Source organism: Adelges cooleyi, unplaced genomic scaffold (genome assembly GCF_023614345.1).
Source record: "Adelges cooleyi isolate 19-005CV unplaced genomic scaffold, UGA_ACOO_1.1 ACOO_flye_CR_arks_rails_tigmint_CR_PRNA_9, whole genome shotgun sequence".
Taxonomy (NCBI): Eukaryota; Metazoa; Arthropoda; class Insecta; order Hemiptera; family Adelgidae; genus Adelges; species Adelges cooleyi.
This window is the reverse complement of record NW_026096579.1, coordinates 15,019,379-15,141,271: the sequence shown is the minus strand read 5'-3', so window position 1 is coordinate 15,141,271 and position 121,893 is coordinate 15,019,379. Positions and strand designations below refer to the sequence as shown.

The window sequence follows — 121,893 nt, the reverse complement described above, 5'->3', positions numbered from 1 at the left end:
TATTTTAATTTCTTATTAAACCCTATGAGATATTAAGTGGTTTAAGATAAAATAATCACCCTGTAGTATCGAGAATATTGTCAACTTATGATTTATTATAATTTTCGATGTTCACAAAGCTACCACGTAATTCTCACCACATATATTCAGGTGTTTTTCAGTTAAGGAGAACGGAAAGCGCCAAATTGTATTCAAATAAAAACTTAAACAAGAAGTCACTTTTACATAAATGAACAAATCTACACGTTAAGAATATTATGTTCAAAAGTCTAGTGACTTGATAATATTTGTACGTTCAGTTCAGGGTTGTCAACTATTCATAGTTAAAATCCGAATAAAAAGTAATGAGTATATCGTTCGAAAATTAAGTCCAATACGGATTTTCTCAAAATTATTCTATTGTACTTGGTAATTTTAGTAAAAATTGGATTTTATTAAAATAATATTCTAGTATTGAACCTCATATAAACCTTTGGACTAACCAATAATCTAACCGAAAATATCGTCCAATGGAATCTTCGAATTAAGACCAGTTATTAAAAAACTGCAATACTTAAATTAATAATAAATTAATTTAATTCTCATGTCTGACAATACATGTTTGCGTGTTTCGATATTCTGTGATGTTTACAAAGACATTTAGCAATCGTTATGGGCAAACAGTTTTGTGAACTCTGCGTTACAATTATTATACATTCAGGCATTGTAGTTTTTTGTATAGATTGCACGAGTAGTACATTTTTAATCAAATTACAAACCTTAAAGCCAAACTGTTTAGAATGTACCACAATTTAATAACTTCATTTTGGATTGTGTTTGCCGTTACAATCGTACAAAATGGAACGAGGGTACGCACCATGCAACCATCTTCGGCGGAGTCGTTGACACTGTCGTTGACACCAGATCAGCTTGAACTGATGCACGGCGTTTATAAACCACATAACTGGCCCGTTTTATGGTTTCACTCAATCAAATTTCTAGAAGAATGGATGGCTGTGAGACGTTTACTTGATTCAAATGCTAGACCTGGGTTATGGAAGAAGTTGAACCTGATACCTACGATGATGGCATGCAATTACGGTTTACAATTTTATTGGTTTCTCTCGTTGGCGATCAATATAATTAACGAGTGTAAACGGATGTCGCGATACCGTGATATCAACAGTAGCCAATGTTGGAACAAACTTGGTGTGATTCTCCCAGAGGGTTCGTATACAATGTTACGGGTGTTGCGCTCATTGGAGCACGCCCATTCCATTATCGGTGACGATATTAAATTAGATTTATTTTACGAATTTACGTCGGTGATCCGGAAATTCCTTACTACTGTCAAAATACCGGAAGACAATGATTACGTGGACCAGATAATAAACCATAAGGAGAAGTTGATCACCTTTTTAAATTTATTTTGTCGGCCAAAGCGCCCACCATTGGATTTAGACGAGTCAAAGAATGAGTTTCAAACACAATTTCCCGAAGCTCGCAACTACGATTTTTATGCACACATAATGAAGTATTACATGAAAGACGTAAACATTCATTTGTCGAATATTGGTTTCCGTTATGATTTTAGTACGGACGAAACATCCTATATTTGTCCATTGGATCCGTTATTCGATCCAAGTTTGGATGGTACATCAAACAGTAATACATCTTAAAGCAATGTTTGTAGCAACAGTACATTACCATAGACGAATTGTGTAATTTATAAGGATTTTATTTTCTACATTAAAATTGTTTCCAGTTAATAGATTTAATAAAAATTCTTGCGATTTTGCCACGCTAAATATGTTAAAGCTTATACGATTATTTATAAGACTTCTTATTATGGAACTAAATAATTTAGTAAAATATGTAATAAAAGTAAAAAAATGTGTTATATTATATTATATAAACTGTGTTTTAATTTTGATGAAATAAAGCCAAATGTCATCTGGCTCCTTTGGAATATGTATCAATATTTATCAGATGTATCCTCAATGATAATTTTTTTCTTGGGTTTTGATTTATGAACAGAGTGATCAATTTGTTTTCTATACACTGTACCCATTTATAAAGAAATGTATTCTAATGTTGAACAATTATTCAATTTGTTGCACTATCTACAAAGTAGTCAGTAAGAATAAAATAGTATTGAGTTGCTTAAGTTTTTCTAAAAAAAGTATCCATAATAAAAAAGCACTTTTTTTAAATTAAAGTTATCAACAAATAAAATATAATTGAGTAGTGGTAGTAAGGGTGGTCCAGTGTTCACAGATCTAAATACAAATAACGACAAAAACATTGTACCCAATGTCAATAATTATGTGCATACAAATTAATTTTTAGTATTAGAGTCGATACGATTAGGGTTGATCATCTTTTATAAAACTGAATTGACATAGTTACCCATATAGTAAACAATATAATGCAATTATTTTCATTACCCGTCGACTGTCTATTCACTCTAACATTAACCTGGAAATTGACTACGGCTAACGATTACGTATTTAAAAGGGCGAAAATTAAAAAAAAAAAAATCACCCTTTCCTCGTCAAAAACACAAAAAGCGCCAAAAAAATTATGTAAAATGTTTTATGTGTTATTATTAAACATAATAACAACACTATTTCAAACATAGTTTTAGGACTTAAGTCTGCCCACCTCTGTTGTTGCTAACAACATGTTAACTGTCAATAATAAAGGTCGTGTTTTTTTTAAATTAACATTTCAAAAAACGTTAAAACCCTCGAATAAAAATATATTCGAATATTCGTTTATTTGAATAACGAATATTCGTGCGAATAAAGTATTCGAATAGTCCCACCACTACTAAATAGATAAGAAAAAGATTTTACAAAATGGCCGTCACTTTTTTCTTTACATGAAACATGAAGTGACCCTTCTGCTTTCATCTATCCTGTGATTATACGTTGAGTTATTAAAATTCTACTGATGGTTTTTTATGTAACTGATGGATGTTGTTCAAGTGTTTAGCACAAAGGTACAAGCGTTATAACTTATAAGGTATTTTAAATACCTAGTTTAATTCCAGTCAGTCCCCGCTGTCTACACTACACAAGCCAAGCTTGCTACGGTGACCTTAAAATTTTAAATACTAAAAAAATGATGTTCATATAAATCCATAATTCATAAGTACAAGTGCATAATTGTGTTCATAGAAATGGGTAATATTTAGATATTAAAAAAATAATAACGTATATATAAACCACTTTATTTTTAAAAAACAAGCGGACTGCTCACCCCGTGAATTGCCTTGCGACACAGTTTAATTTATAAGTACTTAAAATAATTACAAAAATTGTCTTACTTAAATACAGTAAACTAGTAAATACATATTTTACATACAAAAATTGTTCAATCAGAAGATATTTTTGATTTTATGTTATAATTTCTAAATTTTATTTATATCTGAACTGTAATTTAATTTTCAGCAATGAATTTAAAAAGCCAAATCTGGTTGAATCTTTCAAAAAGTTATAAATATTACAGTTAACTTAATTTATTAGTCGCTTTAAAAACACAACCTTGTTCTGCCAAACTATTCATGATGGTAATTATATTTTCACAGTCATCTAAAGAACAAAATTAACAGTAATAATTCAATTATTAAAAATGGTAAGATAAGTACAATAACATAGTAGTTTTACTTTTAATTATTTAAAAGTAATAATATTTTCATTAAACAGTTTTAAAAAATTGTCTCATTTTTAAGAAATGTATTTTTGTAAGATACGCTCTTTTATTATATTTCATTTAATTTTAGCTACCTACATAATAACTTGCAAATGCACGTGAAAAAGGTGTTAAGTCAATGTTTCAGAACTTTTCAGAAGAGCAAAAATAAACTTTTAACTGAAAATGCAAGAATTTTAGGCTTATAAGATTCTGTATTTGTTTTTCTGTATAGTCTAACATAATTTTTATATTTTACGTGACACTGTATGTGACCTAACGAAAAAAGAAAAAATCATGACTTATCCACATTGAAATAACACATTCTATATTGAAAAAAAATACCCTTAATATATATATATATATATATAGATTTTTTTCTGCTTTTTTTGGTGTCGATAACTAATTTTTTTACAATTTAGTGACTTAGACCTTTTATACACGCACCTGCGAAGTGTTAAACATAATATTATATCCACTTATTATTAATAATTACTATAAAATATAATTACCAATTCCACTATGTAGTGAGCCAATATGTTTTAAATTTAATGTAGTCATCATATTTCGTACACCATATGGATATTTACCAATAGTCTGTGCAAATAACTGAAATAAATTTAATTAAATGAATGTCATATCACTGGAAACATAGTTTTTAAAAATCTAACAATTTTTATGCAATAAATGTATTTAATACAAGTACATAAAGTTGGCCCTATTTTAGAGGGCCTAATTCATAGAGTCCCCCGAGTAACGGATCAACTATAAATTAGTGTTAATATTTTATAAATTAAAAATCAATATTTGTAAATACTTTTTCAGAAATTGTAGATCATTTATTCTATATTTTACCAAAATACTTTTTTTTGGAAAGAGGGAGGCGAGACAAAATTTGCACAAGCCTCCAAGTTAAACAAGTCGACTCCAAACTTAATGGTTATAACAATTTATTTGGCATAGGCCAGGTTATGGTCAATCACAGTTTTTTACGATTTTTAAAAATAAATTAAAGATATTAAAATGTAAAAGTATGTTAAAAAATTTTTTTTTACAGCTCAGTAATTCTTGAAGGTCGTTATTGCTATCACTAATATCACATCATAATTCATCTTTTTAAGATTTTTAAATATTAATTAAAGATGTTGAAATGACTTACTAATTTTATTTACCTTTAAATTAGGTATTAACCACAATAATAAAATATTGGTTACTTTAATAATATGTATACTAAAAACAGTCTAAAATACTTTAGGCATCGATATCTTCAGTAAGTTATATAATCTATAAAATATATATTTTTAAAAAGCCGAAATGATAAATACAATATTATTTTTAATTAGCAATTATCTATTATCCATCCTCAAATATTTATAGTTTTTCATTAAATGTTTTATTTCATCCTTGAAAATTGGATATACATAATCTAAACCAAAAATGTAGGTATAAATTGCCAGAAAATGAATAAATCATTTTAGCATCCTTAACTAATACTTAAAAATCATAAAAAAAATACGTATGATGGCGAATAAGTTGTTCAAAAATTATTCAAGCTTAAGGTCAATCTATTTAAAATGTTTCCCCCTTCCCCCACACAAAAGAAATTAATTGGTAAAATATACAGAATAAATTATTTACATTTAAAAATTGTAAAACCAATTTACAATAATTTACTATTAATTTATAATTTATAAACACTAATTTGGAATCGACTAGATAAGGTAAGGTATAAATTTAATTTATATATTGTATTAAATATAATATGCTTTAGTTTTTATTTTTAATTTCTTTACTTTTTTTATATTTATCCATGTACGCATAAAACTTGGAATTTGAATGGCAGATAATTCACATTGTTCAATTAAGATACGACCTAAATCCCAATTACCAGAAGTCACTATAATACAATTTTCTTGGCCATAATTTGATTGATGTTCATACCATTGGCAAAATTGATTTAACACTTTGTCGAAATGTTCACTATCATTGATTATACTCTAAAATAAATCAGGAATAATAGTTAAGTTAATAATCACTAAATAATTTAAATTAATATACAATATAATACGCATTAGTGTTATAGAAACACAGTAAATGTATTTTTATTTATTTATTATTATGTAATACAGGACAATCCCAAAAAACTTAATAATATAGCGATAACAATTATATAAAACAATAAATTTAACAATAGCTCATCATAAAACTAGGGGTCTAAGAAGGGTCTAAGTTAGCAATAATTACAAGATGGTGGACAGGTGAATTGCGCAGATAATTTGTATTGAAGATAGATATTAAGAATGGGACATAAGAACTTGTGAAACATATAAGAAATTAAAAATGTATATAATATGATATCAAGTCAAAGTAGTCAAGTTTGCCGAAAGAAGATAAGAGAAGAAGGTAAGATTTGCGTTGTGCTAGGCATACTATCTAATTGTAAGCTTCTAAGGGTGGATGCTAGTTAAACATAGAAATATTCATCTGATGGCCAAGGGCATTTTTGTATGTGTTTATTTTGTTATAAGAACCGATAAATAGTTAACTGACAATTACTAGATAGCTCTATACTGAATAGCTAGAAAAATTTAAATAGCAATAGACTACCTCCCACAGGTCCAATGGCATATATTGAAATGCAAAATAAATATTATGTTTTATAAAAAATAATAAATATATATTTTATTAACATTTAACTTGAATAAACTACATTACTTGGTTAATTCCTGTAAGCTGTGTACAGAATTCAGTTAGTTCTTTGTGAACAACTGGCTTAACATACTTGTGAAAATATGAAAGTCTTTCAAAATGTTCACCTGAATATTTTATAGCAATACATGGAAACTCTATAATTTCCTAATTATAAAAAACATAATATAAATTATTAGTTAACATCGCTTACAATCTCTACTTAATCTCTTTACTAACCTGAGGTTTTAAAAAATTTGGTCCATTGTCACAAGTGGCTTCAAAGTCTAATACTAAATACTTTGTATGATGTAAAATAGGATCAATTTTATTTTTATTAAAATGATTCGGATTATTTATAGACCGTACAAATAATGTTCTGCTACACGTTAAGTAATAACCAAAATAGTATGGTAATCGAACTAAACAATTATTGCCAAGTAATGGACACATGTCATTAAATACATAAGCTAAGCTAAGAGCCTATAACACAGATAAATGAAAATAGGTATAGCCTGTGTATTTATTATCAGTTATCTGTTATCTCAAATTTGATAACATACTAGGTAAAAATGTACGTTTAGTTGCCTATGCTTTAATTTTGATTTTATTAATTGTATATTATATTATTTTAAGGGGTGAAAACAACTAATTCTAATTCTAATTGTATATTTTGTTTTGGGTGTATATTTTATATTGGGTGTATAATTTATATCGGGTGTACATTTTATATCGGGTGTATATTTTATATTGGGTGTATATTTTATATCGGGTATATATTTTATATCGGGTGTATATTTTATATTGGGTGTATATTTGAAATCGGGTATATATTTTAAATCGGGTGTATATTTTATTTTGGGTGTATATTTGAAATCAGGTATATATTTTAAATCAAGTGTATATTTTATTTTTGGTGTATATTTTAAATTTGTGTAAATTTTAAATTAAGTGTATATTTTATATTTCGGATATTTCTCCAGAACCGATCCCCTGTCGAGCCACACCGATTAATAATTAACCATTAGGACCCACAACCCGCCCAAGAGGCCGACCTTCGTTGTTGATTCGGGCTAGACAAGCCGTGGGCCGTGGGATGGATAACATAAGAAGAAGATATTGTTGCTTTTGAGCAGGAATCTTATTAAAAGGTAATATATAAATTATTATGAATAATATTATAAAATTGGTGTTAAACGAGCGTCCTGGACCAGAATGTCACAAATTACTTTTTTGTGTAATTATTACTGTATACGTATATTTTGCTTCCTCTCAACTAGCTGGTTTCTCTTTTTCCTCGTCCTTATACGGATTGATATTTATACACTGCGTTTTTTTTTAAATATTTAACCCCGATGCATAGCTCAGAAGGTATTGTTTTTACAATGATGTGTTTTTATTTTTATGTTTTAGTTTGGAAATCGTGCCTGGAAGGAACTTTATTAGGACTAAAAATTAACAATTTCACTCCCTCCCTTATAAATTCGAGAAAAAAACAAAAAATGTACATATTTTCTTACTTACCATTCGAGTAATAGTAGTGTTATATTGAACCATTTTTTTAATCATTTTTTTTTGTGATTTTCAATTGCAGTATCTTAATGAAACCACCATTGAAATAATTTGAAAAACTTAATTAATGTGTGATTTAAAGGGTTAAATTAAAAATGAGTCGATTTAGTTCTAAATTTGACAACGTTCTAAAAAGCAATGCAATCGGCCGGCAAAGAGTCAGTCGACATGTCTTCTACTGTTGTTATAATTAGCGGCTGGTTTTTTATCAATCCATCGGACAAAATGTTTTAATCTAATCTAAGTATGTGGTTTTTTCCAGATCCGAGCAAAACCCAAATTTGATTTCAACGTGATGGACAATCAAGAAAGACAGTGACGCAGTAGCATCGCTACTCCAGCTGTTGGTGCATTTAAGCCACCGTTGGATGGCTACTATACGTTCTCCGGTCTACCTTTCCTATCCGTCCGTGACAATATCATACCAACTTTTCTTATGACTTTTATCTTATTTATCATTTTCCAAGTTCACAAGTTCACATGATGCACGAGTTCACATAATATAGCTGACTTAAGCAGCGACACACGTCTTTTGTATTTTGCTAAATTGTTTTGTATTATTTTTTATTTCATCATTATTTTTATTGCAATTTTTTCGGTATTAATGTTTTTGATATTTTTTTATTATTGTGTTACTACTTTTACTGTTGTACTATTTATTGTTGTAATATTTTGTTTATCTAATTACCTTACTTATATCCTTGTTAGTGTTAATAAGTTAGAATAGTTTTTTTTTAATTCATTCGCTCACTACATTTTGCAAGTGTATCAACTATTTTTTGTTTTTATATTATACTTTTTTGTGTTAATATTTTACACAATACGGATTTTATGTTTTTTCATGTGTGGTAATTAATTGTCAAAGTTTATTATTTATACGGTTTTAGTTGTACAGATTTTTTTTAATGTTTAAGGTGATTTTATTTTTATTAAAATATTGTCATGTATACTGCGCTTACGTTGCAAAAGATGACATTCATTACATGTATAGAAAAGTGACGCTAGTCAAAAAGTAGACAAATATAATAAAATATAATTCACCATGGTGGTAACTCAAAAAAAAGTTTTTGACTTGTGTCACATTAGAAACACGTGTGAGATATTGTAAAAAAAAAATTATTTAAGTCTGAATTTGTTGTTGTTTTATTCGGTTAACAAATCAAAAATAGTACAATAGATAATGTAGTAGTTGTTATTAGACACTACAAAAAGGTCAATAGATTATCAGCATCAAAATGATTCATAGCAATTATTATTCAATTCATTATACACATATATTACGCACACTTTTTTCCTATAGTTTTTGTGACGATTAGGTACAAATTGCTCACATCTTATAATTACAGCAGTGGCTGATGTACAGACAACGATGCATAAAGTCGCGCATTCGTAGTCATGAATTTATATTTTTCAATATGTATACTTTACCAATTACAATTTACAACGAGCACATTTTTTCCAGACGCTTTGTTATCTGTGGTAAAATATAAATATATTTAATTTAACAAATACAATTTTCATGTATATTTTTTTCCAGCCAAAAATTATAAAACGCCATAACTATAACTGCGAAACTCATATTGTTAAAACGGAAGACGGTTATTTACTAGAGATTCATAGAATACAAAAGAAACAAAATATCGTTAGAAATCATCCAGTGTTCTTGCAGCATGGGATATTAGCAAGCTCTGCTGACTGGGTCATTGGTGGACCAAAAAATGCTCTAGGTATGTTTTTACCGAGTACCTAATTATAACTGTATGCAAATAAAAACAGTACAAGTAAACTGTTTAATTGGTACTCTCAATTGTTGTTACAATTGTTAAAAATACAATATACATACCAAGAGTATATTACCATACAAATATACTGCAGTAGACACCTTTCTTTATTTTTCAGCCTATCAACTTTCAGATCAAGGTTTTGATGTATGGTTAGGCAATTTAAGAGGTAACACGTATTCTCGGTCTCACATTAGTTTAGATCCGGAAAGTCAAGAATTTTGGGATTTCAGGTAAACAATAAATATCACTTAGCATTTTAAAGTATCTGCCATCTGGACATCCCCCCATTCCGTTTATATATTTTTTTCTAAATGTTTTATCCTTCTGAAGAAAATTCCATTTAATGAGCATCCAGTATTCTTGCTACTACACGACATAGGTATTATTTTTTAATGAGATACTAGTTCTATTTTAAATACTTTACAATACACACTCGGCCGTGTCCCACCACCAACGGTGAGTTAGTCGTTTTGCTGCAGAGCATCAGTCGTGTCTTATGAAGTATCTAAGTTTTTCAGAGCACCTATGTATGTTTCAGAGTATCTTTAAAGTTATTTGTAAACTGTGTATATAACCATTTTGTTTTAAATTGTTTATTTGTGTTAATTCATAATACAGATTTAGTCGTGTGACAGCAGAGCATCCGTTTTGTCTTATTAACTACCTATGTGTTTTCAGAGTATCTAATAAGTTATTTGTAAATTGTGTACATTAACTATTCTTTTTGTTTAAAATTGTTTATTTGTGTTGTTTTATAATACAAATCAGAAAATCCGTCAAAAGTTTGCGTTAAAATTACTGACTTAAACCTAAATCTCTTCCTCAAACCGTGGCTCACGTTACAACATACTCTAGCCCGAACAAAGAAATATAAAAATAATATAGCTGTACTTACTTACTTTCAATTTGTGTATGTTCATTAAAACCTATGCAGTTTTCACGAGATTGGCTATTATGACGTGCCTGCTACGATTGATTACATACTAGAACAAACAAACAAGGAGCAATTGATCTACGTGGGACATTCGATGGGTACCTGCATATTTTTTGTGATGTGCTCCACGCGACCGGAATACAATGACAAAATAAGAACTCAAATCAGTTTGGCTCCAATTGCGTTTGTCAATAATATGAAGTCCGTATTACTCAATTCGTTAGTGCCTTATGCAGATAAAATTAACGTACGCACACTCTAATATTATTTTTGAACCCAGAAAATGACCATGATCAAATTTAGTTGTTGTTATTTATTATTTGATTTTTATATAGAAAATTGCAAATTTGTTTACCAATGGCGCGTTCTTACCACAAAACGCTGCCAGTAAGTTAGTTAGTAAGTATTTATGCGGCGAAAATATGGCTAATGCAACATTATGCAAAAAGTTTATCGTGTACGAAATATTCGGAGAAGATCCTGTAGAATTTAACGCGGTAAGTCAGTAAAATGAATTCTTAACGCTGCACATAAGAAGTTTTCAATTGTTACATGTTTACTGATTTCTAGGAACTGTTACCAATTATTCTGGCTCATAATCCAGCTGGAACATCAACAAAAACTCTAACCCATTTTGCACAAGAGTTCATATCAGGTATGTAAACAATACTAATACAAATATTTTTTATTTTTAATATAATTTGTACATTATTTGTATTTCACAAGGAAACTTCCAGCAGTATGATTATGGATCCGAAGGCAATATTAAAAAATATAACTGTGTAGAACCTCCATTGTATAGTTTAAGTAGTGTGATTGCACCGGTACTCTTTTACCATGCAACAAATGATTTACTATCAGACCCTAAGGTAATTGACGATATTTTTTGAAATATATAAAAAAATAAAACAAATGACTATAATTCACATTACTTATTAGTTATTACTTTACCGTCAAACTTGGAACTACCGTTAGATACACGTGTGTCATTATCAGTGCTTTTTCTCGAGTTTTAACTGGTAGTCTGTCCGATGTTTAAGATCTGCTTAACTAGCTAAAGCTTAAATATTTTTTAGGATAAGATTAATAAGCTTAGTTGGACACGAATATCATTTGATTAATTAAAAAATAAATACAATTTTTTTTTTAATCTTGATTATGTCTGAAAAATGTCTTATAAATTATTATAATACAATTAATTAATTTAATACCTAATAATATGTAACATATTAAAGTACCAATCTACATTATTACACTAATGACCTAACAATACGTTTAGGAATATTATAGTATAATTAACTAACGATCACAAATGTGTTGTTTAGGATGTTATGGAACTTTACACTCGTTTGCCGAATCGTTTGGGAAAACATCTTATCAACTATGAAAGGTTTAACCACGTTGATTTTTTATACAGTCGCAACGTTACCAGACTACTATATCGAAGCGTTTTAAGTTCAATAAAACATATTGATAGCTCGTTTTGGATCCCATACTTCGACAGAAAAACTTTTTTCAACAACACCATAGATTACAATAGATGCGAAAAAAAGTATAAAAACGAACAAAGTTTATGGTATAAACTCATGTCGTATGTAAGAAAAACACCAGAATTACATCCAATAATCAGCCCAGATGATAACGAACTAGGAAACAAACCTAACGAGACGATGTTGAATGCATGGGATCATATATTCAATGAATAATATGGATAACTCATAATAAACATGTGTGTTATAGACTATAGTGTACGTTATTAACGACTTTTTCGGAAACGTTTCCTCTAATTAATTTATTCTAAATGGGGAAAAAAATCCACTTCATCTCAATTTTAACCCGTGCCACTGTTGGTTTTGTGTATTCGGTTTAAGTATCTTTTTCTTTTGCCATTTTCCGGAGGCGTCTAAAAGTCTTAGAAATCTATGTTCAATATTAATTGATTAAGCATCATAAGCTTTAAATACAGTACAAACAATATGCGTTGCTCAAAATATTTAAAAAAAAACAAAAATAACTCACACTCCAAATTAGGTATATAAATGATAAAAATAAATAAAACAATCCATATTGAAATATAAATTTATTAATGTCGTTTATTACAAAAAAAAAAGTAATTTGCGATATATGTACAACTTAAAATTATTATTTTCACACTTCCTGTGAAGTGTGGAAAAAAGAAGGTCTTATGTATTCTTTAGCATGACATCAATACCTTGATCTTGATCTATAAATAATATAAATACATTATGAAATACAATTTTTAAGTGAAGAACTGTACAATAAAACCTAATGATTTTCCAATTGAGCTTTTTAATTTACATGCTTTTTTGTTAACGACAATGTCTAAAACTAGACCAAAACTGACAAAGTCGAGAAATTTGATAGTTCATACCGGTATGATAACGATTCACTTTTTAGATACTAATTAATTTATACTCATTTAATCATAGCGTCAGCATTGGTATAACTAACCATAATATCGGAAATATAGTCAAATTTCTTGATTGGTATGAAAAAAAGCACTTTTTTTTAATTATTAAGCTGTTGTCAAAGTCTACAGAACATTTTAACTTTTTAACTTTTGAATGGATTAATTCTAAATTTTTCTTTTTTGATCATAGTTTTTGAATTTAATGTCTGAAAATAGTTTTCAGGCATTAAATTCTGATGAATTATTAGACTGAAGATATATGAAGGGCTGCGGTGAAGAAAGATCAATGTCAATTTTTTTTGAAAATGAGATTTTGGTATCAAATTATTTGTATTGTATCTTTCATGCGCTCGAACCAGGGAAAAAAACAAATTAGTCGAGAATAACGACCACCAGTAGTTTAGGCATACAGGCAAAATGTGTTACGTTTTGAAATTAGAAACATGATTTTCTCAGAATGTTAAAAAATTGACATTCATCTTTATTTCCCCGCAGCCCTTCATATGTAATGTAAACTTAAGAGCACAAAATTATTTTTCATAGGAATATGAACAAAAAAATGGTTATTCTTAATTAAATTTTTTCTAAGTTTGTAAATTACTTATCTAAAAAACAAATTGTTGTTGCGTTGTTTTTTTTTTTGTATTTTAAGTTACAAATGTATACTGTTATAGGTACTCTTAGAATACATCTAATTTATGGCTGTTAGTGCATTTTTTTCACAATGAATACAATTTGTTTAGTTTTTGTGCTGTATCCTAAAAAATACTGTGTTTCAAAATGTGCAAAAACAAATATTGATTCTTTTTGTGCTTAAGAGAGGTCACAAATTGTCACTTATAATTATAACTGAAAGGAACAACATTTCTGATCAATAGAAGTGCTACAAAAAGAAATTGGTTCAATGGTTTAAAAGATATTGAGTCAGGCTTCCAAAAAAAAAAAATAATAATTGGAGACTACTAAACAAGACAAAAGTATTTATTTTGATTTATACCTACAACTCAATTTTTTCAATTTTACATAGTATTACTAATAATAAAATAATACATTTATTTAATTAATTTGTAATATACTATAGTAAGTTTACCTTTGATCATCTCGTTCTCTTTTTCTACTACTTCCATATTTTGGACTTCTAGAATGGCTAAAAAAAAAATTATATTCATGAGAAAATTACTTTAAAAAATTAAAGACATTAAATTTGCCCAGTATTTAAAAATAGAGACACCTTTGACACAAAAAACTACAGGTATCTCTTTGGTAGATACATGCTACAAAATACTATAAACGCTCTTCTTGGAAAGGAGAACACCTTACACAGAGGCAATTATAGGAAGATACCAATTCTGCAGTTTTAGAAAAAGAATATCTACAATTTATCATATCTTTACCTTAACACAAACAATGCAATGCATTATGTATACAGTAAGGATATGTACATGGTATTTGTTGACTATAATCAAGCTTATTATAGTGTAAATAGATGGAAATTATATAAGGCTCTGATAGAATATAGAATATCATAAAAATATGTAAATTTAGTAAAAATGTGTGACGAATGAAGAACAATTTTTAAAGTACGCTTCCTACAGAGTATGTCATCAGCTTTTGAAATCAACTTTTGTGTCAAATGTATCAAAAGATAACAAAAACATTACTTTTATCCAAAGAAATGAATTACCTTCTTCTATAGTCATCCCTCCGACTAGCATAAGGCGACCTAAAATTAAATTAAAAAACAAAAGTACAATAATATTTTGCAAGTATTCACAAATAAAAACCCATAAGTATTATATCTATTTAAAAAATACCTTTCTCTCGAACTTTTATAGCTAGACTTCCGTTCATAATCTCTGTCACGATAGTCTCTATGTGATCTATCTCTACGGTCATTTCGATCAACCTTATCCCGAGACCTTGCTTTATCAGAGTAATCTCTACTTCTATAATCATCCTTGTCTCGACTAAAATCCTTGTCTCGGCTGAAATCCTTGTCTCGGCTAAAACAAAATAAGAATTTTTAGAGTTGAATGGTTATTTAATTATAACAACCTATTTAAAAGGTGATTAAGTAGTGGTTCATCAACCATCACCTTCAGATCTTAAATTTTACAGAGTTGAACTTGAAGTATCTAAGCATAGATTGCTATTCCCCTAAAATAAAGTATTCTCAGTCAAAATTGGATTTAACTTCAAATATAAATTAGTATTTATTATATTATACCTGAGTTAGGGGAAATTAGGGTAGATGTAATCAGTATAATACTGTTGTGTTCAAATAGATGGAAAAAACGAATGTATAGTGTTTATAATATATTGTTTAAACATACAAATGATTGCAGATTTATAAGCAGAAGGAAAACCTATAAAAGCATAGATGGTTGAGTCTGATGGTAAAATAGAAACATATGAAAATACTATATATTTGTAGGTATAGAAACCTGGATGGAGAACATAGGATTGAATGGAAAAATTTAGTAGAATTAATATAGAAGATAATATATGTTAAAGCCCCAAGTCTATAAAAAAAAAACAAAATTACAAGGCCTACCTGTAACTTCTTTCAGGTACATTCCTTCTAGGTGCTTCTTCTGCAACATGAGGATATCTCTCATTCATTCTTTTTTCTATTTGTTGCTAAAATTAAATAGATACATAAATACAATATTTTAAAATAAACACAATCTTTTTTTCCTGACCTACCTACCTGAATAGGCACAGGTATTCGGGGAAACAATGTTGAAAACCATTCTAATTTAACTAAAAAACTTTTCAATACATTTCCAATTGTCATCATTTGTCCGCCTCCTGCTCTAACATCCACCTCCTAACATTTAAAAGTTAAAACACATTTAATTTTTTTTTTACATGTTAATATTATAAATGCTAATCAATGTACTTCAAAGACAAAGGCTGTCAAAAATCACTTCAATAGATGAATAGGTCCAATTAAAATTTTACTTTTCATATTTTACAAAAGAAAAAAATTACCTCTTCATCATCTAAAAAAGATTCATACCAATCCCAGAGATCGCCAGGAGGTTGAGTATATCTGGAAAAAAAAATTACAACAATTTATAGTATTATATAACTACTAATACTATTATTAACAGTTTATATTTAATTAAAAAATAATTCACGAAAAGACATTTTTCGTTATTGTAATAAATTTTGTCATCCTCCAAAGTACTTTGGGTTAGTTTCTCTGAAAACTTACCTGATGTACATAAAACCCAAACCGCGTATATAAGGTGAATCGCAATGGGTAATTAGCCCAGTTACCTGCTTGCGAGTTAATTTCAAAGTGTACAGTTTGTATAGAAGACAAAATGCTGTAGATACTATTCCACCTGCCCCAACGCCACGAACCTAAAAAAAAATTTTTATTAATCATTTTTTAACCTTTTTGTTCCTGGGATTTTTTTTTTTGAAAAAAAAATCAACAATTTTTTTAGGTATCGGACTGATATTAATTATCAATACAGCTGTATCGATTTTTTTATCATCAATCTATACTAGAACTTGTGTTTAAAGAACATTTTTGATAGTACGTTGTTAATATTTAATTCAATTTTTAAAGTTAATCGAGATGTTCGAGGATGTCAGTAACAAAAGGGTTAATGCAATTTAATAATTACATAGCTAACGGATTTCATACTTACACCACCACACATGCCAGTTTGTCCAGCAGTTTTGCGACTTCCCTTTTCCCATGGCTCCAGATGTTGTACTTTATAATAAATTTCGTCAATTACTTCATGGTAAGTTTTTAGTTCATATAAATTAACTGAAAAATTAAAATATGACTTAAATTCCAAATAAATTTAAAGAATTTTTATTGAAACATGAATCAAAATTAAATAGTAACACCCTTATGAATTTAACCTTAAAAAATAATAATAAATACCTTTAAAATAATGAGATGATTGAATGTTGGTTAGTATAAGGGTATTTAAATTCATAGTACGTTCATTGCCCCAAACAGGTAAAGTATTATTTTTCCTAGTTAAAATACTTCCTTTGGCCTTTGTTTGATAATCATTGTCATATCCTAAATAAAAAAAAAGTTAAACATAGTATTAATTGTTTTAAAGTAGAGTATGTTACTATTACGTTGTAACTAAAAAACACAGGTAGATAACGAAGACAAAGTTAAAAGTTGTCAATTAATAACAAATTTTAATTTTCGTATGTGCTCGAATTTACTAATCTTTTGTAAAACAGAATTAATTCAATTTATACATATTGAATTATAATTATCGATCACCAGAAACCTAACGTAGAAATTTAGAAACGGTAGTGTTTTCTAAACAAAGTAGTATACGAGATAAATTCTGTTTTTCCAAATAAATCTAATCAGAAAAAAGTAGTATAAACAGATCAAGTCAAGCAATATCTATGTTTTAGTAGAATGAAAATTGAATTAAAAAATATCTCAAATTGTACACTTCCCTCACTTGTTCAATATATTGCACTTTTGGCATACACCTATTAGCTTAGTTCCCCACCCCCTCTAGTACGGCTCTTATGAATTAAAAATTTAAAATACACTGAAAATATTTATACTCTATATGTTTAAACCTAAATTAAACCTAATTAATATATTTAACTAATTATATTTTGGTAGGATTTAATATAACTTGATAGCAACCTACCATAAGGATTTTGTTTATAACAAGAAAAACAGAATCTAATTTAAAAGAATATCTATAAAATATTAAGTGTCTTGTGTGAAAGTAATAATTTCATACTTATTCACAACTTTTTACCAGGTAAGATCCCCATTAAATCATAATATAATTGATACTTCATGTCCATATTTACTATTTAGAGCAGATGTTTTCAGAATTTAAATATTTTTTTGAAACACTAACTATTAAACGACTTATTTTGGTTATATTTGTGAAAGATTTAGAACAAACCATATTTCCAATACTCGAATATGGTGGGGGGAGGGTACGCGAGGGGACTAAGTACCCCCCATCTATTTTTTCCAGAAATTGTAGCATACCCTTACTAATTTTTAAAACGTGTGGTTTTCGTAAGGGGTGAAAAAAATTCCAGGTACGCTCTTTTTTTTTATAAGTAAAAAACATCCCCCTACTTTAATATTTCCAATTCGAGCACTACATATTTCTATCCCTAGACGAAATGTTAGTCTGTTTATTTTACAAATATTAATATGATTCCAGTTAAATATGTAATTATTACCTAATAGTGAACATAATAATACATTACCTTCATTCTCGTAATTGTCTCCCATTATCAGTGAACTCCGAAAATTATAATATTATTATTATAATATACAATTTTTATTTATTCAGAAAACCTAATCCATAGAACTAAATAATTATTTATGAAAAATTTAGGGAACAGAATAAAGATAAGGAGAGTCGAGAGTAGATAACGATTACTGATAGAACACTATGGAATAATTTATAAAAAGTTATTAAACTTTAGTTTTAAACGTTAGCATGGAATAAATACTATTTAGATATGAGACTCGCACAATACAGCAACTTGAAACATGATTATTAATCAAATATTATATTACAACAGTATCTGAACAACTGTTAAAGGCGCTAAACGCATTACATTTACGTCAAAAAACATAACATACATCGATACGCATGCGCCACAGACAGTGCTGTAACTTGACTAAATAAAAAAAAAATGTTATACCTACGGATTTTATAAAATATTAAATACATGTATATTATTAAACTTAGTACTTAACAACATAAAGCTTCTATTTAGAGGAATTCGGTAATAACTATTAATTAATAATTAAACTAGGCTTCTTTTAACTTATAACAGTTAACAATAATTTCTGTAAAAAAACAATTTTAAAAGTATCAAGACAATGCAGAATGCGTTTTACTAAGTCTACGGGTTTTTAGAGCAAAAACAATTAGGTAATTAAACACAATATATTACACGTACATGAAAACCACAAGAAATACTTAATTTAGAATGTGGGAGTTAAAATATCGTTCAGTGTTTGTGCATACTGGATTGAGGATAACGGGGAAAGGGTGTTAAAAATTATTAACATTTTTCACTTTCTTTTTTATTTTAAAACTTAATGGTAAACTTACAATTTAAGCCTTTAGGTTTTCTACTCACGTCATAAGTATAATTACTAGTCATTATTACCTATTTCATAGTTTTTACTTACAAATATGTTACCTAGTACAAATAACATACTCTTTTTTGTTAAACAATGTACTTGAATGTATCAGAACTAAAGAAATATATGTATTTACAAACGACCCGTTGATTAACTTTGCAAGTACGAAGAAATTATTTAGATGCTTTCATAATCATATCAAACAAGTACAGTGAGCTAACAAAATATTTAATATTGTACATTGTATTAATTATAGACAATTTATATTGAACCGTTTATCTGTCTCTTTATAGTGACACAGTTTACCATGTCAGTCAAAAGTAACTATACATTTTTGGAACCAAGTTTCAGACGTATATAAAAATACATTTTTCAAAAAAGTTATTCTTTACCCAAATATTGGATCTGAAAGGGTATTTTGGTTCAACAGACGAAAACAGTAGGTAGACTGGATTTGTAATCACCCTAGAACCTAGCATTTGCTAATGAAGTAAAAAAAAAAATAACAATAACATCATAAGATTCTGTACTTTGTAGATTTCAGTATTCTATTTTATTTTTAGTTATACTAAGAGCACAAATCTAATAGCCAAGTGGGTTGTGTAGCAGTGTGTTAGTGCTCACGGTCACCAAGTTTGACACTTGGTTGTTTGCTTAACGGAAAAAAACAGTCTTGCAAAAACTACAAAATAAGCTGCAATTTTTCATATCTTGTATCTCAGTTAATATGTTTTGTTGGCAATCTATTTTTCCTTTTGTCTATTAGAGAGTTTCAAGCTAAATATTGCTACTTGGAACATAATGTGCACCATATTTTACCTAATTTATATAATGCTCAGCAGGTATTAAACATAATAACTAGAGTTCTATTCACTCGCGCTGCAGTTTCCTAATGCCTAGTTATCTTTTAACCTGTTTACATGTTAGGTATTAGTGACAAGTACTAATCACTGTGCAAATCAAGCATAAGTGTAAAAACCCCTATAGCACATTATATTAGCAGATCTTTGGTAAATTTAAAGGGTTCTCTAATTTTGATTAAGAAATATACTATTTTCTTAATAGCAGTTACTAAATAAAATATTGAAAAAACAGCCAACAATTTAATAGCAGGTTAAAACTTTAAAGTTACACTAATCTTTTAAGGACATACTTGCATTATTGTTTTTTTAAAATAATTTATAGATGTTCTCCTCTCTTAACCAATAATCTTGTCGGCAGCTTTTGACTTAACTATTATAATCTACTAATCTTGGTTTTTAAAAATGTATTTCTAGTCAAAATACAAAATTAATAAAGAAAAACTCTTAAGTAAAAACGGTTTGGATCCCAGTTGAGCATATGAGGTTTTTTTATATTAAATTGGCCACTGGCTTTGTGTTGGACGGATATTAAGTCAACATTTATAATTATTGGAAATAAGATGGTTTTCAGTACATAATAATTCAAAAATATTTAGGTTTTTGATGTTTTATTAAGAAAAATGTCATAATTAACATAATCCTTATTGTTTCTGTGCCAATTCCTTTTCCTTAGCTTTTTCAATTTTGGCGAGACGGCACGCAGACTTGGCACCCAAAACACCACCACCCCAATGACGTTTAAATTCATCAAACCGTTCATTAAAGTTGTTCTTAATTGATTCAACCAATTTTGCTAGAGTAGCACGATCTCCACTGTCAACCTATAAATACAGTTTTTAGTTAGAACAATGTGTTATTATTAAATAAATAAAATCAATATTATTAAAATATTATATTATTATTTACTTGTGTAATAGCTAAGGCTGTGCAATTCTTACGACGTACAAGGTTTCCTAACCTCCACTTTCCTTTGATAATGCAGTATGGTACACCCATTTTACGGCACAATGCAGGTAAATATATCACCAACTAAATTAAAAAAACGTTATTATATAAATCACTGATAATATCGGAAACTCAATAAAATACCTCCAAAGGATCAACATCATGCGCAATAACGACTAATTGCGCTTTCTTCTGCTCAACAAGGTTTACAACAGTGTTAATTCCTTGACGGATAACGCATGGACGTTTGGTTGGCTGATCTTCCTTGGTTTCCACTTTGTCCTCAGCTCTTTTCTAAAAACAACGAACAATAGTTTATTAACAATTAGGTACAAATTTATAATAACTATTAAATCATTCTTCAAAATAGAATTTTACGATAAATTTGAACTACTTAAAAATGGCAAAACGTGTTTTACCTGCAATCGCCTCTTTTTCATAGCTGCAGTTTCAGGTCTGTATTTTTCCATGAGCTTGAAAAGCTGTGTCACTTTAATTTAAATAATCCATTTATACTACAGTTAGTTATTTGATATATTTTTACAATAAAAATACCTGTTGCTTTGTCAGCAGCAAAAGAAAACTGGTTGATTGGTGGGGGAATTTTGAGCCTTCTCTGAAGGACAGCCTTTTGACGTTGAATACGAATATAATTGGGCCATCTTACAAAACGACTCAAATCTCGCTTTGGTTGAATGTCTTGGCCTGAAATATTAAATATTGTATCAATAAAATGTTAAAAAAATACCTACAATAAATATTCTTAAGCTAGGCTACACAAAATATCATAATTAAAAACTATAGATCAATCAATGTGTTTAGATACCATAATATATCTAAAAATGTGTTCAACATTTTAGAAGGGTATAATTCCAAGCCAGGTTTATGAAATAATTTAATTTTGTTTTCAAATTTAAAACTCGTGTAGACTTAATTGCTCAGGGTTAAAAAGCTCGTGAAATATTCTCATACAATGTTTCAAAATTCATTAGGTATATCATCATAGCAATAAAAGGATCTTGACAATTTAAATTTTTGATGCAGCAACTAGAAGTAAGTATAAGCAAAGTCCATACATATATTGTTTTATTATAAATAACTAGACTAAAGTAAAAAAAAACACACACAGCTTAACATAAAATATACTCAACCACATCTAGATATCAAACATAAAATAAGGTAATGGCTAGAAGTAAATAAGATTTCTACTTAAGTAATGCTCAGAGTTAAAAAGCTCAAAAAATATATTTCATAATATCATTCAACTAAATATCACTCATCATTGCATATGTGAAATTTTTAATAATAATATCAGTCCTTTGAAATTGGCTGTCGCCTATAACACTGCTTACATCCTGCTATCACATATACTATATCGAGACTTAAATAAGAAGATAGCTCATACGGGACATCAATATTGTACAGGTTTTGCTGTGGTCAATGGGTAAATACAACTACTTGACAATTTTTAATAAGAAAAGTAGTTGAAACAAAATTGAAATTTCGAAATGGTGCAAGGCTTGAATAGCCTGCCTGAATGATCAATGATTTGTACACATAAAAATGTTGTTACCTAGTTCAAACAATTAATTGTCAGAGTTAAAAAGCTCTAGTATGTAAAATTCTATCACTATTTGTCAACATGAATTAAGGAACACTCATCATACAATTTTTTCAATAGATATAGCTCAGATTGTCAATTTCAACATGACTTTTAATGTTCTTAACAAACTAAATTCTGTTGAAGAAATTCAAGCATCATAGCAAATAATTAAAATATATTGTCAACATAACTACTGTAACATAACAACATAATACTTGGTATTATATCAAATTTAGGTAGTTTCACATTTCAGCATTTAGTGAATATTTTATGTTCTACACCAAAATTTTACATTTAATGTAAAATTGCATATATCTATTTGATAAAGTTGCTCGTTTTCTTAAAAATATAAGATTAAGAATTAAAAAAGCATATTGAAATATTGAATTTTTCGCTCAGAATGTCATTGTCAACATTATTATATATCTTGTTTTAAGAACATATTCAGGTGAAGAAATTCAAAAGCATCATTGCGATTAGAATATATATATATATAACATTAAATACAGAACTAATAAACAGTCAAACCAGAATATAGAATAACAAAAAAAAAACACTACTCACCAATTCCAAAATTCCTCGGTCTTTTTTCAAATAGCGGATTTACAACTTTCTGTTTGACTACTTTCTTAGGCTTTTCAGCAACCAATGGAGCCGGGGCGATTTTAGCTTTCTTGCCAACTTTTTTATTAGAACCTGGCTGTAAAATATAATTACAGTAATTTACATTTCTACGTAATATATATCTCCACGCAAATCTATTTCATTATATTTGTATAAGAGAATACAGAAATTAAAAATGTAATATAAAAGAAATGTATCGAATGAAACCTAGTTTAACATATAACAGATTGGAACACTGGAATCTACATTTGTTTAATTAAGTAAAATATTTAACGTATCTATTAAAGATTTCGGTACACATAATTTAACCAATTTTGAAAAATTGAAAGAAAATAATTTAAACAAATAATGAAATAATTAATTTAGAACGGTGTCTTACCTTTTTGGGAGCCATGGTGTAAAAAAACTAAACGATTAATTAGATAAACGAGGATGTAAATGCGAATAGTCGCTAGAAACGAACGATTTACAATTAAAATGGGCAACGGCGAAGTCACAAACGGCAAGGAAATGAAAGAGTGAAATAAGGTTATGTTGACACGATTAAGATCATAATACTAATAGCATGGATGAAATACTAAAACATATATATCAGTCATGGAAGAAACTACCAAATATCTGTGCTATCAAAATAGTATGATTATATGATAAGCATTAAGCACAAATATAGATAAAAATTTATTTACGAACTACGAAGTCAAACAACTTGAAAGTCGAAATAATATTCAAATTTTCAATTATTTGGTTTTAATTGATTTAAAATCATTAGTATTTAGCAATGTCTACATCCATGAATGTTACTAAATCGTATACGAATCGGCTGAAAAGTGATGTCAAGTGTATGCTAGAAAATTTTGAAGGTGAGGAATTTATTGTATTATTTATTTTCAAACGTCGTACGGAGCTGGGCAAAATGTACCAAAGTATCAATAAGTTTCGATTATACCAAATTAATCGATTTTTCAAATTATTTATTGATATGGTCATTGATAATATAAATCATAAAAACATCATATTACATTAAGATAGAATTGTATAAGTGCATTATCATTATGCATTTATCAAGAATATGTATCTTGCATCAATGGACATCTTTTGACTTTGCCAACTATAGTGATAGCTTGTTTTTTTTTTTTTATGTAGTTAGTTTGTTGGTTGTATTTGTGTCAATTGGAACCCACGCTGTAGAGGCGTCAGCTTCCATTAGTGGCGCTATTTCCATTAACTCCTATGGGGGAGGGGCTAAGACCCTTTAGCCCTTACATATGTCTTTAAATAAATTTAAATGTGACATCCACTTAAAGACACTTCCCCTTTTTATAGGCTAGATCAGCACCTAATTTTATATATTCTTGTCTTTTGTATAGAGTATAACTATTTTTTTTTCAAATTTTAGGTATTGTGAAACTCTGCAAAACCGAAGATGACCAAACGCAAATTTCTAAAGCTACTAGAAGTGAATTAATAGCATTTGAAATGGAAGTTCGAGCAGCAAACATTGTTCGAGCTGGAGAGTCTTTGTTAAAACTTGTTTCAGATATGAAACAATATTTAATTTTAAATGATTTCCCTTCTGTAAATGAAGCAATAGCCCAAAATTCAAAGCTCTTTCGTACAAAACAAGTAGAGTGTGATAGAAAGTTAACTAGTTTGGTTGATGATATGTCAACAGAGTTGTATGAGCTTGAAGAAGAATACTATACATCAAATCATAAATAAAAGGCAAGTTTCAAAAATTATTTATTTATAAATATATATATATATACTTTTTTATAATAGATATTCATTTTTAAGAAAATATGACTTCCCCCCAACCTTTTGCAGAACATATAAATATAAAATACAATTTATAACACATAAAAATATAAAAATAATACAATAACAAAAACCGCTGCAGCAGTAAGTTTTACATACATTGATTTTAAATTGAGATTGGTTGCTTCTTTTTTGTATTTTTTTGACAATATTGATAAATTTTGTGCTTTAGTATCGAGTTCTAAAAAAAATTGCATAATAATCAACAACTTTTATAAATTATAAATACGATAATGTTTGCCATAAATTTCTAAAAAATTGATTAAATAATTCTAAAAATAATGTATTATTACACACATGGGAGTATCAGACTCAGATAAACTTGGGACGTACAAGTGAGTATCATACGTCGATACGCAAGCTGTAATATTTGAGTAATATACATATCTCTTATAATAATTTTATTTTTTTATTACTTTGATTTTATAACATTTAAGGCGTACAAATGTCATAAATAATTTTTTTTTTTATAATTTTACAGGAATGGCTTTTGAAGTTTTAAGTGCTATGTCGTTAATTCATTCCATTTACATGGAACCTTGCAGCAAAATGTTGAGTTTTTTACTTTCAATTTATGTTCACAATGTGCAGAAGGCTATTAATTAGCTATAACTCTTATCTCAAAAAAGCACTTATCACTCCTGTGCGCAATGCTGTTGATATATTATTTACACGACTAAACATTGTGTAGAAAAATAGTGGATCATTTTTTGATTTCTACAGGTTATTATCAAAATTGTATTATATATATCAACGGCAATCTAGCTATAGGAAAATATAATTTTTAAATAGGTAAATATTAATTTAAACAATTTTAATAAATATATGTACATATTTACACATAAACTAATAACACTTATATTAGCAAATTATGTTTTTGACTAAATTAAAATATGTTATATCATATATTTTTGTACAGTATTTGTTTAAACTAAATATATTTTTAGTAAATATCATTAAACATACATAATAAGTTTAAATGTATGTGTCTATTGTGAATGATTGTAGCATTTTAATATTAGTAATGTACTTTTATGCAAGTACTACATATTATTCAAGTATTTTTAAATAATATAAAAACTTGTTTTGTTTATATCTTATGCAGAATTTATTATGCTTTACTTATCATTATTTATGTATTTACATATTATGTATGTCATATATCCAAAAACAATAAGTATAACTTATCCAACAATAGTTTATATTATTTAATATTCAATTTAACATTCAAGTGTCAAGAAATCTTAATTAACCCTTCGTTAGTAACGTGGGGTAAGAATGTATCCCATTCATACTGTGAAATGTAGCAAGGGTAGCTAGGCGACCAAGGTGTTTGCTTGAGGCTTTATAAAATAAATAAGTATTTAACCCTTTTTTTTGTTTTACTAATATTAATTAACAAGTATACATATGTTCAGTTAAGTTTTAAAAATATTTAGAGAAATATGAGAGTATTATCCAACTGTGACTGATTATAATTACTTTTGTTTAGTAATATGTAAAAAATGTTGATCATACCTGATAACACTGTTCCTCTTTGTAATACATCGTCAATATTTTGAACCATTATCCTTTGCACATCTTGAAGTTCATTATTTAATGTGTTTATATTTCTACGTACTCTGGAATCTATATAATTTTTTTTGGCTTTCTGTATATAGTTATCTGAAATAATATGAAATTATGATTTTGTATTTAAAAAACATTTTTTGGAAAACATGTTTATATATACATATACTGTCTCTAACTCAATTCTAATAGATGTATAAAATGTATATATATATAACTAGAAAATAAACTATTTTGTTATATATTTTAATACATTATTAAATACTATAATACAACTAAAAAATGAATTAAATATACTTTACATACCAAATTCTATTAATGTATAAGGACGCGTAACAGTTGACACTTGTTTGCCATATAGCTTATTGAATTCTGCAGCTATGTCTTCTAAGAAACTAAATGCAGATCGTTTAGAGAAATTTTTCTCGCATAATACCAAGTAACAAACATCTCTTTCAATTAAGTAGCTAAAATAGAAAGAAGTTAGATAAAGTATATTCTGTATTCCCAAATTATTATAAATTATTTAAATAGCTTTTGTCGAATTTACTGAAAGTAATATGGTACGGATTCAATTGTGCACTGTGGAGGAGATTGGAAATTTAACTTTTTGAAAAGAAGTTTTGCTTGATTTTGATACTCGACCAGTTTCCTTCCGACCTACATTTAACATTGTCATCCAATTGGTCATACAATAACAAATAATGTTTACATAAGTGTCGAGAACAGTCAGGAGACTAAAGAAATCATAATACACAAATACCTGTTCATCATCTTGCATAGAAGCTGCTAATGGTAAACCATCAGGTATTCTAGCTATCATAGTTAATAGAACCATTTTGACATAAATAAATCGATCGTACAAGCTGTATAATACTCTTTAATAAGTAAAGCTCCGATTTGAAATATTGTTAAAAATATATACGTGTTGACTTTTGAAAAAAAATTATTGTTATCAAAATCAAGTCGTTATCAATAGTTAACTGATATGGTCCGTTTTGACACGTATATTATAAGCACATATTATTTTACGATTTACGATAAAAAAAATTATTGTATTGTTATACCATTGATTATACTATATTACTATAATTTACAATTACTATAATATATAATCAATGGTTATACTTATGTAGCAAGTACAGATAGAATACAATGTTAAATGTTAAATTGTGTATTTAAAAAAAAAATAAAACCATGATGATTTGACAGTTTTTTGAAAATAATATTAAATTAAAATAAAGAAATAACATAAATAGCTGAATGTATACAATTAATTAATAATGATGTGTTTTTGTCGTATTAACAAATAGTCTGGTAATAGGTCTCGGGGGTACATTATAAATATAATATTGAGTCAATAAACTGTATACATCAGTTTTATTGAATTCTGGGCGCAATGTCACTAAAGTAAGTGGTGGTGTTCAATCATAGATTAGAAAAATCCCATCTACCAAGTCCCATTTAAACACAAATAATTTTGGCGATACTCGATTCATAACTACGGGTGCTAACCAAATCCAAGCTCTACCCAAATTGCGCTTTTAAAATAGTATAGTTTAAAATTTATTTTAATTAAGTTAGTGATTTAATGACAACTTAATCCAAATTCATAAATAAAGTCAAAAGTTTTGTCTAATTATTATTAGATGGAAATCTATTTTATTTTGTAGAAGAAAAATACAATTTAATGTCATTTTTTATCATACAATACGAATACGCATAGTCCATGGTGCCAAATAAAACGTAAGAATGGTTACACTGTATGATAGCTCTTGGACTTTATAACCCTATTATTATTAATTTTGCTACATTCATATTATTGCATATCAATAATTCTTTTCAGTGACGTGAACTATTCAAGTTTTCTAGATTTGTGAAAGTTGATCTTAAATAGTAAGAATATACAGATAAATACTTTAAAATTATTAACTATGTTTTTATTTTATTTAGTAAAGTCTAGTGAATAGATATATAATACGATGAGAATATTTTAACACAAATTGGTAAGAATATTTGTTTAATTTTATCTATACATCGGTATTTATGTAAATAGAATAAGGTATCAAACTTGATTTGTTTTGACACTTTAAAATAGCGCTTTGATTGTTGCAACAAATTAGATCTCTCTCTTTCTCTCTCTCACTCTTTTTTTAAAATAGTCTTTGATCAATAAAATCTGCACTCGGAATAATTTTTAATTAATTTTTGTTTCAGTATGTAAAACAAATAGTTTAACATGTCAAACAACAATTTTTGGAATAATGATTCTTATTCAAATATTCCACAGCCTGTGAGTTTTGTTTATTTACATACATTTAAAAATTTGATATATTAATTCAATTTATTCTTGTAAAATATTAGAATGAAAGTTCTCGACAAAATGATGAATGGAGTTGGGGAAATGAGTGGAGTTATGTAGACCAATCAGCCAAAAATAAATCTTTAAATACACAGCAAAACACCAACCCACAATCTATTGAAAATTTGGATACTTCACTGAACGACAGCTATAGTATTTCAGCTGCCACTAATGAATCTACCCAACCTACAGTTACCAATTGTGCTGTTAGTAACAATATTGATAATAGAATGGAAAATGGTCAGCATAATTTTGCAATGCATAGTAATAATTGGTTTGAGAAATCGGACAGCCAATCAGAATTATTTAGTAATACAAAAGCATACTCTAACATACATCCAGAAAATGATGTCAATAAGAAGTTTATTAATGTTGTTGAACATGAAGATAATTTTTGGGCAGATGTTGAAAACAGAGAAATATTACCACCAGAGTCATTTCAAAATGAGTCAATTCAAGTTGCTATGAATAGTTTACAGATCAATAATCATAACAAAGTAAGTCATAATTCCGAACAAATATTTATTTAACATAATATTTTGTATTTTTAAAATGTATGCAATTTTATTCTCTACTCCAAAGTTAAAATAAATAATATTAAAATTGGGCAGGATTCGCAAATTAAATCCTTAATAATCTTGTTTTTTATTTTCTAGGTCATAGGTTCTAATACTTGTGATAGCATACCAATTACAAATGTGGATAGAAATAATTACACAAAAAATAATTCTGTGGAAAATGATGGTGGTAGTTATATTTTATATTTTCAAGCTCTTTTTGAGTTTTTGTTTTTTCCTTATAACGGATGAGGCAAATTAAAAAAAAAAAAAATGTATGAGATTACATTTAACTTTTGTGTATTTTTAATTCTAGATAGACCACCAGTTGGACTTCATAGATTGGTCACTGGCCAAACAAAATCTTTTGAAGATAATTCAGAAAATAAAGATTTTGAATCATGTGGTCCTCAACCTTTTGATGTTCGCACAGTACCTGGACAACTAAGTGATGATGATATTCCTACGCAGCGGCATGTAACAGGCTCACAAATTGGAGCTAGGTCAATTGATAACAATTTAAATTTACAAAATCAAGACAATAATTCAGTTACACTTAAAAGGCTCCCATCATTAGAACACTTTCAAAATCAGTTTGAAGGTCATTCTCGTCAAGTTTTACATAGAGATTTTGAAGACTTTGTTAATCAGACCTCTGATAATCAGAAACTTGATGAATCAGTCAAGACAGATATAGACGATTCGTTCAGAAATGAGTCTCATTCTGAATTAAAAGAACCGACTACAGTCATTAAAAAGAGTCGGCCCAGAGTTCAAGATCCTGAGGTTTTTGAACGAACTGGACCAGATGGATATATGAATGAAACAAGCCCTTATATAAGGTCAACCGTTCAAAACCATACAAAACCTGGTATTGATTCACATGAAAATAATTTAAAATTATCAAGTTCCAATCAACTTGACACTACAGATAGATTTCAAAATTATGACAAAACAGAAAAAAGAAATGAAAAGAAGCATCCCCCACCACCTGGTTTTCATAGAATGGTTGAAGGTAATATTGGAGAAGAAGGTGTTCAAAAATATAGTCAACCAAGGAATAACCAAAAAAATGATGAACATCTGAGACGGCATTCCATTGATTCTGATTCATCAGTACCTATGGCAAATATTGTATCCGAAGAAGGTCATAAAAATGCAAGAAGAGGGTTACAACAAAAAAAATATAGCAAAAATTTGGAACGTTACCAGAATCGTGATAAAAGACCACCTTACAGACATCGTAAAGAGTATGTTTGAATTCATTTTTATGTATCAGTCAGTATAAAACAATTATGTTTATCCATTTTAGAAGTGAAGAAGATTATTTTTATGAAGAAGAAGAAGCAAATAATTCACAGAGTCCAGATGTTGAACCGGAATATAGATCACACAGATCTCGAAACCATCAATTTAAACACTACAAACATAGAAATCCCCATGAAAAGTAATTTGTTTTTACAAAAAATATTTATATTTTACTTATTTCTTAACAGTTTTGGTATTTAACATTTGTTTACCAACTTTTTTTAATATTATATTTCTAAAAGTTTTAACTCTCACAATGTTTGGCATGTTTTGTCTTGCTTTGCACAGCTACGACCACTCGGACCTAGAATACCAAAGCGAGTATGATGAATTTGATGAATATGAAAGACGAAGACGTTATAGGTAATTATTATAATGATTCAATACTTAAGATGTAAAACTACTTAACTGCTCATTATTTTGTGGTTAATGTTCAATAAGTTAGCTCTTAATTTAAATTGTTATGCTGATTTGAGTATTGTAAATCTATCAAACTTAATATGATTAAATTTGTAATATAAACATAAAACATGTAATGTTTATTAGTTAATACCTTACCATAAACATTTTATGAGTAGTGGTTATTATAGAAGTGGTTTCACATCTAAAAATTGATTTATTATTTCTAAATACTTTAATAACTATATGCTGAGGCTGGAATAAGAAGATTACCATTTTTAAATTTTAATTCTGGGGTATGGTGTGGTGCAATTGTCGGAGCCTGCAGTTGCTGTTCAGCTCTGCGGTTCAGATAGGTGAACCCATTATCATCTTACAATTTTAACTAGGGCATTTTAGCAACTTCACCTGTAGTCCAAAATATCCTAGTTGTAAAAAACTCGCTATTGACCATACTAAAATTATGCAATGTGTCATAAATAATAATTTAGATCTACTCATTGATATTTCTTTAGTGATATCAGATATGTATATATATAAATTGTATGTCATTTATAAATAACCAATTTAATAAAAAATTAACTTGAGTAAGGTGCTTGTATTAATGTGAGAATATTGTGTATTAAGCTTAATCTCGTCATGACATTTATGCGTGCATTGGCACTTAATTTATTTACCAAAATGTTGTAGAAACAATAAAAACTGTATAAACTTCTTATTATTATTTACACACATGTATTTAAATTTTGAGTCTCTTTTTTAACAAGAATTTAATATTGCAGGAGTCCTGAATCTGATCGTTATAGAAGACCCCCTGTGAGGAGTTATCGTGACAGGCGATATCAAGAAGAAATAAGGTTAGTATTGTGTATCAATCAAAAAGAACTAAAATTGTCTTTTTATGAAGTAAAAATTAATGCATGTATATTTTTTTTTAGTAATAACTATTTTAAAAGAGAAGATTCAAGCTATCGAAATAGACCTTCAAGTAGGACTGATTCTGATTATCATAGAAGATACTCACCGGTTCCGATTCAAGATTGTATGGCTCAAATTGATATGCTTAATCCCGTAGAAAGTATGTTAATTTTAAATTTAAATACAATATACCATAGGTAATATTACTTAATTAATGAAAATTAATTCATGTGTTTTTTTTTAAATAATTCACATCTATGGTCAATAAGCAAATGATATTATTTAAAATTATTTTTTGGTCTAAATAAACAATAATATCCTACTTTAAAGTTGTTATTTTTTGACGTCTTTCGTGTTTATTAAACAAAATATTACAATAAAATAATCTTAACATCATATTTATATTTATCATGTAAATATGTTGGATACAAATCTGTATATCTATTAGTTTACCAAAATATACCCTAATGATAAAATCTTTATATTTTTCAGAAAAAAAATACCTACTGAAATTTAGAGAAAGAGATCCTAAAGGTTATACAGAATGGTATGCAAACTATAAAGCAAAAGTGGAAATGCAAAAGTTGTTATCTAGAACAAAAAATGGTTCACAATGTAGCACTCCTATATCCACTCAATCACATGATATGTATGTCATCATTTTATTTTATATGTATTTATTTTAAATTTTAATTTACTAATTTATTTTCAGAGGTCATCTAAGTAATGTGTTAGAACAAGAAAGAGAAATTCATCGAACAACACCTCCTAGGTATCCCAAGTATCACATAAATGGTAATTATATAATTAGTTTTATAGGTAATTTTACATTTATGTTGAATGTAATTAAGAAAATTAAATATATTTAGTTTATATATTACATATATGGTAGGTTATATAACCCATTAACTTAGCATAAATGTAAAGCAATCTATTTGACAATAACTATGATTGTTTAGCTGAAAAATGCATCATATGTGACTCACATTGCTCCAATTGACAATGTACGCTCTTCATCGATAAACAATTGATAATATTTCAGGCAATAATTGACCAATTTGCATAATTCTAAAACTAAATTCTTTGTTAAATATAGAAAATAAATATTTACTTGAAGTATTTTTTTAGAACATTAACCACTTTAATCATAAAGCTGATGGTTTATAAAAATCTGTTGAAATTTGTTAATAACAATGACTTATGAAGGGGTTTTGCGAAAAATAATGCCGGATTCAGATTCAGATTCCTTACCCTCGAAAACATATTATACCACCCTCAAACTGAGCTGATCTCTTAGTTCTATGGGAATGGGGGTATAGTGTATAGACTAATAGTGTAATAACTTGATATTAGATGTCAAACAAAAAACAGTATACAAGTTTAAAAAAAAAAAATGTTTAAATGCCTATTTTATCAACCCTCTAATTACCTCTAACCCCTTAAACACAATAACAGTTAAGACTATAATAATTTTATAAAATTGATCTTTGATTTTATCATTTTACTTCATTGACAAATGTATTATGATATATAAAATACAAATTTATCTTATTTGCATAACTTTCTTTAGAAAAAAAATTCTATAATAATAACAAACTGTTTTGTCACTAAAGTCTCTATACTTTCAACATTAACCTTTTTAGCTAGTGTCAGTTTTAAAAGTTTGAATAAGAGTTTTGTTTGATGGGTTTTAAGTTACGACACGTAAAATGCAAGTTATTACTTTCATTTACTCGTATGCACTGTGATTCTTTAATTATACTTTCTAAAATGAAATGTAGAATTTTTTTTTAAGTTGAGTAATAATTTATTTATGTTTTAGCAAAAATGAGTATGGCCTTTGGGAAATTGTTTTTATTAGATTCCTCGAATGCAACTTTGAGCATTATTAAAATTTCTCCTGATCCTGATGATACTGAAGCAGCTGAACTCTACAAATTTCCATCGCCTTTTGTTTTGTTAGTGAGATTGTTTCTGTTATTACATGCCATATTATTTTTATAAATATAATTATATTTATTTGTGTTTTTATAGAGGTAAAACACATAAAAATGTAGTAACTCAGTATTTGAATAAACTAGTAGAAGAAGTATCAAATAATTCTGAACGTCTGTTGTATGAATTGATAAGCATGATAACAAAACGAAGTGGTGTAAGTAGAAAATATTAATTACTCATTAGTCATTGGTGTAAAGCGAAATTTGTTGTTAATTTTCACTAAAAAAATCAATAGGTAAATATTGTTTTTTAATGTCGAGCAAATAAAAAATAACGAATTGAAGGTGTTACAAAAAAACTTCTATACAAATCAACTTGACGCCCCTTACAAAAACTGATTAAAAATGTCTTGCTGAAATTGACGGACACGTATAGTGGTTCGACGAAAATTAACACTATCCTTTTAAATTTATGTTTATGTAGTAATAATTGTTAGTTTTGGCTGAAAAAAATACAAATGTGTTAGCTTTTGTTAGAAAAAACAACTAAATGTGTTAGTTTTTGTCAGGACTTAAACACGTTAATTTTTGTAAATATTATATTGATGTTCACCAAGATATCAACATGTCTAAAAAAAATTCAAATGTATTTTTAATATTTTCAGATTGTTGATGGAACAGATATATCTGAAATGCTTATGGAAAATGTTGCTAAATACCCAGTTGAGGGTATTTTGTTTGAGAGTATGAGCATGAAAAATATTAAAGAAATGTCAGGTGAACCGCTTAAACATTTTAGAGACTTACTTTTACAAGGAAATAAATCAGAAGCATTAGGTTAGTATACAATTTTTTAGTATTTACTATTCAATATTTTGTATTCACCAGTTTTTTTTTTTTTTTAGAATTTGCTATACAAAGTCAAAACTGGGGATTAGCTTTTGTGTTAGGTTCTTATATGGACTTGAAGACTTTTAATTACATTAAATCTAAATTTTTCCAAACTATTCCTTCAAATGATACATTACAGACATTTTTCCAACTTAACAGTGGAAAAGTACCATCGTGTACTACAGTAAGTATAATTACTAATTTGAAATTATTGCATTAAATTTTAAAGAATTCCAACAGTTTGTGTGTTTTCACTATATGTTAGTCAGTGTTAATTACAGTTTTTGTCCTAAAGATTTATGTTAAAACAATTATTTTATGAATTTTGCTCGTCTTTAAAGTCAAACAATACTCCTCTCACATAAAACAAAGGGATGAGGGAATCTTTGTACAACTAAGCCGGACGGGGCAAAGATCTCCAGCTAACCTTAAATACAATTTCATTGCAAATCATACATTTGCAACACTAAAATTGTTTTAGATGTAACAAGTGCAACACTTGCAAACATCATATTTTGACCGCTACTATTGTGTTTTGTTGATTATAATTTAAAACTGTATGAATGTTATATCTGTATTTTATATAATTGTTGTCATACAATTTAAGTGTGTACAATGGGATAGCATTATATTAAATCAAGTTTTCTGATACAAACACATTTAAGTACGGCTAGTATGATAAACACTTCTTGACATGAAGCTAAAATTATTCTGCTGATGTTAACATAGCTAAGAAATATCAATGTTGGGGATTTCAACTTCTAAAACAGACAGGCAGTATTTTTGTACCAAAACATGTCTTGAGAGATGCATGTTTTAAAAAAGTTGAGTCGTTTAAATGCATAATTACATAAGAAAAATGTATTTACATTGATGCAATAAACTCTTCATATTTAATTTAATATAGACTAATATATAGTGATGTCACTCTCTTCAGGGTCAACAATAGACAAGAGTAGATATTTTTTAATAAATCCCTACTATTAAATATACATATTTTTAAATGTTTAGTTTAAATCAATTTCTTTAAATATCTTTTATTGTGTTTTAGTGTTGTACAGACAGTACATGGGGTGATTGGAGAGAGCATTTAGCGATGATTTTGAGTAATCAACACGTGAACATTAACAATGCATATAATGCAATTTTACAGCTTGGTGACACATTAGGTTAATATACCTTATATATAATAAAATTATATTTTGCTTACACATTAATATAATCAATAACTGTTGCATTTTAGGCGCAAAAGGTGATATTTTTGGTGCCCATTTTTGTTATTTAACTTCTTACATGCCAGTGGAGCCAGGGATGCCATCTAAGTTTACTCTGTTGGGGACATCTTCTAATCAACCTTTTAACACTAATACCAGCAATCGTGTCATATTAATTACAAGTGCTTATGAGTTTGCCATTCGATTAAACAACAGCAATTTCTTCATCCCTAGTCTTTTGGTAAATATTCTTTATTTTGTATTAAAAGTTTTACAAGATTCGAATGTATGTACAAACTATAATTTTTTGTTTTAGCCTTACAAATATTTATTAGCAGTTCGTCTAGCTGAGTATGGTGAATGCGAATATGCTCTTCAGTATTTAGAGGCCATTGCGACACAAGTAATTGCATCGCCTATCTCGGTGAACACAGGATTTGTGTCTAACATTGTGGACCTTGGTACAGATTTGCATTATATGCAAATGTCAAATATCAACCTGTCAGGAGTAATGGATACGTTAGATTGGTTGGAAGATTTAAAACATGTTCTGTCGAATTCAGGCAGTGTAAGTGTATTTCAATTTGTTTTACTTAAACTAAATACAATTAAGTATTTACACATATTTTACAATTGGATATATTTTTCTTTTTTAGAATTACAATGCTGAAAATAATGTAAATAATGTTCTACCAACACAGCAAATAGAACAACAAACAAATCCTATCAATTATTCAAACGAACCAATTGAACCATATGAACAACAAAATGTAATGTAATATATAACTTAGTTAAAAAAACAAACACTTTATATGAATTTCTAGATTCCAGATTTGAACGTTGATCATTCCGTTAACTATGAACCACAAACTCCACCTCAAGAACTTCCTCCTCAAGTTGTACAACCTCCCCCAGTTAATCCATATTGGCAACCAAGTGCTGTTTCACAAGCAATAATTGAACCGTCATTACAAGCCGGTAAATTGTTTGAATACATAAATAAGAATATATGAAAATAAATAATACACAATATTATAATAATATTATAATATTATAAGAAATTGTCATGTGTACTAAATAACTTTAAAATTTTAAAAATTAAATAATTTTAATAAGTTTTAAAATAAAACTGACAAAATATGAGAGAAATAAAGACAAAACTTAAGTTAGATCACAATAATTTAGCTATTTCAAAATATGTATGTATTTTAAACTCCTTGTTGGATGCTAATAGGTGACATTCAATAAGATCATCAGTGAGCCACTTCACCATAGATCAATTCATGAACTACAACTACTATTATTTTTATATGTTCGTAGTGTAAATTTTTTGCTTTCAATTGTTTTTTTTATGTATATTTTATTTTAAAAACGCTTTTAATCTGTATTGTACGCTATACACTATAATATTCTATAATGGTTTTAAGAAAAAAATAAATTATTTATTCTTGTAAATGGTTATTTTTTTGTTTCCTTGACCTTAGGTACCATAGAAATCAATCTAAATTGAATAATGAAAAATCCTATACGTACAACTTATAATTAACCTAATAAATTAACAGTAATACTCTATTTCAAATAATTGTGTTCACTATAATTTTAACATTTAATTAAAACAATTGAATTTCTAAATAATTAAAAGCATACTGATTTTAACTAATATTTATATACATATATATTCCATAAATATTAAATTAACAAGTTACTAACATGTTTTCTGTAACAATTATTACTTTAATCATTATTATTATGTTTTTTTAGAATTTACACAATATTATGACCCTTCGTCCATATCAGGAGATGTAAATATTCATAATAATCAAAATGAAATGACATCAGAAATTTCTACAATTTCTCCAGATCTGACATTGACAGCTGCTGAACCAGAGAATACAGTATCAACAAAATCAAAATTTGGTTTTTATGATCGCCAAATGGCTGAACTAGATCCAAAGGTATTTTAAAATATGTGAGCATAATTAAATATTCAAAAATTATACTAAACAAGACAATTATACGAATCATTAGGTCCCTAGTTCGAATGCGAATAAACAACCAGTAAAAAAACCAGAGGACAATAAACGATCACAAAAAGAAAAAAATTCATGGCTTGGTGGGCTAACAAAGTTTTGGAAACCTTCAAACAATAATGATGTAAAAGAATATTGAAACTATTATTATTTTTACATTATAAATAAATAATATATAATATGTATTGTTATTATAGACAATTGGAGAAAATTTTGGAAATGACTCAGCTCCCCAGCAGGCAGCTCCTCCCATGGATTCTGAATTAAATTTTAACCCAGTAGCTAATAGTTCTCCAGCTAATCAAACACAAAATCAATTTAAAATACAGCGAAAACGAGGTACTTTTTATGATAAGACATTAAAAACACAAAGATTAATGGCCTGTATTTAAATACTATGAATGTTATCAAATATTATATTGTATAAAATATTTTATTATATTTTAAAGGCGCGAAAGACATGTATGTGAACGTAATGAGTAACAGCAAACAGACGGAAAATGTTTTGGCAGCAGATCCGCTATTTCAACCGAATCAACCACCAACAGCTATTTACAATCCATTCTAGTGATGACCCAAAACGGATTCTGTAATGTGGTCGTTTCAGCAAAAATTATAAAAATGAATTGGCCAGTGGAAAAATGTATTTGATATTATAAAACAAATGTATTAAGCATGATGTATTCATCAATATAGGAATCTTACCTGGGTATTCTACTTGTGTTATAATATATGTATTTTTTCATGTGATATTATGGTTACAGTATTTCATGTATTGATTATGTTATATTTGAATATTACATACAAATTATACTTTTATCTCAAATTTACAACATCATATTATGTATAGTTATAAATTAGTATTAAAAAAATACTTTTAAAAAACATTTAACTATCCATATAATGTGTTGAATTTATTTAAAATTAAGGAATATTGTGGGTTTTATAATATTACGTTAATATTTGTTGTGAATTATTGTCTTGTAGCTACAACAAAATTATTCTTAATATGATGTTGTAATCTATTATTTGTTATGTATTATAATAAGTTGTCCAATTTTAATCATTTTTGGGGTGAATGTACATAATTAGGGGTTTTATTTTATTATAATAATAGCATTTACAGTTATTAATATAAATAAATTGTCATATTAATTGTTTGTAAGTATCAAAAATCTATTTGATGTATAGCTAAGACTTTAAAGTTAAATATATTTAAAATATTATGTAAAACAAAATAGTTAATTATTTAAATATTTATTATTTCGTAAGGTATTCTTTTTTTTGTTTTTAGCTTTGACACAACATTGTGGGAAGCTATTAATTCTGGTTCTGACTTGTCTTAGTTTTAAGTCTGTCGTAAATGTATTATGATGTTAAGAAGTTAAATCTTTGTGAAGTAACCCTCCACTTTCCCAATTCGTCTTTATATAACGTATACATATGATTTTATAATCGTATAACAAAACGTAGAATAATCAATTTTCAATTTATTTAATTCCACAAAAATAAAAATTACATTTTAACTACCAGTTTAATGATTGCCTTTATTTTTTAAATATAACAAACTATTAACAAAACAAATAGACAATATAATAATACAGGTAGCTTGGAAATGTATAACAACTATACAAATAATGAAACAAAAAAAACGAGTAAAAAATTATTACTATTTTTCACTATATGTACAGTTTTTTTTATAATAACTCTTATTGGCTAATAAAACCTTATTTATACTATGGCAACTTATGAAATATTACTTAATTTTATAAAACACATAATTCTTAAATTAATTTTAAAATTTTTAATGCTACACTTATATACTTAACTAATTAAAAGAAAAAAACGAATGATAAGTTTTTCACTTAAATAAACAGTCAATAATGATTAATATTTGAGTAAAACTTAATATCACATATGTAAATATTAAGTAGATTATTATGTCAATATTTATCGATAATACTAGCGCTTCACAGTTCCGAACTGAGTAAAGAATTTTTTTTTATTATTACCATAATCAGTCCAGGTTTTTCAGGTTCCATATACCTAAAACATTTTTTTATAAATCCAGTCAAATTATATTTAAAAAGACACCCAGAACAATATATTTTATTGATTTAATACTCAAAATTCTCCTTTCCCTTGGTGGTAGATTTATAATATTCTTTAAAAATTAAAAAAAAGACAACCCTAAAACATGACATTTTTTAATTTTTCTCTCTTAAAAAAAGTTACGATTACTCCAAAATTAGATATTTTATGTTATACAATTGTAATGTTTTTTGGTAAAAACAAAAAATTATGATCCTTGTGAAGAAAGAATACCTAAATTATGAATTATCACTATAAAAATTACTATGTACTGACCTGTATGATCACATAGTTATTTTTAGTTAAAACATTATATGACAATTGTAGTCTGTATGTAAGAGGAATTTATATCATTTTGTTTTGTGCTATTTTTTTTAATAATCACCCAATACTTAACGTATCCATGAAAATTCTAATCACTTGATTATCTAAGCTTAATTTTTATTAATAATAATTGTTTAATAACAGTACATTATGATGCCCGGTTAAAGTTTTGGGCAAAATTGTATTACACTATGCTACAATTTAAACATTTTTCTGAACCAGACCATGTTACAAAAAAAAAAATTTGTTTTTGACCTATAGATTAACTTCAATAATAATAATAATAATAGCTATACTGCTTATTAGGGTTGGGCCTATCCGGATATTCGGATATCCGAATTATCCGGATAATTCGGGTACGGATATCCGAAATCCGGATAGTTTCGGATAATAAATAATATTTCAATTATCCGTAGAACCAAAACTATCCGAATAGTTAAAAATTATCCGTATAGTTTCGGATATTTATTTAATTTTTAACCAGCCGAATATATTTTTTTGAGTACTCTAATTTATGTATTTGTTGATACTTTCACGGGTTGAAATATTACGTAGATGATTTTTAGATGGTTGTTAACCGACTATTCGGACTCTTTGCAGAGTCCAACCTCAGGGTTGTCACGACTGTTCCGCGACCGGTTAATAACCACCGACACGGATATATCTGAAAAGCATCCACGTGATATTTCAACCCGTGAAAGTTTCAACAAATACATAAATTAGAGTACTCAAAAAAATATATTCGGCTGGTTATAAATTAAATGAATATCCGAAACTATCCAGATAATTTTTAACTATTCGGATAGTTTTGGTTCTACAGATAATTGAGATATTATTTGATATCTGAAAATAACCGGATTTCGGATATCCGTAACCGAATTATCCGGATATTAAATAATCCGGATATCCGCAAAATCTGAATTTTAGTCCCAACCTTACTGCCTATTACTGTTTATTCTAACACTCAATACACACAAGTGATGTCAATACTTACGTCAAAGATCTAATTTGAAGTCTTTTAATAACAACAGGCCTGATGCGTGCAATTCCTTTCGGACTGTGTTTCCCTCGTCCAGTAATAATAGTCAGTTGTCTTCCTCTACTATATAAACCATTAAGTTTTTTCAGTTTTGTTATATGATTGTCCAAGTATAAATCCAATACCAGGAGAGCTTCTTGTACCTACAATGTAAAATTTTAATCACTTAAAATATTTTATTTATAGGTATTTAACTAAATCTTTGGCTAGTTAGAATTGGGAAATTACTTGTAAATAATGTAAATCTATAGTCAGGGCATTTTCATTATTTGTAAGCATTGACACTAGTGCTTTTGTTTTTGCATACTTCTCATTTTGTTTAGATTCTTCTGCCTGATAAAATAAGTATTTTATCATAATAAGTTATACATGTATCAAGCAGTACAATATAGTGTAACATATATAATATTCATACCTTTTCTAAATAGTATGATGTAACAGCAGGATGGATTTTTGTACTAATTGATTGTTGGGCTTTATTTAAAAACTGTTGTTTTGCGTGTGCATGTTCTATTGCTTCATTCGAGTAATCGTGGTTACTATTTACATTTAAACCTTCTTGATAAGAAACATCATCTTCGTTTTCCTAAAATAATTAAAATACAAAAATAAATTGTTTATATTATATATACATATATATTTTTTTTTATTACCACTATTTTTTCGTCTTCTTTATTTAAAACAGAATTTATGCCAGATACCTCACTTAAGACATCACTAGCTTCCTGATAAAATAAAAAATATACAAATTAGTATAACAATTAATACTAAAATAATATATACAATAGTGTTGATTTTTCATACTTGAAACTTGTAATCTTTTGCACGCAATACATTGAGAACAAGTCTGGAATCAAGATTTTTATACTTCTCTGAAAGTAATTTTTTTGATAAAACAGCAGCAAATGTATTTTCTTTCTAAAAATCAAAATTATTTGAATGAACAATATTACTATGATACGTGATTTTATATTTAACAATATTACACTTAGTTGACTAGATGTAGACGCATTGACTGGATTTTCTACTTTGCATTCTTCTTGTAATTTTTTTGCCAATGTTTCATCTAAGAAAAAAAAAAAAATAGTATTAGAGTTAACATTTTGCTTCAAGATGTTACTAAGAATTTTAATTATTAAAGAAATTAACAGAGACATTTTTTAGCAGTCGAATATTCTTTAACAACATTTTAAATAAATAATAATATAAAAAAATACAAAGAACTATAGAGTTTAGTAAAAATATCAGTTATAAATTATCAATGGCTATCTTTTTAATTAACAAATATGTAGCAGTTAATTATGGTTAGAAAAATTAGGGCAAAGTAAGTAAATGTTTTATTGTCTAATCAATTGCGATTTTATGTATTCGATAGAAGAGAAATTGATTAAGAAGAAATAAAAAATGATTAATAATCGGTTAATAACTTTTCAAATAATAAAAAGTAATAATAAAATAATAAATAATAATTAATAATAAAAAGTAATTAATAATTTTAAATTACTTGATTGAAAATGATTTATTTTTCGGTTATTTAAATAGCTAATAATAAATTATTTTAAATACATGATTCAGGTCTTAAATTATTAACTAAAATGTATTTATTTTACTCTAAATAAGGCAGCAAACATTTTAAGAGGCTCTTAAAATGAATAATTTATGTTTTCAATAAATAAGTGTAATTTTGAATTTAATTTAATTTGTTGATAAATCATTCAAATATAGATAATTTTTTTTTTAATTTGAGACTAATTATTGAAGTAATTTAAAAATAATTTAAAGGAATTTTGATTAATTGAAAAACCCATACAGTCCTAGCAAAAAAATTTTGAGACCTTAACGACCACCTATCTGTATAATATATATTAAATTTAATATTATTAATAATGTGATGAGTAATGCATTCAGAATAAAATAATACTATACAACATTCCTACTTTACTTTTTAATGTTCATATCTCCAAGAGAAGTTATTTAAATTTGGTTATTACAGTCTATATCTCGAGTATGCCATTATCGTATAGGTACTAACTAAATAAAATATTTGATTTCAGTATATTAAGTTTCAAAAACCCAAAAAAACCTATACAACAATCACAAATAAAATAGTTACTAACCTTGCAATATTGCTTCTTGATTAATAATATCTGTAGGCACATTTGCAATCAAATAGTAATAAAGATCTTCAGCAAACTTTTCAGGGAGTCTCACAGACATTGGAATTGTAGTTTTACCTGAGAAAAACAATGTAGGAAGCTTTATTTAGTGTTTTTTTTTTTTTTTATAGATAACACTGGGCAACATACATATTGGTGCGTACGATTTTCCTGCTGATTTTGATAGTATTTTAAGTGCTGATTTCAAATATGTCATCAGATTTTTTCCTATCAGATCTACTTTTTGAGATATGGGTACGCTAAATCTCAAAAAGTGCCTAAATATCACTTAACCGGTATAAATTTACTCTACAATACACCTTTTTTCTTCAAAATTGTTTTTCTCGAATAGATAATACTTTTCATGTAGATTACAAATCTGTAAATAATGTGCGCTTATCGCACTTAGTTTGGAAGTTACAAATGTTTTAAAATCGTCAATTTAGCGTCCAGCGACGCATGTCTACCCGCGGCAGGTGCCGTTCGCCACAGTGCCTTATCGAGAGCGGCGACCGAAAAATTAAGAAGAGCTGATAGGAAAAATCTGATGATATATTAGAAATCAGCACTTAAAATACTATCAAAATCAGCAGGAAAATCTTATGCACCAAAAAAAAAAATGTTTTTTTGTAGGCCTGTGTAATTAAACAATATACTTGTTGATTACATACTAAGCTCTGATGATGAGTCTCCAAAATAATCACATAATTGAGCTAGAACAGATGTATCAACAACTAACTGAACACATTTCTCATCATTATTTTCATTTATCTCAATGTCTTCAGCTGTCGATGAAGATTCCAAATCTGTTGGTAGCACATCATCATCAGTTTGAAAATAATTGTGCCCTTCTTTTAATTTTTTAATTTTTAAAACATGTTCTGAGTACAATGAGTCTCCAAAAACAAATTTATTCTCAATATTTTTCCTTAAGATATCACCTTCATAATGTTGGTCTAATGCATTAAATTTTTTATTTTTGGAATCACATTTTTTTTTAACGCCTTTTTTGTTTTCTTCAACTTTTTCAGCATGTATTTTTTGAAAATGTATATTATGGTTTAATGAATCGCCTATATTTTCAGTATCCTGTTGTTCTTCTTTTACTTCATGATTTGACTCAGTAAAAACTTGTTGATCTTGAAACGAACTTTCAACTAAAGGTGTGTATTCTTTCTGAACGAAGCCATGAATTTGTTGCTTAGTTATATCATGTCCAGATTCTACTAACACATCTACAATCCAATCAATATCTCCATTACATTTATCAAAAAGTTCTGTTATAAGTGAGCATACATTCTCGGGAAACTGTTTCAGTAGTTCTTTATAATTAGGCTTGTATATTAAACCTTCTAAGTTACAAGTCATAGTGCCCTTATCTAGTTTACCATCGGATGTTGTTAATACATTTTCATTTCCTTTGTTAATATCTTTATTTTTTCCAAAAACAACATAATCACTATATTCCTCTGATGGAATTTCTTCTAATACTTGCATGAATAAGAAGTCATTCTCATATGTATTAATAGACTTATCGGCAACATTAATGGCTTCATTGGTATAAGGTAGAACAGAGACAAAATCTTCGTTTTTGACTGAACAATTTCCAGATAAATAGTCATTTACTTTCTCTTCAATAATACTATCATCTTTTTCATTTACCACATATTCAGACCAAGGATCTTCATCGCCTTTGTTAAATGTGGGCAAATTGTCATTTATTTTATTGTTTGCAGAATCTTCAGACACGAGTAGATCTTTGAACTGATCGTTAATAAATAAATCGTTAACTTCGATGGGAGGCTTACTAATTTTTTTTGTATCATTTTTAAGTTGTTCACAAAGTTGGTACTTTTTGAATGCGTTTGAATGTTTAGGAGGAGTATTATTTTTATTATACTTTAATTTGAATCTTTTTAGTAAAATTTCAACATTGACTGTATGATCATATCGGTGTAACATATTTTCAATGTTATTAAAAGGAACTTTATGTACATTTCTTTTATACAATTCATTTACGTTCCAGGCCCAATCGGTGTTGGGCTCCAAAATTTCAATCCAATAACCATTATTAGTACTCAACTTTACATAGTTTTCCATTTCCCAAGCTTCAATATTAGTATTATCAACTATAACTGGAGTAGTCTCACATTTAATGGCTTTTTCCACATTTTCAAACGTCCATCTATGAGCATCTGATACTTTGTGGCGGTCAAAACAATAACGGCCAGTTCGTTTATTTATGAAAAACTTATCTGCACTAAATATATATTTATCAGGATTTGTGTTGTTGTAGCACTGGTTTAAAATACTATATGCCAGATACGATTTTCCACTTCCTGGGCAACCTCTCATAAGTATCATGACTTTGTATCCTTTTGAAATTAAATATAATATTCGATTAATAGGGGATTCTCGCGGTGACAAACATTTCCAATCGACACTTTCAATAATATTACAATCTTTATCATAGTTCATTAGTTCTTCTTCTTTTTCATGTGACACCATCATGGGATTTGGTATAGGTTCAGTAATCTGCATCAGGTCACGATAAGCCATTAATACTGCAATAAATATAAACATTGTATACAAAACTAGTTTAACATTTTGAAAATAGAATATACAACAATTAACTTTGTATTGTATTTATTCAATTAAAACAATTACACAAATCATAAAACGAGAAACCTGTACAGAAAGATTAATACTTTAAGTAACGAATGTAAACGGACTGAGAGAAGAAATGATGATAGACCCAATTAATGGCCAATGACGCAATAGTATGTAAATGGAAGAATACTTGAAGCCGCTTTTGAACTATAGAGTTAATTGAATGTACGCCAATAAAAAAATAGATAATTATTTTCAACTGAATTCTAACAAATCAATAGTGATGTAATTATAGTTACTGTTATTACTCGTATGGCTTTTTGATGGGGAGTAAGCTGTTTTAAAGGCTAATTTAGTTGCATTTGAGAAGGATGGTAGTTACTACACCATTGTCTGCTAGAGAAAAAATGTTATTTTTCCCTCCAAACTTGTATGAATTAATAAAACACAAAAAATGTTTAGAAAAACATTATTTGACAAACATTATAAAAACAAAGGGTAGTAAAATAAAAAAAATAATCGAGGTATAACTTTAAAAAGGTTGAATTACTCATAATAACAGTAGGATGCAAAGTTATATAAGGCTGTCAAAAGAATGAAATTCAAACTCACTTACAAACTTAACAAGCGTCAGAGAATTTCAGGGGATTCGACAATAAATGAAATATAAATTATTACGAAAATAAAAAAGACTTACAATCATTATTTCGGTTTTCTATTACCATTTCGATTATATCATGATCAACGAGGCTAGAAAACATATTTAATAAATCATCTTTGGTGTTCATACAATTCCAACGCATATCAGCAGCAGCAGCCATCTAAAAACAAAAGCAGTTTAAATATAAAAAATTATTATAGCGAGAAAATATAATTTATTTTTTCTCTTAATAGTGAAAACTTAAACATGATGTTATAAAATTAAAAAAGACCAAAGTTACAACAGAATAATAATCTCAATATATTATAATAAACTAAAGGACGTTGCAATAATATTATCTTTATATAATGAGGTAATAATAATAGGTAACTATGAGTATATTAACAAAAAATTCAACTAAATGATACTGAGTAATAAATTACTTTTTAATTAATAATTTTTGAGTAGTATTATACTTCAAACTAGAGCTTGAAAATTGACATCCAAATAGGAATAATGATAACTTTTAAAATCAAGGAATTACTAATTACTATTTAATGCACGTAAACTGAAATTTGTATTCAGTAATCAACACGGCACAAAGTACAGGTTCTTATGCTTGAAAACTGAAAAATCTGAAATGACAGTGTTTTTCTATAATCTTATCAATGTTTTAATGCGCATTGCGCGTTTGAATTTTTATTTGATACTAAATAATTTCAACAAGTGTCTATCACAGAAATTATAATAATATGATGTGTACTAATATTATGTAGTTATAGAATGGCACCCTAATTTTATTTCTCTGCTAAAGGTCACACTGAAATATAAATAGAACAACAACAAATGGTCTTATCACCTTCAAATGTTTAATAATACAATTCATTATCATTTATCAACAACATCGGAACATGAATAAGGTATCAGATTAAAGATTTAGAATTCCGGTTAATAATATTTTTTTTTTGCATTATAGAGCTACTTACAAGTAATATTAATTCACAAATATTTATTTGTAAGGTGTAAAAACATAAAAATGCATTAGTTTGACAGTCTCTTACAAATTTATGTCGTTCGTGGACAATACACAAAACGTTTTACATTTATTATACTTATATCCAACTAAAATTGAGTGTTTTCTTTTTTTTTATAATCTAAAATTTAGTCAAAAAGTTAGACGTGATAACTAAATACATAAACACCAAATAAATAACATGCGTTTTTTTATTTTTTCTCAAACAGAAACCTAACATTTCTCTAATCACATTTATTTTTTTTAATACAAAAATACAATTATGTATGGTGAAATGAATAATAATGCAATAGCGTTACCATTACACTACCAACGTGTTGTGCAAGCTATTAATATTAAACCGTACTTAAACTATGTTGAAAACATTTTCAGAACTCCTTTAGGGTATGTATTTATTATTATATTTATATTGTATTTAACAGTAATTTAAATAACTTTTCACTAAATGCAATGATTTGTATTTTAGCGAGGATTCTAGCGACACTGATCTAGATGGAGATTTTAGTGATCTTGAAACTCCAGAAGGTAATAATACAGTATTTTAAAATTTTGGGTAAACAAATAATATATTATCACGGAATTTTAAGTAGAATTTAATTTAATTGTAGAACGTATGGCTGACCGTACTCGACTCTATAATTTATCTAATGTTGGAGATGATCGTTTATGGTTACAAAGTCTCCTCCTCAACAGTGATGACTCTGACGATCCAGATGATAGATTGACTGAAGATGATCTAAAAAATATGTTAAAAATGCATTTATTTAAGAAAAAGTGTCAACAACAATTTGAAACTGCTAAAAATGTAAATACTATTATATATTTTATTTAAAGTAAAATAATAACTAAGATTTGTGTACAATCTAATATTTTGTTAATTTGCTGTACTGTCAAATTTTTTTTAGAAAAATCGCTGTCGATATTATAGTTCTGGTTTGTTATCAAATTTCGACAAATATCAAACTAGGGCTGAGAAAAAAAGTGTTCAAAAAACTAAGGCATCTAATATCAGACATAAACACAAAGTATATACAAAAAATGTATCTATTTTGTTTTGTCAAATTTTTTAGTATATTTATCAAATATAAAATTTTGTTCTTTAGAGCTCTGAAAATGATAAAAAACTTACCAAACGTAAAACACGATCTTTAAGTCCTACTGCTAAAACATTGAAACTTGAAAAAAAGAAAGCTTTATTAGAAGCAAAATCCGCTCAGGTTATACTGATGAAAAGAAAAAAATTATGGTTACATATGGCTAAAAAAGAAATGGGAAAAGTATTTATTGTGTTTTTATATAGTTCTTTAGTTGAATTTAACAAAAATAAACTTTTATTATTATTAATATTATTATTATTATTAGGTGCATAGAATGAAGAATAATAACCATAAAGAAATACTGATAACTTGTCGTCGGACAGCTCAGTCTTGTATGAAGCATCTTCGCCAAAAGGCCATTCAAGTATAGTTGATTTTTTTAAATAAAATATTATGTTTTATAAAATTATAAAAATCATAAAGCAGGGTTTTAAAACGATAATTAAATGATATGTTATATAAGTTGTTAAAAAATTGAAAAAAAAACATTTAAGTATAATGAAAAACTTTGCTTAAGAGGACCACACACACCTGTTATTTTCTTCAAATAACCCGCCTTGCGTGGATTAATTTTACAAAGGCTATAATCAAAACTAAGAAACCAAATTTTTACATAATATGGACAACAACATTGTCTGTGTTCTACCATCGCCCTTTTTTTAATATTTCACCCAGTTAATGAATATCAAAAATATACGGATGATGAAACACAGATTTTGTCAACAGAGAATTTTGTCATAAAAAATATGTATGAATTTCTTTCCTTGACTATATATGAATCCTGAGGAAAATTAATTCACGCAAAGCAGTTTTGGAGGAAAAAAATTGTAATTTATCCTATGGAAATGATTGTGATAGTCTGACCAAAAAAAATGGCAATCAACAAAGTATCCTCATTACTGTATTAATAAGTATACATTATAGTTCAAACTCTAAATTAAGATTTTTCGAAAAATTGCCTATACTTTACTCCTTAGAAATGGCCGGTGTGGTGTCCTCTTAAATGTTATCTTTAAACAGAAAAACCAAAATTATATTTATCTGAACGAAAACATTAAAAAAAAAACCAAAATTTAACTATATTAAGAGACTTTATGGTATTTCCCCTATAATACAATTATTAACATTTTAAAAGTTAATGATATTTACATTTCAATAAAAATAAGGTTTATTGTAATAATGTTAAACATAACATATTTCCTAAATTTAATTCTTGATATGAAAATAGTGTGTACTTCTACTATATAATTATATTATATTTTTACACTATTAATTATAATATATTATATATTTGTATACTATATTACCATTTATTTATGATTAGAGTCAAAAAAATATGAAAGAAAATGTGTGGCGTGCCAAACGTCTGACTCGTGAAATGTTAACCTATTGGAAAAAATATGATCGCAATGAAAGAGAGACGCGCAAAAAACAGGAAAAAGAAGCCGAAGAACAAAGAAAAATGGATGTAGAATTAATGGAAGTATGTGCCTAAGTTCCACAAATGATATATATATAATATATAATATATATAATCTTGATGGTATTTTATTTATGGAATGATTTATTTTGGAATTAAAATTTTATAGGCCAAACGCCAACAAAGAAAACTTAATTTCTTAATAACACAAACAGAGTTATATGCACATTTTATGTCAAAGAAACTTGGACAAAGTTCTGCAGAAGAACAGTTACGAATTCTAAACCAGCTAGATGAAGAAAAAATACCTAGATTAATGCATATTGAAAATTATGATAGGTAAACCAGTTAAATTTGTTTTATGGTTAATGTTTATTTATTTATTAGATACATACTATCTTATTACGATTAAGTGTGTTTTTTTTCTTCTAGTGAAGTAATGAAAGATAAAGCATTACAAAATACTCAAAATGCATTAGATGCTCATGTACGTCAAGCTACTGAGTTTGACGATCCTGATTTAAAAATCAATACTCCTCCTCCAAATGAAGAACGTCCTCAACCAACAATATTTCAGGGTAGTCTTAAAATTTATCAATTAAAAGGAATGAACTGGCTTGCAAATCTCTATGATCAAGTAAAACACTATTTCTAACTTTTATCTATTTTTCTATTAACCCTTGTCCATATTTACTACTAGGCACTAAAAACATAAACGCTTGCCCTACGCTGGTAATTTTTTTTACTAAAATTAAAATTTGAAAATATTTAAGTGCAGCATTTATTTTTAAGTTTCCTGTAGTAAACACCAATTTATAATGAGGAATAATTTTCTATTTTACTAAAATAATTTAGTATTTCTATGTTTATTTGTCTGATTTCAGGGAATAAATGGAATATTGGCTGATGAAATGGGTTTAGGAAAAACTGTCCAATCTATAGCTTTTTTATGCCATATTGCGGAAACTTATCGTAATCTATTTGATAAAAAATAATTTAATATAATATGAAATATTAAAATATATTACGTTTACTCTAGGTGTTTGGGGTCCATTCTTAATCGTTTCGCCGTCGTCTACTCTTCATAATTGGCAACAAGAAATTGCAAGATTTGTTCCTGCGTTTAAAGTTGTTCCTTATTGGGGAAATCCACAGGTAATTTTTTTTTTTTTATGTCGCCTTTTTAAGAAAGTTGAGTAATATTGGGTTGTATATAATGTAGAGTATTCTATAATAGTTAAGAAACAAATAATATGTTTATTGTGTTGATCAGATTAACAATCTAACTTGTATTTATTGTAATTTTGTGTACGTATTTTATTATAGGAAAGAAAAATATTGAGGCAATTTTGGGACCAAAAAGGGTTGCACACTGAAGAAGCTAGTTTCCATGTAGTCATTACGAGCTATCAATTGATTGTCAGTGATTTTAAGTATTTCAACCGTATCAAATGGCAATATTTGGTTCTTGATGAAGCTCAAGCCATTAAAAGTGCAAACAGGTATTTATTTTTAACCATTCAATAAAGTTAATTGTTAATTTTGTTTTGATTTTTGTTTAACAGCGTACGTTGGAAATTATTGCTGACATTCAGATGTCGTAACCGCCTGTTATTGACGGGTACACCAGTGCAGAACAGCATGGCTGAACTCTGGGCCTTATTGCATTTTATTATGCCAACAATGTTTGATTCGCACGATGAATTCACCGAGTGGTTCTCTAAAGATATTGAGAGTCATGCCGAAAACAAAACTGGGATTGATGAAAGTAATATGTCGTTTATACTATTTAATCGTAATCAATTGATATAGAGAGTGGTCAGTTTTGAAAATTGACAAAAAACCATGTTCTTAATACTTAAAAGTTGTTTTATTTTTTAGGACACTTGTCTAGATTACACTTGATTTTAAAACCTTTTATGTTACGACGAATAAAAAAAGATGTGGAAAATGAGCTCTCAGACAAAATTGAAATACTCATGTATTGCCCTTTAACTTCACGTCAAAAAATGTTGTACTCCGGTAAGTTTCTGGTAGTGCATTATATCAGTAGTTTGTGTCAGTACTGTATTATAATAATAAAACATTATTTTATTTATTATAGCTTTAAGGAAAAAAATTCGCATAGAAGATTTGTTGCATTCAGCCGGCTCATATCAATCGTCTCCCAATGTAACATCAAACCTAATGAACTTAGTAATGCAATTCAGAAAAGTAAGGCTTACATTTGTTAAACTTTTTAAAATTCTAAAGTGAACTTGGGCCTTTTTAAGCCTACTCTGGATCAAATAAGACATACTTTAATAATTTTAAGGTTATAATTTGTAGGTGTGTAATCATCCGGAATTATTCGAAAGAAGAGAAGCAAGGTCACCATTTACTTTTCACTCTGCAGAATATATAGTTCCAAAATTAATCTACTTTGATAACTCGGATAGATTTAATTATTTAAAGAGACAACATATATTCGCCAACAAGTTTTGTATATTTAATGTAGAATATTTGCACAACAGTTGTTTTTCCAGAGATAATGGTAAAAATTCTAAGATGGATAAACAGATATTTTATATTGACATCTTATTGATTTTACAGATAAAGGATTAAATACGTTTTCATTCATGAGGCTTTTGAAACTTTCAGCTACCGAACTCAATCAATTAGTCAATAAAGGATTAATGTATAAGTAAATAATTAATATTTTAGTATATTTCAGGTTCAACTAATGTATTTATGAAATATACCGATAATCTTAAATCTTATTTTTAGGTTATTGTACGTATTAATACAACAGAAAATTAACAATTTGATACGAGAAAAAATATTTTGGGGTGACAACAGTATCGTGTGGCCATTTGTTGGAGATAATGTTCCAAAAAAGTTCAAATTTGTTACGCCAATAATTAATGACTGCACAATTACTCATACAACACACATTTACCATCACATGTATGAGACTATGGAACATAAATTACATCGTGTTAAACAAGTAGGGCTTTTCTGGGTAGAGGACTAAACTGAAAGAGTCTTTTAGTAATTTTCTTTGTTTTAATTTCAAAAGGCCAACTCTGAGCTAAATATAACATTGGAAAGTATTGAAAGTAAATCGACAAACGGCTATAACAACACCAGAACATCGCAAATACTTGAATGTTGGCCCACACAATTGCCGTCATTTGTGTATTTCTATTCTCCAAAAGTGGCAACAAAAGGTCGAGCGATATGGGTTACCGGAAGCAGGTCGGCCGCTTATGAATGGCAAAGACACGAAATGTGCGATTCGCCCGAAGGAAAAAATTTGCTGACAAACGGTCATCCGGACTTTAGCTATAACCAATGGTCTTGTGAAAATGTCGGAGGAATTAATGCACTTAGACCTAACAATGGGTGGTTCCACATTAGTATACCAGGTAATAGAGTTCAATCGATATTTGACCAACAGTTGATTGAGAATTTTTTAAATTTTAACTTTTTAATTAGACAAACAAAGCTTGGTTACCGATTGTGGAAAATTAACAATATTGGATAATTTACTTACTCAACTTAAACAAGAAAACCACAGAGTGTTAATTTACTCACAAATGACCAGAATGATTGATATTCTAGAGGTATAAATATTATATTCAAATCATTGAAAACATAAAGACGATTCTTACGATTTGCTCATTGTTTTAGGAATATATGTGGTATAAAAAACTAAGGTATATGCGACTTGATGGATCTTCAAAAATATCAGAGAGACGAGACATGGTTGCAGATTTTCAAAATCGGTAATTATTTAATATAGTCGTAATTGCTGTCTAGTTTTTAATTTGTTACACAAAACAATATTGGACTGTGATTTTTATTTATTTTATTTTTTTTAGATCAGACATATTTGTGTTTTTATTGAGCACCAGAGCTGGAGGGCTAGGTATAAATTTGACAGCTGCCGACACTGTTATTTTTTATGATAGCGATTGGAATCCAACAGTTGATCAACAAGCCATGGACAGAGCTCATAGACTTGGTCAAACCAAACAGGTTTGTTGATTTGAATCTTATTTATTGTGGCTGTGGAATAAAATGAAAATCTAATAGCTCGACTGTCATAGGTCACTGTGTATAGGCTGATAACGCAACACTCTATTGAAGAAAGAATTCTACAAAGAGCTAAAGAAAAAAGTGAAGTGAGTATAATATGGTTAAGTACATATTTTAATAAAAATCATCATAACTATTCTTGTTTTAGATTCAAAGAATGGTAATTAGTGGCGGCAACTTGAAACCAGACACTCTGAAACCAAAGGAAGTTGTATCGTTACTCTTGGACGACGATGAAATTGAAAGCAAATGTATGGATTAGTAGTGTTAGGACCTTTTTTTACAATATTTCTTAACAAATATTTATTATATTTTACTCATTTAGATCGTCAAAAACAAGAAGAACGCCGACAATTAGAAGAGACAAGAGCTGAGGGTTCTAAAGAGAAAGACCGCAAAAGAAAACAGGATAATATCAAAATTGAGAATTCTCCTAAAATAAAAAAACCTGATGAAGGAACGTCAACCGATGAACTTCCATTAAGTCCACGAAGCGAAGTAAATATTTTATCAAACTCAACAATATTGGGATGATTAGTAATCTGTTTTATTTTATTATTAGTTGTTATTGTTATTGGTAATAATTGTATAAATATTTATATTGGTACATTTGGTAGTGATTATTTTTAATTTATGTATTTTTTCTATGTTTTCAGAGCAGTTTTGTTCATGACGAAACTGGCAGTGAAACAACTATTGAGCAAGACGATTCTCCCACAAAATCATCGCCAAGTTAGTGTTTGCATTAATAAATACTAAATAAAATTATGTATCTCTGGCTTACTTTTATCATTTATTGTAGGAACTCCGACTTCAGCAACCAAACGTGGTCGTGTAGGACGTAGAAATCGGCCTTCGATTACGCCCGGTAATTTGGGTATGTTTCACAGTAAATTATATTATTTCATATTGTATTGTATGAACTAACTTACGCTTGGCTATTAATGACGATTATTGACTTTCTAGTTTCCGGTGATGATAACTCTAGAAAAAAAAGACTTATTATAGCCAAGCGAGGACCAGGTCGACCGAGACAAAAAACTTCGGTTCCGTCTAATTTGGGTTTTACTAGAGGTACATCAAAAAAGTCTTGAGTCTTGACTATTACTATTTATTACAGTAATAGTGTGTTACAGTGTCTTTCTTTTTTATCATTATATGTATAGTTTTTATGTTCGGTTGATAGTCAATACATTTTCAAATATTAAAGTCATAATGTATGTTCATGTATGTTTAAGCTTTGTAAATATGACACACTTATAACTGGTTTTTTTTTATATATATAATATTTTGAACAAACTGTGAGTATAATTAACTTTAAAAATAAATAATAAACAACAAAACTAATTTGAGTATTTTATTGATTTACAGTTTCTTAGTTATATCAATTTTCTAAATTTTATAGTGAAATATTTGCTCACTTTTTTTTTCATTAACATTGATGAGTGGTGACTAACAGTTTAAATGTGCAGTGTGCCATACTAGACACTGAAAAGCCATTACTTAATTTTTATTGGAAATTAGAACAATAAGAAAATTAATAATGTCACTCGCCAATAAAATTGTGTTATGTATATCGTGGGTTTTTATAATATTTCTTCAACCGCGACGGTATGCCTATTATTTCCAAATAAATTCCGAGATTTCAAACTACTTTTTCGACCACAACAATTATTCCATAGGTATACCTATAACCGTTAGAAATCTGACCGATTTATGCGAACATCTCTGTGAAATATGACACCGTTCAGGGGTTATTTTATGGCGGTTAGCAAAGATGGGGACGAGCAGACGTACCGTTCCTTCAAAACCAACAAGTACCTGATAAAATAGATAAAATAAAAAAACGTGAACACCACCTTTATTAGTATAAGAAAGTGTCGATAACAAAAGCAACGCTACAAACACACACACACACAAATACATCCGGCGATTCCGGTTATGTGTATTGTTCTTTTGAAGTATAAAATTTTTTAAAACGTTTATATGGAAATCGTACACGAAATAAAAAAAAAAGAGCGCATATAATGTTACAATTATTACCATTAGAATAATAAGGGAGACAATATAATATATATAAACAACAAAAAAAACCAGTACGAAAAATGAAACACGATTCAACGTAAGAAACGCTTCATGAATAATATTATTATTTTAATATGTATATATATTGCACTATACAACAATAATATTGTGCACGAAATGGAACGTCTTCGTCAACCTGAACCGATAGTTATCTACTGTAACTAGTAATAGTAGTAGGTATTTTATATACCTTGTGTGTGTGTGTGTGTGTGTGTAGCAAGTATAAGCGCACACGTGATCTTTCAAGGTTTATTTTTAATATAATAATATGTACAATTTTTGGTGGAAAGTTTTACAGATTTTATTATATCATAAAAACTAGACCCGAACGAATACAAGCGACGAATGCCAGCTTGTGTCGCACCTTGGATATGATATAGCGAGATCATTTTAAATAAAAAATAACTTAAATGTGGTAGCTATATTATTTTATTTTAGATTTAGGCTGTGATCTAGTACCTAATGGGCGGGACACTGTGAAGAGAAAAACATATTTTACTTGTTTATACAACCGGTAAATACATTTAGATCCTTATAACTACAACATACACCTATAACATTAACGGCTATAAGATAAGCAGTATTGTCAGCTGTTGTGTGATTCGCAGAGAGTTGTGCAAACAAATCGAAACAAGCGACAAGACGAGTAACGGAAGCGACAACAGGATAATGTTGAAAAGATAAAGCTAATTTATAAGATAATATGATTTAGGTGTGGCTCTGATGGCGATAGGCTGGTAGGGTAGTAAACAATTAGCGAGAGAGAGAAGAAAGAGCAAGGAAATTCAAATGGTTTGAGTACATATAGCTGTATTGTAATGGGAAGAGAAGATACAGTAGCTAACAATAATTGTTATTTGTAGTAGTAGTAATACTTAATAGCGATACATATTTGGAAGGAGGAAAGTGCAAGTGCTCTATCGAAAAATGATCAGTGGCGATTGAGGAAATTTGAAAAATAAAACTAACCGTACATCAGCATTTGACGGGTGTTTTGGATTTCACAATGCATTAGTCTGTGTAGTAAGTATAGGTAGATGCTCAAGTGACATCATTTGTTAATTTTTGTGGAAATATAATAAAGTTGCACGATTGAATAATTAACAATATTCGAAATTAGTCGTTTGAATAATAATTGGTCGACTATCATACCGCGTTTATTAGTTACAAAACTGATAAATAAACTTAACGAATTAGTACACTAAAGTCCTAAGTCGTATGTGGGAACTTTAAGCTTGGAAAATAAAATTTAGTTGACTGTTCAGAGTGTAAATGTGTCGATTGATTACGCAACTCAATTATTAAATTAATTTAGCTGACGCCATAATAATGAATATAAATTAGTGCACAAGCCGCTTTTGTTCAGTCGTTACGAGACTGACTAATTAACGAGTTATTTCGTTCAAATTATTTAATTTAAATAACATATTTTTTTTTTAATGATAGTCTAAAAAATTTTAATTCGGAAATATATTATTAACGGCATATTTATTATGGAATAATGTGCAAGTAATTTCTAATACCAATAGGACATTAAACTAATATTGGGACGATAACGTTTTTTTTTACAATAAGAAAATACATAATAATATGAAGTAAATTCAAACTCCAGGTTTACAAGAAGATATAATTAATCGGTATATGAAAATCCACACCATACATTTGCACTATGTATTCGTAAAATAAAAAGATGTATAACTTAAATAATATCTTCTTTAAGGTTCCAAGCGTTCGTTTGAAAGTGATTTATCAGACTCGTGATCTCTCCCCCCCCCCCTATGACCCATCCCCACTATGTACTCACCCCAATCTATTGGCTTTTTAATTATTTTTTAATTTTTAAGTTTGTCTAGTGGCAACATTTGATAAGATAGCGCGCTTTATACAACCATGTATAATATTAATTCAGTTGTAGGTATATCGCTTGTATGGTGTGAGACTATTCAACATAATGTGTTTGCAATTTGCATATTATGTGTAAATAGGTAAGAAATAGGCAGATAGGTATAAAGATAGATTAATTCGTATTATAATTAAACCAGAATAAATATTAAAAAAAAAAAAATGTATTAATCAACGCGGTATACTAATCACCGGATAATTATAATGTCGTTAAAATAAGTTTCCCAACATTATGGTAATGTGGAAAGATATAAATATACATTTGTATCTTACACCTTTAAGTTTTTCGTAGCTTCCGTTCAGACGGAGTTTTATAATATCAATATAACTGCCGTGATATTATTTCACAAAATAAAACCAAGACCTAGTTGAAGTTCTTGGGACCAGATAACCAGTCCCTCGCCTATCGAGGATCAAGAAAACTACCATATAGCTACCCCCTGATAGTGTAGTTCACAGCAGCAGCAGCCAACAGCTAACATCCTTGATCATGCATGTACTCAAGTCCAGGACAAGCGCTACCGGGTGCACTTGTACCTACTACCTACTTACTTGTTACATTAGGTACACGAGGCACGCGTACTATGTTTTCTATGTACAGGTATACACGCTTGCTCCAAGAAGAAGACACGTGAAGCGCAACAGGCACCGGTGGTGGAGAGAATAAGACAACCGTGAAGACCACGAACCCGTGGTTCCCTATGAACCAGACCAGAACATATCGGCGCAATTAGCGTCACCGAACGGCCTATACACAACGCTATACGGTGGAGATGGTCGGTTGGTGCGTTGTGCTTGGTTTTGCTCGGTTGCCCACCGTGGTTGGCCATTTGGAAACCTGGAACATCCTACAGGCGTATTATAACGTCTTATATGAGCACATAATACACAATATGTTATATACGTGCCTTAACCTAGCGGTAATTCTTGGCTTGGCTTGGCTCTCTCTCTCTCTCTCCATTTATATAATAATAATAATAATTTTATATATCCTTTATACGAATATAATACGTCATAGAGGATACAGAACAATAATAAAAAATATATATATTAATGCCCGGCCAAATAATATAATAAAAAAAAAAATTATACAGGTGTAGGTATTGTTGTTAAGTTTTTTTTTATCTTAATTAATAGAGATATGAGCAAACATAGGGATATAATGCCGGTTATAGCTATACGATAATTTCATTATAAAGTATACATAATATAAAATATGTACATCATAACATATTATATTATAATTGAATTATATCGTACCGGTAGTTTTAATTCAGTCGAGTAATTAGTTGGTACATATTATTATTATACATAACTTGGTTGTATAAGAACGGTATTGAAGATAGTCGGTAAGTACAGCTGCGTGGACAGTGTCGGCAAAGCTCGTGATCTGGCACAGTGATTATTATCAATATCGTCTCATAAGGGCATATGTTTTCTAGTATCCAAATATTGATCACTAGACATGTCTAGGGGCTGTAATTGCTTGAGTATAGTGTAAAAATCGGTTTCGGGCAATCGCGAGACTTAAACGGTGGTTGAGCGATTTCCGGCGCGGCAATAGGTATGGAAAAAATGACACCGATTTTTGTACATGTTATTATTATACCCATATAGTGTATATTTATCAGGGTATTTAAGTAAATCGTTGCGGTTAGGTTTTCTTGTTAGTACGGCCGCAGGCGAAGCATATGAACACCTGCGCCGGAGAGCTCGCGGATATATGGTCTGAATACTCTGTCAAGTTTGGTTAACGTTGTCAGATTCTGGTTTTGGAATGAAATCAAATGCGAAAAAAAACCATTATCCGAAAACAGCCAATGTTGTTTTGAGAAAAACCCATTTGGAGTTTAAAACTAAGCTGGACTTATGGCGTTTTATATATATGTATTTTTTAAGTAAACGCAAGTGACTGCCATATTTTGAGATGAGAACGCACACTGTAAAACGTAATGCAAAGCGAAATGGTGTTAAAAATTAGTGTAGTTTTCCAAATTTTGTTATTTTGTTTATTATGAAGAAATCAACATTATTATCCGTACTTTAGCATACTTTAATCATACTAACATCAGGCGCGGTTTCAGGATGTCTGATTGGGGGGGGGGGGGGGCATCAAATAATATCAATAGAGATTATCAGGGTTTACTATGTTAACATTTTTTTTTAATCAGGATAATTATGATTGAGACGAAGTTTAGGTACCTCGAAATTATTTATTTAAGTGGATCAAAATTGAAAATATTACGTGCAGACATTGGTGCCCTAAACGATCGTTATTTTTCATTATATTTTAGTTCCAAAAAGTAAACTTCAATAAATAATTAAAAATGTTATTGTAATAAAGAAACAAAAACAAATTTTAAATAGAATTGACTGAAAACCAATATCATTTTTACAACATATTATATTAAATATGGAAATATGTAATAAGAATAATTTAATGTTTTTCTCATGCAAGTTTTGATATTATCGAATGAAGTTTTATAGAAGATAATGTTAAATATAGTATTATTACTATATTTGATACCAATAATAATTTTCACCAGCCTCTTTTTTTTTGAGATGTGGGGGGGCCATTGCTCCCATGCCCCCCTCCTTGTATCCGCGCCTGAATAACATACACATTACACATACACGGTAAACTTACACAATGGTATTGTATTACTAGTCATTATATTATTACCCATTTCATAGTTTTACCTAAAAGTATGTTATATTTTAAATCTATGGCATTTTTAATAACATAACCACATACCACCCACCCTATCAGTGTCCTACACGAGAAGAAGAGGGTTAATCTATGGCCTCTTAATCATAACCGCCTAAATCATCTATATAATATGTGTCATAGGCGTGCCAGAACTAAAGAAGTATATTACTTATCTACAAACGAACAACTCGGACCAACGTTGCGAGTACGAAGAAATTCTCTAGAACCTTTTCATAATCAAATCAAACAAGTACAGTACAGTGAGTTAAATAAAATATTAAAAACTGTAAATTGTATTGATTTTGGACAGTTCGCGTTTCCAACACTTTTAGTATAGGTTTCCTATAAGTAGGTACCTCTACCTACTTGAGAAACAACCTGGTAAACGTGGTATGCGGTGCCCGTTTAGGTATATTATTATTATTATGTACATATTATGCGCGTTATATCCCTGTGTGGATGCGTACACCGGAACGTGCAGTATCGGTAATGACGATAATTATCATTATTATTATTATTATGTTTTTAACACACAGCTCTCCTCTTAGACGCGTGCCCGGCAATTGTCGTCGGCGGCGGCGGCGGCCTAATGTATGTACCGACACGGAATTATTGTCACTGCACCGTCCTATACGTTTACACATTATTATTATCATCATCATGTTTATACATTAATATATAATATTATTATCATTGTCCTACAGTGTGTACAGTGTGGTGTTCGGTGGCGTTTCTCCGTTCACCGTTGACGACCGCGGGGCGGCGGCACGGCACGGCGAGGCAGCTGCGACCCGGAGGGACGTCGTGCCGCGCGCCGGCAGGTGTTGCCCGGTGTTGGCTGGGCCACGTGCCTCGGTGGCGGCGCGACAAGCCTAATTGATCGGAACCGAACGCGGCCGGCCGTGTGGAAGAGCCGCCGCCGCGCCGCTGTGATGGTGCACGTTCTTGTCGGGTACACACGACCCTCCCTCCAAAAAAAATTGAAAACCTAAAAAAAAGAGCTTTGCCGTTGAATTTAATAATCTTCTTAATATATTAATTCCCCCTACCTCTCCCCCCTCTGAATCGTTTTTAAATGTACAAAAAAAAACCTCGACACGGTCCGCGTACACGCTTCCACTAATTATAATATTATATGGTATTGAGCCGATGAGTAGGTACTACATATTATTAGTATAAACAGCCCTTGGATATTATAAAATATGTGATATCGACGGTGTATTGATATAGCATCATATAGCGACAGATAACGGATCATGCACGTGCACTAAGATAAAACCGCTATACCTACTACCAAAATGAATGCGTTTTTTTTTTCATTACGTTTTTGGTTTAGAATTAAGAAACATGCACGTAATAAAACAAATAAAGAAATATTAGACTTGGTTCAAAATTGTATGACCCTTCGGTAGGTGCACAAATTACAGTTAGGTTAGGCATTACACGGTTAGGCAGAGTTGTGCATCATTCGAATAAAACGTTATCCAAATAATCATCTAGATAAACACATTATTCAAGTAAAAGTAATTCGAATAAAAAATTATTTAAATAAAATATGTTTGAAATTATTCGAATAATTATTTTTAAAACTATTCGAATAATGGTTTATCTAGATAAAAAAAATGTATTCGAATAAATCATACTTGAAATTATTCGAATAATTTGCAAGTGATATTTTTTAATCATTTTTTTTAAACATAATATCGTATAAATATAATATATATTACATGTTATGCACCTTTTATAAACACTAGGATAGATCTTAAATTTAATTTAAAATTTTTCCTATCGCCATCTAAATCATTAATGACCTCCTAATTCAATAAAAACAAATTAACTACAAAAGTTAAGGTTAACGTATGTCTATTTGAAAAGTAAAATTTGGTTGTAGCAATAATAACAAAAAAAATTCATAACATAATAATAATAGTAAATAAATATAATAGGTCATTGACTATTTTACTAACTCGTAACAAATATAAATATTATGTAACAAATATAAAAAACAATAGATTTAACAGATTTTATTTTATTCGACCTTTAAAATTTGTCTTCAACATTACCCGTTTCTCAAACATATCGTCTGCCAATTTAATAGTTTTTGGCGAATTATTCATTGTCACGTATGAGAATAACCGCTCAACGGGCGCTGATGATGGTAGGGGTGTATTAAAACACAAAAAAATTTCTTTGATGCATGGATATTTGTCTAACAATGCGAGATCTTGGCATGACTCATTGAAATATTGGACAACCTAAAAGTAAATAAACAAATTTAATAAATGTGTACACTGTAAATATCATATAGATATAGATAAACATTTTAACTAAGACCACTGCAAAAACACCTATTATAAACACTTATGTTATGATAACAAAAGACAACAACGTTTTGGAGACGATGTCATATCCGGTTTTGAAAATAATAACGTGAAACAAAGTTATAGCTATTAAAAAAAAAAGTAAAAAAGTGCCATTACAAACGTTAAATATTAGTTTAACATAAAAAATGGGATATGACGATAGTCTCCACTCAAAAAAGTAAAAAACATGTCAGGATTAAAATATAAATATGAATTGTGAAAAAAAAAGCTGACGAGGGAACAAACCGCTAAACCATTTTCCTGATTTATCATAATTTTATCTATTTTAGAACGACCCCAACGGATTTGCATCAATTTTGACTTCTTTTAATTGAACATTTTTGTGTTGAGCATATTTTGTTTGGAGTTCAATAAGTAGACTATATATACATATACAACGATGAATTTGATCTGGTTGTTAAAAAGTTGTCAAGCGTCTGAAGCGTGCAGACCAAAATAAAAATATAAAATTAATAAATCATTGTAAAACAAATACCACTTCAGCTTGAGTGGTGATTTAAATGGAACCAGAAGAAATATTAATTTACATAATATTATAATAATTAATGTCTAGCAAAATGTATCTCTAACACACTATGGTTATACATATTACACGCATTGAGTATATTATTACAATGATTATGATAGGTATGTAAAATTATTTATAATCTATTCTAGTCTTGGTAACTACAAATGGCGAACCGTCGAGGACAATTATTTTGCGGTTGATTAAATTCGCTATTGGATTCGTTTATCACGACGGTTAATATTACTCGAAAAGCGAAAAAACCCTCTACTACTATTTTAATATAATTATATTATTTTGAATTTAAAACAAGAGTTCTACACTCAAAAGTACACCATCAAAATTTTGACTGTCGATGGTTTACACTAAATGTATTGGACGTTCTGACAAGTCTATCAATTGCTACTTAAGTTAAGACGTGTAGAGAGTATAAAATATATCGAATCCCGTTCATCTCTAACAAAATATGGATTTTTTTCATTTTCCCCTGTATTGTGTACATACTGTAATTATTCGACCATTATTAATTTGGTCAGCTATTATTGTTATTATTCGATATGGCCTAGCTAAAACTGAAAACACATCCGCGGTGGTCGTTAAACGTTTATCATAGCAAACGGATTTTCCAAATAGGTCATAGGCGGCCACGTGACACATACCACACATCTATAATTATGTGATAATATATAATAGATATGCCGCTCGAATGCATTCCATACCATAAGTACCGGTAATTACTAATTGATCTACGTCTTATGTAACTGTTGTCCAAAACAAAAGGCACTCGTCGTATTCGTCAATAAAGAGAAATTATAACGAGATCCTTTACCGCCAATTTATATAAATATATATTATATTATTTAAGGGAAAAGTTATTGCTCGTTTTAGTTCTAGCACATTTCAATGACGACTGTCGATTGAAAAATCTCAATTACATTTTGGCTGGTTAAACACAGCGAAAGTAGCTACAACTATATATGTATACATATATTTAAAAAAAAAGGAAATCTTAAAAATTAGTTGAAGTTTTCTAATAGGAATTCGTCGAGAGACAGACGTCAGGGACTATACAGAGGATATACTGAAATCAGTCCTTACCAAGAATTCGTTCCGTTCAAAGGCAACTACTTTGTTTTGGGTCAAAGGTTTCAGTTTTCTAAGAACGTTAGCCGGCTGCCTCGATGTACCTATATGCAGATCCGGCTCCTCGCTGGAAGTGATGGCTTAGGTTTTTTTTATATTTTTATTTACTCTCCTCTCCTGTAAGCCATACCTAATAGTGTATACCTACATATATGCTCGTCAAAAGCGGGTTTACAGCAGCTGCTCTTTTGGGTGGAGAGCGCATTTGAATGCAACCGGAATACAGTCTTTGCCCTTTGGCGTAGTACCTCGGTATTATAAAGTAATATCATGCTGCTTGGGTACGTGCAAGAGGTTGTACCGTTTTAAATATGCGTGCGCGTACGGTGAATACATTATTTTGCCCGCACAATAAGTCCTGAGATGATGATAACATCAAAGGATGTCTCAACATCAAATCGTCCACCGTACCACCGTCAATGACAGCCGTGTCTATCACTGACAACGACGTACCGGAAGAAATAGCCGTTTTTTTATAAATACTGTATATATATATATATATATATATAATATTATATGTGGATTTTTTTTTTACTAATATTATTGTCATTCGTCGTTGCACAACAGCTAAGCCTGGAATTCATAATATAATAATATAACATCATATGCAATGTACCTACCTTTATTGGGTCAGGCTTACAAGTACCACTTTACAACAAGTTTAAAATTATATTTCTTTGCCCACCGGTAAAGCTTATTACTTATATTATTATGCACAGAATAGCTGATAAAAGCAGAAGGGTCTACATCATTCTCGATGTAAACAAAAAAGTGACGACCGTTTTGTAAACACCTATTTAGTACTAAATGTCAATACACAATTATAAAAGTAATAATGTATTGATATAACTGCATTGTAGTGGTGTAGCCTTGAGAAGATGACCACCACGTTGTTGGGTGATGTAAGCATCTCCCCTGTGAGAAGGGATGATTTCTTCAAAGACTGCCTGCCTTCGGGCTAAATTATTTGATGATTTTAGAGCAAAATTTAGTCTTGCGACAAAAACGACAATGTTATAATATCCTTTTATTTTGATAAACCTAATAATTATAACATGGCGCATTTATCTAGTTTATTTTTAAATAGCCATAACTTTTTTCACGTTATTATTTTTCAAAAACGGATATGACGTTGTTTCCAAAATGTCGTTATCTTTTGGTTTCATAATAGGAGTTTTTGCTCAAAAACGCCCACATGGACTTAGTAAAACCGTTAATTGCATTTACATCAATATATAGATAGATAGCTCACTGTTATTGAGCAATGAATAAAAACCTATTTTTCATGATTTCGACTACAACGACGGCCGGCAATAACTGAGCTGTGTGCAAAATAAACCTGGTTTCCGTCAAGATTAAAAATAGAGCAATATTTAGTTAAATGATAAATATTAAAAAAAACTGCTCTTCGTTTTGCTAAAAATCTTTCAACTTTTCTCGTACATTCGAATACAATTTTTAAAAACAAAATTATTTGCCTACTAAAAAAAAAACATATAGTTATAATAGTATTTGAGAAATGAGAAATTCAAATAGGATTTAAACACAATTTTAATTCAAATATCACACATCGATTGGCACAATAACCCAGAAAAGAGGCCGATAAACACAATTATTTTTACAGAATTTAACCATAGGACCATTTAAGAATCGGCCCCCAGTGCTACTAGTCGGTCCGCAGTCGTAGGGGGTCCCTTCGGAGCGAACCACTAAAGCCAAGGAACACCTGTCCATTCACTTTTTATGATATTTGCTATGACGTTAACAATTGCGTTTAATACTCGTATATTGTGAAGTTTTTCAGCTTTTACAGCTTTTTCAGCGGTACCTCTTGGCGACAGACAGCTTCAGGTGGATCTGATGAGTTGAAGGCAAGCATCGGCGATGGATCTTCTCCTGACTCTCTGGAATCGCCTACGAGCCGAGAGAGAAGACTTTCTCAACTCGGCGATCCTCGGTCGCAACTGTCGCAAGCTTGTACACGGAAAAAATAAATAGTTAATCCAACTAAAATTACACATATGCTAAAAATAGGGACACAATAAATTTCTAGTTTGAATAACTAAATAAATAGTTAGGCCCAACTAATTTTTTAGTTGAAGCAACTATACATTTAGTTCGGGCAACTATTTATTTAGTTATTCCAACTAGAAATGTATTGTGTCCCTATATTAACTAATATAATTTTAGTTGGACCAACGGTATTTTTTTTCGTGTACCAAGTAGGCGTTGGTTGAGCTTCTTATTGTATGTAAAACTGTGTAAAAAAATATTAATATTGTTTTTTGGTGTTTAAATGTTGTTATTATAATAAACTATGTCTTGTAAAAATATTGTTATTGTAATAAACTATATGTCTTGTAAAAATATTCTGTTCTCTTTTAACCAATTTTTATTTGTGTGTTCACAAGACACGACATGTCGCGTTACACCATTAAAAAGATTGGCTTGGCTGCCTACTAAAGTTTTGTGTGTTTCGACTATTGCGATTGTTCGCATTTTGGAAATTAATTATACATTTTTGTCGCCAATTTTTGGTAGCATTAGATAACAATATAAACATGCGTGACGGGACGTGAATGGTTGCGTCTAAACAATTATAATATAATGGTTGTAGGCATAATCTACTTATAGGTATAAAAACAAGAGGAATCGCTTTCGCTACCGACTAGGATAGAATAATTAACGATGGGTAAATAATGGACGCACCACGACTATTGTGTCACCTCGGCTGGTCCCCCATCGACATGTAAACTATACCTAAAAATAAGTGACCAAAAAAAATACACTTGGCCGTGTCCTCGTCCGATTTATCTATGCAAACACCCGCATTTTGATTAGTAACCCCTGGCAGGTGCCCTTCGATAAAAATGCCCTCATAATTAACATATTTTTACAAGTACACACTATTAAACTCTTGACAAGAAAAAACTTCAAAAAAACGCCGTCCAAATATTATATTCTTATTGGTTTCAAGTAATAGTTAAGGCATAATTGCATAACTGCAATTAAATCAAACCAAACGAGCGAGACGTTTAACCGGGCAAATCGTTTGTAACGCATCGCGTAGAACACAATCGATTAATAACGTCGTCAGATATTATAACATTAAGAAATCTGGTTGATAAGCCGTTTAATTCTCTCCCTCTACACTGTTTAAGTAGCGCTTAACCGATATGAGTGTTGATTCACTTCTACTATAGCAGGACTATCTTAAAGGCGGTACTCGTGTGTCGTGCAAGACTGATGCAAAATTAATACTCAAATTTATGTGTAATTATTACTAAAACAATAACTTTTATTTATTTATTCAAACGAGAATGATGTAATGAAAATATAATTATTGTTCGATAAGCATTTTAAATTAATATACATACTTCTCTACTTCTTGGAATTATAATACACGGTTTTGGATCTCGGAAGAGGTAGAAAATAATTGTATTTCCATCCGAGAACACTACTCGACAGATTGTACTTGAAAGTTTTTCTTAGGGGATCGAAAGCGGTCTTCTTTTGGGCGTTTTAGACCTAAGAGCCTGGCAAAGTTAAGTCTACTTAAGGTTAGGTTAAGATCGTAGAAGATATAACCCGCTACACATGCCAGGCCAAGAGGGGCGACGATCCATAGTACGTTAAACATTCTGTGGCAATTGAACGTACACAAAAACTGTGAAAAACTAAAAAACTATAATGGTAGTTTGTCAATTGCTAACAATAAGTGTGAGTAATTGTTGACTAGCGACCGAGTCATTTGTAGAATAGTATAGATTTAATAAGTCGATGCCCAGCTGAGAATTATACATCAAAGGTAAGCCATGTTACCAACAGGTCCACATAAAAATTAAGTATTAATCCGTTAAAATTGAATCCATTCCAAATGGAAAATAATAATTAGCAATATGTTTATGTTACATAATATATGGTCGTTATTGTAAAAACACTTCAGCAAAAAAACGTCAGCAATGATGACGAGGGGCAAGAAAGGGTGGGGGTGCAAGAGTGCAGAGAGGGAGGAGCGACAGATACAGTACATAATTTGCGCGGTAATTAAATGCAGTGGCACTTTCGCTAATTTCTAAAAAAAATATAAAAATAATCATTATTAATTATGTATTCGAATTGATAATTGATCTGTCTTCGGCGTTCGGTAAGCATAGGCGCAACTAGTGGGGGTGCTAGGGGGATTTTTGCACCCCCAGACTAAAAATTAGCGCAAAATTTTAATAATGTACAAATACTCTGTTCAATTTCAACTATATATTATTTTAAATCCAACGATTTGAAGACAAGAATTATTTTTTATTTAGGTATACACACATAATTTTAGCAGTCCTGGTATATGGGCACCGCTCGTGGTAACCTCTTGCAAGAAACGACACGGGCACTGGCGAAAACTGGCCTGCGAATAGCGGAAGGCGTATGTAGGGTAGACGAGCCAAGCTAAAGATGACACACACGCTGGTGCAAGTCGACATAATATCGCATAAGCTGCACACACAAGGTGCAGGAAGATGATATTGTCGTGCACATAATATATATATAATATTATTATGACGGTAGTGGTTGATAGCTGCTGTTGCTTGGTGGTGCGCGACACGTGTGCGGCCTATGCCGAGGAAACGAAGGCACCTGGCTGCAGGAACAGGATACACTGTTTGACCGGCTTGTTGGGATTTGGGGCACGGTTTCCTGTTGCTGGCACCAAATGCTCCGGGCCACCGCCACCGGTGTTACTCTGTATATTATATTATATTATACCCCCGAGGAGAGGTTATATAGGCGGCCCGGGAAGTGCTACAGGTATAGTCATAGTAGTGCTGTATAGAAGAACAAAATTAAAATCACATACACCCACCCCGGTGCGCGTGATTCACGGTACCATAATGTTGTTATTAAGATTGTGTATCGCACTGGGGTCGTTGCCGGCATATGCGCTGGAACACATTGCCCGTACTAGCACTGCATCTGTACATCTCGGTTGCATATTATAATATTGGTTAGTGTGTTACGAATGCTCACAATATAAGTATATATAAATGAATTTAATATAATATGCTCTGAGCTGTTGACACCTATGGCTTTGTAATTTTTTATTTTTTTTTATTCACAAACATATTTCTTATGCATAACATATTATGTCAACGGTTGCGGTATGTAGAAAATATAACGGCCTTTTGCAACAGCGAGGCAAACGCGAATTGCAAAAATAAGGTACAAAGGACACGTCCATAGGTATATGCTACATAAACGTGCAAATTCGAGTATTCAACACACAGCTATAACCATTGCCATCGCGATAGGGCGAAAACCGAACCAAGATAATAATAATATGTTATACCGTTTAATCTAAAGTAGTTATTTGGAATTACTCCTGAACAAAAATATAATGATAATATTTAAATTCTCTCTCCGTTCATTAATAATTTACAAGTACCAAGGGTGTAACTCGAGTGTTGCATGAGAACGCACTTAGGCCACTGACAGCTATTTCTACTTCACCACACGAGCAAAAATATATATTTACATTTTATATTATTAAGTAATCCAACTTATTATACATATAATTTAAAATTAAAATAATTTAATACAAAAAAAAGGGAATGTTTTTAATTAGCTACTATACAGTAAAGATATAATGTGCTGATATCTAAAATATACACATACTGTATCATGTGTGAATAACATATTAATTAAGATCTCTAAAATCAAAATTAAAATGTTTGTTTTATTTGATAGCATTTGATCCTTAAAATATACTTTTTATAAATAAATATTATTCCTATGTCTTTTTAGCTATGATAAATTATATAATTTAATTTTAACTTATTAAAGAAAAAACATTACTTAAAATGTTGGTCGATAAAACCATTAATAAATACTTAAATGTTGAAAGACGTGTAAAGTGTACACAATCTAAAAATAGTGAACTACAAAGTACTTAATGGAACCTATAAAAGTACATAATATATACTTACTCGATACAGCTCTCGTCTCTCTTTGTCTAAACTATTAATTAACTGAAAAATGTACCGTTTTCTATATTGAATTACTCTGAATAAAATCAAATGGTAAGTAAAGGTAACGTAAGCTGTAAAATATGGTACACGTGACGATTTGAAGTTGAAGACAATTGTAAACATTTTTATTTTATTAAAATAATACAATATTGCCGCAGCTCGTTAAAAATATTGTGTCTTGTCATTATTTCCTTATAAGTAAGAATAATAATAAAACAGACATTATAGATAAAGAAACGTGTAAGATAACTTGTGAACTAATCCAATTGTTTTACACACAGTGAACATGTGAAACGAAGGGGCGGCGCCAGCCCACATAAGGAATTGGACAAATTGGATAATTTCGTCAAGTACAATTATTGTTTTCACTGAAAAAATGCGTTACAAATAATAATACATTTACAGTACAGGTAAGTAGTACTTGGGACCACTCGATCACGACCGGAGAAAAATACCTAATATAAACATAAGGAAAATTTTCATAATCACAGTGGAAAACTTACTAGACTAGATCTAGTAACTTCCTATGCGCGTGATAATATGCTAAGAGTGTAATTAAGTTGCGAAAATGAAATTTTGGACGCGTTAAAAATGATTTTCAAGTAGTTTCATCGGTTGAGCAATTAAGCGCACAAAGATGTCAGCTTTGCTTTTGTCTGGTTATACTATTATATTATATATTTTATACCTACATTTTATACAAGTTGCGTAGGTATAGGGTACTTATAAATTACACGGTAGACTACATTTATATATATTTATTTTTTATTGGGCTCAAAGATTGTGAATGCTGATTGCAGAACGCGAGCTGGAATGTTTTTTAATACAATGTAGAAACGCTATTTATATGCAACGGTGCAAGCCTCGGCGTACTCCACACAGCTTATGGCTATAGTACGCTTTATACCTACCTGTATAATACAGTGTGTAAGCTGCAAGTAGAAAATAGGCAAAATTTCAAGTTTCCACGGTAATGTTCGCAACGGTTATCGCCGGTTATTACTATATAAGGACTACCGTGGGATATTATTTTAGTCACGTTTGCAAAACAATACTGCCAGCATTTACATTTCGATTACCTTCCATTCTAATTCGGACCGCGAAAAGGCTTACACAGTTCAAGCCAAGCACACACACACATGATATTTAGTACATCACACTCAATCTTGTACACACACAGGAGTCTTTAACATAAGATGTAGGCATGTACAATGTACATCTCTGAATCTGCTGCCCGCATCGGTAGGCAAACAACAGGGAAATATAATACAAACGTTAAAATATATTATCCACCGGTTGCCAAAAATCGAATAATTTATGCGCGTTGGCCTGTCGGGTGTCAGAAGAATTTATAAGTTGCCAAACCGAATCGAAAATCGACTATGGGAAAACCATCAGAAAAAATGAGTAAATACAGGCTTGGGCGATGCCAAAATCCACAAACGGCGATTGAAAACCGTGTGTACAGTGTGTAAAGACTGAACTGACGTTTGAAGACTTAACCTTAATAATTTGGAGAAAAAAAATCCTATGGCCTATGATTTAATACAATAAATGGGTCGTTTATTGTAAAAGTGGTGTAACTACAAATTTTTAAAATATACATTTTTTTGCTTAACGGAGTCACATTTAGTGGTGGTATTTTTCATTATAAAAGAGAAGCAACTCGATAAATGCAAAAATAAACAAAAACAAAAATGTTAATTACATTTTATAGTCTAAAAACGTAGCGACAATCTTACTGTTGACATATACACGTCTTAAATCTTAATACAGTTTAACCGGCGTGAAGACAGAGACAGAGAGAGAGAGTTTGACGGAGTTGCGTTGCTTCCAGTGCAGAGTTAAATTAAGCGCTTCGTTCAATTGCACAATTTCGCCTTTTTTTCCACTACACACACTGTTAAAAAACATGTTACACATTTGTGTGCGGGCCGCCGTCCATCCAAAGCCGTAATCTCATTAATTATGTGCAGATTGCAGAATTTTCGAAATGGTGACAGAGCATATTATTCTTCGAGCAGAACACCACGCGTAATATTCCCAGTAATTTAACAACCCATGGGAAACATTTTGCTGGCAAATTATAAAATAATTTATTCTGTACGCGCCACGTTGTTCTGATCGTTCAAAAACATCATTATTATTATTATATTTACACACATAATATTATAATGTACAATGCAATATGTACATACATAATATGATATTATTAAATAACCGATTATTATTTGCATTTTTTTGTAACTATGTCATTGATTGGGAAGACGTGTCCACCGTTGATAACCCGATAATATGCGTTTGTAATGAAATTTAATAATACAATTATATACAAAAACCACCGACAAGGAGACAATACACAAAATAATACACAGAGAGATTCGCCTAATAGATGGGTTGCTTGAGGTCACAGTATATTATATACTTATCAGTACTAACATATTATGTGTATATAGGATGGTTGTAACACTGATAGTTAAAATAATAATAGTATAATAGTTTTTTACAAGACATTTTTAAATTTAAATAATTTTACATTTTCGGTGTGATTCTGCATACTTACTGCTTTATGTTGCCGGACTTCTTCTATTAACTAATTGGTCAGTTTATATACTAGAATACATTATACCTAATTAATAATAGTTGAACAACATTTTACAAAGACAGACAACGTTTATCGATAAAACGTCTTTTATTACACACACAACCTCCACGGCTATTGGAATGGTACAAATAAAATGTTTTAAATATTTATTTATTTAAAACATAGACATTTTGTGCTCCTGATTTGTGTTTATTTTGAATATTAAATATGTGCAACGTTTAATTTATTTAAAAAAAAAACCGGTTGAAAACATAAAATTTAAATAACCTTGTACGTTGTCCTATTAGGTATAGAATTTTGATTGTTGATCTAACAAGACTTAAATGTTCTAAATCTGTGTTTTTTCTGCCTCTTTAATGAGAAAAAACGATTACATTTTTAACAAATCGGTTTATTTTAAACGGCTTGGGGAACCGTTTTTGTACCTCAACGAGCCTTGAAAGTACATCTTTGAACACCATACTAAGCTTAGGAGGACTTAAAGTCAACGTACAATAGTAAGAATAATCTTGTTTGCAGTGTGGTTTGTTACGCAATCCTCGATGACCTGTTGCGGTTGTTATTCTTTACAGCGAGTAAGGTGTTAGGTAGGTACATAGTTGGGCAAAAAGGGTATAAAAAAACAAGAAGGTAATTGGCAAATTTTTCTTAGAAAATCACCCCGTACGCGTTCTTTGTGTGCAGACACGAGCAGCAAGAGTAATTATCATAAATATTGTTTATTTTATGAACGGAGCAACTGTGTAATAGTAATAATAATAATTGAAAGACGCTCGTTATTTTTCTTTTCTTTTTGACACACAGACAAACGCAAAACATTATAGTAGGTAGGTAGGTACCTACGTTTTGCAAATGTACAGTCTATACGCTTATATTATAGTTATATGTTTGGGGTCCTGCGAACATTAAAAATATGCTGTAACCGACTATAAAATATCGATTTTGATGTAGTACACGGGTACACCTACTATGCACAAACCGCTTTGAGAGTCAATGCAGAATTACTGAGAGAATATTATTATTGATGGAGAAAACGCATAGTAGGTACTATGTCGTGCTGCACAGATAGCCAGACAGCGACGACCGGGTTCGGCGTTCAATCATAATATAATATACAGCGATAAAAATATTGTTTGAATGCGGTTTTTTACTCGCATTATCGTACATGTATATTATTATTATGAATGTACAAGCTGTCTTGTGAATTCGATTGCCGGCCAGGGGAGAAAGGTAGGAGAGGGGCCAATAGTCGTTTGTAATGCGGGATCGTTTCGAAATACCGTCGTCTTGTGATCGAAATGGAATAATTTAATTATACAGAGCTTGTGCGGTTGTCGGCCTAAGATCGTGTGCGTTATAAAATAATATATAGTACAACACATATCTCATTATTCGGTAGTTAATATTTCGAGAGAACGGTTTCACTCGGACACACGGCACGACCTGACGCGCAGACCGTGTCAATAAAATACATATTGCTGGGCGAAGACCGGTTAAATAATAAATTGCAGTGCTTTACTACCGACGAGTTATAATATGTATTAAAACCGGTAATTTCCGAAATTACGGTTTAAAAACATTAACGCCCCGGCCGTTAGAGGTGTCAGAGAGCGGGCACAGAGAGGAACAGCTCCAATGATCATAAAAAATACAATAACCAACTCTAATCATAAACAAAAAAATAATGAGTCCGGGCCTACTCGACAACAATATAATAATATATTATACGACTAGGACCAGACATTGTGAAGAGACGGTATTGTATTGATAATAATTAAGATTACAACCAAAGTTTGAGAACAACAAAAAAAAAACCGTAAAGGGAGGTGAAGAAGTAATCAACCCCCACACAGTGTCCAGCCAGCGATCTCACCTTTTTTTTTTATCGAAAAAAACAAATTTCGCCTAAATATTAACACTCAATAATACAATGGAGTTGTCCGGTAAGTTTTTACAAGTACACACTCGATTACCAAAATACATACAAATAATACATTCTTTAATCTGACTTCAGAACATGTACACAGTGATGGTGTTAAAACCCACAATCTTAGGATTTAAGAGCTGAAATGAGTCTCAAGATAGGTCTAACATATACCTACAACATATGCAAAAAAATAAATCTGTAGTCAAAATTTATTTTTATTATAAAAGTGACTAAAACACTAGAAGTATGGATTTTGAAGACTATTATGGAGTTACATACTTGAAATTTATTAATTAAACACAAAATAAGTATGCCAAAAAAATAAAAAAATTATAATTACCCCCTTAAGTAAGGGGTAAAATGGAAAAATTGATGTCATTTTTTTTTTATTTTGATGCGAAGAATGTTCCATTTTTTGTCTTACAAAACTGCATTGACAACAGTCAATTTTTACAGGTGATTAGGATATAGTAGTTTTAAGCTTTAAGTATATGTCTGCATAATTTTACACTATTGCTATGCTTAGTTGATTTTACTGATAAAAAATAATTATATACTAGTGTACTGTGTAATTATTTGTAAAATCCCTATTCACACTCAATACTTATCTGTCGCCTTTAAGGGGAGTAGGGTTTACAACCTTCCTCCCTCCACTCATGAGCCCTTTAACTTAACGCCACAGTCTGTTTGGCGCACGTCATAATAGGTGAAAAACGAAAACCCATTACAACAAGCGATTTTACGTGCCTTCCGTTTACGAACGAACGGCCGCGATTAGCATACTTAGATTATTATCTTAAGGAACGGTGGGACAACTTGTATACTACAATATAATATCTATTATCAGCTATAGTCAACAGTAGAAAAAAAAAGGATCCGCCGACACACAGAGTGCCCTTATCCGTGTTTGTACTACGCTGACGCATATCATACCTATATTTATGGGCGTTAGTCGTTAAGTTTAGAGTCATTGATGAAGGATTTTCGACGATGATTAATAATAGGTTTTAGAAAAACGGTAACTGTCTATAAATATTTTTTAGGATAGGCTAAAAACGTTCAAATCGATATATTCGCATGCGGTAATGGTTTGTTTAGATTTAAATACGGGAACGTACCTACATCAGGTTATGGCAGCTTGTTGCTTGTCGCTATAATATAGGCTACACTTCGCAGTGGGCCACTGTGTACGACCGGATGGAGGAGCACATACACACACACACATATAGCCGGTTGTCCTTTTTTCCTTATGTATATTATCAAAAAAGTCCATATAGGCGCACGTATAGCTACAGTATGTAAGTATGTGTGTATAGAGCTGTGTATTATGAGTAGGTATACCTACCTAACCTAAACTGTGCCCGCGAACCTGTTGGGGTGCGGGGCCAGGTGGTGTAACATGCAACACGTGTCTGCTGTCAAACCATCTGCCCGGCACGTGCCAGCTGCCGTGTATATGATGTGATGTGGAGTACACACACTGCCGGCGTGCAACACCGCGTCGTTGATGTCTCCTCTATATACTGACTGTGTGTATATGCGATCAATCCGCATCTGCCGCCAGATTTTCTGCTCATTCCAACAGTTGGTCGCGTCTTCTCAAAAAAAAAAAAACACCCTGATTTCCAGCTTTACCTGGCCCACACCATCTGTCTACATATATGTATACGTATACATAAACGACCGATGAAACACACTATAAGAGTTTGTATATGTAATATGTGCACCTATAACCCGGAAAAACAATACCATTTTTTTTAACGTCCCCTGCTGTATACACAGGCAGCGTACACCCATTATAATATACTTTCCGCACAACAACTGTCGTGGCGTTTTTTTGTTTTTTAGCAAAAAAAAAAAAATTTTATTTTTATTAAAAAATTACCGCAGAGTGTAGAGATAGTGTTTAAGTTCGCTATAAAACAATCATGTTTTATTTTTAGACAACACATACAAAGTTTTTCGGTTTCTCAAAGACAGTGTTATCAACTAACCGTGATTTCAGTTGTTTTGATATTTTAGATTGATAATATTATAGAGATTGTTTCGGCGTTATGGATACATTTTTCTCCTTTTAAACTTTCCCACCGACAAATTTACCTAATATTATCTAATATTTTAAATCTAATGGAAAATCGCCACCGTCTACATTATGGAACATTCGTATTGGACACGGTTTAGTTGAAGGCAGTATTCGGCTTACTTTGCCCCGTATGTAGTCTGTAAACGTTCAAGTAACGTCTCTAACACGATTGAAGCAACAAGTTTGGAACACAATAAACTGGCACATATATCTACCGTGTGTTGATTAAAATGCGTTTTATCAAAACCAACACAACGCGCACTCAAACATCGATTAAGCTCGAGTTTTGTATAGTTTTCTTGTACGTCTCTATCATCACGAATAGCTCTGTTCCTTCCGTGCACTATGCTCTGCTGATAGTCTTTTGATGTTCAAAATAAAACCATCATTACATGTAATATAAATCGTCCTTCGCAGTGTACCTATCTATCCTCGAATACAGAATATTATACATTTATTCGTACACGAATAGTATAATAATAATAATATAGGTACATCCTGGTGGTGTACTACTATATTTCTACCGTCAAACAGTTGTAATGGTCGTGCGCACGTATACACAACAATAAAAAAAAAATACAAATACAAAAATGACATGAACGGCGGTTTGTTATATTATGATGTTGTGTTGTGTGCTTGGATTTTTTACTCGACCACAGGCCATCGTGAATCTTATAATATAGTTCGACGGACATGTTAAGAAATATAAAGGAATTAACGTTTTTACCATGTCGGTGTACACGACGGGTTTCAACGCACTAATGTAACGTTTATGGCGATAAAAAATGTAATTTATTTACCAAAAAAAAATATAACCGAGATCATAATCTTCGGTCTGTGGATTTTTTTCCACTGTAATGTATACTACTTGTAAATTGCCCGTTTACTTTTGGGCGTTTCGCGCAAATTAATGTTATTATCCAAATAGTATTTTTTTTTGGGGGGGGGGGGGAATTCTCGTTAAATTTCAACGCACGGTAAAAGCGCGCGTTATTAGAATTAGACGACTTTCAAAAAAACAGGCAAGTCATATTGTTGTTTATTATTTGATTTAAAAGTTCTTAGCAATCCAAGCGACTGAGTTCCAACTCGCTCGATGCGAACGCCTTGCTTGATATTGCAAGAACGATTAGTGCAAGTAGGTAATACTGTGAATAATTATTGTCTTTTAATCGTATTCTAGAAGCAATATAGCATTTTCCTTTTTATTATGACATTTTTTTTTTAATAACGTCGGTATGTAAACCTGGTGATAAATCTCTGAACGACCAAGGACTCTAATGGGATATGGTTAATTCATAGTTAACCTGCGATGCATTTATTACTGGTACAGTACACACACACACACACTACACAGTGTACTTATCTAGTATACACTAAACTGATTTATGTGGTTGCGTTACTACTCACTATATTATTATTTTTAAAGACCTACAATGTAAGTATAGATTGATTGACATATCTGGACAGCGTCGTCCTCCAAACGCGTATCGTACAAGTGGCGCCGCATATTATAATAATAATAATATGTACTATATTTTCCTACTACTTTACTCTGTAAACCAGTCACCCGACTGGCTTACAAATTGTAATAGTTATTAATCTATTTACAGCTGCTGTACTGTCGACCTCAACTTATTAGTTTGATCTCAAGTCGTTTTTTTTCTCTACACTATAATACTAGGTTTACATTGTCTTGTAATTTTTTTCCTATACCTACATTCACAAAAAGAACACAACGTTATTACCAGTCGTCAGTTTGTTCTATTTAATTTAGGATCGAATTGTTCTTGCTTGTTGCGTTAACACATGTACCACAATATATACAGTAATATTGTGTGGATACCGACCGAGGCGTTATATTATTGTAAAGGTCGCGAGACCATATTTTTGTCCCGATAATTATTAAATCTTTTTCCCGAAATCAATAGTACCTATCTGTACAATGGACTTGTTTTGGTTCGGTCGGAAAAGAAGACAGCTGTCTTTTTCCCATGCCAACTGTTGCTGGGCAGCTGTTGCTTCTACATTATCGTCTGTGCGTACCGAAACGTACATATATCCGTGCACCTATGTATATACATACCTATAAAAAAAAAGTCAATAGCGAGGATATGTATAAGGCAGCAAAGAACCCTTTCCTTCAGATAAGCCTTTCTGTCGTCTATTCACGGTAGCGCGACTATGCACCTTTATTTCAACACCTTTTCCAGAAAAAAAAAAATATATTATAAAAACTTATATCCTACCCCGAAAATAAGGGACACTCCAGTTGTTAGACAGCTGCAGCCGATGGGGTTTTTTTCGTCAGTCGTCGAATGGAACTCTGTTTTTTTACAACTCTATATTTAGAGGAATGTAAAAAAAGGATTTGCATGCGGTCCCTTAACGAACCACACGTGTGTGTGTATGTGTGTTGCTAAAAATTTATTTCCCGAAACGAAACGCCAGACGGTATAGGCGCATTTTTTTTTAGGCAACGTCGGTTGCTCGACCGACTAAAAATATCGCCGTTTAAGGTAAATATAATATGCTAAAAAAAAAAATATGCTTAACCGTTTTTTCCCGTCCGTCCCCGTCTAATAAACAATATCCTAGACAGCCGAACATCTTACAACGCCAGTTTGACGGTTCCCTATAGACCAATGGATCATGATTCATTGCCAAAAATAGTTTGCGGCAAGATAATACGTGCTGTATGAAAAAGATAGTATTCAAAAAACCATCACAGTTCAGAACCAAATTGTGCAAAAGTGCACCATAAACTGTACGCTTATCTAGTTAATTTAGTCGTTTCTTTGATGGTATAAGGCGGTTTTTTTTAATACTAAAATAAAATATTTAAACTTAAATCGGCTATCAGTGACATGCTCGTGTCAGTCGTTATTTCTCTAAATATCCACTACCATTCTTTTTTTTTTATTTTTTTTATTAAAGAATATTTACAATCTATGCTGCAAGGCATATTAAGCAAATAGTTACATTGTTATATATACAGAGAGAGGGGAAAAAAATAAACAAATAGAAACGGTGATTTGGTATGAGGAGGGAGGCTATCCAGTGATAGAACCCAACGTGATTTTTGTTCTAATTATTTTTAATTAGATTAATTAAAATTATTGTATTAACAGATCTCGACACCAATGTCTTCGGAGTCGGCGAGGTAGATTTCCGGGGAGTGAATTAGAAGCAAGTTGAGATATTAAAGGGTTAGAATGAGTGTGTAATTTGGAATGAAATTTTTTGTAATGTTTTATGGCTAATTGGTTTATTGATTCTATTTTAAAGTCATTTTGAAGTGTGCAGTTTGATACATACCATGGGGCGGAAGATATTATACGTAGAGTGATAGATTGGAAAGCTTGTAAGGTACGAAGTTGGGATGGTTTTGCACATCCCCAAATTTGGATTGCATATGCCCAAATAGGCCTTAATAGGGATTTGTATATAATGATTTTTGTATGGAAAGGTAATTTTGATTTGAGGATTGGACGTAGTAAATGGAGTCTGCTGTTGAGAATTTTCCTTTTAGATTTAATGTGGGAGCCCCAAGTTAATCGTTTGTCGAGTGTGACACCAAGATATTTGACTTCCGAGGATATTGGGATAAGTATTCCTTGGTATTGGGGGAGGGGGTGGAACAGATTTTTTTAGTGTGAAGGGAACGTAGACAGATTTATCTGGATTAATTTTAATTCTCCAATTAGTTGACCAGAAATCAATTAGATTTAAGTAAGTTTGAAGGAAATTGGAAGTAACTTCTGGATCATTTCCTGGGGAGAGTATTGCAGTGTCATCTGCATAAGTAGCCATAATGGTATTTGGTGTTTTTGGAATGTCAGCCGTAAAAACATTAAATAGATCAGGGGAGAGGTCACTGCCCTGGGGCACTCCTGCTTTAATTTGGTGGTATGATGAAAAGGAATTACCATATCTGATTCTATAACTTACTACCATTCTTCGCAGTGCTCTGTAAACATTTTTTTAATTTAACAATGGTTCACTAAAAAATACCACCAGATAGGTTAAATATTAATTTGAAAAACAAAAACATTACACTTCGTTCGAATAAATAGAAATATTTCGTATCAATTAATTTATAAAAAAAACTATCTAAATATATATTTGTATACATAATATATAAGTATACATATTCTAAAGTAGTGTCACTGGACTTCACTCAAGCCGTCCAGCTTTGTAAAATAAAAAAATTAGCCATTTTACTTATTGTACATATTAATACAGATTGTAAATATTTCCAATAAAAAAAAAGGTATATATATTTATACTTCTCTAAATACTAGGTATAGGTAGATAATAATTAACATAGAAAACTGAAAAAATAATCATCATTAGACCCTTGTTGAAAACCTAGGTTAGTCACTTGTCCCTTAGATCCTTGGAACCAGTTCCGTCTATACCCTAAGGGTACGAGCTCAGGGACCCAGGTCTAGTGGGAGCATTAACGTTTTTTTTTTGGTTTTCTTAAAGGACCCCTAAACTTTGTGTGCCCAAGGACCTCTACATACCCTAAGACGGCCCTGCTTGGAACTACTATAACAAAAATGAAAAATTTATCTACTAATTTATTCCGTCTGACATTTTGTTTTCTCCTACTTATGTCCATAATCTTATAAAATCGATATACCGCGAGATTTCAATAATTTTAAGCCCAGAGATGGGATGTACAGGACTTGTTGCGATAACACGTTGTGCACATTACGGTGTGTGTACATTATATTCGACGCGTGTGTACCTCGGCGTGGTGCTCACCGTTGCAGCCGGCTGTTTCCTCTCAGTGCACGTTCAGTGGATTGCAGCTGCTCAGCCTTTTTAGTACACTTAAAAAAAAAATCATTATTCAAATAGAGACCGGTATCGATGGTGGAAAAAAACAACAACAGCCTATGCATATTTTATATCGTATATGCCTTTTACAACTGCGTTGATAAATCATATTATCAGCTTTAATAGTGTCTAATAATATTAAAAGACTCCAGTGACATACATAATACACAATATTAAACTTGTGTGTGTGTGCGTTTTACACTCCCCAAAATAGTGTTTAAATAAAAAAATTAATTCAAATTTCAACATGAATTACGGCTCGTGACGATTCGTTCTCATTAGTATATAGCAATAAGCAGTAATAAGTGTATTAAAAATAAATAAATAAATGAGCACAACGAAAAATGAATCATTCATTACCTACTCTAAGGTTATTAACTGTTGTGTTTATATTATCAATGGAATAATTAAATATTTTTAATTCCACGGCTTAGTGCACACCAATTAATTAGTATTGCATAAATTATATAAGCGTACAACATAAACGTTGGGGTATAAGTTTTTATAAAATGTACATTTTCTTTAAGAAATAAAAAAGAATTATTTTTGGAAAAATGTATCATTGGGTAAAAAATCATCATATCTTTTATGTTGTAGTGCACCACATCGATGGGCTTATGTTCACAACTAAAATTTTTCTGTCGAAACCACGCCACGTGCAATCTGTCATTGTAATATTCATAAAATATCTAAAACAAATTGCATTTTTTCAGCTCAACACTGTGGCTGTTTATGTAAATATACACAATATATTGCTCGAATAGTCTATTAGTCTTCGACGGGTAATGTTTTTAATACAAGTTCATAATCGCTTCTAAACTCGATAATTAATGTCTCTGACGCGGCTTTACGTCACTTCGTGTATGGAAACTAATATACTTATACGTACAGTATACAGCCTGTATATTATAATACACACGCCCAAGGTTAAAGTTAAAACACCAATAGAAGACTCCAGCGAGTAGTAATGGTGCTAGTAATGGGAATCCAAAAATCCGGATTTTCACAAAATAAAACGCTTTTTAAGCCACTCAAAACACATAAAAAAACAAATTGTTAAAATCCAATCACTGGGCTAGGTGCACACATTGTATACATAGACATTGTGGACATTATTTGTTTAAATACCTATTATGACTGCATTAGGAGTACCATTTGGTGGTAGTAAAAAGATGAATTTATATTTTTTTTATACACACAAGCGCATGAGTGATCATAGAAAATAATAAAATTTCATTACTGTACATCCCCACTGTGGTAATACTAGTTTTATTTTTAATTTGACCGGCATCAGGTACAGTCTATATTATAGAGGTCTTGTTATATTATTACCCCTGTTGTCAAACCGGTGGCTGTCGCACACATACACACACACCCCGTTCAACCGGTAAAAGGGTTGTAAAATAATAAAAAAAAAAAAAGTATTATGCGTGCTGTGTGTATACACTTTAGGGTTATATTACACTTATACATATATGTACGTCTGGATAACATATATTATTAGATCACTATATAGCAAACGTGCGCCCGTCTTGTTTTTGGAAAAATTCAATATATGTTTTTGGCATATTATCCGTTTACACGCGAGAATACCACAACACACTCATGGTGTTTTTTCTTTTTTTTCCCATTCCAAAAAGTCAGACCTGTTACATTTTGAAAACATAAATTTTGTTGGATAGAAAATCGGTTAAACCAACTTAAAAAAAGACAGTGGTGCTTTATGTGTACACAAACACGTGTCGATTTCGCGTTTTTTTCTTTTCTTTTTCTAATTTAGATACATATTATTATACACCATACATGAAATTTCGTTCTTTCTCATGTATATATATATATGTAACACCGCAAAAATCTGCATACCAATACACGTGAACGTTGCGGGATGTAGAAATACCGCCGCAACAACATTCGCGCAGCTGTACTTGGTTTTTTTTACTTGTGTTTTTTTTCTTATAAGACTTAAAAGACCACACGGTTTTCGGTAACCGAGTTTTTATTTTTAAAAATTAATTACTAAAATAATCGTACAACGTATAGTCGGTAGTTATAAAATGAAAACACCCAAAAACCGGTTTACGACCCTCCTTTCTGCGCACAGCTCTGCACACGGTTTACTTATAGTCTTACATAAATTATATTTTATCTATATATATATAAGTATGTACAGTGTACGTCGACGTTGTTTGAAATAATAAATAAAATTGGAAAACGATTGGCCGTACAGTTTGGTGGTCCAAAATTGACACGAGCCATTTGTTTTTTTTTTGAGTTCAGGCGTTTCGATATAAATGAAATAAGATGTAACCCCAAAGGAGTCGCCACCTTTTTATTTGTTCGCAAGGTTAGTAAAATGTGCTTGGACTTATTTTATATTTTAATCAGACAACAAAAAAAAAAAGTTTTATTAAACTATATTATAATGTTTTATATAGTATAAATATAAATAGGGGAAGATGGGGTACATTTGAATAATGCTGACATAATTGTTTTCACTGTGCTGAAAACTTTGAGAGAAGAAAAATGAAATGGTCACAGCGTGTTGTGTTATTAGATTTATCATGCGATAAGGAAATATAAAAATGGCATAGACTCAATTTTTTATTTTCGTAAGACATATTTTACATGAAACTTTATTAATCGTAACTAGAAAATAATTTATACAGATCCAAAATGTTGTTTTCTATCAATGTATATACCTAACGTTGATTTATTACAAATATTTTGTCTGATACAATACTAAATATTAACAGTTATGAAGTGGGGTGGATTTGAATTTTACAATTTAGTTCCTAAGTGTTATGCAAAGTTAGGTTGTTATGTAAGGTTATAAACAAAAATAACAGTTATGAACTATAATGTTCCTCACTAAGTTGAGTGTTAAAAGGTGCTTAAATTTTGAGAAAAGAACCAAATTCACCTTCTAAAAATATATCGTGTATTATATTTTTTAATTTTAATTTCCTTTAAATAAAAAAAAAAACAGTTTTATATAAAGTAAATTAATTGTATTGTACATATTTTAATATATCAGTAAGATACATTTAACTCTGCCCCCTTTAGATTAAAATGTATTCCATAGTTGGGGTGGATTTAGAAAAAAAATTAAGATTTATTTAAAATTGGATGATTATAAATTACTTGATTGTAGGCTAGGAGTAGTATTATTATACATGTATGTGTACAAAATCATTAAACTATACAGGTTGGAACTCTCAAACTTAAAATTCGGCATAAAATAAAATTATGAAATATAACAATATGTTTTTCATTCAAATCTACCCCATGTTTCGCTATACCAACAAATTATAAATGAAGAGGCAAGTGGATAAAGGTGTTAAGTGATATTATTTTTTTAAATAGTTTTTAGTTTGAATAGTTATAAAAGTAATTTGAACGAATGAAAGTATTAGGATATAATATTATACAATTTAGCAAAATATTTGAAAACAGTTGAATGTGTGTTGAGCTTGAAAATGAAAAAAGTTCCAAGCATTTGTATATGCATACATCGACATGTTATACACAAAATGTTGCCTCCTGAACAGTTTTGAAATTGTCAGTTAACACCTTCATCCAGTCGGCCCTTCAAATATTATGTTATAATAATTAGACTGTTATAACGTTATAAACATATATAATATCCATATCCATCTCCAGGTTTTTTTCAGGCTCCAAAGCTAAAAAAAAAAAAATGACATTATCTATTTCTAATCAGACATAATACTTGTACGATGCTTTTTTCGTCGTTGTTACTGTTGTGCATGACGACGAGTTAACGAAATACATATTCTATCATCAACGGGTGGAATATAAAAAAAAATGATGTATGGAAATATACAGGCAGGGGCGCTCACTCGGAACCCCTCTGGCTTTAGTATTATTATGTATATATGTTTGTGTGTGTGTGTACGCATTAACGAGGGGGGTTCAGAGCCAAAAACCGTTACAACACCCAGTAGAAATAATAATGCATAGGCTGTTGCATTTTCACTGGACACGCATACAATAACCGGGGCGAGCCGAACGTATATTACCCACACTGTACGTCATGTAATATTATTATTATTGCGTTATATAGAATTTATAAATCCCATTTTTGGCTTTAAGCACGTGTGATTTATTAAACGTTTTGGCCATTATGCCGGAGCCGTTGAAAAGGCGTTTTGTTTCGCCAAAACCCAGCGCAGCAGTGCCGCATTAAAAACTATATTGCAAAAGAAATTTGGCGCCCCTAAAAATTGTTTTTTTTTTAATTTATACGCGATTATAAATGTATGTATTTTTTTTTGAACAATCGACTCCAATAAATATGTGGGGCGAAATTATATACCATTCAATTTAAAGGCAAACATTAATTATCATGCTTCATTAATACAAATGATTTAATAATTAAAAGAGAGTTGTTACAACTATTAGTAGGTACTTACTAAAGTTTAAAAGTCCCAAAATCATTTTGCTTAATTCATACAGTACACTTATGAGGTTTTTATTCATGTAAGATAAATTGTTATTTAATATTAGTAGTACATATTTATACAAGTTTGAAATATAAATTGGTATATTATTATATTAATTTGAATTCCTAGAATACAGATTTTTTTTTTAATTCTTTCATATACTTTATTTTTTTTTCCTATGTTGGTTCCCAAAAAATTGCCCTCTTCCCCTCCAAACACCATAAAATTTGTCACCCAGAGCAATTATTGCCCTCCGGTTAAACGCCACTCTGATACACAGGCACCGTAGTAAGTGTAAGCAATATTAAGTTAGCACATAAGCACAATTGCGCATAGGCGGAGATCAGGGGGGGGGGCATGGGATAGTAAAAAACCTTAAAAATTAATATTAGTGCTATTCAAAATACCAACATTTAGCGCTAATTTTAAGTTTTAAGGTTTTTAGAATCCCAAGTCCCCCCCTTTGATCTCCTCCAATGGTGTCAATGTGCACCGAAAAAAAAAACACAATCTTCATGACGGTATTTTAACCTACTATTCTCTACACGCACAACAAGGAAAATACATATAATAATAATACACCGTTGCGCTTTTGTATAAATCATGCGAATTAGTGAAGATTAATTAGAGAAAACATTCTCATAGGCGTAGCACTAAGAATAAGTACCTAAGTAAAACTCGTGCCCATGTTTTTAAAGCAGCTACTGCTCCGGAAGTCCAAACTGTTTGGCCGCCACCTCTGCGGAGTTCAGTTTAGCTACATATAATAGTACACAATACACTAAGCATATACATAGTGCCTAATTTTAAGTGTTTGTTGGGCCAACCGTCCGTTTTCCATAGCTACGTTTGGTATACATATTAGTACTTACTAGTATAGGTATTTACCTAAGCTAACCTAACTCGACCTCGCACTTATCTTATACCGCGCTTTGTGCCTCTTCCGTGTGTTTCTTTAGGGTTTCATTTCTGATCAACTGATCTCACACAAAATCCCCTTAAAAAAAACATGAAACCCTCGATAAGGGTTAGACAATAGACAGCTGAGTTAGGTTAGACAATAACAAAACGTATATTTCATTTTGATTTTCAGAAAAAATTAAGTTCATCATTGAAAATTATCTACGCTTTAGTTTTCAAATCTCAATGCTTTCAAAAAACTAGTTTATTTTTTAATATAATTAATTCAAATTATAACGGATAATTCGCGAAGCTAATCTGTATAATTTTTTAATTAAAACTTACAGATACTATTTAATTATAAGCACGCCGGATGTATGAATGTCTTTTTAATTATTTAGATTAAACGTCATTTTACAATGTTAATGAGAGGAATTTTAGCTTTAATGCGGAACAAGAAATGTATTGGTGTTACAGTGATTATTTTTTTTGACGAAAGTTACGATAACTTCTTTTCTTTTGGACCGATTTACTTGAATAGCACCTCTGTAGATCCGAAATCATATGCGGTTGGTACATTGTTGGGTCGAAAGTTGAAAAAGTCTCTTCCTTCATCTTTAAAATCGGGAAAAACAGTTTTTTAATTATCATCTTTTATTTGCTAATTATTCTAAGAAAAATGGTCGGATCAAGTTAAAATTGATAAGTAATGTTCATATGGTGTGCCCTTGTACGTCAATAGCGCCAAATTTTCATTATACCAATTTTTTAATTGAATTTTGTTAGTGTTTTGTGTTTTTTTTAGCCGCATTTGTAGGACTTTATGTTGAAAATTACCTAATTCGTATAATTATTATTGTTATTGTTATTATCCAACAACCGCGTTAGTTAAATCAAAACAAGTAATTTATATTACTGGTAATACTAATTTATATAAAATTAGTATAGGTAACTGACTCACATACGCCAATTTCTAGAACATGTTGTTGGAAACTATGACCCAAGTCGGTTAATAAATATTCATGTCGTTACCTGGGAAAATATTACACTTGTAAGTAGTTCCAAGTAGCTACACTACCAAGGATTTTGTGTTTCCGATAGATTTAAGCCGTGTTTATAGGTTTGCTATATACTCTCGAATCTCGTTTAAATTCATATAATATGCAATTGACACATGCCCAAATATAATTGCTCTGCGTTAAGCGCATTTTGAAAATATAAAAAAAAACAAGATATTTTACAGCGACGGGTTTCTCAAGCCTTGCACCATCATTTATAACTTAAATAGGTTTTTCTCTCATAACACTCACCACACGGGTTTAAGTAGTTAGCAGCAGCAATAATAACATTCAGACATCCCGTCGGTCTCCTTTTAATTTAGCAGATCAAACACACGAACGCCGCTTTTTAAAACAAATAATTAAACAATAATAATAATTATTACCGATATATGCGAGATAATAAAATAATAATAAGTAATATAGTTAAAACAAATTCGTAGCCCAAACCACAGGCACGTCATTTATTAAGACTTTTTGAAATCTAGCATAATATTATCATATCCACCGCACCCGAAGAACCTCTACATTGAAGCCATACGGTTACTCTGTAGACATACAAACATGTACATGGTGGTCACTAGACGTAAGCAAGTCTGTAAATTAATATTTTTTATCCGTGCAAACGGTCTTGTAGTCATGTTTCTACTTTTTAAATTTTGTTTGGATTAAATTCAATAGATTTTTGGAATTCTCTCGCCATGGCCAAAATAATTTATTTTTAAACCGTCTATCAGTCACAACATGGGTCCTATAGGCTATAATTTATCTATATTATATTATACGAACTAGAATTAATTCTTGGGCATTTTTTTACTTGGGATCCTCAATTATAAACGTGCATCTAGAGCCTTGTTAAGGTCGGCGCCTAATAAATTACCCTTTCAAATTTCAACATAATTTAAATATCATTTTTTTTATCGAAAAACAATACATTGCTATAAAAATGTAAAATGTCTGCTATTTTTCAGCGATATTTATAGGTACATTCATCAATGTATGTAAGTCAAATTTATATAATATATTTCAATATGGCTAACAATATATACTAAACTTCAAATTTTTATACCCAAATATGCTTACTAATAAATTGTCCATGCAAATGTCCACAATGTTTACAAATTTAGGATATTGAATTTACATTTTTTTAAATTTGCAGAGGAGCTAAGGGGGAGTTGTCCCCTACTGTCCCTCCCCTTGGGCACCCTTGTGTCCACACGATTTGATCGTTTTTTTGAGAAGTCGGAAGTGGAAAACCCGACAAAATGTTTTTTTCGGTTTTTGGGGATGAAGGACTTGACTTATATTTGCCGCCCATTTTAAAGCGTTTGCCCGCTCTAATTCAGCCTTGTATGTCTGTCGAACGCAAGTTGGTATATCCATGTTATCAGTCTACTTTGAATTTTAAATACTTCTACCCCTGGCGTTACTGCACATTCGTCATTGATGTGTAAAAAATGTTGTTAGGTCCTATTGTCCGTTGTACATATTATAATATAGGCGCCCGTCGTATAAATATTATTTCTCATTACTGGGGGGGGGGGGGCTACAAAGGATTATCTATCTATTGCTATTATTACTACTTTAGGGATGACGGTAAAGAGTGATGGTGCGAAGAGGGGTGAGGGTACCTTCTGGACCCCCTTTCGGAGTTGGACGCGGAGCGTTTCAGTATTTTCAATAATAATAATAACAGTAGGTATGATAACATTCCGAATCGTATATGGTATTATACAATTGATAAATTGGTCGTCCGCGGATTTCCCCCTTGTCGAAAATAAAAAAAATTGTGATGCGCGTTAAAAAAATACTATAAGTAGGTACAACCCGTCGTCGGTGACCCACGTGTAGCAGGGAAGGGGGAGGTAAGGGCGGACGGGGAGGGAGAGCGAAGGGGCTGCTGCTGCGACTACCGGACGACGGGGCGACGCGTATCACCTGGTGCCGGCCGGCCGTCGCCGGCGGGGATGGACGGAGATGGGCGTACGGTGCCGACACCTGGCGGCGGCACGCTGGAAACACACACCGCACGGCACACCGGGCAAGAACGTATCCTCCGGGTCGGGGTATCGTCACCACGTCAGTCCGCCACCAGTCGTTGATCTACGACCGTCCGACAGAGCGTTTTCCCTCTGCGCCCTGTTCACCGCGATTACGCGTCTAACGTTTGTTAGTACTAGTTGTGTATTATTATTTATTATTATAAATTATTATTAACGTGTGTGTGTGTGTTTTGTGTTATTATATATATGTGAATTTTTTTTTCCCCCAATCCACACCGAACGCAGTGTGAAGTTTTCTTTGGACTTTTTTTTTTCTCATCATTCCACTTTTTATACCAACACATACGCCGTCGTCGTGTCACATGTATTTATTATTATTATTTTTCGATTATCATCACCACCGCCGACGACATCACGCCGCAGTAGCCGCCGCAGTCCGTCGCGACCGCCACCGCGCAGTGTAGTTATTGGAAGCGAAAAATTTGGAAAAAAAAGTGCACGATTGTAGTGGTTTTTTTTATAAATATATATAATAATATTAATTTATTCATACGTGTATTATTATAATATATATTATTTATTTTTTTTTTTATTCGAGTGCGATGTGCGAACGACAAACTGCCGGCGATCTGGACTACTACACGAAAACCGTCTAAAATCGTTCGTGTGATACTTATGTATATTTATACAACCTAACCGCCGCTAGTGAATATATATATACATATATTTTGTATGTATATGTATATATAGCCGAAATAAATTTCGTGCGCTCTTCCTTATCGCGAGTGTGTTGCGTTTATTTTCGGTGCGACCATGCGGTGCCGGTTTTTGTGTATCGTCGCCGTTTCCATAATTGCATTCATCGTATCAAACGTAAGTACACACACTATCACTATGTGATGATGATTGTTTAACCTTAAAAAGGGCTGTTGTAAAAAGTTATAGCAATAATAATACAAGAAACGAGCAATCTGGCCGGGGGCCGCGGAAAACGCCGCCGGGTTATTATTGTTATAATATTATTTAGTGTAGAGATAGTAGATAAAGATATAATTATTATATATATAAAAGTTCCACACGGACCATCGTCCGCGGCGGCGGGTTAATCGTTTATAATATTTCCATCAGCTGTTTGATTGCGGCCGCCCGAATAAGCGCATCTCTTAATATGAAAAAATACAAAATCCCTGCTGCTCATCGTCAACGTAGTATACTGTACACAACAAAAAGCCATAACCCGGTTTTTTTATAATAATAATAATAATAATACGGTCCGCTGACATATATATGGCGGCGGCGATTCCCCACATAAACCGCACGCGCACACATCTTCCTGTCTTGTTTATTTATATCTCCTTCTGCTCTACACACACGCACAATGTCGTATCATAACCGATTAATATTTAACACCAGGTCTATTAATTTATATATATGTATTATCAATATGGATTTTGGCTTTAAACGCCCGCTGCCCCCTCCCCCAGCATCCACCAAACGAGATAGATTCCGTGTTCGATGACCAACCAAGTCATCGATGACCGTCGATAGATGGTTTTATTATTATTTTTTTTTTGTGGTTAATTTGTCTTTTTTTTTTCTCAATCGATTGTTTACACAACCGCGGTATTTGCGTGCGTGTGATAACGAACCACGCCGGTTTAGATATTTATAAAACAACGTGTAAAAGTTGTGTGTGTGTGTGTGTGTATTAATATAATATTCCTCAGGTCGACCGATTTTATTTATAAATAACGCGCAAAAGCGATAATACAAAATATATTATAACCCAGCTAGGAGACCTATATATTTTAAATAATCGACGATAGATTACCCGCTGGTCGGAGTTGTAAATAGTCGATAATAAAAATAATTGTTATAGTTCATCAACACCAATAAAATGTGTAATAATAAACGGTAAAATCGACCGGTAGAGCTACTCCGGGATTTGTCCGTGACACGTGACCGTGTTATCAACAAAAAAATAAAACTTATAAACACAGATAGGGGCGGATATTCATGTTGGAAACTTGGTTCGCATTAAAAATATATTATGCTACGCTATCTCATAATATATCCTATCGCGGTGTCGGCTAAGAAAAATGTGCATCTTCATATTTCGGGTGAGCTATAGACCGGCGGGGAATCTCCTAAACGGGATGTGGGGGGCGGTGGACAAGAGGGAGAAGGGGCAGCTGTCATTCTTCATTCGACTTCTCAGATGAATTATTATTATTATCATTGGTTTTGTGTACGACGGCCGACCATTGAGCGATTTTTTTATTTTATTTGTTCGTATATCCATTCTTTCTAGACGTTATTGTTGTAAATAATTTTTTTTTTTGAAAAAATCGTGTGTGTATACTTATTGCAAAAACGAAAAATGGTAAATTTCGGTTTATGTATTTACAAAACACTGGCGGTCGTAACAATGCCTGCCGCCGCCGCCGCGCGTTACCTAACTTTATTAAGAAAAAGTAACTTTAAACGTGTCGAGTCATTGGTTATTATTGTTTTTTTTCTTTTTTTTTTCTATAAAATGAATGACTTTTATAAAATGCAGCGGTAACTCGTCTTTAACCTATGTCATGTCGTGTGTAGAGAATAAGATGTGTCATCATATAGAATTTCGACCGAGACTCTTGGCTGTCAGATGAGGTGAACAAATACAAAATGTATAATAATAATAATAATGATAATAAAACAGTAGGTCCGATGATAATTGTAAAAATTGTAAATTGTAACGACGTTTGAAAACGTTATAATCCGAAATAACGACTCGGACAAGCGGTTATGTAGGCCATTTTTTTTTATATATATATAATGGTAGCGTATGGGGAATGAGTAAGTGTGAAAAAAATCTAAACGGCAATTACTCGTATTCAAAAGTAATAAATAATAATATTTTTTTCTTATTCGCCCGTTAACTCCGGTGTTGTGGCCCTTGTTTTTTTTATTCTTAACGCATTGAACATATTAATTAATGAACCATTATAAAAACCCGTGTAAACGCTTGTTGTATGTGTGTGTGTCTAGTTGACTAGTTTGATCGAGTCGTAAAACAAGGAGCGCATTGGCACTAGATTTGTGTTGCGCTGTGTGTTAATTACCGGTTAAATGTCCGTCCGCTAGCTTTGAAATTATGACTGGTTTATAATAAATAATAATCATAATAATAATCGCCAATAAATTATTGTAAAGCCCCGTTGGAAAAAGCGCGGTTCACACGCCTTCTTCGAGCACCCGCGTTATATATATATAAGAACCTGAAATTAAAATGTCGCGAATGAGTCAGTTTTTTTGTCGGCATACATCTCAGACCTTGTCACACATACATTCACACGACTACCGGTGACTACATTTATCAAGACATACAAGTTTCAGCCGACTAATCACGTAATACTTGTATATCTATGCGGAAAAATCGCTCGCGTCCCCGAACTTATTTTATACTTAACGTGTATTTTCTTGAGACACTTAATATATTTCTGTGACGTATATCCTCTATCGGTCGTGTCGATACTGCATCCTTTACGAAGGCTCTCTAACCGACTCAAAATAGTATAGAGTAAAAGTCTTACCTACTTGTCTAGTTACGTCTGTACCTACTTCTTGTACCTACACTTGGCAATAGCTGTGGTTTCGTCGGCCGACAAAACGATTATGGGTTTATGAGGTGGGAAAAAGAAAAAAATAAGGAAAAATCGTTTTTTACCCGCTCGTTTAACTCTGCTATTTTATATCGAACGAGTAACAAAAAAAAAAAATAATCATCTATAAATAGTGTGAAGGAAATAATACAAAAAAAATGAAGACATTATGAGCGACGGCGGTCTTACCGTCTGCGTTTATCCCTTGTCATCGTTATAATGACCTGTGTGTGAGAATGAGAGAGAGAGAGACATTCCTATTTAGGTAGTGGCTTTCACCCATTGTTTTGGCACGTCCTTTGAACAGACCTTTATGTCAACGTCAACGCCAATGACTCGGCGACTGCCGTCCAAGTTGTTATATCGCACACCGCCTTAAAAAGTGTGGAAGGGGCCGCTAACGACCATAGAGTAGTATAGGGGAGCCGTTCCGTCGAAAAAATTGGTTCGACAAGTACCTATTTTTTTTGGTTTTTAAGAATAGCCACATTAAATATAACCAACTTGCAAATAATTGTGGTGGCACTACTTGGGTTGACATATTTTAATGTTACTATACGCCGGATTTAGGCCCCGGGACACTGGTAAAAAATTAAACTGGAAAGATACTTATCACACAAAAACACGGCAGCCATCTTCTTAAGGCGACACCACTATAATGCAGTTGTATCAATACATCATTATTTTCAGTTGTGTATAGATATAACACATAATACTAAATAGGTCTTTACAAAATGGTCATCATTACTTTTTTGTTTACACTCGAAGGTGACCCTTTTGCTTTTATCTATTCTGTGGGTATAGATTACACCTTATGCTATCGTATGACTTGTGCGCCGCTTATAGCCCACGCGGTGTGTGGGGGGTACAAAGGGTGACATTTATTTCACTAACGCGATAACACTGAATTTTGTGCATAAATGAGAAAAATTGTATTTTGATTTTCGATCACTAACCGTTTGTTGTTGTTTATAGGTCAGTGGTAATGGCGTTTTCGAACTGAGGATAAAATCGTTCAGCAACGAGTTGGGTCGAGAAGCTTCGGGGGCGTGTTGCGGTGGAGTTTGCGGAACCACGCCTTGCCGGACCAAGTTCCGGGCTTGCTTAAAGCACTACGAGACCAACATAAACATCAACTCCACGTGCACTTTCGGCGACGTCGTCACTCCAGTGCTCGGCGAGAACAGCCTCACGCTACCGGCCAACGCCACACCGATAGCGTTCCATTTCAATTTCACATGGCCGGTAAGACATAATATCAAAAAAATAATACTTAAGGTATACTGGCTGGCCTCCGGTGCATACCTGTGGCGTAGCTTCCTCGCGCTCCAGGAAACCGGAGGTAAGATTAAACGGCAAAAGGGTTGTGTGACCTTCCGTGTTCGGTTCACGCCGGATTACCGTCCACCATTTGGTTTATGGGTGCGTTTTTTCAGAAGCCTTTTTTCCCTTCTTTTGTCAGCGCACGCCTACCCTTATAGTAGGTACCTACTACTACACGAGTAATATAGATAGATAGATAGGTACGGGGTAATGGCCGAGACAATGAATCTGCCCGGTGCGCCCGATGTCTGTCGCCCAAGTCAGTTTTACAGTTAGGGTCGCGGCACGACCTTAACCTTGGATTAAAAAAAAGAAGAATTATTGTCACCGGGGAAGATACCCTTTATTTAATAGTAGAAGCATATCATGCCGGCAAAAATACAGCCCGTCCAACGATACCCGCCGGCAGGAGTGTACGACGAAAACCTGTCAAGAGAGGTAGAAATTATGGGAGATTTTTTCCCTCTTGTTCTCTGTCCGTGCCCGTATATTATCATGTGTATCTGTATTTTTCTTAGGTCTGATCGGCAAACACCGGCCCGGGAACGGCGACGACCTTTCGTGTACTTGGTCGACGTCGTAAACATACCAGTTTATTGAATACTTAATAATTTTACTCGCATCGCTGCGGTTTTTTATTTTTTATCCACCTTACCATTCTCTAATTGAGAGTACGGGGTTTTAATTAGATCGCATCACGCACTATTGATCGAAACTGGTTTAATATCGTCGTGCACTTGGAAATTAGTCGCATTTCCTCATCCTTGCACGGTGTATAAAAACGCCCCGTTAATCGTTAATAGGGGTATCTATCTATCTAAAAATAATAATAATAACCACTGTACCGGTTAAACGTAGGTACACAAGAGACAGAGCTTAAAAGCTTTGGGGCGGAGGATGAGTCACGCCACAAGGGAAATAGTGTGCGGTTTATTAATGCGGTTCAGGCGGTGACCGATTTCCTTTGGGAGGCCTGCTGCGGTGGCGAACAACAGAAGGAAGGAGGAAAAAATAGGGTGTTTGTGATCGACAAGCTTTGGCTATGTTCACTATAATATGATATACTGTTGTGTATCAATGATCGGATTTTCTCCTCTCCGTATGGCACACATTTTCCAAGTGGTCATAATATAATTTATGTATATGTGTACAGCTCTTCTGCGCCTTCTGTTGTGTGTATCGAATATATACTAGACTATATTATACCGCAGTGCGTCTAAAGTCGTTAAACCTCCTCCCCTCCCCACATAGAAAATACTGACATATATTTTAATACAAAGAGGAGTCTGTGTGATTTCCCTGGGCCCTCGTCCTGTCGGAATCCTTTTTTTTTTTTTTTTAATTGGTCCACGAGCATTTCGGGATTATACCTGTCACACGAGTGGCAATTAAAGCCCGTGGTAGTACCCGATTGTTAAAATAATTGCGGCCCCAGCATGATGGGCGTGTGTTTTGTACAGGAGAAGAGGAATAAAAAAAAGAATTAATCGATCTTTTCATTATTGGGATTATTATTATTAACAGAGAAGAGAAGAGAGGATATATATTATTATTTTACCTGACTGACTGCCGTTGCTGTGTGTTGCTGCCGCTCAGCTTGTCAATGTGAGAAAGGATAGGTGGTTTCGTTATTATTATTATGTTTTATTGTTCCGACACAAACCTAAGATGATCATTATACAATGTGTCTAGTGGTCATAATAATTATTCGACGCTTCTTCTTCAAATAGCGCGCCCGGCATCGTATTATATTATAATATTATGTTTAACACCCGTTTTGTTATACTATAGAGATAATCCAAACGCACTAGTTGTGTGCGTTACAAAAACAACAAAATCATGCATTTTAGTTAATGTAAAACTATTTACCAATATTGGTATTTCGATTAACAGGTTTAACAAAAACAAGTTTTTTAACGATTTCTGTTTTGTTTTTTTTTTTCAGGGTACATTTTCGCTAATAGTCGAAGCTTGGCACGAACCGTCGTCGGCTAGAAATTCAGGTAAGATCATATATAGTTAGTACCCTATATATTGTATTTATAATTTTTCAATTGTTTAAAATACAATATAATACTTTGATGAATTACCACTACTCACACTGTATACACGCACCATTAAATATAGGTATTTAGGTAAAAAGGTCCCCCCCCCCAAAAAAAAAAAGTGTATCTGGGTAAAAATTATTGTGTGTCTGAGTCAGTAGGGTCGTCATCCGGCTGTTTTGTGTCCCAGAAACCCTATACGGGTAACGGGCGCCCTCGTCGTACGTGTCCCTCCGCCTTGATGTATACTTATATATGCATGTCATACTCTACTCGCCAGTTATGTATGTATATATATATATATATATATATATTATATTCACACACAAGTATTATACCCTTCTCTCGTTCAAGAGTCACAAATAAAACACCTGTTTCTTCGGCTGTAGTAAAGCGACGGACGGCCACGCAGTATCCGTTTTCTTTCCCACGGTCCAATCTACTTCTGGTTTGGTAGGAATCGCAACAAAGGCTGCTAAATCCGCTTGACCGTTAAGGCTTAGCTCAAGTTAGGTTTCTGATTTTAGTCTTGAGTCAAATTATTACACAGTTTTGTCCCCAAGAAAATGATGTTGTCCGTTGCAACTGGCAATATTAAAATAACACGTGGCGGCGCGGTGTAAGATGCTAGTTTTAAATTCTTACAAAAAAAAAACACTTTCTTTGTTTGCCGACACGCGATTATTGTTTTGTCGCCGCCCTTGTCTCCCGACTGATGATAACGCTCGGTTTGTATAGGTGTAATGATATAATATAATATATCTAAAAACTAATATTTGTGTATCATCGACAACTGCACACACACACCGATAGTAATAATAGGCACACTGTTTCTTCGGTTTATCTCTTGTTTGCCGTTTGACGGCGTGTCGGTGAAGTGTATATTATACTATAAGGTGATACATACACAAATAATAATTCTCACCCATGAGCTGATACGACCGGGGGCATTGCCTCTGTTCCACTAGTAAATAATAAAGCTGATACGGCGGCGTTGCACCTTGGTGTAACAGAACAAAAATATATTCTCCCAAGATAAATTTTTGTTTTTTCGACGGTCGTCTCGTGAGCAGACAAAATTAAAAGGGTGCACACACACAATAATCTTAAAATTCATCTTGCGTACCACTCTCTATACTTGGTGTGCTACTACGGCTGGGCGCGCGTATGCTCTTTTGTGTGATTTGTGGTCGAAGAAGAAGAAAAAATGTGCGTTTCTGTGTTGTGTGTAATCGCGAAGCGCATAAATTTCAACGCTTTTGTATTGAATAAAATCCGGACCAGACGTCGTCGTCGACGGGGAATTCTTTTCTTCTTCTTCTTTTTCTTGTTGTTCACGCCGATCCGTCGTCCCTTCGTTTGAATTTTATAATAGACCTTTTTTTTCTTTTGATACCGAGCCAAACGCGCTCAAGGCGGCACACGGGATGATGGCGATAGGAAGTGGCATCGCACATCCCTATTATTATTAAAAATATACAAGCGGCGGCGGCGGCGACGTGTAATCCCGAAATAATCTTGTCACGTCTCTGGATAAGGAAAAAATTGTATTTGGTGAAAATAATAGGAATTCCAGAGCCGGAAACACACGCGAGGCAAGTCGAAAATAAGTTTTTTTAGGTCTATTCCAGCGTGTGTTGTGTACGGTTTTGTAGTACTCCTTCGTCAAGACACAGTATTATTATTATTATGATTATTATTATAACCGTACGGGGACTATTACAATATGATGCGGTTTATGGCCGATGCTCGCGACATTATCGGTATTGGCCCCCGGTGTCTCTCCCATTCGTTGTTCTCGAATTTTTCTCTGTATATTATTTTTTATTGTTGTCGTCGAGAGTTATTATAATACACCAGATACACATAATGCACTCTTTTTTTTCTCCCTTCGGTATTATTATTCCATTTTATTCGGACGTTAGAAACGGCTCCTAAGGAAAAACGGTAGGCACGTAGCATTCAGATGGTGTGTGTGTGTGACCAATTGTCGGGCGGCGGGTGACCGTCTTATTCTCCCACGGTGCCTCTGCCGACGTGTCTGCCGCGTCGTCCGGCGGCGGCGGCGCCTGTTAACATATATATATATATATATATATATATTGGTAGTGCTGAATAATACTACTCGCGTACATTGTTTTTAAAAGAAATTTGTATTTTTTTTTTTCATCGACTAATTTTTTTTTTTTTGCTTTCTTAATTTATCTCATCCAGGAACGACCAACGGTTCGGAGCTGATCACTCGCATCACGGACCAGCGGTTTCTGAAGCTCAGCGACGGATGGGTGAAACAGGAGTACGCCGGGTCGACCGGGGGTGTCCGGTCCCGGCTGGTGTACGAACACAGGGTCCGGTGCGAGGACAATTACCACGGGGACGGGTGCGCCAAATTCTGCCGACCCAGGGACGACAATTTCGGACATTACCTGTGCTCGGACGACGGCGACATGATATGCATGCCCGGATGGACCGGCAGCTATTGCAGTAAAGGTAAGACAGCAGACCCTAGTTATACTGTTTATTAAAACATTGTCATATTATTGTGTGATAAAATATAAGTAGAGAAGTAGGAAAATGGTGTAAAAAAATTAACCGCGCGACTCGACGCGTTTTATATGTATAATATAATAATAATTTATTGGTTGGTGTTGGGCCACGACCAGCGGCCGCGGTAGTAGTATGATTATTATTATTATAGGTAGTTCTCTCGTTGTGCGTTCGACGGGCCGCCGGTCAACCTTCCGTCGCCTTGCCACAGTCCTTTTGTGCACGCGGGCAGTGGTTCCGTCTCTCGGACACGCTGCCGCCGCCGCCGCCGCTCCGGTAGTCCTCCAGGTTCCCACGGTAACGTTCGTTCCATAGCTGTGGGCTTCTCTCTCGCCGGTGTGTGTGTGTGTGTGCCTGTCAGGTTGTTATGCGCGCAGTGGTTCCCAAAACGGCGTTCGGCATTCGCGCGACGGCGGCACACATACCTACCTACCTCGTGTGTTGCGCGCTCGATCACTATCTCCTTTTGTTTTATACTTATACACAAATATAATATTATATTATACAAGTACCGTACACGTCTTCCGTAAGACGGTATGTCTTCCCCTCGATTCGTGTACGTATATATGACTCACGCCGACGCAACATAGACGGACGACGTGGTCTAATATATTTCTTAAAAAAAAAAAAAAATTATATAAATCACACGCCGGTAGGTAGCCCCGTCGACGAACGTTTACAACAACAATAATAGTAATATCATTGTCTTGTTTGCCAGTGGCGAAAAGATGCAAACTCCGTGTGTCTGATTATAAATATTGTTATTATCGATATTAATTTTTATAAATAAAAGCGATTATAACATTTTTGCCGTAAGAAAGTATACTTTTCTCTCGAGAGTCTCTCTGCCGACCACTGGGCTACCGCCGGCACACGAGACCGGAGTTCTTAACCGGTGACACAATAATCATACAGACGAGATAGCATGTAATTACACGGTGGGTATCGGTTACCCGTCCCGGTCGTCCGCCACCGCACCACCGACCGTTTATACCACCGACGATTATTAAACGCCATTGTTTCTGTACACATATTATATTATATCCAGTTACCGGTTTTGTTTTTTTTCCCTTTTCCTCTTCGGTATTTTTTTTTTATTTATCTCCACTACTTGTATAAAATATACTCGTATATCCTATCCCATATCTTCCTCGTCGTTTTTATTCTCTTCTACAACAGCAGCTCTCCGGTCCCACAACTCAACGGGTAATTACGTTTCAAGACCCGCGTGCAATTTGTCGCCATTCATAACCGTGTGTGTGTGTGAGTGTGTTTCGAAAACGAGATCACGAAAATCGCATTAAGTCGGAATGGTCGTCTTGGACTTTGTAATTATCCTCTTGGCGTTCGTTCTTGTGGCTGCCATCGCTGTTTGTGTTTATTAATTTTCTCTACCATAAGATTATACCGACGACGACGACGACTATTGTACCCACTATAGCGTTTTCCTAACCTAGCCAGTCGGCACAATGGCATCGGACGACGTGTGTCCACAGGGTGTATTCTGACATAACAACAAAAACCCATTGGAGAGTGGCAGCTGCTGCAACGGCCACTTGTCTCCTCTCCCCCTTGTCGATCCCCAAACATCTGCCGTGTTCCGGTTTCGCCATAGCCGAGAGAACCCCATTAAAAAAAAAACACATACATAACCCGCCCGAATAAAGCTCGGACCCTGAAAACGTTTTTCGAATTTTCATTTATGTATTTATTTGTTTGTTTTCAGCTATCTGCGCACCAGGCTGTGATGAGAAACGGGGAACGTGTATGACTCCAGGAACTTGCCAGTGAGTATATATATTACATTAACAGACATGCCTACTATTTATTCTACTACGCTAGCCTCTCCCGGATTATTATTCCTTATTCTCTACTCTTCTTCTGTATCCAAAGTCGATAATTAAAAAAAAGTCTTCGTCTGGTTCACGGCCGTCATTCCGACGACCTTAACCCCACAGCGCCTCTACATATAACCGGTAATCGCGCGCGCGTACCGGCTCTTCTCCGTTCCTATATAATATATTTTATTATTATGGATCGACACGATCGTGCCGCGGCCGTTTATCTTGATTCGGTCAGAATATAATAATAATAATATATTTTTTTCCCGTTCCTCCCTCGACCGACAGCAGCAGCAGATTAAAAAAATAATTAACCAGGAAGTTAACGTTGCTCGTTTTTTTTTTTGCAGATGTCACGCTGGCTGGACGGGATCCAGGTGCGACCAGTGTCAGATATATCCGGGTTGCGTGAACGGATACTGCCAAAAACCGTGGCAGTGTCTGTGCAAAGAAGGATGGGGCGGCATGTTCTGCAACCAAGACCTCAACTACTGTACCAACCACGCGCCGTGCAAGAACGGCGGCACGTGCCTCAATACGGGCCAGGGCCTGTACACGTGCTTGTGCCCGCCGGGTTTCACCGGACCCGAATGCAATTCGGGACTGACCAAGGGTCAGGATTGTTCGACCGGAATGACTTGTCTGAACGGCGGCACATGCAAGGTAAGGCTATACAACGATATTGAAATTTATATTATCATATTTATGTGTAGCAAAAAAAAAAAATTTAAGTGTCCCTCTTAAATAATCAATTTTTTTTTTGTTTTGTTTTTGTTTCTCCAGAAGAGCGGCGGTGTGTCCACTTGCAGCTGTCCAAACAACTGGAAAGGCGTTAGATGCGAAACGTCCACGTTGCCGGCGTGCTCGAGCTCGCCGTGCGGCAACGGCGGCACTTGCGTCAACGCGAAGAACAGCAGCGCAAACGCGGCCACGTTCGTGTGCCACTGTCCGATGGGATTTTCGGGACCCACGTGCCATCAGCCGAGCAACCAGTGCCAGCCAGACCCGTGCAAGAACGGCGCGACCTGCGTGTCCAGCAAAGACAACTCGAGCTACACGTGCAAGTGCGCACCCGGCTTTACCGGCGCCCATTGCCAGTTGGCCGACCACTGCCAGAAAAACCCGTGCCTGAACGGCGGCACTTGCCAAATCCAACCCGACGGATACCGTTGCCAGTGCGTGCCCGGCTACGTGGGCGATTTGTGCCAAAGCGAGGTGGACTACTGCGTCGCCAAGCCGTGCGCCAACGGCGGCGCGTGCGAAAATCTCAAGAACGACTTCCGGTGCTCTTGCCGGCCAGGGTTCGGCGGCAAAGACTGCAGCCAGTACATCAACGAGTGCGTGTCGGCGCCGTGCGCCAACGGCGGTACGTGCGTGCCCAACGACGCCGGCGGCGGCTTCAAGTGCGAGTGTCCCAAAGGGTATACGGGCGCGAACTGCACCGAAGAGCAGCCGACGGCCGGCGACCTGTCCAAGCACGTGTCCATGGAACCGGAGATGGCGTCCGTCAACGGCGTCCTCATGGTCGTGTTGTCCGTGTCGGTGCCGGTGGCCGTGTTGGCCGCCATCGCGGTGGTGCTGTGCATGAAAAACCGACGGCGCCGCGACCAGAAGAAGGCCGACGAGAACGCCCGCATGCAGAACGAACAGAACTCGATACACAGCGTGGCCAAGCTGGGCGACCCGCACGTCATCCGCAACTCGTGGGACCCGCTGCCGCCGCACGCCGCCGCCCGACAGGAGAACGTGTACTCGGAACCGTTGTGCTACGGCTCGAAGCTGACGCCCTCCCAGTCGTCCACGTCGCTGCAGAGGCAGAAGCTGCTCAACACGGACAGGCAAAATCGAATGTCGTTCAAGGAACAGGACGCGGCCGTAAACGCGTTGGACCGCAGGATATCCACGATATCCGTCGACTCAAACCAATGCAACAGCACCAAGTGAGTACTTTTTGAATTACTTGTACTTTATTCCCCTGACCGTAGTTAAGTTTAAATATTGAAAATGAACAAAAGTGGCCGTTATGTAACCACAGAGTAAAAAAAATAATTTATAGAACTCTAATATAACGCCCTGCTGTTGTACTCGGCAACAAAGTAATATCAACAAGGCGACCGACCGTGTGACCACTCTTTAAGTACAAAGAAATATTGTTAAACACTTATAATCAATTTTAAAAAATATCTACCATATAAATGTAATTTCGTCACTCTGGTCACACTGCACCTCGCCTTTTTGCTTACTTGATAATATTGGTGGAGGGGATTTGTGAAGCACGGCCGTTAATTATCGTCATCATATATCTCCTCGGGCCCCCAAATGACATTGCAAATGGATTTCCCGACTACAAAACACATGTCAGTGCGGTGATTAATACATTAAGAAATTAAACATCTTAATAATAATATTATATTGCTGCACTGCTGCTGTGTGTTGTGCAATGACTGGCCGACGCGCTCCGTGGACCGAATAATGCGTTTATGACTTAATGTGTTATTATCATCATCGTACTTATTCTTATTTACTCACCGAATTTCGGTAAACGAACCGGCGGCATTATTTGTGACGGAGTAGGGAAATAATAATAATATTAAATTATAACATTATTATTATTGTTATTGTGTTGCGTGTGAGGTCTTCACAGCATTACACATTCCAAATATTATATTACAATTATAAGAATAGACATTGAAGAATATAATATGTTTGATGACTAGACGAAATGGGTGTTTGTGTTAGGACTTTATTTTTATCTGTCTGTCTTGTCTGTGACTTGGCCACCATCTTAATTGTTGTTAAAACTGGTAAACTAAATGCATGTTTTTTTTCGTTTTTTTTTTCCAGTGAGGTATCGCCCTGTCAAAACCATTATCATCGCAACATACACCAGCAGCTTCAGTATGAAAGAGCGGCGGTAAAATCGATGATTTTAGACCAAAACTCTTTTGCCACGCAAGTTTAGACTGTTTAATATATATTATATGTATGTATACATTTTTTTTTAAGTAGACTTCTTGATGAACCTGTCGGTACGTTTTTTTTTTGACCCTCTCGATTTGTACACTCACACAAAAAAAAATGACTGGCCGATTGCGCCGTATAATTAACGATTAGACTTGAACTTATATATATATAAGCTATTATCTATTTCCCTGCCACATAACAATTTTGTATTTTTTTCACTATTGAAAACATGCGACAATTTTCTTTCATTTATTTTTTTTTTTGAAAATGCTAAAACGTATCACTATTATTTATTATTCTCTCTATATATTATATAATATATTTTCCTCCTATCTATATCTCTCTCTCTCTCTCAGTGTGTATACCTATCCTTATTATTCATATATAATAATAATAATAATAATAATATTTATTATTATTATTATTATCACTACAAATAGAGCCAGGGTGATGATCTCTCTAAGGCGTTGTGATCGTTTTGTTGTTGTTAAATCGTAATTTATAAGTATTATTAAATTTAATATTAATGTGTCGAACAAAAAAAAAAAAATATGTTCCTGTTATTTAATCCCTAAGTCATTATTTTGTAGTTTTTTTATACGACTTTTTTTGTGCGAGTCTTTATAGGACGAATAATCATTTTTTTGTTAAACGTTAATTATATATTGATATATATGTATATATACATATTATTGATAATAATTATAGAAACAAATTTAATAAAACTAAAAAAAAAAGCTAAAATAAAATAATATGTAAAAACGATATAGAAAGTGCTTTTTTTTTTGTTGTTAGACTTACAATTATTATCATTATAATCGTGTAAAACAAAAAATTATACTGTAAGTTTTTTTTGTACTGTAATTTTTTTGTATAAAAAGAAAAATTAAAAATAACCCAATTCCTTGTTTTTTGTACATTATTATTTATATATATATATACCTCTAATAATATACTCGGAACTGTGTGTTGTATGTGTGTGTGTGTATGTGTAAATAAGGTAAATATTTACTATTCTGAACAACGATCATTTATTTTTCGTCGGTGAATAAAATTAATTGTTAAATTGACTCATTTAAATGTTTTTAAATATATTATTGTTGTTCCTTTGTTAATAAATGATTGTTTCAAAATGATTAAAGAAAAAAATACATTACTGCGGTATTATATATATTTATATATTTTTTTTATTATTTTTCTTTCCCATCAATCTCTCTCGGCGGTTAATACCTAATAATAATAATGTTGAAAATTCCTTGTACTTGTGCACCGGCTAACTCTGACCGCACACCACACCAAAATTGAAAGGCTGCTGCTGCTGTGGACGAACAGCTCCCGTTGGTTGGTGCACGTGACCGCTGCGGTCTGGTCGTTTTTCGCAAAAGCAACTACTTGTAATGTACCTATTAAGAAAAGTCTGAGGGAAAAAAACAAATCATAAAACGGTCACGTCTCGGAGGCGCGCGTACGCTTGTGACCGCAATAATTGGATTTATTGAATCGAAAAAACCTCAGAATCGAATTATACATATCTAGGTAAGTAATAATAGGTAGTGGACGGAAACCACAAAGTCCGTGCTTGAGTAAGTTTAGTGTCCCGTTGGGAGTCTCGCCCGTGGAACCTATTCAGTGTGTGTGTGTGTGTGAACAATAAGTAAGAATAGATAAATGTGACCGACATGGATGACGGTGGTTAGGCCAAAGTCCAAACAGCGTAATGGCTGTTGACGTCGTGCTGATGTGTGTGGTACGAGTAGAGTTGTGCAAACTGTGTCTCATTCGAATGGGTATAGGTTTTACTTGAACACAATTTCTTATCTAGATGATTGCAGAGATTTGCTATTTTGGCCGTCCAAGTTATGCCTGGTGTTGTTATTATATTGCAAGGAAACTGTCTGTGGTTTCTAAGTAGGTATGTACCAGCGTGGGGTCTCTGCCACCACCAGGTGTTATAATGTTATATCTCGTCTTTGTGCAATTTCATATACTCGGATAGCCCCAGATGAGTTTAAACGGGAGGCGGGAACAACCCTGCAAGAATGTCGAGTAAGATTTTACTGGTCGCAGATGCTTCTCTCAAACGGTTAAACGAGAATAACATGAAAAGAAAACCGTTAGCACCACTAGGTGCTGGTCAAGAACAATGTGATTTATACAATTCTTATAAAGCTAATATCTAGCTAAAAACGCGTTGGTTGGACAAATCAGTACAAAGCTATTTAATTCAAAACAATAGCTATGTATAAAATGATTCTTCTAGTTGTTACATTACACACGATTCGGCCTAAATCGCAAAGGTTTACAAATTGGTAGGTAAATTAGTCAGTAGAAAAAAAAAATGTTAACTAAGACTAGAAAAGACCCTTTTTAGATTTCAAGGAGGAATGTACTTAAAACTGGTCTCCAATCTAACAATCTACTAATCTTTTGTGTATTGACAATATAACGAAGTGGGGATATGCAAACACCAAGTATATTTAAGCCATGAGAGCCAGGGTTGGTATTATTATGCCTATTTGCTTTTTTGAATTAATTGAACGGCCGTTAAAGATTTATTTTTTGATTACATCATTTTTTTTTCGGAGACGGGTACACCGGAATACGATAAAAATAGATTAAGGTGTTTAATTATGATTGTTAAAAAATGGAAATTAACCAGCACTGTTGCCGAGAAAAACAGCGGTGGCGTCAATTACCAAATGGCCCGGACATTGTTAGTGTTATTCTCCCAAAAAAAAAAAAAAAAAAAATGTAAAATTCCGGTCTGTTCGCGCCTACTTATAGAGTGTAAATATAATAAGATATTTATAATATTATAAAATATACACTGGAAGTACATACATATTTAATTTTGGTTTTTTTCCCTTCTGTTTGCTCACCGTCGGATAAACGCGCAGCCAACGCGGTTTTAATGGCAGTGTCTAAAATATTTGAAATACTATTTTTAAAACTCATAACAATAACAGTTATGGTCTCCTCGCGGCTTGCAATGATTACAACAATATATTGTAATCCGGAAAATCTTAACGTAGATCTTTCAAGACCCTTTGCACCCCCTCCCCCCCACCTCCTTGCTCCTAGATTATTACATCATGAACACGTGGTCGTTTTCTATACATACAACATCATCACACGTTGTGTGTACACTATAAAAGTAAAGTTTAGTAAAAACTTACAACCGCCAAAATTCCATAATATACAAATGGATTATTGTATTAACGTCGAGTCAGACAAAAATCATCTTCCGGTGTTTAACAAATAATACAATATTAAATTCAACTTTAATTTGTATAGTGCTTCAATACCAGAGACACAGTCCACGGCTAGCTTGAGCTACACAAGCTCTACCTGTATAAGATTAGCTCAAGTCTTAAACCAACCCAAATATATCTTTGTATATATTATTAACGGGTTGTGTTGTGTGCGACACCCACCCCAGCCAGGTAAGTACCTAACCCGTACAACCCCTGTAATCGTCGGCACGTTTCACAAGCCATTACGGTTAACAATTTTGGTGTTTTTTTCCTTCTTAAAAACAATTTACTACTTAATAAATTCTCTATCGGACGTTGCCGGATCGTGCAGATTGGACCGCAGGAGATATATTGCTCGGAGGCGTGCCTTTTAAAGCGGCAGCGCCAACAACGTCTTATGTTTTATATGATATTATATTTTAATCTTAATGTAGATAGTGTGTGTGTGTGCACTGCAGCGAAGTGTAATTAGTTGTGTGTAGGGTTAGGTTGTAAGCGAGGTAAGAAAGAAAAAAAAACACCTAAATAATAATACTACAAGCACCACCTCCTCCTGACTAATACACACACAACACGACCTTCTGTGCCGTACAGGAAAAATTATAATTAATTCCTATAAGCGATTATGTGTGTATGTTGGAAGGATGGAAAACATACCTAGGTATATTAACCGCAATATGGTTGAGAAAAAGAAACGGACACATATGCAAGTTAAATACCTGCACATGCTAAGACATGTGGCTATGAACTCAAGTGCGAATCAAGTTGGATCTATAAACTAGTCGGTTTGGGGCCGAATTTTTTTTAAATTTATAATTGCTGTAAATTGACAAAAAATGTCCAACATTAGCCTAATTATCGTCAGCGACGTCTTAGGTCTTGTCAACGCCACTTAATGTGACGATAATTATTGTCATCGTATCGTTTTAGATAGGACCATGTTCGTCATGATTCCACACCGGCTACCGCATTAATGGTTTTTTATTTATACAGAAACCTAAATAATTTATACATTTAAAGGCGTTACATGTCTATAAAAGGGAATGTGTTTTTTGGAACTGTAATTTACATATTATTATACTTACCGTGCGTTTACAAATTGTGTTGTACCTACTAATATGTTTAACCGTTGGACACAGTTGTTAATTGTCATATTATAAGATGCACTATAGGAAATCCCAATCGCCTAGGGTAAGGGGTTTTTTTTTTTTTGGAGACAATGCGGTAGTTAATTATTAGTTCCTGGTCGCTATTTTGCATTATACATTATTGTACCGATGTGATGATGTTAAGCCGCACAATAAAACAAAGTATAATAACGTGTAAAACAAAAAAAACGTTTAATATCCGAGTCCAGTTTAAACCGGATGTTTGCAGACGGACCGCGAATATAAATTAAATGTGTGTGTATATATATATAGTGTATACATATACTCATAAACGACAATCCCAACATCTCCATTCGGTTTGCGAATTCATTCAGACCGTGTAAAGGTTGGAAAAAAAAACATAAATATGTAATGTATACAATATGAAATATGTTAGATATTATGGTTATTGCCATTACATACTATTTCCAAAGCGGGCAAGTAAATAAGCACATCTTACCACTGCTGAGCTATATATTACGAGACATGAGACAATATTGTTGTCTTATTGTGTCTGAACTGTTTATTGTTTTCCGGTTAGATGACAAAATGTATGACATCATATTAATATTAGACTGAGGTCTGACACTTGCCTGGCTAATTAACTGGCCGGCAGCGCTTAATTATTACCGTAATTTCGGGTGACTTTGTGGACAATTTTCAAGAACTTTGAACTCAAATTTGACTCATAGGTGTGTAGCTTCGAGAAATTAAAACCGTAGCTTGGTCATTTAACCATTTTTTTTTTTTATAAAAACTTAATGCAGTTAATAATACTTAGCTTTAGTTTGATTTGCTTTGTAGTTATGGAAACACATTGCCTCTGTGTTGTTTTAATTGTAAATTTTAAATTTGTAATCCGACAATGTTTAATCGTTTTGTACAATTAATTCAATAGGTTTTGGGTAATCAAATCCGATATATTTGGTATTTATTTTTGGTTTTACATTATGTTCAAATACATTATTACATATAGAAATAAAATCGAAAATAACATAAGCCGTATGTATAATATATTATATTAAATTACACGCTACGAATATTTTTTAATTACTTTTTTTAATTTTGTCTTTAAATATTCATCTTTGATTTTGTATAAATCAACATATGTATGTATGTATGCCTATGAGAAACTTCTCAAAAAGATTCCCTAGAGTGATTAAATAGTGCTGTTGCTAGTTCCATCGGGTCTCAAGTGTTTAATGAACGAGTCATCCGATGTAGTGTTTCGAAAACCGTACCACGAAATTCTTCCAAGTATAGAATCAAATTGAGAATGCAACAAAGTGTGTGTGTTTTTTTCACAATATTATTCAATACGTCTAAACCGACACTCCAAGGTCCAGCTACTAAATTGTATTATGTACCTACATATATGTATGAGTGAACAAAATCTATCACTGATAAACGTTTTTTTTTTTTTTTTAAGAAAACCGCTAATAATAATTGCTTTTTAAACGTTCTGTCTTTTTAAATTGACAGTAAAAATATTATACTATATACGTTAAATATATAATTCTAATAATATAATATATATTATAAAGGAATGTGTATTGTGCACACTAAGCGAAAATAATTCACTTCATTCTTGTGCTCTCTTATCCAGCCGTCGCGTCGCTGTCGGTTTGTGTACAACGACGGTTTATAATCAAACACATGCCCTCCAAAAGACATTGTCTCGGTTTGAAACACGGTTTAAAAATAAATTATCACCATATTAAGTATGGAAATATGCCGACAATTTCATAATATTATCCACTAATTTGCCGTTAAGATGATAATAATTCAAAACATTATAATATATATTGCTGTTGGCAGTTTTATAAACGACCACCACCTAAACCTATTAAAATATCATAAACTAATAAGTTCAACTTGCTGGAATTTCAAATTCAAAGTATTTTCTCGTTTATACATGTACTTATACATGTTGTTATCAATTATCATCATCGAATGCCAGCGATATTCTTCTTTTTGATTAGTCAATTTTGATAAAGCTAAATAATTGATGTCCTTATTTGGTTACCTCACAGCTCAGCTCTCTCACAATCGCCATTATCTCAACGACTCATCTATATGTGATTTAATTTATTTTTTTAATTTTAATGATGTCTACACATTACCGGGTCTTACACCGGGAACTTATTCCGGACACCGAGACCACCGAGACACAAGTTCCTGGCGTGGTCGAGCATATAGTTTATTTTAATAGGAAATATGAAAATATTAGTACAAATAGGCCACCGAACGCTTGAACAACATTTTTGTGCTAGAATTGGAATTCTAGTCCGCTTAAACAAAACAACATGACATCATTGAGGTGAAATATTATATTACACATATTAAGTGTTTTTTTGTAATTAAACCAATTTTATTTTTTTGCCAGATATTTTGAGGGCAACAAGCTGTTGTATAGCACACACATACAGCGGCATTGTGGTGTTGATTGTTGATCATAACTGTCAACATCCAAAATTAGTCTACATAATTGATATAACGATAATAATATTATGTAATATGGTTTTTTTTTTTGGGGGGGGGGGGGGTTGATCTTTGTCTTGCCGGTTATAGCTGATATAATGTGGTACCACCTCGTCTTGCTATGTATGCAAGGCAATATTAATTTTTTTTTTTCCAAAGGTGGTGTCGCGTTCTTCTTGTCCCCGTCGTGCAAGCACCGCAAGATCGTTGTATCGGATAAGCATTATTTTTCTTTGCACTATCGAAATGCCTATCGCACACCGTCGGCTGTGTTTCTTCGACTCTTGGAACTATTTACAAAAAACGTCAATTGACCGACCCTCGTTAACCTTATATTCGCACGCGGTTGTTATCTGCTTCGTTCACGCAATTCCGATGCCGTCCTGAAAGCGAAAAGGCACCTGTTGCTGCCGGCATTTATCCAAAATCGAGATGATGCTATTTGATGAATCTCCATTTGAGTTTTACAACAGCTATTCGACTGTGTTTGAAAATAGTCAATAGAAAATTTGCCAATTTGTAACTTTATAGTAATTTATTGTACATGAAATCACAACCTGCTAGAGAAACGACTTTTATTTGCATCCCAGTGCATCGATAGGTAGGTAGATATTTCTTTTTTACATGTCTTGTGTTAATTTTAGTTTTTTTTTTTTGCAGTCCTATATTATGCTTGTTTAAAATTAGAGAAAACTTACCCATACGTTTTGACTACCCTTATACACACTGTCTTCATAACAAATAAAAAACATTGTTCTATTAAAATATTATACGCGTTTTATATTAATTTAATTTAATTTAATTAATGGTAAAACGCTTTTACCTATACACAAAACAACCAAATAAATAATCAAAATATATACACTATAACGACCAGACAAATGCTTTGCCTGTGATTCATCAACCCAACCTCCTCCACCTCCTCCTCCTTTATCTTCTCGACCTCAGCTATTTAGTAATTACCGTAGACCGTTTATTTAATAGTAATTAACAAACGGTCCGCCTAAACGGTATTGGATATTATATTGTTACTATACTGTATATATGTATAATATACATTACACTACACTGACGCTGTTCGGTGGTTAGATATTGGTATAATAATGACCATATTATAAACGTTGGTTTTTTTTTTTTGTAAAAAATATTTATATATATATATATTATATGTAGGTATGCCCGAGCACCCGCTAATGTTCAACCCACAAAATCGGGATACCGCATGCTACTACTTGACTCCTCCTCCTCGTCAGGGTTTTTTAAACAATTTTTTAATCAACATATTTTTTTAATGTGTCGGTATCTATAATATTTTTTAATCAACGCGTTCCCCGTATGCGTTTACTAACCGTAGGGACGACCGCCGACCATCCCTCGCGCCGGACAGGGTTGGTTTTTTTTTATGAAATCCCCATTTTTGTAATTTTGTATTTGTATTTGAAGCGCGATTTTGGTGGGTTGCCAAAGTGGTCTGTGCGGTCACCTCTTAAGTCGAACAATAATATTAGTGCCAGTCAAATAACAGAACTTAAGTTTTTTTTACATCTTTTGCTCGCTTTTAAAACGCGCGTTACTTGGAATCGACCTGTCCTGTAGTCTGTCTATTTATGGCCGTTGATTTAACGATAGATGTTCGGCTTTAACGCAATCGTTACTTTAAAGACACTTCCACTACGATGGTTTTTATTCGTTTTTTTATTTTAACGACTCGACACGGCACAGACTAGGTTATTATATCATAGACATGTTATCATTTTCATATCTAAAAAGTATTCTCAATTAATTTATTAAAATATGTGTAAAATAATCGTTGGCTAGTTAGTTGCGCCTTTGCAATTGACCAAAGAGGTTCTTCTCCGCCGTTTTACGAGGGGCAGATGAGAGTTGAGTATTTTTATTTATAGGTGTAGAAAACTAAGAGATTTTTTTTTTTAGATTAAACGCTACAAACCTAGGATAGTTTTAGATTGTAGTGTGAATATGTCAAACGCCAGTGCCAAATACCTGTACGGCTCTGTAAGCACCGTGAAAGGTTTGATAAAAAGAAAACATTTTGTTTCATTGTAGTTGGCTAAAAGTACACATTTACAATATTCAGACACATAGATCCTTCTCGGCCGCTCTACCGGTGGTAAACAGTAAGATTTTATAATGTTCCGTTTGAAGAATCCGTTATGGGCGATCGTGCATAAATCATTGCATCTCCAAAAAGGGTTTCGGGACGGGTTTCCGGATCCGTACGGATTCAACAAACACAATATAAACATTTATATATAAATATATGTATAAGGTCTTTCTTTAACGCGCGCAACCCTCATCCTTTGGCCTAAACAGATTTCCCTTGTTCGCCACACACGGGGTTACGCAAGACGTTGTGTGGACGACACAATAATATCATGTACATATACACAGTGAACACAGAGTATTATATTATTAATATTATGTATATTATAAGACCGTACAGCTGTAGGTAGTGACTATAGTGTGTATACCCTACTATATGCACCGGTCGAGATGTACATTTTATATAATAATAATATTATAATGCCAATAGATACCCGTATGTTATTATTATATATGTGTGTGTTCTTATACTTGACTTAACCCAACGATTGTTGCGTATATTGACAAGGCACAGACCTATGTGTCCGACCTCTGCGGGAAGAAGCTCGGGGCACCCGTTTAAGTCTACCGGTTTCTCTAGTTCACGGTGCACGACTAAAATATCACATTCTACACAAAACACGGGTCACCATAGCTAAACCTTTTCATCTAATAATAATAATAGTAACGTACAAAGAATGTAGTAGGTACACCGTGCACGGGGTAACTGAGAAATCAACAAGTGTCAATTTCTTTATTCCATTCATAGATACGTTATAGTCGTTTTACCCGGTAATGTGTACACTGCGCAATGACTTTACCTACCCCTCTAGAGTTTGGAACTTCTACTTGTTGATCTATGTTTATCCAACTTGTACGGTGTGATTTAAAAAACTCATTGCAAAAACTACAATTTATAACATACAACAAAAATACTTGTAATTTGATACTTTGACTATAATATTTAGTTCAATTGTTGTGTGCCATACAAATAATCGCTTTATGTCATGATACATTTAGTTTACATATACTTAAAGAGTACAGGGTCACTCTTGACAAGGACCTCAAGAAGTCTAAATCTTTATGATATTAAAAAAAAGACTTGGAATCATGTAGTTAAAGTATCGAGCGACTTGTTAAAAAATGTTTAGAAGGCTTCTTATTATGTGTGAGGATTTAGATTCTGGAAGTCCCCTCCTGATATCGGCCTATGGTAGTTTTCAACTAGTTGTCTATACAAAGTTAGGTCTTGTAAAGTAAATACAGGTAAGTAATTTTTTACATTCAAAAACTAAAATACTATAATAATAACTACATAATACATTTATTTGGCATATAATGAAAACACAGAATAAATTACCATGCATTAAAATGGCACAGTTCAATAAATATTATATACTATTTAATGAATAGTGTAAGTAAATAAAAGTGTTATAATTTAATTAAAAAGTGTTAAATAAATAATAACTACTAATATTAACTACTGTTTTATCAAACAAAAAAAAACAAAAATTATTTTACTATACATGTTACTCTTGGTTTTCTTTTTGAATGGTGTTTGAGATTTTTTTTCTCAGACAATTAAGTTAAGTTAAGTTAAGGGTAGCTAACACTAGCGCTTAAACCGTTTCTATAATAGGTTGCTTAAAGTATTTTAGACTGATTGCTAGACGGGATGTTAAGTCAGGAGTAAGTTAAATAGTAGGTGATAAGTAATAACTAATATATCTTATATGCTCAGGCTTGAAGTAGTATTGAATAAATGATAATTTTCCCATCTTATTCGAGATCACTAGAATGTAAATGTAGGTAGTGTGTGTATGAGTGTAACTTGTTGTTTTTTTTCAGAAAAATCCTTATAGTTACAATGTTTTCTATACTTAAAAGTCCAATTAACTACGATGCTCTCACGATGGTAAAGCGCTGTAGTAAACTTCAACTCCGTTTATGAGTTATGACTTTCGTGAAAGACCGAGTGAACTAGTAGTTGATTGACGATTACTCCTCAACGGTCTTAACTTTCTTGATTTTAATTGACAGTTTTTTTTTTTTAATCTAGACATTTTTATAAATGTATTTTTTTTTTTTAACTATTGGAATATCGGGTACAAAATATAGGTATGGGTTTTCTTTGGTTTTACATGATAGAGCAACATGTTCCAATTTTTTTATTATATTTTATCATTCACACGGGACACTTGAAGCAATAACATATATAAGAATATAATATTATAAGACAATCAAAGTGTGAATACGAGCAGCTTCCAGATCTGATTTCATTTAAAAGTGTTGATAAGATAAAAGAAAAACTAAGGCGATTTTTTTTACTGCAAAGATGACATATTTATAGCTGTTAATTTCAACTATTTGACGTCCAGTCCGGGTCAGTCGTTCCTTAACACTTAGGTGAATGTCAAAGAAATATGAATTAATGGAAAAACGTTAATTCTAAGTTTATGCATAATAATATATATCATACAAATAAAGCGCATCGTTGGCTACATCTACGTGAGAAAATATATACAAAGAGAACGGTTTAATTTAAGTGTTGCTAGGTGTATTTTTTTTTTTTAACACATTAGTCATAACGTTAATTAAAAAATGCTGCGCTATGAATATGTATTACTTCGGTATTAAACTATAGAGAGTAAACAATTTAAGGTTAATAACAGCATAGTATATATATATATATAGATATCTAGATATCTAGTCGTTCCATTTAAATATAATATGGATTGTTTTTTTTTAAATCACAAACGTAATTAATTATCATAGTATAAGTAATTGCATCGTGATTAACATTAGCCTCGTATGAAAATAAAAATAAAAAAATGTTATAAATAATGAATTATATAAGCTGTGGCGGCAGCGCACATAAGAGTATTTGTATGAAAAAGTAGGATAAAATTATTTTTTGACATTTTTTTTTATAATAGTAGAACAATAATTAATTAAGTAGCTAAAAAACATGTATTTCAATATTTTTTAAGTTTACAAATCGAAAAAATGTTGCGGTATGACGGATTTGAAACAGGTATGGCATGAATAAGCGTAAACGACGATGCGCCGCGCTAAACACCGCTATAGTACTCTAGTATGTCAAATGCTGCATTTTTGTCAACTTTAAATAATTAGAAATGTTTGAAAATAGATTTTCCACTGTTACTAGGTATGAAATAATTTCGAACTTTTAATTTGTCGACTTTGAAATAACATAAAGCAAAATGGCGTTAAGATGCGGACAATTTTTTTTTTTAATTTTTTTAAATAGAGTTAATTAAGCTATGGTTAACAAAAAGTTGCCCGACTAGGCCCGAAAGGTAAGCAAAATTACCTTTATTCTTAAAACATAGTGTAAAATATAGTGCTAATAATACGTGTAAATGAATGTTTGACAACTCGTTAATTAGCTAGTAAAATAATACAAAATCGTATAAATGTAAAGATCGTACCTTCCTTTTCCGTTTCTACAAGTTTCAATCGTTAAAATAATTATAACCAAAAATAGAGCAAATGTAAATTTACTCATATTATACAGCACAGAGAACGAAATAATTCGATTCTCACATGACTAAGTTTAGATTTAATTTATGAGAAAGGGGATAGAGTGGTACTGATTTTATTAGTCTAGCTTGATAAACCGGTTAGTAAGCTACAAGAAAAATATATTTGTTGTGGATTTCTGTTAATTTTGTAATTTTGACTTTTGTCCGACTAATTCATACAAATATTCCTATGTGCGGCGGCGGGGTCTAAATCTCAATAACGTTTAGAACAAAAGTAAATATTATCAACTAAAAAAAAATCATGTTGCTGAAGTATAAAGTATTCAATTATTCTTATATCGACATAATAACTCGATTTATGGCGTGTGTTGAACTGATTTAAGAAATTAAAAAAAATTATAATCAATGATTTCGCCAACAACAACTGTACACACAACAGCTTGACAACCACCTAGCCTAACCTAACCTTCTCACTGCACTATAAAGAAAATGCAAGGCGTTAATGTATTACACTTACACACACTACGCTGGTCAACAGCTGTACAAGCTTTATTGAACATATACCTTTTTTTTTAGTTCAAATTTATTCAAAAATCACAATAAGAGCAGCGTTAAACGATGGGAAATTATAACTCGACTTGTGGGTTTCTATACTTGAAGAGTGTTTTTTTAATCGCACATATTGTATATTATGTATTTTTTCGGATATTGTGTGTAGATATTATAAAAAACGGCGCGAGAAAGTGTCCGTGTCTAGGTTTTATTGTTTTATTTCAATATACGGATGAACTCTACTAAAACCTAAGTCCACACGTGGACGACTTGACTATAATAAAGGTATTAATATTTTTGTATTTTTTTAATTAGACCAAGAAGCGCGAGTGGCATAAAAGCGTTTTTTTATTATTATTTTTTTTTTTTTACTATTGTGAGAAATCCGGTTGGAAATAATAAAAACCGTTGACGCGAACATGGCTTGCACGCGATACATAAGTACAACATAAATAATGTATGTAATAACCATATCAACGTCATAGCACTTGTCTGTTTGAGTATCGTTAATTAAATGTCAACGTTTGTGCGGTACATGAACGCCAATAATAATATATTACCAGAAACCAGTGGCGTTTAGGATTTATTTATTAACAGACTTACCGTGTAATGTAAAATATCATAATATTAATTATTATGATATTTTACGCTTCCAAGTGATCCACATAATTATTATTATTGCACATTGCATTGTACGGCGGACCATAGTAGGTATATTATAGAGCTCTCTAAACACACACATATTTTTTAGTTAAAGAAAAAAGTAGAATGCGGCATTAAAAAAAAAATAAAAAACGGTTTCGCCAGTCGGTGGTAAGTAGAGTGGTCATGGGAAAATATGTCCCATGGTGGGCCATTTTTTAATTAATTCCTCGTATTGTGTATTATTGTATGTGTATAAGAAGAAGTGTACCTATCCGCCTCCGGGGCCATATATATATATATATATGTATATATGTTCTCATTCAGACACACACAACGCTCATCATCAGTGTCTGGGACTCGATTATTTATATTATTATTATTATTGTGTTATAATAATATTATATATGATGTGGACGTACAAGCTCATACAATCTTAAAATAATGGAAATCATTCGATCGCGACCGTGTTTCATATTGTGTTCTTTTGTATTTGTCACCGTCAACGGTGGTGTAATACGTTTAATTATTCATACCGGTACCAATGTGTAAAATGCAATAGATGTATTGTAATTAGTTACAAAAATAGACTAGAATTTTCAATTGTATAATATAAATTTGAACGAAAATCTGTGATCTACCCGGTTGGGTATAGTTGGAATTTACTACTATTTAACTGCACTGTGCACACTTGGCCCGTGAAAAAAACTAGTTCATGATACAATATTGGTTAGTTAAAATTTAACTGTTTATATAAAAACACAAAAAAAAAGTATACCTACTTTAAATTTTTAAATAAATGACAATGACTTAGTTTTTGTATACAATACGAACGTCATGATCTTCAAAGTGAGAAATTATTTACAATCATGCGATTGTTTTTTGTTTTTCACTCTTGGGCCTTACTAAAACAAAAGCATAAGTCTATAGCTGTTATAGAGCGCACCTATTTAGGCAGATAGGAAGTTCTTTAAACTCTGTCTAACGAATCTTAGACGTTCAACAAACATATACAATTCCAAATGGGTTAAACAGGGAAAAGATCTAACGACTTGAGTTGCTGCTTGAGTAAATCGGTCCACAGGAATGAAAGTTATCGTGATGACTTCAGACATTGAAAAAAATACAAATCACTTAATTTTCAAAACCAATATACCTTATCGGCTTAAAAAAATGTACAGCGTGTGTGTAATTATTGTGTACGTTGGACAAGATCGTATTATTATTGTGCACTACACTTGTTACAATGACGATGACGGTATAAAAAAAAAAAGAAGAAAACTGCCAAAGTGACATGTACAAGCGGATTAAGGTTATATGATATTATTGTAATATGCCATCAGATCATTCGATAGTAAACAATAATAGAATAACAAACCGTCGACACCTTTATAAGAACGTGTGTGGGCCTCTAGCAGAAAACAAGTACTTAAGTGTGTGTGTGTTTTTTGGGTTACTTACAGTGAGCGAGTTATCCTTTTTGGATCCCTTTTCCGGGTTATGTACAGGACAACCCTGTGACCGACTTCCCGCTGCGTTTGTGACCGGTCTGATTTTGCAGAAGGGTTGCTCCTTGTCAATATAAAATACCGTACGTCCATATATTGAGTGTTATATCGTTATACACCGGCTAGGTATCTTGTACATGATACACACACACACACACACATACACACACACACACAAAGTCGACTGATGACAATAATAGACGGTGGGAAACATGTCGGTGATGTGTGTTGACGGGTATTATAATATAGGTGTACCTATCGGTGCACACTGAGTTTTTGATTTCCGGAATTCCGGGTCAATACGCTGGAAGGTAAAGGGGAAGACCAAAAAAAAAAAAAATAAAATAAAATAAAACTCTGGTTTAGGTATATTATATATTATGTTTTATACATATTTTTATATCGGATTTTGTGTACAAAACGACGACTATATAGATAAAAAAAATATCCAACAAGCATACATGTATTGTATGCACTAGATGTTTTTTTTAGCTATGTATAATTGTGAGCTTGTTGTGAATTAATATTGATCTAGACCGGACTATCCTATAGTAACTTTTTTGGCAGAGATATCCATTGTACATGGTTTATGGATATTAATTTAATTAATACAATTAAAGATAGGTGACTGTCGACGGGCATCATAAATCGAGAAGGATAGACTTTCATGTAAACGTTTAGATCTCATACATAATTGATAAATAAATACAAATTTGTATATAACTGCGTCTTTTCTAGTCAGGTTAGGTTAAAAAACAAAGACAGTGTCTAAATCAGTGTCTAATCGTCAGTAGGTGTAGATCGTTTCTGATCTGACAAGACTTGGCTTGTTTGTTGTCAGTACTTGACTTGGAACACATTTTTTTCTTAATTAAATGCTACGACTATGGATAATAGGTGATATAAATTTATTGATCTATTATCCTTTGTACATGTTTTGCTTAGATCATTTTTAAACCA

General features: G+C 31.9%; 10 protein-coding genes, 1 long non-coding RNA gene and 2 other non-coding genes across 18 annotated transcripts; 6 read left to right on the top strand and 7 right to left on the bottom strand.

Moving 5' to 3' along the window:
* Nucleotides 1-3,193: 3,193 nt before the first annotated feature.
* On the bottom strand, nt 3,194-10,819 carry LOC126847147 (ERI1 exoribonuclease 3-like). The gene is made up of 6 exons (XM_050587237.1): nt 10,619-10,819; nt 6,604-6,846; nt 6,391-6,531; nt 5,469-5,672; nt 4,188-4,284; nt 3,194-3,575 (listed from the first exon to the last, which is right to left on the bottom strand). Exons 1-6 carry the CDS (start codon nt 10,637-10,639, stop codon nt 3,493-3,495), a joined length of 789 nt encoding a protein of 262 aa, XP_050443194.1. The 5' UTR covers nt 10,640-10,819; the 3' UTR covers nt 3,194-3,492.
* On the top strand, nt 6,974-8,780 carry LOC126847149 (uncharacterized). Its single transcript, XR_007686990.1, has 3 exons — nt 6,974-7,243; nt 7,347-7,514; nt 8,198-8,780. It is a non-coding gene; the product is annotated as an uncharacterized LOC126847149 (long non-coding RNA).
* On the top strand, nt 9,260-12,395 carry LOC126847144 (lipase 3-like). The gene is made up of 8 exons (XM_050587234.1): nt 9,260-9,414; nt 9,473-9,662; nt 9,835-9,949; nt 10,654-10,900; nt 10,989-11,150; nt 11,224-11,308; nt 11,380-11,522; nt 11,979-12,395. The coding sequence occupies exons 1-8, from the start codon at nt 9,331-9,333 to the stop codon at nt 12,357-12,359; spliced, it is 1,407 nt and encodes a 468-aa protein (XP_050443191.1). The 5' UTR covers nt 9,260-9,330; the 3' UTR covers nt 12,360-12,395.
* Nucleotides 12,396-12,718: 323 nt separating this feature from the next.
* On the bottom strand, nt 12,719-18,660 carry LOC126847146 (pre-mRNA-splicing factor 38B). 2 transcript variants are annotated; one of them, XM_050587236.1, is made up of 11 exons: nt 18,326-18,660; nt 16,995-17,138; nt 16,750-16,874; nt 16,305-16,456; nt 16,079-16,139; nt 15,795-15,914; nt 15,639-15,724; nt 14,899-15,069; nt 14,769-14,807; nt 14,175-14,231; nt 12,719-12,877 (listed from the first exon to the last, which is right to left on the bottom strand). In XM_050587236.1, exons 1-11 carry the CDS (start codon nt 18,348-18,350, stop codon nt 12,859-12,861), a joined length of 999 nt encoding a protein of 332 aa, XP_050443193.1. In that variant the 5' UTR covers nt 18,351-18,660; the 3' UTR covers nt 12,719-12,858. The 2 variants fall into 2 exon arrangements, with proteins under 2 accessions (XP_050443193.1, XP_050443192.1); XM_050587235.1 differs by having other exon boundaries at nt 14,899-15,087; nt 18,326-18,656.
* A 2,011-nt stretch (nt 18,661-20,671) lies between these two features.
* LOC126846193 (60S ribosomal protein L7a) lies at nt 20,672-23,770 on the bottom strand. The gene is made up of 7 exons (XM_050585435.1): nt 23,632-23,770; nt 23,193-23,328; nt 21,581-21,730; nt 21,445-21,515; nt 21,170-21,319; nt 20,987-21,109; nt 20,672-20,901 (listed from the first exon to the last, which is right to left on the bottom strand). The coding sequence occupies exons 1-7, from the start codon at nt 23,644-23,646 to the stop codon at nt 20,722-20,724; spliced, it is 825 nt and encodes a 274-aa protein (XP_050441392.1). The 5' UTR covers nt 23,647-23,770; the 3' UTR covers nt 20,672-20,721.
* LOC126847300 (small nucleolar RNA SNORD36) lies at nt 21,959-22,034 on the bottom strand. Its single transcript, XR_007687044.1, has one exon. It is a non-coding gene; the product is annotated as a small nucleolar RNA SNORD36 (small nucleolar RNA).
* LOC126847298 (small nucleolar RNA SNORD36) lies at nt 22,241-22,313 on the bottom strand. The gene has a single exon (XR_007687042.1). It is a non-coding gene; the product is annotated as a small nucleolar RNA SNORD36 (small nucleolar RNA).
* A 146-nt stretch (nt 23,771-23,916) lies between the features above and the next one.
* LOC126846195 (mediator of RNA polymerase II transcription subunit 22) lies at nt 23,917-25,934 on the top strand. The gene is made up of 3 exons (XM_050585439.1): nt 23,917-24,112; nt 24,649-24,974; nt 25,549-25,934. Exons 1-2 carry the CDS (start codon nt 24,031-24,033, stop codon nt 24,969-24,971), a joined length of 405 nt encoding a protein of 134 aa, XP_050441396.1. The 5' UTR covers nt 23,917-24,030; the 3' UTR covers nt 24,972-24,974; nt 25,549-25,934.
* Nucleotides 23,930-27,592, bottom strand: LOC126846194 (vesicle-trafficking protein SEC22b). Of its 2 annotated transcripts, none has more exons than XM_050585436.1 (5): nt 27,400-27,591; nt 27,187-27,296; nt 26,943-27,103; nt 26,586-26,732; nt 23,930-25,248 (listed from the first exon to the last, which is right to left on the bottom strand). In XM_050585436.1, the coding sequence occupies exons 1-5, from the start codon at nt 27,472-27,474 to the stop codon at nt 25,100-25,102; spliced, it is 642 nt and encodes a 213-aa protein (XP_050441393.1). In that variant the 5' UTR covers nt 27,475-27,591; the 3' UTR covers nt 23,930-25,099. The 2 variants fall into 2 exon arrangements, with proteins under 2 accessions (XP_050441393.1, XP_050441395.1); XM_050585438.1 differs by lacking the exon at nt 23,930-25,248 and adding an exon at nt 26,231-26,410 and having other exon boundaries at nt 27,400-27,592.
* Nucleotides 27,593-28,477: 885 nt separating this feature from the next.
* Nucleotides 28,478-39,790, top strand: LOC126847123 (protein transport protein Sec16B). Of its 3 annotated transcripts, XM_050587197.1 has the most exons (24): nt 28,478-28,642; nt 28,854-28,929; nt 29,001-29,495; nt 29,655-29,745; nt 29,872-30,805; nt 30,868-31,002; nt 31,152-31,226; nt 32,045-32,119; nt 32,201-32,340; nt 32,673-32,829; nt 32,893-32,975; nt 34,003-34,138; nt 34,215-34,332; nt 34,783-34,954; nt 35,023-35,192; nt 36,060-36,177; nt 36,252-36,463; nt 36,539-36,790; nt 36,879-36,992; nt 37,047-37,200; nt 37,984-38,177; nt 38,251-38,376; nt 38,450-38,591; nt 38,702-39,790. In XM_050587197.1, the coding sequence occupies exons 2-24, from the start codon at nt 28,876-28,878 to the stop codon at nt 38,818-38,820; spliced, it is 4,266 nt and encodes a 1,421-aa protein (XP_050443154.1). In that variant the 5' UTR covers nt 28,478-28,642; nt 28,854-28,875; the 3' UTR covers nt 38,821-39,790. The 3 variants fall into 3 exon arrangements, with proteins under 3 accessions (XP_050443154.1, XP_050443155.1, XP_050443156.1); XM_050587198.1 differs by lacking the exons at nt 37,984-38,177; nt 38,251-38,376; nt 38,450-38,591; nt 38,702-39,790 and adding an exon at nt 37,457-37,677; XM_050587199.1 differs by lacking the exons at nt 37,984-38,177; nt 38,251-38,376; nt 38,450-38,591; nt 38,702-39,790 and having other exon boundaries at nt 37,054-37,174.
* Nucleotides 39,791-39,854: 64 nt separating this feature from the next.
* Nucleotides 39,855-47,817, bottom strand: LOC126847125 (uncharacterized). The gene is made up of 11 exons (XM_050587202.1): nt 47,556-47,817; nt 47,170-47,293; nt 44,534-46,426; nt 43,824-43,940; nt 42,693-42,772; nt 42,511-42,624; nt 42,360-42,431; nt 42,122-42,292; nt 41,935-42,039; nt 41,662-41,849; nt 39,855-40,298 (listed from the first exon to the last, which is right to left on the bottom strand). The coding sequence occupies exons 2-11, from the start codon at nt 47,291-47,293 to the stop codon at nt 40,223-40,225; spliced, it is 2,940 nt and encodes a 979-aa protein (XP_050443159.1). The 5' UTR covers nt 47,556-47,817; the 3' UTR covers nt 39,855-40,222.
* Nucleotides 47,818-48,029: 212 nt separating this feature from the next.
* LOC126847124 (chromatin-remodeling ATPase INO80) lies at nt 48,030-56,045 on the top strand. Of its 2 annotated transcripts, none has more exons than XM_050587200.1 (28): nt 48,030-48,529; nt 48,612-48,670; nt 48,754-48,950; nt 49,051-49,185; nt 49,249-49,422; nt 49,508-49,606; nt 50,567-50,725; nt 50,832-51,001; nt 51,095-51,299; nt 51,547-51,634; nt 51,702-51,817; nt 51,989-52,164; nt 52,228-52,430; nt 52,544-52,684; nt 52,767-52,876; nt 52,991-53,195; nt 53,255-53,345; nt 53,429-53,648; nt 53,721-54,069; nt 54,140-54,267; nt 54,335-54,429; nt 54,526-54,682; nt 54,754-54,828; nt 54,891-54,993; nt 55,068-55,240; nt 55,399-55,474; nt 55,545-55,619; nt 55,709-56,045. In XM_050587200.1, exons 1-28 carry the CDS (start codon nt 48,408-48,410, stop codon nt 55,834-55,836), a joined length of 4,029 nt encoding a protein of 1,342 aa, XP_050443157.1. In that variant the 5' UTR covers nt 48,030-48,407; the 3' UTR covers nt 55,837-56,045. The 2 variants fall into 2 exon arrangements, with proteins under 2 accessions (XP_050443157.1, XP_050443158.1); XM_050587201.1 differs by having other exon boundaries at nt 48,031-48,529; nt 49,051-49,170; nt 55,709-56,044.
* Nucleotides 56,046-91,440: 35,395 nt separating this feature from the next.
* On the top strand, nt 91,441-106,873 carry LOC126846825 (neurogenic locus protein delta-like). Its single transcript, XM_050586630.1, has 8 exons — nt 91,441-92,245; nt 95,995-96,264; nt 98,288-98,345; nt 100,602-100,877; nt 102,661-102,721; nt 103,126-103,438; nt 103,559-104,715; nt 105,620-106,873. The coding sequence occupies exons 1-8, from the start codon at nt 92,186-92,188 to the stop codon at nt 105,735-105,737; spliced, it is 2,313 nt and encodes a 770-aa protein (XP_050442587.1). The 5' UTR covers nt 91,441-92,185; the 3' UTR covers nt 105,738-106,873.
* Nucleotides 106,874-121,893: the final 15,020 nt, after the last annotated feature.

Coding starts and splice junctions, on each gene's coding strand:
- LOC126846193 (XM_050585435.1), bottom strand. Junction 21,731..23,192: donor ACCGAGGAATTTTGGAATTG/GTGAGTAGTGTT, acceptor TTAATATTTCAG/GCCAAGACATTCAACCAAAG. Junction 20,902..20,986: donor CAGCCTTAGCTATTACACAA/GTAAATAATAAT, acceptor CTGTATTTATAG/GTTGACAGTGGAGATCGTGC.
- LOC126846194 (XM_050585436.1), bottom strand. CDS start 27,474: ATGGTTCTATTAACTATGATAGCTAGAATACCTGATGGTTTACCATTA. Junction 26,733..26,942: donor TTATACATTAATAGAATTTG/GTATGTAAAGTA, acceptor ATATTATTTCAG/ATAACTATATACAGAAAGCC. Junction 25,249..26,585: donor AAGAGGAACAGTGTTATCAG/GTATGATCAACA, acceptor AATTTTTTTTAG/AACTCGATACTAAAGCACAA.
- LOC126847124 (XM_050587200.1), top strand. CDS start 48,408: ATGTATGGTGAAATGAATAATAATGCAATAGCGTTACCATTACACTAC. Junction 49,423..49,507: donor CTAAAAAAGAAATGGGAAAA/GTATTTATTGTG, acceptor TATTATTATTAG/GTGCATAGAATGAAGAATAA. Junction 52,165..52,227: donor GCCATTAAAAGTGCAAACAG/GTATTTATTTTT, acceptor TTTGTTTAACAG/CGTACGTTGGAAATTATTGC.
- LOC126847125 (XM_050587202.1), bottom strand. CDS start 47,293: ATGGCTGCTGCTGCTGATATGCGTTGGAATTGTATGAACACCAAAGAT. Junction 42,432..42,510: donor CAAAAGATTACAAGTTTCAA/GTATGAAAAATC, acceptor TTATTTTATCAG/GAAGCTAGTGATGTCTTAAG. Junction 41,850..41,934: donor TAGATTTACATTATTTACAA/GTAATTTCCCAA, acceptor TTTACATTGTAG/GTACAAGAAGCTCTCCTGGT.
- LOC126846825 (XM_050586630.1), top strand. CDS start 92,186: ATGCGGTGCCGGTTTTTGTGTATCGTCGCCGTTTCCATAATTGCATTC. Junction 96,265..98,287: donor ATTTCAATTTCACATGGCCG/GTAAGACATAAT, acceptor TTTTTTTTTCAG/GGTACATTTTCGCTAATAGT. Junction 100,878..102,660: donor CGGCAGCTATTGCAGTAAAG/GTAAGACAGCAG, acceptor GTTTGTTTTCAG/CTATCTGCGCACCAGGCTGT.
- LOC126847147 (XM_050587237.1), bottom strand. CDS start 10,639: ATGAACATACACAAATTGAAA. Junction 4,285..5,468: donor CATGGATAAATATAAAAAAA/GTAAAGAAATTA, acceptor AATTTATTTCAG/TTATTTGCACAGACTATTGG. Junction 3,576..4,187: donor CTCACTACATAGTGGAATTG/GTAATTATATTT, acceptor TTTGTTCTTTAG/ATGACTGTGAAAATATAATT.
- LOC126847146 (XM_050587235.1), bottom strand. CDS start 18,350: ATGGGAGACAATTACGAGAATGAAG. Junction 15,915..16,078: donor CTTTTTTAGATGATGAAGAG/GTAATTTTTTTC, acceptor TTTAAATGTTAG/GAGGTGGATGTTAGAGCAGG. Junction 14,808..14,898: donor TATAAAAGTTCGAGAGAAAG/GTATTTTTTAAA, acceptor ATTTAATTTTAG/GTCGCCTTATGCTAGTCGGA.
- LOC126846195 (XM_050585439.1), top strand. CDS start 24,031: ATGTCTACATCCATGAATGTTACTAAATCGTATACGAATCGGCTGAAA. Junction 24,113..24,648: donor TATGCTAGAAAATTTTGAAG/GTGAGGAATTTA, acceptor TTCAAATTTTAG/GTATTGTGAAACTCTGCAAA.
- LOC126847123 (XM_050587197.1), top strand. CDS start 28,876: ATGTCAAACAACAATTTTTGGAATAATGATTCTTATTCAAATATTCCA. Junction 34,955..35,022: donor AAATAAATCAGAAGCATTAG/GTTAGTATACAA, acceptor TTTTTTTTTTAG/AATTTGCTATACAAAGTCAA. Junction 36,464..36,538: donor TCTTCATCCCTAGTCTTTTG/GTAAATATTCTT, acceptor TTTTTGTTTTAG/CCTTACAAATATTTATTAGC.
- LOC126847144 (XM_050587234.1), top strand. CDS start 9,331: ATGAATTTATATTTTTCAATATGTATACTTTACCAATTACAATTTACA. Junction 9,663..9,834: donor TGGACCAAAAAATGCTCTAG/GTATGTTTTTAC, acceptor TTTATTTTTCAG/CCTATCAACTTTCAGATCAA. Junction 11,523..11,978: donor ATTTACTATCAGACCCTAAG/GTAATTGACGAT, acceptor TGTGTTGTTTAG/GATGTTATGGAACTTTACAC.